This window comes from Sylvia atricapilla, chromosome 1 (genome assembly GCF_009819655.1).
Source record: "Sylvia atricapilla isolate bSylAtr1 chromosome 1, bSylAtr1.pri, whole genome shotgun sequence".
In the NCBI taxonomy this organism is placed as follows: Eukaryota; Metazoa; Chordata; class Aves; order Passeriformes; family Sylviidae; genus Sylvia; species Sylvia atricapilla.
The window spans coordinates 65,088,602-65,193,434 of record NC_089140.1 but is presented as its reverse complement, the minus strand read 5'-3'; the positions used below and the strand labels follow the sequence as shown (position 1 = coordinate 65,193,434).

General features: G+C 42.8%; 1 protein-coding gene across 2 annotated transcripts; it reads right to left on the bottom strand.

Annotated features, from left to right (window-relative positions):
- Nucleotides 1-5,313: 5,313 nt before the first annotated feature.
- On the bottom strand, nucleotides 5,314-79,512 carry NEDD9 (neural precursor cell expressed, developmentally down-regulated 9). 2 transcript variants are annotated; one of them, XM_066324757.1, is made up of 7 exons: nucleotides 79,312-79,512; nucleotides 27,024-27,464; nucleotides 11,843-11,944; nucleotides 10,886-10,987; nucleotides 9,231-10,454; nucleotides 8,819-8,908; nucleotides 5,314-7,938 (listed from the first exon to the last, which is right to left on the bottom strand). In XM_066324757.1, the coding sequence occupies exons 1-7, from the start codon at nucleotides 79,312-79,314 to the stop codon at nucleotides 7,447-7,449; spliced, it is 2,454 nt and encodes an 817-aa protein (XP_066180854.1). In that variant the 5' UTR covers nucleotides 79,315-79,512; the 3' UTR covers nucleotides 5,314-7,446. The 2 variants fall into 2 exon arrangements, with proteins under 2 accessions (XP_066180854.1, XP_066180845.1); XM_066324748.1 differs by lacking the exon at nucleotides 79,312-79,512 and adding an exon at nucleotides 43,730-43,764.
- Between the last annotated feature and the right edge of the window lie 25,321 nt (nucleotides 79,513-104,833).

Here is a 104,833-nt window from a genome sequence, read left to right as displayed (position 1 = left end):
CCTCTCTTGGTGATTCAGCCCTTCCTGTGCCAAAGGCCACTCAACCTGGCATCTGCTGCATGCTCTCCCTGGAAATGAGTATGAAACTGCACGTTGCACTTCTCAGCAAGGCAGAGATATATGCAGATTACTTATGGAGGGGAGCTAAACCACCCCTGTGACCTTAAGGAAATCTGCCTCATTTTACTCTTCTCCTGTTTCTCTGCTGTGGTACAAGGAAGAGCAGCCTAACCCAGAAATCCTTCATGCACGGAGCTCTGTAACCACTTGGACTTTGCACTGCTACAAGTGCAGAGCTGGCAAGAAATATGCTGGGAAAGTGGAGGCACGGAGGTGTGAGTTACCTGTGTGTCCAGCTTTCCCCCCATCTGGCACAGGTACAAAGAGATGGGACTTTAGAGCCAAGGCTGATTGCAAAACCTGGAGCCATCTGAGCAGGAGGTGGGGCTACTCAGCTTGGACGTGGGTTGTGACATTTGCTGGCTCAGGCTCCAGGAGTGCCCTGACTTGCTGAGCCCTTGGGACCAGTGCTGTGATGGTACCAATACCAGCTTCAGGCTTGGTGGGCTGTGGAGTCCATGAGTTTCTACAGTGTTTTAGAGCTCAGGTTGTGACTTGAGCTGTGTATGTGGCCCCACCAAGTTTCAGGAGGCAGGTCTCCGGGTAGTATTTATCATCCTCAAAATTTAGGAGTGTATGATGTGGTCATTTGCACCTGAGCTGCTTGTCTTGGCTGCCCTTGAAGACCTAAGAAGATGCAATCAATTATTGGAGCCCTGCGAGGATTTACCTCATCCTAAAGTAGATTTAATACTATAGATTGGATTCAAGTCAGTTTAAAGGGGGCTCTGATGATATTTCACAAGCAAATGTCTTTAGATAGTCAGGATGAATTGCATCTGAGGTGTCTCACACTGAGAGTAGATACAAGCTAATCCAAATTAAGGCATTTCTGAACTCACCACCCCCGTGGAGAGAAGTGGAGGGAGTGAGGAAGAAGCTTTCTTATTTGTGTATCTTGGTGTTTTCAGCAGCTCTGCTTCTTGGATGGAACCAGTGGTTCTGTGTAATGCCTGAATTTGAGGGGCCTGTGCGTTTCTGCCTTCCCAGGTGCAAAGGCAGCTCCAGCTGCTGCTGTTTCAGGGTAGAATGAGGTGTTCTGTGCAGCTCAGCCCTGCTGTGACAATGTTCATTTGGTCATTGTAGCAATTCACATGAAAGTGATACAAGTTCCCAGCAGGGCTGTTGTGTTTATTCCTTTAGAACATCTGCGAGTGGACAAGTGAAAGCTGTGTCTAGAGCAGCGAGGCCTGAAAACTATCTGCAGGTCAAGCACTGCAGAATGCACATGCTCATTCATCAAAAATTAATTTCTCTTTGAAATGCCTCATGAAGAAAAGCCAGGTAAGTTAACTTCTCCCCTTCCGGAAGGCAAGTTAATTACAGGTACCTGTTTCCAGCTCAAGTCACCTCCTGAGATAAAAGGCTTTTGAGTGGGCTGCTCCTAACATCCTTCATAAAAACAAAGCATAGGGTAAAAAAACCAGTAAACGTCTATTTTTTTTTTCTTTTTCATGTTCATGGCCACTCACCCTTGTGGCTTTTTCTCTTTGAGCTTGACTGGGAATAAAGGAGGACTTGAATCACTACACAGAAAAATGCCCTGAGGTCCTCTAACTGCACAAAAAGTTGCAAGATTTACTTTGTTTCCTTTCTCTAAGAAAATTTAAAGCCAGAGCAGGCTTTTATTCTTTTTATTTTCTTGTCCTCTGCTCTCCTCCAGACTTTTCTACTTGTCCTTCACTGTAACCTTAACTTAACCACGGTTAAGTCTGCCTTCATATAAATACCAGATGCTTCTGGGACATTGTTGTTGTGCTTTCCTGGCTGGCAATGGTTTGGGCATCCCTGGCTGTGGTGTTGAGCAAGATAAAGCCGGCTAAGTAGGAAGCTGTGAAGGGCCTCTTGAATTCTGTTTCCTGCAGCTTTACATCAAGGAAAGGGCCTTGATCACTCTTTCTGTAATTAAGGGAAATTACACGGAAGGAGGAGGAAAAAAAATCCTCCTGATCACGGAGGACAACCCAGCAGAAGGATTTTTACATCTTTTCCTTGGCTGACAGGAGCTGATATTCCGTGGGGGCGAGCCCTCATGGAACCAGGGAACTGTGATTTCTGCCCGGCCGTACGGAATGTGGAGCCGCTGGGAGCGCAGCGCAAACTGCTGCGAGGAGGTTAGTATTGCAAAATAAACCCCAGGAGAGATGGGAAAGTGATCTTCTGCTCAGGACTGCCTCTCCCTCTGAGTGTTTCAGCTTCTCCTGTCCAGCAGTCCACAACATCTGAGAGCCAAGACTGTTTCTGCAGAGACAGGAGTTTATCAGGTGCACAAAGAGCTTTCACGCATGGGATGGGCAACTACTGATTTTCTGCTGCTTTGAGAGCTGAAGAGGAGGCCTCTACAGCAGCTGGCAGTGTGCATACCCAGACTGTGCCCTGAAATTTTGACCTGAAACTATCCTTTTTGGTCCTTTGCTCTTGGAAGCCACCCCTAAGTGGTCCTAGCCACTGACCTGGAAGGTGTGGGGGGGTGAAGAGCACCCTGATCTGAGCCCAGCAGCTTCCCAGGAGCGCAAATCAATGCCCTGGGGAGGTGTTTCTTCCAAGGTCAGGCAGCTGACTGGCTACTTCATACCCTGCATAACTCACTGGCACTGAAGGCTAAATATTTGGGTTTTGAATAGAGAATTATGTACTTGGGTTTCCTAAATGAATCCAACAGCTGGCAATATGTCCAGCATAATCAGGCCTTGCTCATGATGTGAACTCCCCTCCAAATTTAGCTCTAATTTAATCAAAGTAAAATTGTCTCTGGGCAGTACATCAGAGGGAAAATGAAGTAGTACAAGTTACCGAGAGTCTGTGCTACCCCTCATGCAACCTCCCTGGAACTCAAACATCATTCCTGCTCTCTGTGAAGTTAACAAATTTATAAGAGGGCTGGATTAGATATTTTTCCTGCTGCTGTTCACTTAATGCAGGTACTCGCAAGCCTGGGCTTCAATGCCCTCTTCAAGACAGAAGAATTTCTGGGAAGGACTTTGCAGCACTAGATACAGCTGTAGCCTTGCTGTGATGTTGAAAAGCCACACAGCTATACCCAGGCTCTTAGAGAAACCTGCTGTTGTAGGTTTTTTTGGGTGCAAGTAACAAAAATAAATTATTTTTAAAAAAGACACCAATTTTACATTATCTAGACAGTCCATCTCTGAGGTGAGAAAACCTTCTAGCAGAAAAATGGCTCTATTGAATTAAGAAAGATATGCACAGGCAGCTTTTGAAACTGCCAGTGGAACAGGCTAAGATGAAATGAACAGGAATATTTTGGAGCAGGGAGGACTGCTTTGTGTTGTCTTCTGGGACTGGCATGACCCTGGCTTTGCCCTGGAAATCTTTCTGTCTAAATGTTGACTAAAGCTGTGGACATCATGAGAGGAGAAATGGCAAGGGAAGGTTAAGATCTACCTTTGGAGAAAATCCCATGAGCTTGTAAAGCCTTTGGGTTGAGGTTGAGGTATGTTAAGGTAGAGCAGGCAGCCTGGAAGTGGAGGTTCAATAAAGAAAAGCTGAATTTGAATCTGCAAAGCTACAGATGCTTGGCTTGTAGGCAGAGGGAAGGTGTGACTAGTGTGACAAAACTCTGAAGAGCTGGTGACAGGTGTGGGAGGGACACTTCTGAAATGCAGCCCAGATGTTCGTGTCAGAGACTGCCAAAAGTTCCAGGGCCAATAAGTTATGGGAGATGTGAAGATGCTGGGGTGTACTCCGGCATCAGGTGATGGTGTGGGAAGTGGGTGTCCTTCACCCATGTTGCCTGTGCTGGAACAGCAGGCAGTGGCTCTGCCGAGGCTGCAGCAGTGCACTGCTGTGGAAAAGGCAGGAGCTGCACAAACCTGGCTAGCAAGAAATGGCAGAGGTAGCAGCAGGGGGTTGTGCAGTATGAATTTTGGCCTGTGTATTATTACTATGTATTTTTAACTTTAAAACCTGCCCATTTAAATTAAAGGATGGCTTTTGCCTGGTTTTCTTCTCCTTTGCTCATCATCCTGGAAGAGGAAGGAAGTGCTTTTCTAATAAACATGAAATAGTAATTACTTAATGTATGGAGTAAAGAGCCATGTGTGTTCTGCATTTGCCACTAGCATGAGGAGGACTTTTTTTCCATACTGGCCATCAACTTGGTTGCCAAACAACAGCAGTATCTTGACAACTGCATGGGGGCATCATGGCTCGAGGGGTGGGAGCAAGGAGGCTCAGGTTTCTATTCTGAACTATTTTGTTTGTTCAGTTCCTTCTTTGTTGTTAGTTGACCTTTCTAAATTTAGCAGGGGAACAAAATGGAGCACTCTGTGGAAGCAACTCTGCGTCCCCAGCTGTCCCCTTGCAAGGACGTGGTGAGCCAAACGAAGCACTTTGCTCTCAAGGTTTTCATTGCTCTCATGCTTCCTGGCAGAGACGTCTTTCATTAACAGACAAAAACTGGTGCAAGGACAATGCCAGCCCTGGGCTTTCTCTTTCCTCCTTACACCCCTGGGTGTCTGACAGGAGGTTGGGCAGTGGGTGCCTTGGCAGCTGTGAAATGTGCAAGTAACTTTTGGGAAAACTTTGTGATCCTTAAAGCCATGGGATTGTTTCAGACGGAACTCACACCCACATAATGCTCAACCTGGCTTGTAGTAGGAGACGGGTGCTCTTATCACTGGGTGTGAGGGGAAAGGTGTCTGTACTGAGCAAAGTTGCTTTTCCAGTTCCTGCGTGGATAATGCTTCACCAGTAAGTGCTGGAGATGGGGAGCAGGCCAGAATGGGTGGAAGGCACGGCCGTGTCCTGTGACCCCACCTAACTGTGGGATCATGTTGAGAGGAACTGCCCCACTCACATGAAGGACACTGCCAGTGCTGGGATGAGGTGGTTCAGGACGCAGCTTATGCAGCAGGAATACACACAAGGAATGGGGAAGGATTGTGGCTCTGTGTCCTGCAGGCCCTGATAGTCGTATTTTGGACTTGACAGCTTGTGTAGTTAGCTGTATAAATGCTTCACCTGCTGCTTCTGGACAGGGAGAGAAACTCTGTCCCTTCCTCTTAAGTTCTCATTTCACACTATAAGCACTGACCAGTGAAAAGACAGGAAATGAGGTGCTCATTTTAGAATGGCCTTGATATTATTAGCAAGCAGCAATATTTCCTTTGAATATGCTTAGAAGACTCTGAAAGCAAGACAAAATAAGACCAAGCTGCCTTTTTTATATAAAAAAAAAGCTTTTAATTTTAATCATTTCAAAATGACTCTCTACAAGATAACAAACTGTAATACAGGGTTTCAATGATGGTTCTCCTTTGGAAAGCACAAACTATCAACATAACCACTACACTTAGAAACACATTTTCACTTTTTAAGAATATACAGTGAAAACAATGGACAAGGAAATCCAAAAGAATCCCAAATAACAATAATACAAACCAGGTTCACACAGATTGCTTTCTGGCAACCGGTTACAGGTTACAAAATCCCAACTACCCTTTCAGGATGTTACCCCAGGCCAAGCCTTGGAGCCCATCCTGAGCCAGCTGGGCTTGTGCTGGCTTCCACTGAGCTTCCAGGAATGTTCTGCACTCTGGAACATTATGGTAGTGAAGAGCAGTCTTCGCTCTATAACAATACATTAAGGCTGCAGGGTTTCATACACTGCTGAAATGGTTCTGTTACCTAACAGAACCATTAGACAACAAGACAACAAATCCCATTTCAGTAAGGCACGTGTTTGGCTATGAAACGGGAAAGTCAGGAGTCAGAGGTGAGAAGTACCTGTTTTCCAGGTGCTACTGATCTCATGACCATGTAGTTACCAGAGATCAGGCGAACACTGAACACATTAATGTGGGACTGCCTTGAATTAGTAAGGATAGTAGTGTTTCTGCTTTAAAAATGCCAGAATCACCTGGAATTTTCCTGAGCTACTGCTCACTTTGAAGCACAGCTTTTAGGCTGGGAACTGCAGGCAAATGGTGTTCTGTGACTTATTTTTAGGGGGTTCACAGAAGGCAATGATGACAAGCTGATATGGGTTTTGGAGCGACCAGCATACATTAAATTTTTGGAGGAGCCTAACACTCTGCTGACAGTTTTTAAGGGTCTACATTGAAGATTACTAGGTGGGATTGTGCATACTTATTGATGGAATGGTCCCATTAAAACAGAACATCATTTTTGGCAACAGTGTAGTGCAGAAAAGACCAGCACCTATGCAACAGAATTACACAAAAAAAGCCCAGTAGTTGAATGGAAGTCAGAATTGCAACAGAAACAATTAATTCCCAGTAATACCTCTTAGAAAATTAAGTGCTATTTCTTCATTAAATTGTGTATATGCTATAGAGATGTTTAAATATTTGTTATTTCAAATTAAGCTCTTTTCTTTCCATACGAAATACAATTTGTATGTTAATCCTTCTGAAAGGGATTGGTATTTTTAAACACTGCTCATCCACAGCCTCAAAGATAAGCCAGATGGATCCTGGGATACCCTCAGGATAACTCTGAGTCCATAAACAACAAGCCTTTCAAGCCTGACTGTTAAATTAAATTGCCAATGCAAGGACATACAAAGTAAACATGTATGAAATTACATCGCTGGGAATTCATCCACTGTTTTGAAATCCCATGTTGCACAGTTATTAGAAACAGTGAAATCTGAATGCCAAAAGATATTAAATATATACAATTCTGCCTTCCTCCTTTGAACGTCCTGTTTCTTACATGGCCTAAAAATGCTTTTCTTCCAAATGCTGTACGCCTTGCTTGATATGTTGCTCATTGCAGCTGTGCATCTATGTTGGTCAGAATGACCAAATGTTTTATGCAACAAAATAATATCAAGAGGAGTTAAACTTCACAGAATTAACCTATAGAAAGTAATTTCTAAGAAGGGAATGGAGTTCTATGAGAACCATTACACTTGCTTCATGGATTGCTACAAATAGGTTTCACAACCAAGTCCATGCACCAGCATCAAGATCGAATGAAACAAGAAAGAGTGCAGCATCCAGTTAACAAATATGCTGAGGAAACAGGCTGTATATACAAAAGATATGCGCCGTTTACCTGACATGTAATTTTTAAGGTGCTTAATTGATGTTTTAGGGAAGGTAGCAACATATACATATACGCCGTGTATACAAATCTAAATGTGTATAAGAAACATAATACAGAACCAAACAAGATTCCCAGATCCCTGATTTAATTAGACTCTCTAATGCATAAGAATGTTTTTAAAATACTTAATAAAAAATATCTAAAAAAAGATAACATTTACATAAAAATAGCTCCAGTTTGTCTGCTCAGAAGAGCAGCCTTGCTGCCCATGGATTGGATTCTGCTGGGTTTTCACAAGGACGCCATTTGGGCCAGTGAGAGTTTGAACAACTGTGCGTGATGAGAGAGCTCTGTTACTCTGTCCACCATCTTCTGCAGGAATGCTGTGTTGGGGTAACTCAAGGCGGCCGCCTTGGTGGCCAGAACAACGCTCTTGAGCAGTTCACACAGCTGGTTGCTGGAGTTCATCACTCTGTTGCACATGTCCTGAGTCGTCATTTGCCTGGCGAGCGTGTCCCCAATGAACACAAGTTTGTGAGCGCTCAGAATGATGAACTTGCTGTGCGCCACGAAGATCCTGGGGGGCTGAGAAGAGTTGACACAACTGAAGAAGGCGTCGATGGCGTTCAGGAGGGAGTTGAAGTGAGTCTCGCACTGGTCGGAGTAGAACAAGAGCAGGCGGCTGTCATGGGAGGTCTGCAGGGCCTGCGGGGGCTTCCACTTGGAGATGTCGTTCTCCACTGGCTTGGTGATCTCTTGCTCCAGACGTTTAAACTGATTGATCTGAAAGGAAAAACCAAAGCCTCCATCAGCAAGTACTCTAGTAAGACGCTGTTATGTGTTACGATTTCAGTTTGTGCCTCAGGACGCCCCTGGGTATCCTACATTTGACCTTATGCTAAGTAAAAAGTTACAGTACGTTTTCTCGGATCGAGTGCTTTGATTACTTTAAAACCAAACGTGCAGAGTTCAGAAGGGAAAAACATCCAAAACACCTCATCTGCATTAAAAAACCCAACAACCCAAACTTCTGAATTTACAGGCGGTTGCTCATTTGGAGTATTCTGAAATCACAAGTGAGAGAGATGGATCCAAGTGGCAATGACTCCTACACAATCTTTAAAAAGTTGTCATCTCTGTGGGATTTTGAGATGAAAACCCTTTAAATCTCACCTCCTCATTGCTTGTACAATTTTATGCCATACGATATGGCAACAACATATTGAAAAATGAAATCATATTGAAATCACATTTAGTATGAGGGAAAAGTGACAGCCCTCGATCTTGTGAATCTACTTTTTTAGAACTAAAAGTGATGCTTAGCACAATATTTAAACTGCGATGTTGATGTTCCCTGATCAGACATGAAAGTGGCACATGTATTCAGTATGGTCCAGTAATTAAGGCCCTGGATGGTGGGTCAGAAAAGCCAAGTTCTCAAGCTGGCGCTGTGATTGACCACAGAAGCTTGTTCCTCTTCCATGGTGAACTTTTAGAGTTTTTAAACTCTTTGCTTTTTAAATTATCTGTATCCTTTGCACACTGCTAAGGGAAGGGCCCCTCCTGCTCTATTTGACCAGTGATGTCCGTGATGTCATGTTTACGTGTGAGGAATGCTGCATTTCAGGGCAACTATGGCAATTATACACCCGGGAGAACATACCTGATGGTGTTCTAGCTCCATTTTGCTCTGCTTGATTATATTTTCTTTCTCTAGAAGCTCCTTCTGTTGCCTTTCAAACTCTTCTTTCCCCTGTTTGGCACAACACAAGAGACTGTTAAATCAAAACTGCTCCTGAGCTAAATGGCAGCTCACAGCTCAAAGAAAGAGGCTGCTTTGTATTGGCTTTTCCCCTGGTACCAAGAGTACAGAAGATGAAAGGATAGTGTGGCACAGCAAAAGGCTATAACTATTAGAAACCCAACAGTCCTATTTGACAGGAAGTAATCATATCATAACCTCAAACATGCATTAGCGTGGCGACTGATTGCTGCTTTCCCACAAGAAGCTTCTACAAGGACCACAGACAATTCCTACACGGCCTCATGCAGAACAAGGTGCTGGGTTTACCTACCTGCAGGTGAACATAATCGTAGTCATCCATCCAGCTCTTTTCCGAGCCTTCACTGGTGGCATTGTAAGGGTGCTGGCCTTTGCTCAGGAGCGGGGCAAGGGAGCCACCGTGGTTCTGTGCTTTCTCTCCATGACGCTGCATCTGAGGGCTGTCATACACACAGTCAGGAGTGTTCATTATATTCTCTGGTATGTTTTTGAAATGGGAGCTGCCCAGTGCCTGTTTGAAGAGCAGCTCTGCGTTGACACTGATAGTGGTGGTCAGCTGCTTGGCATCGTCCGGGACTGTCCTGGCCACCATAACGAACCGATCCAGGTCATCGCACTTGTTCTGCACTCTGTTGACAGCTAGGACATTCAAAGACCAGTTGCAGCTATTCAAGTCATGACTGGTTTGGGTAAGGATCTGGTAAGAGTCCTCCAACCTTTGCACCTCCCTCCTCATTTTGTTGAGGAGGCTGAACTCAGACAGGCAGGAAGCATTGGCTGCTGATCCTTTGGCAAACTGGAGGTATTCCAACAGCGACTGCTCTACTTTATCCACAGCAGCGTGAATTTCATTGATATGTTTCTCCATGTATCCATAGGACCGCCAGTCTGGTGTAATGAAGGCTGTGAGGTGACTGACAGCTGCCTCCACCATCTGCTGGAGGCGATAAAGCCTCTCTATAGCAGTGTCTGGATCGAGGATTAGTCTTTTGTCCTGCGCGGTTGATGCTGAATGAGAAGAATCTTTTGATGTTGTTGACGAGGTGGACATGTTACTCCTTGTGCTTCCTGTGCTGGAGAAAGACAACCTATTCATCCCATCAGTCACATCCTGTAAGCCTTTATTGTCTTGGAGGACTGGCGGTGGCACATCATAGACACCTTCTCTTCCTTCTGCAATGGAACTTTCGTTGAGCCCTGCCTGTTGTCCTGGGAATGCCATTCCCCTCGGGGTATCATAAACATCTTTTTCAGGTGCAATTTGCTGTCCAAGAAAATGGTTTTGATGGTTCGTAGGGATGTCATAAACACTCTGTGTCTGTGGCATTCCACCTGGCAATAACAGGCTCTCAGGAGAAAATCTATTAAGTTCTTTTCCAGTTGCTTTGGTGATGGGAGGAGGAATATCATATACTCCTTCTGGTCTTACACTGTGGCCCACTGCAGATGAAAAATCCTGAAAGTTTTCCCTCAGGGCTGTATCATCTTGGCATGCAGATGGAGGTGCAGCATAGACCTGAATCACAGAAAAAAACCACATGAAACCTTTGACTAGAATAGCAAAAATATTTACCATCTTCCATTTGGGATGGAAGATCTGCTATTGACTTTCAAAGAGTCAGCTACTTATCTTAAGTTTGACTGAGAGTCAGTTTTAATATCTCACTTTTTATCACTCATCTCGATGCAAATTCCCATAAGCAGCAAAATCCAAAGAGGCGGCATGCTGCCACAAAGATAATGTAGGTCTAATTATCAATTTATAGTTTATAACCTTAATTTTGATGCAGTGCTTCACTTCACCAATTTCAACAGCTTAAAAACCTGCGGAAGTTTTTGAAGCACTGAATCTCCTTTTCCTTCAGGATCATACATGAACCCTTGTTAGAACATGTCTTTGGCCAGACACAAAAATACAGGATCTTGTGGAAACAGAGTAATGCTTACCCCTTTGGCAGGTGGTATGTCATACACTCCTAAAGCTTTTGCTTCTCCCATGGGAACTGGAAGTGTAGGCCCCTTAACCGCTGTGGGGGGAATGTCATATATCTGCAGAAAGAAGAAATTGATTACAGAAACAAGTCACCTCAGGGAAAGCTCTGCTATTAGATGAATTTTCATACTTTCTGTGTTTCCTCTCAGAAAGTTTGAACGTGACCAGAGCTCTTCAGTTTTTTTTCATACGGGAGAACATCTTGGATTTGCCTAGAATTTTGGACAGGATGAAATGCACTTTGCTAGGTCTCCTCTGGTCAGTGTTGTGGACAACAGGATGGCGAGATGTAGCCACGGCTGACTTCCCTCCTGAGAAGTAAATCAGGGTCAGTCTATTACAGATACCTCTTGGGGTGAACAGGAGAGCACATGTGACCAGAACTGATCACACTCTTACATCCAGAGTGGTTGAATTCCAGGCCCTGCCAGCATCCCCTCTGCAAATCTGTGGTCCTGGGGACTGACTGCTAAGGGTACTCCCCAGAACAATGATATATTTCAAGCTCAGTGACGTGGTACAGTCAATAGGTGGTGAAAACAACTCCCTGCATAGCAGCTGTTCATCTAGGCGATAATTTTACCCTTACTGAGTGAATTACTGTCAACTATGCAACAACAAAGTACAGGGAAAAAAATGTTCCCAGGCAGCAAGTTTATTCTGTTTAGATATACTCTTTGATCAAAACAGAGAGAACAAATGGGACTTTCGCGTTTGGTGTGCTGCCAAATCTTAGTCAACATCAAATAAAACTTTGAAATACGTCTGTGATCTGTGAATAAGCCACAGCATCTAATTAAAACATATTTTCTCTCTGAAATGAGAGAACTTGCCTTGCTCATAAAAGTCTGGTAGAAATTCATCACCTTTTGTGCTCTGTCAGCCCTGTTGGCACTTTTATTGGTACCTACCCCTTGGAGAGGGCGAATGGGAGGGATATCGTAGGCATCCTTCTGGTGTTTGGAAGAGAATTCATAAACATAACCTTGTCCTGACCTGACTGGTATTATTACCTGTGGGTAAAGGAAAAAGAGGAAATGTTAAGTCTCTGAGGATCTTGGCATGTTCTCTCTGTAACTACACAAGGTATAACATCCAGCACTGTTAACATTCATGCTTCATTGGCAATGTTAGTAACACCAGTCTGCACACCCTTTTGAGAGCTGAACACCCTAAAATCAGTGCTAGCAGCTACAAATGCACCGATTTTTTTCTTACCAGACCAGCCCTGACATGAGTGTTTGCTAGTGCTCTACTCTGTCTTCTATTTGTCAAGTACAGAATCTGTGCAGGTCTGAGAGCCCGGTCCTTTCTTCTCATTGACCTCTTCCCATAACAGGAGGTGATGGCTGCACCAGCCACTCACTGAAATCAGGGCTGTGTACACTGATCCTACTGGGTGTCAGTGTCCTCACTCACTGTCAGAGGCCTAAAATACTATGTTTAGGCTCTGGGAGCCTATGGCCTTTGCTTGTAGAGATATTTCCCACCTACTCCAGCAAGATTTTGTGTGTTATTGTGCTCCACAGCATATCATCCTGGAGAACTGAGTGTGAGTTGTGGCTTTGGAAATTCTTTACATAGAAATGCCATGCTTAAACCTTCCAAAGCAGGACATTCCATTTTGCTGTCTCTGCTTGGTTTTTCTATGTTAGTGGTTAAGACATGGGAAATGTCAAACCATTCTTGAAGCATATAATGCAATAACAGCCTCTGAAAAACAAGAAAGCTTAGAGTTCACATTTTTTGATATTTTGTATACCATTAACTACCATAATGACTACAAATAAAATCTGGTGAAAAAATAAATGCCCTAAGTCTTGGACAGCATCTGCACAGCAGAATTTCAGTAGCGTGTGGTATAAAAGAAATGTTACCTAACCCCAAAAGAGAACTGGGTTTGTAGTGGAAATACTGACATCTTAACGTCTGCTGGTGCTATTTAGCTCTAAGAAAAAAGATAAGGATACTGTAACCCAAAAGCACAAAATGGCAAATTACATAGGCTCATATAAATGTGGCTGGGGAAAATTTTATACCAGAGCTTCCAAACTCTCCTTAGAAATCTATGTGAGACATACCAACAACATTCCTACCCAAACACTCAGTAAGGATCCCATGGCAATTGTTGTTGATAGTAATCCTTGGACCCTGGCTGGATTTCATAGCGAGTTTTTCTTGACTGAGGTCTTCAGGGAAAGTCCTTCATGCCAACCCCTTACCTCTACTATGTTAACACAGGCTTTCCTTCTTTTCACCTGCCTCCCAGATTTGGCTGTGTAGTCTCTGTCCCTGTACCATGGACATGGAAATAACCACTGGATTCCCCCCCAAGGTGGGTGTACTTGTACTTGCCAGCACGAGTACAGCCCTGACTCAGTGAGCAGCCCAAGGCAGCACCAGCCCCTGCCCTGACTGTGTGGGCCTTGGGGAAAGCAGGAACAGTCACGCCGGGCAGGTGGGGCAAGACCATGGCTTTTCCAAGTGCTTTTCCTTGATTTAGCATCAGAGGACAGGAACTGGAAGTGATAGTCTCCAGGCTGCTGTGTATGAGAGAACGCCTGCTTAATTGGGTGTGTGGCTAACAGGGCTTACATATACAGGAAGGTTATTTTTTTAAGAATCTAAAAATATTACATTTATGGCAGGCCATTCCTGTCCCACAGACTCACCTACTGCATTGTAAAAGGTATCTATGGGCAAAACTTTTAAGGAAGTTCTTTCTGAAGTTACTAGAAGCTTCTCATAATGGCTCACTCCAGACAGTATTCCTCCCAGGCCATTCTCCAGTTATTCTGGAATTATTCCATCTGCCAGAGAAAATTCTAACTTGTATCAGCATCACTGCTTCATGTTTTTTCTCCCAGTGAGGGCTAGTGACCAGACTACAACAGTTTGCCATGTATTTTTTGCATCACTTTTTTCCTCCCAGCTGTGTACTGCCAGTCAAATGCTTTCTACTCAAGTCAAGAACAGAAGGATTTGGTTTTAAGCCATGTTTACTCAGAGGTTCCTTCCAAGGGCTCCAAAATTACAACCATGGAATTGCTTCAATGAGTCATTTGGTGTGGTAAAGTGATCCTCTGGGAGAAGAGTAAAACAAAGGACTGTTTCCTGGGTAGCCCATCTCCACCAGCCCTTCTGCTGCCGTGAACACTGTGCCATTAGGCTGCTTGGTGATATGCTGGGAAACTACTTGATCATCCCAGAGAAAAGAAACAACAGGGTGTTCATGGCGGGCAGCCAGAGGCCCCACGCAGTGCTGGAAGCAGGAGGAATGGTGCACTGCTGCAGTTTTGCTCTGCTTCACCTGCTCCTTGTTGCCTAGATGGACAATGCAGGATGCAGTGTCAGGCTCCAAAAAGACAGATATTGGTTGCTCAGTGTGAAATTTTTATACCCACTTGCTCAGTTTTGTTCTACACCAGGAACTGAATGACTGAACTCCTTCAGGATAAAAGGAGGCTCAGGGAAGACCTTATCACTCTCTACAGCTCCCTGAAAGGTGGTTGTAGCCACATAGGGGTCGGTCTCTTCTGTAGGTAACGACTGACAGAATAAGACAGTCTTAACCTGTGTGAGGGGAAGTTTAGGTTAGACTGTAGAAAAAAATTCTTCACTGAAAGAGTGATCGGGCACTGGAATCGTCTGCCCAGGGAGGTGGTGGAGTCACCATCTCTGGATATTTTTAAAAAAAAGACTGGACATGACACTCAGTACCATGGTCTAACTGATGAGGAGGTGTTAGGTCACAGGTTCCACTTAATGATCTCAAAGGTCTTTTCCAGCCTAGTTCATTCTGTGATTCTGTGATAAAAGATACCACCACTCTTTTCTTGCTCAGAGAATTGATCTCCATGAACAAAATCACAGGCCTTTAATATAAAAAAGGGAGTTGATCCAAGCAGCACATGTAACAAGGCATGGAATCACAAAAGGTTGGGAAAGACCTTTAGGATCACTGGGTCCAACCATGAACCCAGCACTGCCAAGTCCACCACTAAGCCATGTCTCTAAGCACACAAAAGTTAAAACCAATCGTTCTTCTTACAGGTAAACATGGTATTTTGCTTTTGTAACAAAAAGTCCTGGTCACAAAGCAAGTGATATCCTTGCACCATGGAGCCTGGAACATGCATGGAAGAGAAGCTTGCTCACGGCCAGTACTTGCAGAGAAATTCTCCCTCACTTTGCATACAGGAGTTTCATGCAGCTGCAGTTACTCCTGTACTTCATCTGTAGAGGTATTTCTCACTCTTCAAAAAATCCTGACATTTCGGATGCCATATGAAAGATTCGCAACACAACAAGGCTGCTGGTTTTATTTACTGTGCTGTGACACAGTCCTAAAAAGCTACACCAAAGCCAAATGGACCACATGAAGGAAGCCAGTTTCACTCAACACTGCAAGACTTTTTATATCATCTAGATACTTTTGCTCTTTCCTAGGCCTGAAGCAGTGGTCAAGCAGTGTCACTCTTTCATTTGCTTGAAACAAAACCCTGCTCTGGGTGTGTCTAGCTATTGTCAAAGAAAGTGAGAGGTTAAAGCACAAAATGCTTGATTCTGAGTATTCATGAGTGAAGTCCGCCTGCAAGTGCAACTGTGAACAGAAGACCTGGGCTGTCTGCAGGACTGGGTTTAGCACCTCTACTTGCGGCAGCATTTATTTTCTAAATAAAAACGCATCGGATGTTTTTATGTCTGCTTCTCTTTAAGCTTTCCAAAAAGATATATGAAAGGCTGAAAATATGACTTCAAAAAAACCCAGCAATAGCCAGGGTTTGCTGATAACATGAAGGACAGCTTTTTTCTCCCTGTGACTTGGGTATATTTTCCTGCATGGAGGCTTATTATCCAGTAACAACATGTCATGAGCAATTTCACAACAAAATCCCCTGCAGATGATAATCTGATCTGCACTGAGTACAAGAATGTTTCCTGTTGTACCTCCACTCCTCTTTCCTTCCAATGCTTTTCATCAAGCTAAAAATGCTCTAGACTGCTTCTTCCTAGTCTATTCAGAACAGAAGCAGCTCATCACCAAAGCTTATCTTGAGTAAACATTTTGTAATAATAATTAAAAGAACGTCACACTAGTTGACAAAGGGAAAATGTAGGGCATTTGTCCTTACACCCATGCCTTCACATGGGACATCAGGACATGGGGTTGCACTGCTTCTTCTGTCTGAGGAAAGCATGGGTAGCTGGGCAGATGAAGTATGAAAGATACCAAACCCAGTCAGAAGTAACTTTCGATTTTGGATATTTACCCATAAATATATTAAATTAACTTGCTGTTTCTGAATGGGATGCTCAGCCCACCCAATGCATTGTTGAAAAATTTTTTATGGTTTTATTTTTGATGGTAGTGTACTTTTGAAGATAAATTCAGAAGGAAGGAGGTGAGTGCAAAGGAAATGTTCCACATTACCCACTTCTAGAAAGGGATAGCAGCCCTGTCTGGCACTCACAAATTTATTTTCTAACAAATGTCATTGCACTTCATACCTCACAAGGATTATTCTTCCTTTTACCTCTTCTTTTTTAAGAATGCCTGTGGTCATCCAAGTATAAAAAAATAATCCTGCATTTCAAACCAGCAATTTTCCTTGTTTACGTGTTGAAGGAAACAGATGGTGTTCCCACAAACTATCTAGCCCAACATTCTCAAAACATTGTTAACCACTTAATCCGTGCAGAGCAACTAACAGCTTTGGCTCTGGTGAAACATGTAATGAGCCTTCAAACTTTCAGGACTGCAAAACAAAGACAACTGAGCAGAAAGTTTGTTCTATTCTTGCTGAAGACCATGCTCTTCCAAAAGCAATTACTTGGGTCTTTTCCATGCCAATGGCATGTCCCTAACCAAGAAAAAAGAGCTGAATGTGCATGTACTTAACAAAATATCCAGTCCTGTGGTTCATTAAATCCCGCTTTCCTAAATATAGGGGGGGTAAAACCAACATTCTATTTCTTCCAGGACTAAAATGCATGTTAGGCTGCAACAGAGAACATTCCTAACTACGGCAACAAGAAGACCATTCTCATGCTTACAGCAGATACACAACACTATACTTTACATTGTTTCACAAGGACAAAGAGCAAATAAAACTACTGAAGCAAACAAAATTACTCTGAATTTATAGTGGTACAGTGGAGGGTGGAATTTGGCCTGTTCTCATGAACTGCAATTCCTGATATGCAAAATGATGGAAACAAGTGAGTTTTACAGATGACAGAACTGCCTGTCTGTAACACCTTGCCCCACCCAAACCACAGAGGGGAGCTAAAAAGGGCAGCTTGGTATTTCCTAGTATGGCCTCTCAGTCCCAAGAGCCCACTGATGCCTACTGACTGCTTTTTAAATAGATTTAAAATAGCGGTTTTTGAAGGCAGTAAAGAAGGGGCACATATTTTAAATTGGGACAAAGAACTGTATTAAAACATATTTCACCCCACGATGCTCTCCACCCCACAGGTGAAGGGCAGGGCTCAGCAGCTGAAGAGCTACTGCCATCCACTGCTTACCCTGGGAAGAGTTCTGCCCTGGAAGAGGAGGCCAAGTGGTGGTGCATGAAAGGGGGCTGGCATAAAGCCTGCATGTGGGAAAAAATGAATCAAAGCATAAGGAGAAAAAAAAAAAAAAAAAGTCGCATCTGTTTACTGTTGTAAATTATTTCTTTAAATTTACTATGAAGCTCTAACTGTTGAAATTCTGTTGCTGAGCCCCTTAAGTGGATATATAACAGCCACCTGGGCTCTCTTCGGCTTGTAACAAGTATAAAATAGACAAGAGAGAACATAGGGAAATATCAGAGAGAAAAGGGGAAAAGAGTCCCTATTCTCTTGCACTCCTGGACTTTTGCAAGGCTGTGGCAGCAGCCATTGAATGATGTCAGATCAGACCTCTTGGCTCTTCTTTCTGTTCTGCTGCATGTATCTAGTAAGCCATGTGTGTCTCTTTAAATGTTTTGAGGGTTTTTTTTTTCTTCCCCTTGGGAAAGGTTCAGAGGCTAAGTTGAACTGCAGGAAGGTTAGGCTGAAAAACAGAGTCGCTAAGGTAATTTGGGTATTTGAAAGAACCTGGCCAGCTGGCTAAAACTCTTGTCATTTTTACAAAAAGCACATAGCGTTTCCACTCATGTCTTCTGCAAACTGCATCAGGATTTCCATTGACTGATAATAAATTTCCTGACAGTAATACCTACTGTATCACTTTCTGCTGCCTGCTCTGAAAAAAACCAAGCAATCATGTTTTTATGTATCTATTTGCCGTATACAATAACACACAGGGTATTTCCCTGCTGCCAAGGAGTATAGGTTGGAGTTTTACATGTGTTAAGGATATTCTTACCTATGTTTGGGTTTGTAATTTGCTATAGGTCTTAGATTATGAACTCATAACACTTTATTTTAATCCAAGTAATGTATGACTATTGGGCCACTATAAAATGTTCTGGTAGTATTTTGAGCCAAGGCTGAGCTGTTGGAGAGCTTTGATCAAGTGTCACAAGCTGGAAAAGAACGGAGGAAGTCTGTAGAGGCATTTCTTCTGATGCACATAGTAGCTCAGCTATGAGTTGTGTCTCGTGCAAAGGCCCAAATGCCTCTGCCAGGCAAGAGGAAACTGTACTGATTTTTCTGGGCTGAGTGAGTTATCAGCTGTAGCACAGGGCAAAAAGAAATGCGGCACCAAGGCGTGTTGTGACACCTCTGCTTGTCCTTGTGGGGGTGTTCACCACTCAGATTTCTTAGAATATTCACATGTGTGAAGATAAGAACACAAGACAAATACTACCCTGATACAGAACTGACTTTTTTTTTTTCTTTTTTTTTTTTTTTTTTAAATGCTGCTTTCATCTTCAAAAAGCCTGCTTATTTTCTCCTACTCTTTTTCTCCATTTGCTGTCCAAGACCTACACCTATGAAGATTCTGCTGGTAATGCTCTCAAAAGCTAAAACAGGTCCAGATGTCACTTATTCATGGTGTGTTAAATTAAAAATGCTTAACTCTGCAGGCTCGGGCATTTAAACAGAAACTTTTAAATGTGCCTATGGAGTGTCTCACCAGTAGATGCCCAGTCTTGTGGAATTATCATGTAAACAACAGTATGTAATGAAAATGTGTGTTATAATACTGAGGTGGTATTACTTCAACAAGACTTATAGTAGTTTTGGGTTGTGAGTCTTGAAGATATAGAGCAGAAGTTGTGAAACAAATTTAAGATAAAATATGTGACATCACAACTCTTTTGCAACCAACTGCTAGCCTAATCCTGACTATTTAACTTCTGGTGTGACCTATTCCATTAATCACTACACAAAAGCAGGGTCATTACACTGTTTTTTCAGTTTTGTATTTTTCCTAAATCTGAAGTGCAGGTTTATTGTCTTTACAAACAATTAAAAAAAATAAACCTGTGAAGTTACATAAATGTCCTAGGTTTTTATTTGTATAAAACAACAGGGCTGTATAAAGTGTATAGTTGCATTAGCTGTAGCTTTACATGATACCATTGAATTTTTTCTCACTGATGTTCATGCTTGCAAACTAAATGCAGATGAAAAGGTCTGCATCTCCAGATCTTACCTAATGAGCTGTACAAAGCACACAAAAAAAGTTCAACAGCTTTGTCACGGGTGAGATTTGACTGGGTATTTTTTTTTCTTTATTTTATGATGTTTTCGTGACATGATCCTGCCCCCTCTCACATCAGCTCTAGGGCTTGCTGCCAGCTGTGTAATGAGCAAGATTTCTGCTTGCTTCAGTGGAACAGGCTGGGTGCTGGCTGGCCTTGAAGTGCAAGGCTGACTGGGAAGGGGTATTTCCAAGATTCTGGTAAGAGTCATTCTTGCTTGCAAAATGTAATTAAAGACAGTCAAACCAACACTTCTGAGAATGTCCCATTTTTGAGAGGAAAGGAAGAGAACAAGAGAGATGAGCAAATCATACCATTACAATTAAATGATCAGCATTTTTAAGAGGAGTGTGAAGAGGATAGTTGTCCAACATTCTTGATAGGAGTTTAATCAGTGTCATGTCATCTCCATGACAATCACTCATATTTAGGCAGACAGAAACATCATCATTTTTGCATGCATTGGCCAACAAAGCTAAAGAGCTGATGTGTTACAGGACTGGTGATAGAATAGACATGAACTCTGAAATAATGTCTATGGATGGGTCTTACAGAGAAAGAATCCCCCCAATTATTGTGTGATAAATTTATTGGAGAAATATTCGTGTCTGCTAAAGCATTCTCTGGAAAACTGCGATTAGATCTGAGCTGCAGTTTTGATAAATGAAAAGTATGTGGCAAAAGTCAGCACCTCAGCATTTGGGTCTCTTGTCCACGATAAAAGAGAGTATCTTGCTTTGGCCATCCCTGTCTGTCTACTCTCCCCACTTTAAAAAAGTTGTTACATGAAGGACCAATTGCAAACAGGTGCTTGTTTTCTGTGCTGGTAATACTTTGAGTGTCTCCTTTCAAAGACAGAAGCCCAAATTTAGGGCAACTTTGACAGAGGAGAGTAAATAAAGAAAAAGGATGAGGTGTTAAGTCAGGTAGGACAGAGAGCATAGTCTTGTAAATGACATGAAATCCTAAAGGCTCACAAACAGACACCAGTTCTGTTCAGTTCATACAAATAATTTTAATTCTTTTGAGGTGCTTCATCTTTTTTTCTGCTATTTCTTTCCTCCTATATTGAATTTCTAGACTGGGGGGGAGGTGAGGAAGCTTCATTTGGGAATGGTTGTAACAGGGTATTTCCATGACTTCTTGTTTCCCTTCCTTTAAGACATTTCTCAGAACAGATCCTTCCCTGTCAACATTTTCAGTTTTTGTGAATCGGCATTTCCCAGTGGGCAAAGAAAATGGTTGAGAAGAAGCATTGCCAGAGAGTTTCAATTCCACAAGAGTGTTCTCAGAGGTACACTTGGGCAGAAACAATAGAAGTGTCCCTAAATCATTTAAATTGGGAGTTACGCTGCTCTGAGACAGAGAGGCAAATACAACCTTCCATGAGGAAGAGGCTTGATTTGATTTGACTTGATTTGATTTGTGGAGGTTCTCTGGCTCACAAGCTGTATTGGCTCCATTTCTGTATGGGTGTCTCAGGGCAGCTGTACACACAAGTGCTTCCAGTAAGTGGTGTTTAGATAAGCACAGCTTGCTTTGGCAAGTTTATGGAAGGCATAGACACCTTTGAAACAGATATAAACTCCATCCTGAATTGTTTCTTGCATCTGTATAATAATTATACCAGACCTCAGCCATGACTGATTGTGCATATGTAAAAGTTGTAATGATAAGACCCAATGGGAATATATTACTGTCTTTTAAGGATTAGGGATGGACTGGCTTATGGAAGGTTTCTGTCTCCTAGGAACTTAACTACCTTAATTTCACTTTGCTCCCATTTTAACAGTCTGTTTGGGGAGAAAGATTAATTTAGATTCATGTTAAAAAAAAAAATGCTATACTACCCCGGTATATAAAAAAAAGAAAAATTGAAATGTTTCATGCAAACATATGGAATGATGATATTCTGATGCTAATTAGTCATCCTCCAAATCAAAACATCCAAGAAAATCATAGAACGCCTGCCAAGACTTTAGATTTTACTGGAACTCTATTTTCTGATGGCCAGTAACCTGTCTTCATCTACCCATTTCCTATCTCCAGAAACCACACTTCCTCCTTATGATGAGATTCACTTTCAGAACAATCAGTTTTCCACTCATGAGTATTTTTTTCCTAAAATGCTCTGCTGCTGTGCTTAGTTTTTAGTACTTACAGGACAATTTAGATTACCTGAATCTGGTGTTTTGTTTCAGACATAACCAAAGGTTCAGCTAGGTTTCTAACCACCAAGAAAGAGCCCATAAGCTTGCATTTTTATTCTATTATTACAGTTACTATTGTTTTACTATTTTTAGCAAATAGTCTGCTCTTGTGCAGACAGCTTTGTGTCCCTGGAGACCTTGGTTATTGGATGAGATTGCAGGACTGGCCTTTTATTCTGATACTCCAGGGGGAAAAATGCAGGCCCCTGGTCTACAAACAGAACTGATGAAAAAGAGCCCTGTGCTCAGGGAGGAACAGGGAGTAATGCTGAGCTCATATATTTGCTCAGCCTAATAAAATGCAGTCTTTTTCTCGAAATACTTCTTTACAAATGGCATCAGTGACTTAACTACTGCTTACTCTGCCTTGTGGATGAGGGATTAACTGCACGGACTTTTTATCAGTAAAATGGTTGTTCTCCTATTAATGTCACATGGAAAGTTACAAGGGAAACTCCTGAGCCTAAGAAAACGGCTGTGTGCTGTCTTAAGCACTGAGCTTGCATTTAATTTGAGGTATTTTCATCCTTTAGAGCACACTTTGTGAAAGCGAGCTCTGAGTGTTGAGGTATGTGTTGCCATTCCTGCTGCACTCAGCAAACTTCCTGTGTGTTCAGCACTTTTAACACTGCAGCAATATTTTGTTACGAGGGATACAAACCCCCGAAAGTAGAGTTCATAATGTGAAAGCAGAAGAAAAGAGGGACTATATGATCCCTGTTTGAGCCATTTATGGGAACCCCATCACAGGAAACTGTGGTATTACAGGCCTGAGGGTAAATGGGGACATTATCTTGGAATGTAAATACATTTTACCAACAAACTGCAAAACATTAGATATGATCCCATTCTTTCTGATAACAAAATGATCTGCCACCCAACTCTTTACTGTGCTTAATGTCTTTCTCTTCTTACTTCATAAATACGAAAATGAGCAAGGAGAATAAGACAATAATGTAAAGGTAGGCTTATTTCTGGAACAAACATTATAAGGAGGCATTTGTTTGCTTCCAGCTAGGACAGTACTTGTGTAATTGGAAGGAAAAATGTCATAATGTGGCTAACTGGTTCCTGCTACTGAAGTCTGTGCCAGAATTGTCAGGGTGGTGCTGCTTGTAGGGGGGTGTTTCTACTTTCTCGTGCATTGAACCAGCATGACTCTTAACATAAATAAAAACCAGGGAAAAAGGTCCGTTCCCATAGCCATGGTTTAGCCAAACCTCCTGCTGAAGGCAGTGACCTCTTGATAAAGGCAGAGATAGTAGGACGGCAGGGTGTGAAACCCTTGATTTGTCAAGGACATGTTTATACCTGGAAATAGGCCAGGGATGAAGATGAGTTCCTTCCCTATTCCGCTCCATCCACTTTTAAAAGGTGAATAAATCTGAGTGTTTCCTGTACTGCAGCAATCCAGTTCAAACAGACCAACAAACAAAAAAGGTGATTTGTTCCAAGATGGCATTAATCTCTATTTGCTTGAATTGCTCCCTGTGGGAGCTGTAATTCAGGGCTGGTAACTCCCACAGTGCAGCCTCTTCCCTGGTCAAACATCAGTCTCATTCTGTTTTGTGCAGAGTTTCCTTGACCAACAGTTCTCCTGAGAGCTACAGAAAGCTGTTCCTACAGAAAGCTGTTTTCCAGCAAGGAAATAATTCCTTTAATTTTTTTGGCCAATGCTATTTTCAGGATGGCAGGGACAACACAACAGATCAGCTAGGGGAAACACTGAAGCAGAAAATGAGTGTTTAAATTATGGCAGGGACTTTTTTTTTTTCATGTGTAGCTTTCCCTACTTCAAAGCTTAGGTGTGAACCAATAATTATTCACAGAAGCAAAACAATCTTTGCATTGACAGCCAAAGGATGTTCTTAAAGCAATCTGAACAAAATGAGTTCACTCATAATTATCCCTCATAGTTTGCAGATGAGATGGAGAAGCACCACTCAAGACCATGCAGAATTCTGTGATAAGGATAAAATCCAGGTTTCCTGAATGTCAGATTTGTCTGAAGGTTCTTTTTCTTTGCTGGCTGCAGCAAAAGAGAGTAAGTTCCAAGGAAGAGCACAGAAAGAGGGAATAAATTCTAAGATACAGCTTTAACCCCTTTACGCTCCTCAGACGCTCTTCACACTTATGGATGGAACTGTTTTGTGACTGAACTTGCAGCAGAGCTACAAAAGCCTGGGGCTACCCAAGGCTAATTTCAAACCACCTCTCCTTATCTCTGCCATTGGTAGAGTGAGTTCTAGAAGGTGCTATTTTCATTTGATAGAGGGAGCCAATACAGCTCTGTTGTCAGCAACCAGTTTGGCCAGAATCAATTAATCACTGTAATTACCTGCCTCAGGCCTCCTTTTTGACTCACTTTGCCTAGCTGGCTAAGGAGATGCCTTACCTCAGCACAGCTTAATAACATGCCTGCTGTTGGTTTACTGCTGCTCGAGGCTAGACAATTCCTGCCTGACAGCAGCTCCTAAGCCCTGCCTGCGAGACCTGTATGGCAGCCAAGCCACACGTTTGCACAAGGGGAGCAAGCAGACACGTGCAGAAAGGGATAACACAGAAACTGCTGCTGGTCCTGCTTAGAGTGGAGTCCAGAGGACAGTTTTCTCTACTTCCTGCTGTGGGAAGGGAGAACACTTGCATACAGCAAGAACTTGCAGCAAAACTCTTCAACATCCTTAAGACTACCAAAATACACATCTAGCTGACCACCTGATTCTGCTGATGGAAGGAGGCAGAGAGGCTTGTTTAAGCCTCTGAAGCAGGTGTCACAAGTCTGAGAAAAGATATTATTCCTTTTGGAAGACAAAGCAAAGAGACCTGAAATCAAATCTTCAAGATGCCCAGCTTTTCTTTATATTAAGGGTTGTTTTTACTAATCCCTAGAGGAGGGGGATTCGGAGGGCAGACTGTTTCCTCATACAAAGGAGACAAGTGCTAAAGTGCTTCCCTTTAATTAGGCTTTTCTTTCACAAAGGCATTAGCAGAGTTGCAGCTGTAGCTGTAAAAAAGCAGCTTAGCAAGAGCGGGATGATAAAGAATGGAGCAGTTTTACCTCAGACACCTCCTTCACTCCTAGTAAGTTGTCTCTTGCCTGCCACGGTTTCAATCCCAATGGGCTCCTTTCAGTGTAGAACTGAGCAGGTCCGAGGAAGAAGAGATATACATCTACCTCTGATCAGAGTAGGATGCTGCCATGAGGTTTACCAGCCACGAATACAACACAGTGAACACTGAGACTACGGACTCTTAGGCTAAATAAATTTAAGTCGGGACTAAAGCAAGCAGGAAATATTGCCTAGGGCTAAGTATTGGTATTTACTTTGATTGAGGATGAAATGCTTTATAAACGTGCATGTTTAGTTATTTTACAGTGAGCGGCACAGCTGGCCTTTCATGGGTTGCAATGAATTAAATGAAAACAAGTCGCAACTCCAACAAATAGATAATTTTCTAAAGGTGACTTGAATTCAGAAAAATTCATAATCAAGGTTGCTGAAAAAATATCTAGGCAGAAACTTGGAGAAAACAGGCGTTTTATAGCTTCCGATTTTTCTATCTCAACAAGAACTTTGCACTTAGACTAAAACAAAGATTTCAGTCTCTTAGTGTTTCAAGGGTTTTAACACAGTCCTAGCGGCCAACAGCTTTATGCAGAATGTCCTGTTATTTTCACTGGAGCTGGAGAGAGTGGGAGGAGGGAGAAGAAACCTCTAATCAGTTGGAAAATTCTTTCCGTGTGGAGTAGAAACACGCATTCATCATGTTAAGCAAACGATCCTAATAGTATTTAGGCAAGGCAGGTACTAAAATGAAGGTACACAGTGTTCATTCCAGACTAACACCTTGGGCTTTCCTACAGACCTCAGTGTAGATCGGCTCTCTACATCTCCTGTACCCAAGCTGGATAGCTGAGACACCTCTGAACACTGCTGTAAAATGTTTCCTACAGCCATACCCTAAAATGGGATCTCTTTTGGGCTGCCCTATCAACAGGCTATTTACCAGGAGCTCACTATACCTTGGAGAGTATCCACTGTGGACAGGTAAACAATACTGTCCCTGCAAAAGATTTCAATGTATGTAGTCTATACGGAAAGAAGAAAATGAGAGAAAATACACAGGACTTATCAAGAAAACCCACGTAATTGCTCCAACAAAGCTCCTATCTCTGCCTGTGCAGCAAGTGCAATTTTCTCCTATTATCTCCCTGCACAGTCTATAAAGCATAACTATGGAAAAGCTGAGCAAGCAAACCTCTTTATAAACTGACTTGGAATGGTTTCACAGATCTTTCTCTCTTGCTCAGAAGGCAAAAAATCCATTTATTCTTATCAAGGAAAATGAAATTATAACAAGGAAATAAAAGCACCAGAAGATGTCTTCCAAAGGCCTGATATGAAAAAGGCTGACTTGTGGGTGATGGGGGGGAAACCACAAAACAGATGGTCTTGCCAGTCTAAATTAGATGAAAGTTTAAAACAGTAAAGAACTTCCTGAGAGAGCCATCATCCACTCACATAAATTGGATATTAATGCTGTGCTTTAAGCTCTAAAGGTAGGGAGGATGCTGATATGTGGAGCTGCTGAACTGGGAATGGAGGGACTGAAAGAATTTCTTTTCAGCTTTGTAATACTTCCTTCCTTGGATATCTTCCTTAATCCTTTTCAGTCACCAGGGTACCTGGCAGGTACCCTGTAAATGTAAAATGAGGGAGTGGCAGAAGATGTGGAGAACTTAAGAAGAACAGCAGGAATAAGGGGGGACCCACAAGATGGAATAATGCAGTAATGGCTGCATCACGGAGCTGCTGCAGCTCTCACTTTCAACCAAGAAATTTAACTGTAGATAAACATCAAGTGCACTCTTAAAAGCTTTAGGTTTAGCATTAAAACATCCCTCATTATCATCATCATCCTCTTGTTTCCTCACTCTTTCAAGTATGGCCCTTGTCATATCAATCATCGATTCCTCTTTGTAGTTTAGACCCATTGGGACTGTTCCAGCAAGACAGTATATAATTTTTAATTAAACAAAAATTACTTGGGCAGATGATGTAACTGTTCATTAATAAGTAGGAGAGTTCATCTTGATGAAGCAGCTCTTTCGAACACACAGTGTGAGTGAGAGTGCCATAGGCCAAATGTGCTTCAGCCTGGGAGGAACCTGAATCACACACTTCTCTCAGCCCAAGTGAGCTGCTTTGGAGTTAAGAAGTAAAAGCAAATGCACACACCTTGTTAGTCACAGCCGGACCATCAATGCACCTCTGCATGGAGGGTGGCACCTGGTAAACATCTTGTCCCACCAGACCATGTCCAGTGGGTATCTGGTAAATTCCCTGGTTCTGGTGGGAAGGCGGCACTTGGTAGACAGGGTCCCGTGCTGAGGCGTGCGAGCTCGGCACCTGGTAGATCTTTTGGTGGTTGAGGGGCTGATTCATCAGTCCAGAGCTGGGCACATCCTGGCCAGAAGGACTGTCCTGTACCACGGGACCTATCAGGAGCTTCACACGGTTGCCTGGGACGATGCCTTGCCGGCCGTGCAAGGAGCAGAGCCACCATCCCTCCAGCCCCTCGGTGTTCTGCTCTATCACCGTCAGGATGTCTCCCTTGCGGAAGGCCAACTCCTCTGCACACTCGGGAACATTGTCGTACAGGGCTCTTGCCATAAGGTTCTGGGGAGAAACAAAGGCGAGAAGAGCAAATCAACAAACAAGCCAGTGTTTTTCTGTATCTTCAAGCACATTCTAAGTGATAAGAAATAAGAACTGAACTTGAAAAAGAAGTGTGCGGGAAATCAAAACAACATGGAAAAACCATACGGCAGAGGATTCCTCTGTCCCAAGCTGGAAAAATGAGAGGTTTATGCATTAGCAACACTGCTAGTGAGAAGTTTTCCAGCAACAGTGAATCAGATAGAAGCTCTTTATATGGCCTAGTCACCTGAACAGGCAGAAAGTCAGGAGAGTTCTGCTCCTGGCACTGAGGTGCTCTTCCTGTGAATGAGGGGCTTGTACCTTCATCTCTTGACACTGATTTCCCTATAAACATGCTCTGTGTACTGCTACAGCCAGCTAGCAGCCATTAAAAATAAACCTGAACAAGACTCACAAGGAGTGAGTAATCCAGAGTAGTTTTTCCCAAATATTTTTATATTTGTGGGGTCCCAAAAAAAACTTTCCATGGAGGTGCAGATCCCATTAGCGTAAAGACAGTGGCCTGGCTTTTTTAGCTGACATCTGCAGGTACCTTAAAGTTATGGATCTGTAGACCACCTGGTAAGAAAAACTATCTAAAATACAAGGTGACAAAATGTCACAGGTTTTGAGATGCTTGTCTCTGCATGTAGCTTTGCACCTTCTCACTCTCTGCAAACTTCTCCAGGGGCACAGCACAGCGTAGCTGTAGCTTAATAGGTAAAATACATCCTCCCCTCAAAACCACCACCACACAAAAAAAAAAAAAAAAAAAAAAAAAAAAAAAAAAAAAAATCCTCCAAAACAACTTCAAAGAACATAGTTCCTCTGACTTCCACCTTCTGTATAAATATCTTAAAGAGAAAAATATAATTTTAAAAAACATAGTGTGCCAAATTGACCCCAAGTAGGGTCGTGCCTGTGCCATGAGGAAAGCGGTACCCATCTCTGTGGGCCAATGAATGTAAGAATGTAGCTATCAACCAGCACCACAAAGAGACTCTGTGTGGAACTTAAGGGGAGCCTTAGGACAGCCAAGGAGCGTCTTTGACTCGTGTCAACATAGTTTAAGCACTCTTAGATGCATTTTGCTTGACTATGTCAAGTGGAGCAGTACCATTAACACAATGAACTTCATGCAGCCCCACGCATTTTCCCAATGTTTCAAGCAGGCTTTGCAGCTTGCCCTGACTTCTGTCCTCTTGGGGTTCTACCCCCAGCAGTACCTCTGCTCTGAAGTTTTAAGCCAGCTCTGAGCTGATGTAAGATTGTTGGCTGTGATGTGCTACTAATAAGCACCTCCTCCTCTCACAGATGGAACTACCTCCCTTTCCTCTTTTTTTGCAGGCCTTTATGGCACATCCACAGTTCTGAGTAACTGGCCAAGGTATTCAATGGAAAGTAGGCAGGCTGTCTGCACTAACATTCTTGGACCCCTCGAAAAGGCCACAAAGATTTAATTTCTTGGCTCCAGTGATATTTCCAGACGTGTTGGAAACAACTGCTCCATGACTGCCTGATTTCAGTGAAGGCGGTCAGCAGAGATAGTTATAATCTAATTGTAAGCACTTGAAAAAATACACAGAGCCCTGGATCTGGAGTGTGCAAGCTGAAATTTTTGGATGCAGCACACAAACTGAAATGGTGCTAATCCACCAAAAAGGATATGCAGCTGTCTTAATGATTTATCTTTCCTATGTCAAATGAATAGCGTCGAGTACAGTTTAGTGTTTTTATCTGTTGTATTTATCCTCCTCTTTGGACATATCTGAACTTTTTTTCTTATCATCTCTCACTTGTTATATCTTTCCCTGTTGGCACAGTGATGTTTCCTCATCATTCCTGTGCTTCCTCGAGACAGAGACTTTCATTTGACCTTGCTCAGTGCAGCAGGTTGTGCGCAGGGCTGACTGGTGGTGGAAGGGAATAAGCTCAGATATCACATAAAAGGTAGGTGAACTTGCGTTTCCCAAGACACACAGTGTTGAAATAGGTTGCACGAGATCAGTTTCCTCTTCTCTGAATGGAAGATCAGCTTTCAGATGTATGAGAAACACTGGCTTTGCCTTTCATCAGCATCATTAGTGAGGTTGGTATAAATTAAGCTTTGGCTTGGAAAAGCAGGATTGCCATTTTGAACTCCCATGTAAACAGCAGCACTGGGGCCCACCATTCCCTCGGATGTGCGACTACTCAGCTCATCAGTCAGTAACACTAAGATAACAGAATATAGATAAAGCAAGGAGCAATTTTTGTCCATGCTTGGCAGGATTGTAAAACTATTACTTAAGCATGATCAAAACCAGTGATCTCTTCTTGAGCACTACCTTTATGCTCTTGCTGTGCCAACGCTGCTTAGCAGAGTCCATGACACTCAGAAAACAAAAGCCCCTGCTTAATCTCAATATTCAAGTTCATCTCTTATCCTTCCACATTTCTTTCTAGCATGTCTTTCACTGGGGAAATCTACTAATGGGACTAGAGCCTGTGCAACTTAAAGAAGACTTTCACAGAGGAGCTATTTAAAGGAGATACTACAGCTGGGTGAGGGAGGCACAAACCAAGCAGGCTAAATCAATGATAAATGCATATTCTGCTATACTTTGGTGTTTAAAGGTACTTGAAAAGCTTGATTAGCTTCTACAGCAAAGCAATTCTCAGGAAAAAGCTGAAATGGTGGTAGAATTAGAGCAGATGTAAGTTCCCATGTGAATTTTTTTTCCAGTTGCTCATTATCTCTGTCCCAGTGACCTTCTCACCACCTGGCATGCAGCATGTTAACACTGTCTGGATGTGCTTCAAAAACTTCTTTGCTGCAAACAGCTTCAGATCCTCATTGTTGGTGTTAACTCAGGCACCAGTATGTGAATTACACTAATTGGTTGCCACTTGTTTCACAGGCATTTCCCCAAGGCCTTTTAAATAGCCCAGAGCCATGCCACCAGCACCAGTCACTGATGGAGCCGTGAGGCAGGCAAAATATTCCTCCAAATAAGCACTGGGACCAGAAACACTAAACCTGTTGCTTGGTGCCAGCAGCAAAGGCACAGCTCCTGCTAAGCAAACCTTCGGTGTTTTCCCTGACTTACTCTTCCTACACAGGATTGCTTAGTATGAGCTTCAGAAACAGTGTCACAGTCATTTTCACGAGTCAGCAGAATCAGCCTTGAGAAAAATGAAATTGTGACCACAGAAGTAAAGCTTTTGGAAACCACAAAGGTATCTCTACCCTGATATGGTGATCAAGATGATATTCTCTACTCTTCCACACACAGAAAGAAGTTCTGATCAAAGACACCCTTCAACACTTGTGGGCCTTATCTCCATAGATTTGACAAATCTGAATAATTTTTTGATCCTGTAGGCATTGCAGCCCGTCTATCAATACGCCTTCTCATTGGTCTCATCAGCTCAGAGAGTGGGGAAAGTTACATGAAATTAATTGGACTTGCTCTGATGAGGCATGGATCCGTCCACTCAACAGAGAGCTGGCACCAAGTAAGCACTAAGACCTGATACGAGAAGACAAAAGCACAGCAGTGACCTTTTTGTATAACTACATTTTAAAAAAACCAGGACCATCTCCTAGACAAATCAGCAATGGAGAAAGGGCAATGAGAAAATTGTCTTGGAGCTTGTTCTCACAACTGGTAAGTTGCACAGAAATTTCTCTATATTCCAAATAAAATGAAGGAAAAAAAAAAAAAAAAAAAAAAAAAAAAAGGGAGGGCAACAGACGCAGAACTACAAATTCAAGTTCTGCAAAGGCAGGGGAAAGACTACCTGATGTTAAATAGGGAAAAAAAAATTGTTTTGTTATAGAAATCAGCTGCACTTCATAAAATTAAGATACTTGCAGCTACCAGCTTCTTTTAATAAGACCAAGATTGGAAGTGTCTTCTGGAAGTGTCTTCTCCTCTGTTAAATGAACTACATTATAGGTGTAGTGGTGCCCTCCTCAAAATCCAAAACACCTGTGGTGTCTGTGAGCAGCTCCATTCTCCTGAGCTCCCTGTGCTGTGACAGCCCCACTTCAAGTAAAAAGTGCTTCTCTACAAGTAATTGTTGATTGGAAAGACTCAGTTCAGCCTTTGTGTCAAGCCTCGTTAGCAATACTGGGATGTCTGGAAGTTGAAGCCAGGGTCAGGCCCCCACTGTGTTAATGCTCTGTACAAGCAAATTTAAAAAAACCCACATTTGTTGTCAAGAAGCTTAAATTCCTTTTAACCCTGGGCTCATGAGAGCAGTAGAAAGCATCTCATGTAAAATCACTGAAAACCGGAAGTTTTAGCATCCTCTGTTAAACAAAGTGCTATCTCAGTTGTCAGCAGGTCAGAGCAAAAAGGAGCCTGACCCAAATGATTGCTGCCTGGGGATTTTAGCTGGAACATACCGCAGGAAAAGGCTCAGCAGCCTCTGCTGATGCCATGTGTCAGAAACTGTCTGAAAGAAATGGAACTGAAATGGATACTCTCTAGATCAAATGCAGATTACAGTGCCCATGGTCCCAACTTTCCACACTGGTTGAGACAAAAGTAAAGCTGTCAAGCTCTCTCTAGGTAAAGTCAACAGGGATTTGAAACTTCTGTCTGAGGTTTCCTTTAATGCCATTTAAAGTCTATTAGATAAAAGCTGGAAAAGTGCAATTTGCAGTCTCTGCATGCCTTAGATTTCCTAGGATGCATGACCCAGTAAGCAAAAGATGCTGCTTTGGAAACTGTCAGCTGTTCTACTTGTAGAACCCAAACTAAAAAAAAAAAAAAAAAAAATAAGACTCTGTAAACAATTTTTCTTCTCAGATATTGAATGAACTACAGGCCAAATTCAGCTGCACAAATGAGGTCTATTACAGAACTGTCAAAGGTGTCTACTCTCTCCTTAGCCTATTGCAATTGATGGCTAATACGTCTGCAGCTGGATGAAGACGCATGAAAACACTTTGAAGATCATGATCTGTTTTGGCTGCCCTTCTTTGCAGTGAAGGCAACTGACAGAATTCTGTAATTCATGGTCTGGAGGATGAAGAGGGTGTTTGTTGATGAGGCTAAGTGGCAGAAGAGGGAAAAGGCAAGAGTTAAAGAGAGCAGTGGAAACATCTACTACTTCTGTTAGAGTAAACACATCCAGTGACGTGGGTAATGGGAGTGTGTGAGGTGCCCACAGCCGTGGAAGCAAACGCAGGAATAATAAATTACATGCTACGAGATTATACACAATGGCCTCTTTAAGGGCTGAGTGTGGTGGTGCCAAGCTCCCAGCACAGGGCTGCCGACTTGACTCCTCTGAGGCACCTCCACGATGAATGAACGCTCAAGGAAAAGGTTCAACCAACCATAAGCTCAAAGAATTTCTGCTGCATCCCCCAGAGGTGCAATATGAGGATACTGATCCCCGCTCTGCGCTTGGCTGCTGAGGCATATTGTTTTGTTCAGCTTTGTCTTGTTTTGTGATATTGCTTCCTGTGTGTAAAGTTCATGTGCAAACAGGACTGGGAAAATTGCCTCTGCTCTTCATTGAAAGAGGGTGGGACCCCTTTTTTCTATTATTGGACAAACTGTTTCTTAAAATGAGAAACAGCTTCTCTCCTATGTTTAGCTAGCTTGGGAGTAGGAAGGGAGGAACAAAGGAAGGAAAGGTGGGGACAATGTCTGTGAACAAACCAGTAGGTTAATTTTGGTTGGATCACTTTTAGTTATCCATCTCATAATATTTTATATACAGATTCCCATCTTTTAGATTTCTTAAAAATGAATGACTGCTATTCCAAAGTAAGCTTAAGCATTTACATACCCTTGTAGGGCTGCATTAGGCCCAACAGTAAGGATCTGCCTGTGAGATAAAAGGATCATTCTAAAAACCCTGTAAAAAGTGAGTTTTAGTCTGAGACACACGGTTTGCCTACAAGCAGGACTGGTACAAGAGAGGAAAGTTTTAGCTCTATTGTGCCTTCTGACAGAAAGGTTTCGGTGCAAGAGTCATTGGACAGTGGAACTTCGGTTCTTTTCAGCTCCCATCTCCTTTTCTATTTCTCACTGTCACTGCCCCTGAAATAAAGCATTCATTGTGCTGTGTTGGCAAGGAAAGCAACTTGAGGCACAGTAGGTAACAGGTCTAATTATAACAAGCAACTTATCACAAAGGCTACTTAATAGAAGTTGACAGAGGTCACTGAGTAAGACACTAGGCTTTGAAAAATGTCTTTTGCTGGTCTGCTCAAACCTGGAGGAAGGTAGTGTGAACAGCAAATGCAGTACGTCATACACACGAAGAAGCTGTACTGGCATGTTCTTAGACAGGTCCCTGTGGGCAGAGACATGGGAAGTGGACTATGAAATGGCACTGCTTGGCCATAACAGCTCCCATCCATGTGCACACCTGAAACAACTCATTGCCAGCAACAAGCTGAGGGCAGATTTTTGCTCTTTATCTCAAGATGATGTCGACAGCTACGCAGAGGAGGCAGGAAGTGCTACCACAGCACGTATCAAAGAGCCTCTGCACTAGCAGGTTGTCACCAGCCACCGCAGCTTCAGCAGGGGAAAGACCCTGAGCATTCAAGTCAGCCTGTGCTGGCACTGGGAACTCTAAGCTCCCTTGGCTCAGCTGATGATAATACAAGGAGCCCAGTTGCAAATGCTCACCATGGAAATGCTTCAGTTCACTCCTCAGGCAAAGCCTGTAGTTCTACTTTCCAGGCACTCTCTTGCTTTCTAACACCAAAACCCACAAGTTTTTTGGTTTAGAGAAGATACTTTTCAAGCATTGCTCACCCAAACAATTACAAGTCCTTCTGGATGGAACTTAAGGCAGTTTTCCACATACGGATTTGGAAGACTGGCTTCACAGCTAATGAGAGAGCTATGAGCCAACAGCCTCAGCAGAGCCCTAAGGAGGAAAGGTCTTCATCCACCCTAAGTATCCTTACTCTATGGTCTTGTGCATCTCTGGAACAGAGGCTGTCAGTGTTGCTAAAGCAGACCGAGCTGCCTGGAGGTTGAGATGTAGAGAACCTTCTTCCCGCAGGGCAGAGAGGCAAGTGCCTTATTTCAGTGTTCCACCAAGTTGCCACAGCCCCTCTGTCTGCCTGAGAGGCCTGGTTTGCCCTGGCTGGGACATTTTTTTTTTTTTTTTTTTTTTTTTGGTAGTAAGAGAAGTTACACAGAAGGTAAGGAGGAAAAATGGGAATGTTCCCTTTCTTATAGAACCACACTTGGGTAAGCCAAAGTAGGCACTATGGCTGTCATGCTCTGGAATATTCACTGTCAGTTTTTGCAGACCCAATAGTCCACCAAGCAGGGTGGGCAAGCAGCGAGCAGACCAGCTGGGGAGCAGGCACTTCACGCTCCTGCCCAAGACACTGATGTGGTCCATTGTCTCCCCCAAGACGGGGATTCAAAAGTGACAAACAGATGAGAGACTGAAAGTGCTCTGGTCCAAGAACCCTTTTTGTTGCACCACAGCCACTCCATTTTAAGAAAATAGGAGATATTTGTGTACCCTTCTATCCATTTTTTTTTATTATTTTTTTTTTTATGGTAGTTGGCAAAGTAGTTTGCAAAACTGAGGCACAGCAGTGAACCTGCACCTTGGGAGGGAATCCAAATGCATGTCTATGAAAGAAGGAATTAGGAGGCTAGAAAATGAAAAATGTGAAAATGAGGGTTAGAACAAAGATCCTAACTGGTGCTCTGGCCTGTGTGAATAAAATGCTTCACTATTCTGCACTGAGTGCATCAGCCTATTGCCATGCCTGATGTTTCACAATGGAAAAGTAGGTTGAAAAGAAAGATTTCTGACTCCGTATCTGTTGAGAGCAACAAAATGACAATTCCATACTGGCAAGAAGGAAAAAACCAAACTCAGGCTATCTTTGCTCAGACAATATTCTTTTGTCCGTTGACCAAATATTAATTTATTGGCTTGCCCAGTTTCATTTCAGTCAGAGAGGGTGAGAGGCATTACAAAGGCAATCACAGAACCATAATAACCTAGATGTTAAATCAGCTGTTTCTGATGCCGCGAGGGCTGTACCGTATCCCAAACACCACATGAATGGCACGGAGCAGGGGGAGTTCAGCAGGAGTGGGGCCGCTCCCTTTCCCTACACAGCAGCGCCTTGTCCCGCGTGGCAGGATGCGGTGGTCACCGCTCCTTGGGAAGGGACAAGGCTGGGGCAATATTCCTTGGGAAGGGACTCCTTGGGAAGGGGCATGGCTGAGGCAATAGTCTTTGGGAAGGAGCATGGCTGAAGCAATATTCTTCGGGAAGGGGCACGGCTGGGGCGATGCTCCTTGGGAAGGGGCACGGCTGGGGCGATGCTCCTTGGGAAGGGGCACGGCTGGGGCGATGCTCCTTGCCCAGCCCAGGGCAGCACCCGGCACTGCTGCGCTGTCAGACCACCCACCCTGCGCTGCTGCCATCGCAGGCGTCACGCACGGTTGGCGACAGAAACATCCCCAGTGAGGCAGAGCACGGATCCACTGATCACATATTGCTCCTGTTCCTCTGCCCCCTGAGCTCCTGGGCTTTTACAGGAGTGCCGAAATACCATTCTCTTTGCTCTTTCTGGGAATACAAACCACATCCCCCGTCTTACCTTCAAGATCTATTAATATTTTGGGAAATTCCACCACACCTAACTCACTAAGCCTTCTGTATATGTTTCACCCTCGTAACCGGTTTCCTTTCCCCCCACCCAAGGAAGGGTGTGATCTCTCTCGTTCCATGACTTTAAAAGGCCTTTTCAAATCTGCCTGAGGGCTGTGTGCCTTTTGTGACATCAACAGGGAGAGAGAAGGAAAAAAAAAAAAATTCAAGCATGCAAACAATACCCTTAGAGTAAATATGATCTCACTGTGATTAAACCACAGTACATCAGAATCAAAAAGCAGATGTAAAACTTAACCTCTTTCCCTCAGGCAAGCAATTAAAAACTTAATGAAAGGAGATCGGATGTTAAATGCTAAAAGAATTGAAGAAGCAGAGGAGAAGGAGAAAAAAAATACGGAAAGAAAGAATCCCAAAACGTGTGTTTTGAGTTCTCAGTTTTCATTTTCTGGCATTTGTGAGCAGTCTTCTCCCAGACAAAGTTTCCTTTAAAAAAACCCCAAAAAAACAACAAAAAACCCAAACCCTCCTTCCAAAATTAACCCTTCCTTCTGAGGCTCTGGGGAAACAATTACAGCTTGATTGTCAAGAAACCACAGCTATGTAGACACAGGACCTCAGTATTGCCACCAACTTACTACTTCGATGCCTTCAGCTTTGGAAAGTATGTTGTTTTGTGGGTTTTTTTTTAAGCTAGAACTTAGACGAACTAGGACATGCTTTTCTTCCCCCAAATGTCTCAAAAAAAATTTCACTGTAAGGGAAAGCCATCCTACTCTGACAATTTAGTGTCACCAACTGGGGTACTACAGAGCAGCTACAACTTGGGCTGCCCTGAGAGTCCAGCTAACTAAAGAAAGACAAGCTCAGGAACTCCTCTTTCCAGGCTCCTTCCAGCCCTCAGCAGGCTGGTGGGACAGGTAGCACACTGCCTGTGAATCAGAATTCCAGGGGAGCCAAGCCTGGCTGGCAGCTGATGCTTGCCAGGTCCAGTCAGAGACATCTCCATTCTACAGGGCAGTGGCCAAAAGTCAACAGGCCTCCCAGAACAGCTCAGTTTTGGCAAGCTGACATTTTCTGGGTAAGTGCACCCCTGGAGAAGGGGGATGGTGAAGGTGTGAGAGAGTTTTAAGTACCTCTGGTTACTGTGCTTAGTCTCAGGCTGAAACACAATTTCAGCTGTATTCCTGATCATGTGAGAGATTGGTTTGGGCAGCTCCTGGGCTGCAAACAAAATAAAGCAGTATAAAAAGAGAGACAGAAAACAACAACAAAAAAAAGACATCTGCTTGTAAATACACCCTTCTATAGCAGTAAAAATTGGTTTATTACCCTAAGCATTTTAACTGGATGTAAAGTCCACAGGACAAGGGTATTCATGACCCCACTTACTGCTAGCTGCATGTTAAACAGAGTGCACACCTCTAGTTGTCTTGCATTTAACCCTCTGGACCAGAAACTTCTTCAGAAAGAAAATTACTGATTTTTTAATGGTCTCTGTCTTCCTTTCTCTGTCTGCAGCTAAGCAGATCATTCACTGGAAGAACTGAGATTTACTCCTAGGCTCCTTCAGCATTTTCTGAGATTTTTTTTCTCACCAAGTGATTCATGGTATTGCTATGGCTAAAATTTTCAACCTTGATGTTGATGAGGCCTGCTTAATAAAGGGTTTCTGTTATGCTGACTGCATTCCTTTAGAGTAAACCCATTCTTATTACTCTTCCTTTTCTGGTCAGGTTGATCCACTCTGACTGTGAAGAAAGTGTTTTCAAAACCAACATAAAAATGGAAAGGTGAGAATTGGTCTCATCTCTATAGAGAAAAAAAATTGCAATTTTTGTCATGCTTGTGTTTCTAGGAGTGTGAACTACAGCTTTAGCAGCCCTGTTTCACGTCAAACACAAGCTACGTCCAAATCTGCTGTGGAAAAATGAGCTCCTTAAAATTAAGACAGTTTCCACTACTGTAATGTCTAGACCAAAAGGCAAAGGAAAACGGGCACTTGCCAAGAGCAGGCTGTGATAATCAGGCAATAATATGCAGAGGCTGCACTCTGAGCTGCTATAAAGTGACCCAGCTTCACTGATGCTGAGAGCTACAGCCATCTACAGACAGAAGGACCTCTACATGCAGCTTTACTTAGCAGCAGCCTGACCTAATAAACATTGCTCAATACCTGCCATAAATACTATTTTTTTACTATTTTCATAGTACAGTCCCAGATGAGTGTCTGGTCAAGCCTACTGAAGGCTTGGCATAAAGCACCTTTCAGAGCCCAGAGTACTGAGATGTCCACTGCTTTCATGGATGCTCAAAGAGTATCTCTTATGTAAAGAAGCCTCTTGAAAAGTGACTTACGCATTTGTGATTCCAGATGTCACTGAAAGTGGGTTCCTACAGAGGTGTGTGGACTTTAACATCCTTAGAAGTTCAGCTACTTGTCTCCATCAAGTGCAGCCAGAAATGGGAACAGTACAAGATAAGGGTCCTCCACAAGTGTTGCTGTCTAGGCAGAGACTGTGCATACTCTTCTTAAGCACTCATTTTGCTTTAAAAATGGAATTAAACACTGGACCTTGGGAGACAGGTGGGTTCCTAATTGCTGTTGGTATGAACGGGATCTAAGCACTTAAATGCTGTGATAAGTCAGTTCAAATAAAATAAGCAAGGCAAAAGTGACCTCACATTGGTCCTTAAGTGACCTAAGCGCATCTATTGCATGCAGAAGGCAATCCCATGCCCCTAATATCTCTGATAACAGCAATATGGCAAGTAGGAAGCTCTATGCTCCTGGTTTTTTACTTTTTTTGTATGCACTAGATGCACCTGGCCCCGCTGCAGTTACTCTGTTACTTATAATGGAGCACAGGCAATGCACTAACACAAATTTCTCCTCAGACACTAAACATAGGAGTCCAGTGTTCAGTGATCAGGTATCAGTGCAAGTATAGTCTTCTAACCACACCTGTTGCTGGGCTTGAGATGGTAAGATTCCAAAAGTGAGTTTGTCTTTAGTCTTAAAAACTGTGCTCCAACACTTTAAGAAGTTCACAATAACACTTTGTGAGACTTCTCTGACATCTAGCCTATATTCTGCAGAAAAGCAGAGTTCTGCAGCCTAAGACAATAACCGCTGAAAGGTGCTTTCATTTTTCCTTTGCAGAAGATGTTTCTATAAAGTCTTACCATTGGACAGCTTTCCTGCTCCCTGATCTGATAGATCCCCCTCGATGAGGCATTTTGATAGTACAGCACTGTTTGGAATCAGTAGAGTTGAGTCAAGGTACCTCAAGGCCAAGTAATAGTCTAATGTGCAACCTGTAACCTCTAGCAGGACCTTAAAAGCAGCAGTAAAACTCCCCAGACAAGTATCTAATGCCTCTTGTACTATCTAGAATCGAATTGAACTATCAAAAAAACCAAAAAAGGAAGGCTGTTCATTTGATAGTTCTGCTTCCCCATCAAATACTAGGAACTACTGCGCAGAGACAGATTAGGCTACCAGTTTCTGATCAAATAGATTTACAGCTACATTACTCATGAGCAGATGCTAGCATGAAAAGACAGAAATTTAGAAATCAGGCAAAAAAACTGCATGCTGTTGGCTGTAATGCTTTGTGATGGCTCTTCTTCTTCTTCCTCTGAAATAAGCCCTGTAACATCCCTAAGCCCCAGCAGCTCCACCTGTAAAACAGAATCAAAAGCACTCTGATATCCTACCAAGACTTTGGTAGGGCAGGTGGACACAATTGTGGGAGTTTCTGGAGTACTGGGGCACTCACCTCTATTAAATATACAAACAAAAACCTATAGGGGGTGGGGCTAGGAGGGGAAGGAGGCCACACAGAGGCTACAGCCAGAATCTGAAAATTGCAGTGGCCCTCCAAGCTTTATGAAGGGGACAGTCCTTCAGGCTACATCTCACTAGAGCTGCTGCTGACTTAGGCCTGACCCTGCTAGACCTCAGCCACCTCACCCCATACATGCACAGGTGACAGAAAAATCATGAAACTTCCATTCTAAACTCATGACAGTAAGAGAGGCGGCACAAACTTGGACAAGGTTTTCCCCTTGTCAGTTTGTTCCTCTCCCTACTACATTTTACAAGGCTTTATAGTTCCTTTTTACTTCTGAGTTTGATTGCCACCCTGTGATTGCTGAGATACTCAAAAGAAAAAGTGAAACGAAGAGGAGTGAGGAATAAATGAAACAGGACTTGGTTAATAAAGTACAGACAGTTCTTTTCCTTTTACATGGTCCAACACTCAAAGTCTTTCATTGCCAGGGTTACAAGCAGCTTTTCACAAGCACTTCTGGTTGGGAATATTGTATTTCTTCCCAGGGACACTATTTTGTTTGTCTTGGCGTGCAGACATTGTAATCAAGTCTATATATTACAGGACTGTGCCTTAGCACAAATGGCAGGCATTTCGAACCCTATTTAGGTTTCTTCCTTGCCCAACAAATTATCTAAAAATAGATAATCAAGACCTCATACTTTACATCTACGTCATTCCTTTTGGCTTAAATGAGGTAAGGAATGCAGGGTTTTTTTCCCTCTCCTCTTTCACTAACTGTTTGGAAGTTTTAGTAAACAGATAAGTCCCCTTTTCTTCCTTCCTTCCCCCTCTTATTTTGTCTTGCATGGGAACAGCCACCAAGCTACAAAAGCCTTGTTATGATAATGTCTTCTGCCTTTTACTTCTGTTGCACTTTTATTGCCTGAGATAAGAGTGTTGGAATTGGTGGCTGGATATACCCTCTCCCATCCATGTCTTTCCCTCATCATGGTAACCCACTGGTATTTCTGTTGCTACAGAGTATACTAGAGCTGGAACTGCTCCATCCTTGGAGTCACAGCCTGGGTTTGATTTTAGAAAAGGCTGACCCTACCGCCTGGATTACAGAGTCCTGTGAGAACTTGATGGGATGCAGTTCTGTTTACATGAGGATTTAGCACAAAAGCAAGCTGTGGTCATCAAAGAACTGAGGAGTTGCCCTCATACAACTGTACCCCTACAGGAATCAGTTTCTGAAAGTTAGACAAGTAAGACTAAGAAATGCTCCAAACCAGTGCAAGTATACTTCTTATGCTTAACCTTTCCCATCTTTTCATAGCTCAGTTAAAATAACCTCTGTGCTCTCAGGCACTTAAGTAGTACACGGAGAACAGGACCTGACTGGGAGTTAAATATCTCTTCGCTTTAAACAGTCATATAATCACTGAATTTCACACAGTGTGTGAAAGATAGATGGTGGTATAGAAACATATGTAAGGTAAAATTCTGAACTTGCCTAAATCCACAGGGATTTTCCCTTTCAGAGGATTCAGACTCGAGCATTAAGATGGAAGAATGCAATGGACAATAAAAGAGAGGGAGGGAACAAGTTTTGAAGATGTCTGAATCAATAATGTGTAGATTGCATAGCAGAAAGGATTTCTAGACCAAAAATGACCTTGGGTTTAGTCACACTGAAAGCAAAGTCATGAGTGATGGAGAGACATATTCAGGGTCTCACTCATGAATCAGTTCCTGTTCGGTCCTACTGCTAAAACTCTGAATTAAACTATAATAAGTATTTCCATTATTTCTTTAAATAAGGCCTTATGGACTATCATAATGAAAGTAAGCAATGACTAACCCAAACAACACCAGGAACAGGTAAACAGTGGCAAATCCACACCTGGATGCTAAGCCTTCTCTCAAATGATGGTATGTCCCCAGGCACGCCATGAGCATTCTCTGTTCCTTTATTTCATGTATACAATTTTTAAAAAACAAATTGTTTTCCTATAGGAAGATAAAAGAAGAGAGAAAATACAGAAAGAACAAAGACTGAATGTGCAGGTATTTTCCTTGTGTATTACTCTAGGGATAAGATATAGATCTAAGAATGTTTGTCCTAGTTAAACAGTGTAACTACTTCACATTTCCCAGAGAAAGTAAACACCGTAATACAGCAAGAAGGTTTACCAGGCCAAACCCCTCAAACTTCTCTTTTAAATTATTTATTGATTTTTAATGGCTTGTTCTTTCTCTGTCCAGCCTTTTCTGTCTAGAATTACGTAATCACAAACCAAACCCAAAATGCTCATTCCCACAAGACAGGGCAAAGGAGACAGAGCAGAGAATACCCCCCCACTTTGCGCCACCTTACCTGTCCCTATTTTTGCAATGCCATTGGGCTACATACGAGAAATCAAGAAGCTGAATAACTATGCAAGGCCATTATTTTGCTACTGGGATACAAGTATTGCTTGGCCCTGGGCAGCCTGAAAGCAGTTTGTGAGCTTTGGACTAACAGTGACACTGCTCTTCTACCCTCGAGTGCCTGATGTTTTCTGCTCAGAGTAACAGCTTCTCTAGGCAGGTATAAAGTCTACCTGTACTCATCAGAGGTGGAATAGATAGAAGAGAGGAATTTTATCTCAGACTTCAGATTAGTGAGTTGTCTGAGATGTGATTAAAAAAAAAAAAATAAAGCCAGGAGATCCACATCAAAATTGTCAAAGCCATGGATTACCTTTATCAACCCACATCTAACACAATTTCTTTTTCCCTTGTCTTTCCATGAGATGGAGAAACTGGCAGTTGCTTTGGAAACTTAACTGACCTTCCCCAAATTTTGGCTTGAGGGACCTTGAAATCTTGGTCAGAGCTCACAGATGTACAGAAGAGCATAAAAATTTGTGCACATTTACCTGGGTATCACTCATACTTCTCTCACATACTGCCACAGCATCACACCATATTGCCTAAGTTTAGTACGGAGATGGACTGCACTTCCAAAGCAACTTAGTCTCCAAGTATATAGTGTGTGACATTTCCAAAATCACCTTTTTATTGATGCCTAAGTTATTTTTGGCAGAGGAAGGAAAGTTTTTCCTTCTCTCCCCCCTTTTTTTCCAATCGCACAAGATTACGGTATGTCTGTACAGTAATCTAATGCCCCGTGGGCAATTCTGTACCTTGCCCAGACGTTTTTGAGTAATACTAGGATTAAAGGCTCCATATTTCTGCCTTTTGAGATAAAAAAAACCCCAAAACAACCAACCACCAACCCCTTTGGTAAAAGCTCGCTAAAAGTGATTATTTAATAAGAGGGAATGATAAGAATTAATACAGGGAATAGGCTACCCATTTATAAAAAATGTAAGGGTTTTTTGCCTCTCGCTTGTGATCCACCAAACAGACGGCACCGTGAGAAGGAGACCTGCACAAGCGGCTGGAAAAGGGGTGAATGCGCTCCCGGGGAGGATGGGGGGTACCTGTCCCAAACGCGCCTGGCCATCACGCACCGCCCCGCCAGCTTTCCCGCGATCCCGGGCTCACCCCGTTATCCAGGGCCGGCACCAGCGGGAAAAGCGAGGGGAGCTCCTTCTCCCCCCACCGCCAGCATCGACAGGGCACCCGGGGGTTCCCCGCAGCCCGTCCCCTCCGCTGCCCCCTCGTTCCCCACTCCCCGCGGACGCCTTCCCTGGGGCTCTGCGCCTGCACACAGCGCAGGGGATGGCAGAAGGGAGACCTGGCCGCCCGGCGGGCACACGGCTCGCAGGGGAGGTGCGGGGGGGAGCCCGGATCAGCCCGACGGCCGCCCGCAGCCCGGGCTGCGCTCCGGCCGAGCCCCGCGCTCACCTTGTACTTCATGGCTGCGCCTCCGCGCCCCGCCGCATCCCGCGCGCTCTGCGCGCCCCGCCGCGCGCCGCCCGCCGACCTTTACGCGCTCATTTGCATAGCACCGCCCATTTCTGCATACGGAGAGCCTTATTTGCATGGCCCCGCCCTCATTTGCATAGTGCTCGGGCACGAGCTGGCCCCGCCCCCGCGCGCGGCCGGCGGTGGCGCCGCCGGGAGTGGAGCGGGGTGGAGAGCGGGGGTACGCGGGTTCGGGACCGGGCGGCGCCTTCGGCCGCTTCCCTCCGCCCGTGGCCCGGGACAGAGGGGCCCGCACAGAGAGAGGGCTGGCGGCCCTGCTCCCCGCGACCCCGCCCGTGCCTTTTCAAAGCTGCTCTCCTCGACCTTTCCCCGGCGGAAAAGGACCTGGGGGCACAGAACGACAGAGGCTGAAGAGGAGCCGGCGTGTGCCCAGTGGCCGGGAAGGCCAATGGCATCCTGGCCTGGATCAGCACTAGTGTGACCAGCAGGACCGGGGCATTATTTATCCCTTGTGTGGGGCACTGGTGAGGTCACACCTCAAGTCCTGTGTCTGTTTCTGGGCCTCTCAGTGACTGACCTTGAGGTGCTGGAGCAGGTCCAGAGAAGGGCAGCGCAGCCGGTGATGGCTCTGGAGTCCTGTGAAGGGAGACTGAGGGAACTTGCGGGTGTTAGCCTGGAGGGCCTTATTGCTCTCTGCAACCACCTGAAATGAGCTTGTACCGAAGTGGAGGTTGGTCTCCTCTCTCAGGCAGCCAGCAACAGGACAAGAGGACCACAAGGTATCCAGGGGATGTTCAGGTTGGACATCAGGAAGAATTTCTTCATGCAAAGAGTGGGTAACCCGTTGGAATCAGCTGCCCAGGGAGGTGGTGGAGTCACCAACCTTCCTGCAAGTGTCCAGGAAGCAGCTGGACACGGCACTTAGTGCCATGGTCTTGTTGAAATGGTGGTGTTTGGTCAAGGGTTGAACTCAATGATCTCAGAGACCTTTTCCAACCTAATTGATTCTGTGATGCTGTAAGCTTTTTCCATCCATCGCTCCCATAGGCATTTTTCTCATATGCAGCGCTTGGAGGGACTGAACACTGCTTTGTTCCTGCCTTTGCAATTATTTTTGTTCTCATTTGTCCTCAGAAGATGATCTTTTTTTAACTACTACTGCTCAAATCAATCTGCCAAGAATTCACTTTGCCTGGCTGCTATTTTAACACTGATTAGACACCAGGGGCCAAGAATGTTTTAATGGCCTGGAGATGTTCATTATGAAGAGTGACCATGGTAAATAAGGATTATTTGGAAGAGAGTAATAATTAACTCTGGTATCTTGGGAGCAAGAAGAGCGGGGAAAATAGATATATGGTGATCCTCCATGCTTTTCAAGTTAGATCTCTTAATCAGGCATGATTAATATGGTGCACATAATAGGAATCTTTGTGTATGGGACATACTCCAGCTTGTTGAGAGGAACAGGAAATAAATTCTCTCCTTTTTGTCCGAGCTGGATCTTATCCAACATTTTTAGGTCACAGATGGACTCAAGGCCATTTCTAGTGGCCTAAGGAAAAATAGCAAAGAATAATCTTGTACTACCAGATTACAAACATAACTACATTCCATAGTACAATGTTATCCTTAAATTCTCGTGTGACTAATCCCCTAGAGAGGGATACTATTGCTAAAATGGCTTCTTGACTGATAAAGAATGTCATACTTTTCCCTGCAATCTCCTCTGTTCTCCAATTCCAGCATAAAATATGTGGCTGTACTGTACAAATTTACTAAATGAACACAAAAAAGCTTTTTTTTTTTTTTTTTTTTTTTTTTTTTTTTTTTTTTTTTTTTTTTTTTTTTCCATATGCTGTCTTCCTTGCTGCATATGCCCTAATAACTCATGGGTAGGTGTCCCTGTAAGTACAAACTAAGTCTCAGAAATGAGTGAGGAGAACGAGCTCCTGCTTTCTGCAGTGCAGAAGAGCCACTGTTCCTGCACTGTAGCTTTGCTGCTCCTACCCCTTGCAGGGGGTTTTCTCTGGGCCTTTCTTTCCATTTGTTGTTGCTGTTGATTTTTCTGATTTCCCAAGAAGAAACGCAAAACAGATGATATTTTACATGCACTGGTTTTAGGGCAGTGTTGTTTCAAGTGCAGCATCAAAATAAATCTGACTAGTTTCAAGAGAATAAAACTCACTTGTATGCTGTGTCCTTAGACACTTTAATTAAGAAAGGAATTCTTCCAGTGATTGTATATAACCAGCTTACTATTAGGAGCGTGCAAATCTCTTTGGAGCATTTCTTCATTGAAGAGTTAAGAATCAAAGAAATACTGGTTTTCTTTTTACTTGTTTTTGCTCTTCATACTCCAAGTAGAAAATTACTTTTAAGTACAGAGGCTGCAATGGCTAAGGTGTTAGCATGGTATTGGACTAGCATCCAGATCCCCTTCCTTGAATAAGCTCTCTATAATCTCTTCCCATAGCACCATTGCCGTGAAGATAAATGCATTAAGGATTGTAAAACCACATCAGCTAGAACCAAATAAGTATTGGAGACAAAGATAAGGAAAGTAACATCATATTTCTGACTTCACCTATATTTAAACTCGGAGTGCATTTGGTTTCCAGTCATCCTACCAATAGTGGTACTTTTCTTGTAACTGGTGTTTTTTCAGAATGCTTTACAATCACATTATGAAACCTAACCACATCTGAGAAGCTGTGCCTTCTGCTATTATTTTAGCTTGCATTGCTTTTAATGCATGTAAAAAGTCCCTGACTGATTTTAATATGAGGTAACAGATGTGTTAATATGAAATTCTAGTTGGAGGGTTCCTGTGTGTGTACTGTTTTGCCTTCGTCGCTCTCCATAACTCTTATAAAATACTTCTAGTTAGATGCCACTGGAGTGACACTTTGAGCACAAACCCACAAATTCTGTTGGTATTGGTAGCTGTACTTTACAACTCTGAAGGAGCAGACACAAGAGCTGGTATTTTACAGGGAGAAAAGAGATTGCCATCGCACTCCACTGTGCAGTGAAGACCCACTGCTCATTTTATTCATGCACCCTCCCCCCTGTCTCACCCACTCCATTTACCCTGAGGGGGTTTTTAATTTCCCCCAGGGTGAATCACTCCCACTCAGATGGAGGCTTGTAGCAGAGCAGGCAGCATGGAGGAGCTCCATGCTCTATCACAGATATCAGGAATTAGATATACCTTGAAAGAGAGATTTGTAAACGTGATCCGCTAAGCTCCTCGTGTTGCTGTAAGAAGTCGGGATTGCAGCAGGCGTGTTTGTGGTTAGTGCAAGCACTCTGCTGCTCTTGGTGACCTTGGCGGCAGCCGTGCCTTTGCTGCGTAATATTGTATTTCAGGCACAGCCTAGGGAAGTTTTGAGTCGGTTGCCTTGGATAATCAGCTCAATTATACAATGAAACTTGCTGATGAGGAAGCCAGCATCAGGCATTACTGATGTCTGTGTTTCAGAGGCAACTTGAGCTATATTGCCAGGATTTATAACTACAAGGTCCTATTGAAATCCTCAGGAGGGTAATTAATGTAATGTGCCTTTTTTGCTTCGCAGCGCAGCAATGGCTTGATTCACTGCCTCATATTTATTCCACTGCAATTCTAGCAGAGGAGCAAATGAGTACTGTGACTTCGTCTTGTGCTTCTGTCAATGGCTTTTGTTTGTTTCTTTGCTTTTGCTGAGGGCAATTAATATTACTCTCCGCTCATTTGGGCAACCTACTGCTTGTGTCCTGCTCTCATACCTCATCCTGCTGGGCTTATGGCTTGCTTTATTTCGAATCATGTCTCTGCTCTGTGTCTTCCCATTGCCCTCCTGGTTGCCAGCTGGGGTGCTGAGGTGTTTGGGAGGTGGCAGCAAGTGAAGTGATAGGGCAGCCACAGGGACTGCTTGTCAGCTGGACCCTGTGGCTGGCCCTCCACAATCCTCAGCATACAACATAACATGGAACAGAGGTGCCAGCGGGCCAGGACGGGAATACCGGCTGAAACACATCAGCCAGCTATCACCTTGTGACAACTGATAGGGGAACATGAGACACATATCCTTCTCTGAAAGGTTACTCAAACAAAATTCCCCTTGTTCCCGTTTCCCCATTGACAAAATCTGAGAAAAGAGAGACACAGCAGAGTGTCTCCCTCACAGTTGAGAGAGTCTTTTCAGGAAAGGTCTGTAAGCTCTGTGTTTGGGAAACATTGAGCTGTCTTTTTTTTTCCCCCACTTCACAAAGGCCTAACTATCTCTTGGATAATGTTGTGCGGCATCTGCATTTCTTCTTGCTGTGATACTTGGCCAGGGGATTTGGATTAAAATTAATTTAGTTATAGTGCCACTGCATTTTCTGAGCATAGGAGTCATAATTAGCTTCATGTCCTGTCACCTGTATAATGTTACCTAGGCTGCTTCAGCGGATATGCAGTGGATGGAATTTCTTCAGTGTGGAATGGTTTTGTACACACACTCAGAGTGGTGGAATTTGCTTGCTTGGACAAATCTGTTAAAAAGGATGAAACGCTGCTGTTTCCTGAGAAGAACGTTAACAAAAGTTCACCACTGACATGCGCAGGATTCTGTGTCTGTCTGCATAGAAAAGCTCCCTCTCCCACCTCACAAGGAGATAATAAGAAAAAGATTTCATTCTCACCCAAAGAAGGGAATATTTTGCATTTCAGCAAACCAAAACAAAGTCTGCTCTGTTTTTCTTTGACCAGTGATGGAAATCTTTTTAAGCAAGTGTTCTATTCCATTTACCAGTATGAGAAATCTGTCCTGGCAGACAGAGGAATTGGTAGCAGTCACTGTAGTGGTAAGATTTAAATGCAAGGGTCAGATCGTGAGAATTAAAATTATTACATAGAATTATCTTCTTAAATTTGTCTGTCCTTTGCCATGTTACCCTAAGATGCCTTTTAACCACAGGGTTACTTCACTTGCCCTGCTTTAGAATTCTACATTTACTTTAATAGATACTAACTAATCTTACAGGCATCCCACCTCCTTTCACAATAAGGCACAAAAGCTGTTCACATTCTTGAGAAGGGTGTTTTATGCAGTGTTTCGTCAGGAATTGCCCATTTAACTTTGTAAGTCAACCATCAAGGCCCTGTTTAGTGACCCTCCTTCAGATAAGGGGAATAAATGCAGCTCCTTCTGTCCTCTCTGTTTTGCTTCAAATGCCAGCCAGAAAGAAACATACTGGTGTCCTCCCACCCAAAAGGTTTTGAAAGTGAATCCAGCCATTGTTTGCTTGAGAAATCATGGAAGGCAGTTGGAATTTAGATATTCTGGCACTAGCTGTCACTAAGCCACCAGCCTGACCCAGTGAATAAAACCTGAAAAGTTTGTTCAGTTAAAACAAAAAAAGAAAAAAAAAGGGGGGGGGGTGATATAAATACCACTACAATTTTCATTTGTTATGAGAAGCAAGCAGTCACCTTCTCAGGGGAGAATGGACATGGGAAAGGGGAACTGTGGAATGACTATTAAAACAACATGAGGGATGCATCTTACTCTGGAGAAAATTAAAAGAATGTGAAATTGAAAAGAAGTAGATTTATCTCTGTTCCAGCACTGGAAATCAGTGCGACAGAAATGACTCTCATCAATGGCAGGTTGAACAGAGTCAGCAGTGCCCTGGCAGCCAGGAGGGACAACCCTGTCCTGGGGACATCAGGCACAGCGTGGCCAGGTGGGTGAGGGAAGGGATTGCCCTGCTCTGCCCTGCACTGGGGCAGCCTCTCCTCCAGTGCTAGGGGCAGGTTTGGGTGCCACAGTATAAAAAAGACATACAGCTCTTAGAGGGCGTCCAAAGGAGGGCTGTGAGGATGGTGAAGAGCCTTGAGGGGAAGCCTTACAATGAGAGACTGAGGTCACTTGTTCTGTTCAGCCCAGAGGAGACTGAAGAGAGACCTCATTGCAGTTACAACTTCCTCATGAGGGGAAGAGGAGGGGCAGACATTGATCTCTTCCCTGTGATGACCAGTGACAGGACACAAGGGAATGGTGTAAAACTGTATCAGAGAAAGTTTAGGTTGGGTATTACAAAAAGGTTCTTCACCCAGAGGGTGTTTGAACACGGGAACAGGCTGCCCAGGGAAGTGGTCACAAGCACCAAGCCTGATAGATTTCAAGAAGCATTTGGGCACTGCTCTTGGGCACATGGTGTGACTCTTGGGGTATGGTATGCAGGGCCAGGAGTTGGACTCAATGATCCAAATCAGCATATTCTCTGATTCTGTGAAAAGCATTTCCAGAGAAAAGGTCCATGCAGCAGCTCCCCATGGTGTAGAACACTTGAGCCAGGGGGTCTTCATGTTCTCAGAGGTGTTGGGAGGAATTTGTAAAGGACAGCACAAACTGTAGCTGAGCTGTCACTCACCCTTTGCACAGATGAGGCAAAGTAAGAGCTCTGGGAGCCTTGGTACATGCACTGGTGCAGATTCAGTGCACCACTGAGGAGAGATGGCAGAAGCCTATGGCTTCAAGGTGGGTGCAGAGCGGTGGCAGGTTGGGTCTGCAGTGCCTGTTTGCCTAGGAACTAATGTTATTTGGAGGGGAAGAAGAATGTGAGGTATGCAGGGAATACTGGAGAGGGAAAAGAATGTCAGCATGGAGCACACACTAGCCTATTCCTTCCAGAGATACTGTCAAAGGGTTATTCATTTCCCAAACAAACAAACCAGTCTAACAGTCGTGCTTGCAGACTACACTCCCTTATTTTCCCCTCTAGCACAGAACATTTTTAATACATGGGTTAAAAAATACCGACTTGCTTCCAGACATGTGGTGTGCATGCCATTCAACCTACTGATGCCAAAAGAGCTTTTCTTCTTTTTCCTAAGAAATAGCACAACTATGGAGACTGCAAAGAACTTCTGTTCTCTCTGGCTCACGTTTGTGTGGGTGAAATATGATAAATGTAATATAGGGAGGTTGCTCAAGAGGAAATGCATGTTTAGATATCACAGCTTGTTTAAGATGAAAGGAATCCAGAATTGGGACCGGAATTGCCTCAGACAAGAAACTTGGGCACAAAGATTAGGCACGTTAACCTTTTGATGCAGTTTTATGAAGTCGTAGTGCTGGCATCCAAAAACTCAGATCTTTACCTGAACTTTCTACTTGAATTTCCCCACTTCGGGTAAAACTCCAGAGCTGGGATTTTATTCACATGGAACATGTTACATTATTCCACTAGATACTAAAACTGTTAAAATGGGAATTAATTGAGTAAAGGTGGTTTTTTGTTTTGTTTTGGGGGGGAGGGGTTGGGTTTTTGTTTGTTTGTTTGTTTGTTTGTTTTTGTTTTGGTTTGGTTTTTGAGGGTTTTTTGTTTGTTTTGTTTGGGGTTTTTTGGTGGGTTTTTTGTTTGTTTGTTTGTTTGTTTGTTTTGTTTTGTTTTGTTTTTAATACATGCATCCAGAATTCTAGGTTTGTGGGAACAAAGTCCTGACTCAAATAGCACGTAACCCACCTGAAAAGGAGTTTCTAAATGGAAGCAGGAGTGTGAGTGTGGACAATTAAGTAGGAAACAGTGGTCAGGAATAAAAAGGTTCACTTTCCTGTGACACATTGGAAAAGTAAGGTTTTGTAGACTAGGATCAGTAAGTTCTTTTTCAAACAACCTCTCTCACCTCTTCACATACACAGAGAGTAATATGCAGCAACTCTCCTCCCCAGAAGCTTTCTCTTGAGTACGGTAGCACACAGCTCTGCTCTTTCCAGCCTGTGGTGTCCTGCTCCTGTCTACTTTTCCTGCCTACCTCTCTGTCCCCTCCTCCTGCCTTCCCAGTCCTGCAGTTGGCAGGGTGGAAAGGCCCAATTCCAGGCACATGTGCTAGCACTTTGCTCTGAACTTGTGTGGAAGGAGTTTATACAGACACAAGAAGGTACAAAAATGGTGTATAAAGAGCGACGTGTGTTGAACTCCTCACAAATATATTAGATAGATTTAAAATACTGCATAAAACCCCTTGAAATCCCATGAATCCTCTATAAAGAGCATTTATGTGTCTTAACAAAACATTTGTGTGTTTTGGGAGTCAGGACCAAAGCCAACCTTGTCAAAAATACTCTCCTTCCTCCCGTTTGCAAAATGCACACTACTTTAACTTGGCAAAACATCAAAAAATGACCCAAAAATACAATCTCCTCTGACCATAACTTGTCCATCAGTTTTACACATCATTCAAGGAATTGTCCTGTGACTGGGCTAGCCAGCTGTGTCCATTTTGCTTGCAAAGCTTGTTATATTTGTTCTCTCTGTTTTTAAGAACCTTTTATTGCAAATCTCCCACACTTAGCAAAAAATATTTGCTGTTGCTGTATTTTACATATTCATGTTTTGTCTCTCCCCATCTCTCATCAGCAGCTCTCTCAAACCAAAAGCATTTCTTTCTGGTAAGGCCATCAGCTCAGTGGTTGTTCACTAGCCAGGAGACAGTTTTTTTCCAGTAGGAGAAGCAAAAATAAAACTTTAATAAAATGCAGGTTTGAGATTTTAAAAAAAGATACGAAGGAGAAAGTTCTGTTTTGCCTTTACTGCCAAGCTTTGCATGAAGTCTCAGCCTAGATGTGTTTTGAGGCTTGAGGAATTTCAAGGAAATTTCCTTCATTTGGAGGTGTTTGGAGGGAGGATATAAGATAGGAAATCAATCATCTTTTCTTTTTTTTTTTTTTCTTGAAACAGATCTGTGGAGATCAGTTGATATCCATAACAACAGAGAACAGCATATGAAATGTCTCACGCTGACTTATTTTTCTCTTCTTTGGGTGTTGGTGTTTAAGTTCTCATCTCATACTCAGTGTAAATTTGCATCTCGACAAAACTGCCAAAAATGGTTTTCTTTGCTGCCATCTAAATCTGTTTATGGTCTACTCTCCCAAAATCATTCTTTAAAGGAAAATGACTGACTTTTGAACCCCTCCTCCTTTTCTGTTATTTTTAACAAGCTTTTCAGTGTGGTGTCGTTTAGAGAAAAGATCATTGCATTGCTGTGTGTTGCAGGACTCTCAGGAAACAATGCTAGAAGAGAAGGAATGTGGGAACTCTGTTCCCTCTCTTTTCCATTTGCAAACTCTGAATGCTTCCAGCAACAGGGTATCTAGCCAAAGATGGGGTGAAAAGGACAGAGCACGCTCCTCTTGGCAAAGCTTCTCTCATCTTCACTGGGACAAGGATTTGGCCATGCTGTGCAGCATCCCAAGCCTCGGACTGAGGACTTCACTGGCTTTCACAGCAGGCTGGCTCTGCTGAGGGAGGCAGCACTTGCAGATAACTCAGCCCTCACAAATATCCACCACATTCTGCTTCCTCCAGCCTGGATACTTGCACAGGTGATGGAAGCACCGGTCTTGGGATCATATGAAAGGAAGATTCTGCACAACTCTTGCTGGCCTCATCTTCAGCATCTCTGTTCTTGTCTTTGTCTGCCCTTTTCCTTACATCCCAGCTGACTCATGGTGTCTGCTTCTGAAGTCTGATGAAGGCTTGAGTCATAACTTGACACTTCACATCCTCAGAGTTCAGCCCTGTCTGGGAGCTGTAAAGATCTGTCTCCACGTGTCCTTACAGCTTTTGAGGAGGGGCTTAGCTCTTTTGTTGTGTCATAATGTTGTGGAGTACATTTGTCTGTAAGGCATGAGTCGGTACTGGAGAGACTCTCCTTTATCTGCAAATTCTGAGACAGAGGGTGTTGGCTCTGGCTCTCTAGACAGTAAGGGATGCTCTGTAGAAGGATCCTGGTCGTGCTTTCCCAGTCACTGTAGCACTGTAGTGAACACAGCTGCTGTGGGATGGCTTCACAGTAGCTATTCCACAAGTCGTTGCCTCCAGTGAAAGACCATGGTATGGCTGAATGTTTGCCCAAAAAGAAGACCACGGAGGACATGTGTATGCAATCCCCTCTCCTCAGAACATAAGCAGTGGTCTGACATAACTGCCTGGTGGTGTATACATTAGTGCAGAAATGAAAGTCAAAGGTGTGCTGGGGGAGCAGGTTTCAGGGATGTATATGTGGATAGGGCCAAAGGGGCTAGACTGAAGCTGGTGGCATAGGTTACTTAGACTCTTCTTATAACTTCATTTCCTTATTTGTCAGAGATGGATATTCTGGTGCAGAGATCAAACGTGGGATAGCATAAGAAATGCAAGGTCCCAAATGCTGAATCCTGGCCTAAGCACATGGGTGAGGGAGAAGTCTGTTGGACCAAGCCTATTTTATAGGAGCTGTAACCACTCTAGAGAGTAATGGAGGGAGACATTTCCTTGAATTTGTGGAAAAAGGGAAAGAGCGCAAAAAAAGGAAGATGAATAGAGATGCAGACTATTATTAATCAAAATAATAGGAGTGAAATAATCGGGGATCAAGGATACAAAGTACTCCACACCTTATGTGGATCGGTACATATTATGGCCTTTTTTGTCTCTGAGAAATCTGTTCCATTTCTTACTTTGATATTTAAAATATTCTACACTTGATAAATAACAAAAAATATGGTCCTTAAAGACCAAACCATATTCTGGTAGCAGACAAGATAACTTTATGAACATAGACAAACTTGTGTTAAATAATAAAAAAAAAAAATATATATATCATGCTAAAAAGTTATGTAAGATTCTATTTTAAAATCATCTGGTCCTAATTTACTAAATTTACTGCCTCAAAGCTAATGCCAAACTGCTACATTTGATTTATAGAAATACTTTAGCACATTTTTCCATCAGGCTATTGTAGAATATATTTACTGCCTCTTTATTATAGTTAAAAATGCAGACTTTTTAAAGGAAAGGAACATTTTTGAAGAGCCTATTGATAGTTTCTCACAGGATGCCAGGAGACATGCAGATAGTAAACAATGCTGTGTGCTTAGGAACATTCCACTCGATTTTCAACTCCTTCACCATCTTTTTTTTCTTTGTAATTGAACAGAGTGATCCATCTGGTAAATGGATGTTTGAAAATGTCCAGTTTGTGCCAAACCACTTTTCTTAAGCACAGACTACATTTTTTTCAGGCAAATATTTAAACAGCAGCCGCACTGTGATGCATTTCTGGCCATTAAAAAAACACACACAAAACCCAGACAGCAGGCAGGGGGGAGTTAGGGTGGAAGAAAGCTTAACAAATATTCCATTAAAGATCTATCTAAAAATATCGTGCTAAACAATCCTCCTTCCTTGACAAGGGTTTCCAAATGGGAAATGACTGCTAGGGAATAGAACTACAGTCTCTGATCAGCAGAACAACTGAGCACATGCTTAATTTTACATACATGCTTAAGTCCTTCTTCATTAATTTATGTGTCTGTGCTTCACAGAACTGTGGTTTTGGTAACAAAATTCTGTTCCTGAAGAGCTAGTTTTTCAAAGATTTTGAGAAATCGCTGTGCTTTTTTTCTCTCCTGCACCCATCTCCTATTGAACTTATCCACAAAGTTTGATCCATGTGCAATGAGTTCTCAAATACGTGGATATTAGATAGAGTTCTGGTTCAAGTCCTTCCCTGATTTTTATTCATCTCTGTGTACTGATCATCTGAACTCAGAAGTGCCAAAATGCCAGAAGCAGAGGGAATTTTTCTAGTATTTCCAGCCTGAGCAGAAGCAGTTGGTACAAGATATGTCCTATTTTTCTGTGGTAAACTCAGACTTATTCATATCTAATCTAGCAGTCATACCGATAGCTCTTTGCAAAAATCCCCATGCAGTTACCCAGAATTGGCACTGCCTACTTTCATTCTGATATCTCTGTTTCCTCATCCACCTCTAAAGGTGCGCTCTGTTCAGTCTGAGATTCAAATTCAGGGTCTCCTGAAGTCACACAATCAACTAAACATCTTCAAGGACTTATAATTTCAGCCGTTTTGAGTCCATAAACTCCCTCCCATTTTAAAGCTCAAATCTCTGAGTACTTTTGTAACTGAAGGATTGATGTTTTTTGCCTTGATGCAGCAAGACACTGGACTGCTAATGCCTGCTCCAAAAACAGGATCAAGGCTTTAAAAGTGTCTGGTTTCAGTAGCAGTACTTCCAGATGGGCTGGGTTTACACAGTAGAAGAGGCTGTTACTCCAGTAAAAGAATGAGGGGATGAAATCCTGGTCCTACCAAAGCTGACCCAAGTGTGGCTGTGAGGCCACTGTATCATCAATTTAGTCTCAAGGCAGAGAAGACTTAATCAATTATCTCATTTTTACGGTGCCAAGACAAAATTGGTGTGTGTTTTGTATCCAGTCAATGCTTTGCCGCGCTGTAACAAGCCCAAGTTTTTGGGGCGTTGCACTTTTGTGAAATAGGCTACAAAGCTGTCCTGGGGTTTGTGGTTGTTTCTGTGGTGGTTGCCATGGTTGTTGTTGATGCACTGTCAGAAAAGGGGCACGGAATTTGCTGCCCAACAATGAAAGGCTCCAGGTTGAGAAAATGTCCCTGCAGCTACTCAGTGCAAACCCACCAATTTTTCCCAAATGCTTCTGTGATACAGAGACAGGAGAGCCTCTCATGAAGAAATGGTCTGACATGAAAGGGAAGGGGGGTAAAAAGGTCGCAGCTAGGAAAAGAAATGATTCAACACTAGTTTTTTTGCGGGCTGGCATTTGTGTCTACAGGTCAAAGTCAGTGTAAATTTGTAAATGTTCTTCTATGTTCTGCTCTGGAAAGGAGGTAACAGCACAAGTGAAGCAAAGCATTAATGTCCAAATTTAATTTGACACACCATGAAAATGAGACAATTGTGTGCTGGCTGGTTGAGGTCCAGAGATGTCACCTCACATTACTATCATTTGTTGAGTGGTTGCCAACATTTGTCCATTTTCACAGCCCTGTTCAATATAGAAGATTTCTGGGGCTCCTCAGCAGTCTGAGGAAGAGTGGAGCTTTGTTTTTTTGGGAGCTAATCCCCTTAAACCACTTCCTCTTCCCACTGGAGTAAGGTTTTCTTAATGCCTTTTTGTGTGTTTTGTTTTGTTTTAATGACCAGTGCTCTTGAGGCTGTTTCCAGGTCTCCGTGAAAGGTCAGGTCTGCTTTTTTCTTTGCTTGCCATTCATATGGTGAGTAGCAAGTGCACCTCCTGCCCCTTTCCTGCAGGCTTTGAGGCTGCTCTGTTTGCTGACTTCAGTTCTCCTCTTCGAGTATGACAGTAGATGTTTCATTATTTTACTCTCTAGAAAAATTAGAGCTCCGTAAAAACTTGGGATTTTTTTGTCACTTTTTGCTATTTATCTCCACACAAAAATCTGGGCGAGTAAAAAGCGTGTCTGGATCTTTCAGCCTTTTCTTTGCATGCTGATACAATGAAAGACACCTGATGCAGACAGGCATTTTTCCACCTGCAGCTCTGGACAGCTTTCAGCTCAGCTCTAGCGTCTGTTGTTTTCTCTCGCAAGGTTTATTCTGCATTTCAGAACATTAAAACAAACACACGTGTGGCATGTTTATATAGTTGTGGTTCTAGATTTCAGATGTATTCTCTGTAAGCAGGTGCCCCAGATAATCTAAACTATATCAAGCATGCCAGTTTTAAAGACATGTCTGATATAACTGCTTGATTAAACTAGCCATGCATCCTAAAGATGGTCTCTGTGTTTGATTGCTTCAAGATCTTGGTGGTGTTGAGAACCCACAAGCTACACTGAAGCTGCTCAATTTTATGAGTCATTGCTGTTTCTTGACACCAGTCCAGTTGATAAAGCTTGTGTTGAAGTAGCTGAGAGTTGCATTCGTATTGGGTAGGGTAATAATTCTGATTTATTACATATAGATGGGGCTTCTGTATTTTCACTGAATCTCACCCACTATATCATTGCCTGTGTTGTAGTGCTACAAATAGCACCAGGCTGGATTTCACTTGCTCTAGGGCCTGTGTTGTCCTTGTCCTCAAAAATCAAAGTGGTTTGGATGTTTGATTCATTTAGGCATGTGAATATTGAGGGCTAGACTTTCAGGAGTAAATGTGGGCCCCCAAGGAATGGGACTGGGTTACCTGGGCATGGAGTCTGTGAACACATCTGTCTTGGGGTACCCTAGCTGACATCCAGCTGCATCTCCAGGAAGACAGCAATAGCCAGTATGTCCAATTGCACTATACCCACCCTTGCATGGATAGTTGACAATGGGGGGTCTGGGCCTTTTGAATCCAACCCCTGAATGTTTATCGGGATCATGGCCAAGATACCTAAACGTCCTGGCTTAGCAAAGCTGAGCTGGAGTTTGAGACCTGCTTCTCCCTCTCTTTAAATCATTTCTTCTGGCAGGAGCTGGACATGCAGAGGAGAAAACACATAAAATAATAATCATCACATCTTCAAAACATGTTTGAGTTGTTTCCAGGTAAAATTTTGGTCCAGGAATTCTGGAAGCAAGAAGGATTTGGTAGTTAGAGTAGCAGTGGTAGAAAAATCGGAGCCAGTTTCCGGTTCCTAAGGTTCAGCCAAGTGAAAATTCATCCATTGTGAAGTTGTCACAGCCTGCTTGCTTAGGCGACCACGACCTCTGCCTCTTTGATCCTTTAAATACAAAGTGGCCTCTCCCCTGGTTCAGCAAGGAACAGAAAATGATTCATTGCAGTCAAGCATCTCAGTGCTCAAAGTAGCCCGTAAGTTTTTCCCAGGACTTTTGAAAAGCCCGTTCATTTGATGGAACTAACACAGAAGGCAAAGACAAAAGGAAAGGTAAAGGGAAATTACTCTCTCTGGGTTTCTGTTTCTAGTAATTTGTGCAATATGTAAAAGACCCTTAAATCCATCACCGATTAACTAACTCATGCATCAATATCCTGTTCTGTGCATCAGTCGTCTGCCTTGCTAGCTGCCATGACAAAATTTAGATTGAAATCACACCTCACACCAGGGTCTTTGAGGTTCTACACATATATTCAGGATGTGGTTTTTCAGCTTGCAATACAGAGCAGCAAGAGCAAAATGGACTCAAAGCTTGCTGTATAGTGCCAGCTGTGATCCATGATTTGCCATTATTCCTCACAAAGAGATGAAACCCACTGTTTTAGTCCTCTGAACTGCAACTGGCATGCTGGGAAGGCTACACTCAGTTTAGCTTGCTCACTGGGTACATAACTAGGACAGGAGAACAAATGTAAAATATGCAGCACAATGATTCTTGCCCAAATACTCAATACAACTGGCCCTTACTTTTTGCTTTGACTTCTGCTTAAATTGAAGGTATCACCACAATAAATCTCAACTTTTTCATCCTCCTAGGTGGGTACCTAACTAGAATTTGCATCCTGCCTTGACTTCATACCTAAATCTACCCTATACAAGGAATCCTTATATGCCACCTTTTTGGTTGCCAAGCATCTGCTAACTCCTTGCCAGTGTTTAAGACTCAGCCCTTTGGGTTTGGAGTCTGCAAAGGGCCTCGCTGTGAAGAGCTTTTGGGAGCTACTTTCTGCAACTAGCTCTTATTTAGTTATGAGAGGCTTAGCATGGATGAAATGCAGGTGGGGACATCCACTCCTTGAACCAAATGATTGGGAAAAGCAAATGCAGTGGCTGTCCTGAAGCTTCTTCTAAAAGGGCTGGTTTCTAGGAACACAGGGCTAGTTCAGCAGAGACTAGCTGTGCTGCTGAAGAAGCTTTATCAATTTGCTCAGTCCAATCCTGCTGAATGTCATAACACAGGAAAAAAGGCTCTCATTTCTTTTTGCTGGCAGGCAGTCATTGTTCACCATCAGCGAAGTTATGTCTTCAGGGGGAGATACAGTCTTTGCTGGGAGCTCAGCAGTCCGTGGGTCTTTATACAGGAAGACCAAAGGTTTTCTGTCCTCCTGTGTGACAGATTTGCTATTAAATTGAGAAGAAAGAGGGTTTGCCACACTAATGACATTCCTCCACTCGTTGGCAAACAGCAGAGGACAGTCCTGGAGTGACTAGGAGATGTGCACAGCTGTGCAAATTCCACCCTCATCCCGCAGGCTTTTGCCACACTTGCCTCTGGCCAGAGGGCCTACTAATTCTCCCTGATAAATCTATATCAGCATCACATTTAACAGATCTGGAGCTGCAGAAACATAACATGGAGTTATTTACTGCTGGTATTGGGACTAAAGTCTCCATCTTTCTTCTTCTTTAGAGGACACAGAAAAAAAAAAAAAGCTTTATAATCTGAAATACCTCAGAATCATGGTTTGAAACTGCTACCCAAGGAAAGTTTGAAGGAAATATTTGTCCACCGGTTAGTAAACTGATCTTTAAGGACAAGCTTTTGAGATTATTGCATAATTTGTGGTCTCTGACCTCATAATGAAAAGAAAGCAACCGATCTCTAAACCACCAGCTAACTACAAATTGTGACTTCATTTCAAAGAAGAGCTATTAAAAGAACAAGACCAATTCTATGTATTACATTCTAATAATCTTCCAGACTATTTAATTTTTGCTGAGTAGCTTCTCTTTTTTTCCAAAAGAAAATATGTACAGCATAATCATCATACACAGAGTGGGTTCCTTTTCCCATAAATATGTTTTGAGTGTGAAACAAGCATTTTGAGGCTTCACAACCATTTACTTTTGGTCTTGATTTCATCTGGGATTTTAATGAGTTGCACAATGATGTCAAAATGCCTCTGGCCTAAGCAGCTGATCCTTCCACTGGTGTGGCAAGAGACCATGCAGGGTAACTTAAGAGATGATAGTTGCTGATGGATCTCATACAGAAGATGTTACTGCAAAATTTCAGCCCACACTAAAAACCCCCATGTTGAGTTATGTTGTAGTGTGGGGATGCAAAAGTAAAGGGCCAGCTCAGGGCATATTTTCATTAACCTAGATAAACTCTCCTGCTCTTGTTTGTTTGTTTATTTGTTTTGTTTAACATAGCCTCAGGTCTACTGAATCATTCATAACATTCAAAGTTTCTAAAATCTTGCATTAGTTGGATTTTCACAGTGCATATTCCAAATCTAGCCATGCCAACATGCAATATTTATGTCTAATTTAATATTACAGCCCTGTTCTGCAACTGTGAAGCTTCTTCATGGAAAGAGCTTCAAGGGGGCTCACACTCATGGGTGGATCTTGTGGTTATTGAACCTGGCCCTCAGTTTAACAGTAAAGCTTTTGATGTGCTAACGTGCAAGCATGTCTCTTCTGCTCAATATAATTTTCTAACCTCAAAGAATATCAAACACAGGTGAAAATGGCCCTGACCTTTCTACCAAACAGCAGAGTTGTTCTATATTTGCACTCCAGTATGTGGTTCCAATAATCTGAAGCCTGTCTGATTCTACATACATTTAGCTATATTTTGTTCTGCTAACAGTGTAACTTATTTCACGTGGAACAAAGTTTGCCAGGGGAACTGGATGCTCTTCCCTTTAAATAGCACTCTCAGGATCTGCTCCCAGGCCATTCTTTTCTCTGAATATTTCCTCAACACTTACATGTTCAAATCATTGCTACCAGCCTGGCATGCAAATATCACAATGGTGAGGACTGCAGCAGCTCTTATAGAAGTTATACAGAAGTCCCTAGGCCAGATTATTAAAACTGTCTCTAGGGGAGGATTTTTCTTCATTTGTGAAGCATTATGACTGATTTTAATCTGCTACCCATTGACCAAGTTGTTTTCAGCCAGGATAACCAAATACTGGATTCTGTATTTTCTGGAAAGAATAACTGTTTTCAGTAATTTACTTCCCAATTGGTAACGGATATTAAAATATCCATTTTAATGTGTGAAAATTATATCCACATGCAAAGATAGTCACTTTATAGTTTAACCAGTTTACAACTAATGTGGTAAAATTTCTCTGTTTTTTAAGTACCATAAGTGTACCTTAACACAGTCAGTAAGTACTGAATGCATGCTTCATTCAAAGCACTAGTATTGGGTAATATAATTCATTTTAAGTTGTCTGTCTTCTTTCATAAGAGCAAGTGAAAAGTAAATATTCTGCCTGAGAAAGCATAACCAGCTCTGACCCAAGCACCTCTGCTGATTAATGTAGTATGGAATTTTGCAACAAGCACCTCAAAGTGAAAAGAATGTGAAATCACTTTGACACATTTTTTTCCTATTTTACGCCATATTACATCTATTATTTAAAGGTTCAATTGGAGAGCTGGAAATTCCAACTTAAAAGGTATCTTCCTGAGTAAGGAAAAGGAATGGCTAAATTTTTTTTTTTTTTTACATTTTATACAGCAGCCCCTGGAACCCAGTTTATCTGAAACATAAAGAAATCCCCACTTGTTGTCAAGTGCAGACAGAAGAAGGAGTGTAAAAATTTCAGGCTTGCCCCTTGGCTTAGCATAAGTCATCCCAGATGCACTGATTTGAATGAGTCAACATCTTCCCTATCAGGGACCTGGCCTTTCAAAATGGCTGTGTGAAATGACCTCTACTCCCTCATTTTTTGTGACTGACCATCCATTCATTGGCACTGGATCAGTACCTTTCTACTAGATTGCAGAGGTACCAGACCTCCAGTGCATGCTGCTTCTCACCATTCAATTGTCTCTTCTTAGAGAATCAAGAGAAAGCTGCCCTTCTACCGTTATGTAGATCTTTGTCTAGTTGTTGCTAGTCCTCTGCAAAAGGACAAAAATCAGATCAATAAGAAATACAGATGGTTTTGGTTGGAAGCTCTCTGTATTTCTTGAGAGGATGAGCTTCTGGGTGGCTACTGAGAAAAAAATTGTCCCCCTTGCCCCCTTACTCCCTTCCTGAAAGCTGCATCTAAAAATCTTTCCATCATTCTTGTTCAGCTTAAAAAACACCAACAACAGTAAATGGATGTGGAGTAATTAAACCTGGTCTTCTTCTGGATGACAGATCAAGAAAGATCTAGAATTGTCAATATCATCACTGTTTTCTCTCTGTGGCTTTTCTTTAAAACTGAGGATGTGTTTGCTGAAAGTCGTGGTTCCCTACCTTCCTGGACTTCTTTAAAACAGGATTTAGAATTGCAGTTCTCCTGGCAGAAGATTAGTATTAGGGAGCTTGGGAATTTCCTCTTGCCTCTGCAGGTGTTTTCAGAATGGGAAGCCTTCATGTATCCTGGAATTCCAACCACTCACATCCAACTCCTACATAGTTTTGGGACTATAAATGTATGTGTAGTTCTTCTGTACAGATTTATAAATGGCTGCTAGTTTATGACTGTTCATTCTTCTTTATCTTAAAATATTTTTTCTATGAACTAAATTAACTTTATAGAAATTATTTTCTAGTTTAGTGTTGAAGGAAACCTTTAAGACAATGAAGAAAAATGTCCTTTTTTTCCTTCTATTCCATGCTGTACCTGTGAATATTGTATCTCCCACTACTGTTGCCCTCTTATACTGAAAATGCAGGTGGATGAGAGCATAGCTAGGGACTCTAGTGTATGAGATTTTTGGTATATGAAATCAAATGAACATTGTATCCTGAGAATAGTGACATGATGGCAAATAAATGCTGTGTATTCAAAATAATCTGTTTACTGCAGGTAATGATACTGAGGTGGATTGAAAAAACCACATGCCTTTCTACATGGAATTGTTAAAGTTTTGGTTGCAGAGATTTTAGAACAAAGCCAAATTACCTTCATTTCAAGGTAATTATTTAGTTTCTGGTAAGAGATACAATGTGCCTGTATTTTGGGGGTATTTCTGACTGGTTTATCTCCTTTTTCTCTCATGTACAAAAGGAGGGTGAAACTTCTAGTCTGAGGAAGTACTGTGTTTCCAGTTGTGAATAGAGTACAGATGTTATCTGATAGTGTTTTATTCCCTTTGCCTTCTAAGATTATAAAAATATTTTCCCGCATTTTTAAATTACGGCGAATAAAATCTCTGTATTAACTGGGGAGGTTCATTTTTATTTTGTTTAACATGTAAAGAAATTTAAGCTCTTGATCTACTTCTCCTTTCTCCAAGGAGCACTTGGACTGATAGCACCTCTCATTCCCTTAGGCCAATATTTTTATGAGTGTCCATTACTGTAAACACCTTCTACTAGAAGCCTAAAAACTTCATTTTTATTGCTCATCATAGTTTTGCTTAGAGCTGAAGTAGCTTATTTATTCATATAAACAAAGGAAGAACTAAGGCTCTGCCTTACTACCCAGCAAAACAGTTCTTGCTCTCTCAGGTAGTGCTGTAAAGGACTTATTATGCTTGTTGTGAATAAAACCTTCTGTAAAATCCAGGCTGCCATAAAGGAGGTAGCTAGAAGCTTTTGCAGGACACCATAGTATCTGGAACTCAACCACAAAAATGCAGTAAAGTATTTTTAAGTACATATGAATCTTCCAAATCTTTAGAAATCTGAGCAGCTTGCTTTGAGCATGTGCATAAATTAAATGTCTCCCAGACCTGAAAACCACATCTGTTGCCAAGTTTAATCCAAATACCAAAAATGCAGAAAGAAGCTGTCTCATAAAGTATGCAGAGACATAGGTGCAGGTAGATCATCTCCTTTTGCGAAATCCCTGACAAATCCCCAGAATGTTCAATATGCAAAATCTACTTGCAGCTGCCTATCTGCCACAAAGGGGATTTCTGCTCTGCAAAGAGTTAGTTTTCTTGGTGGTGGTACTATATCTACATAAAGGGCTTCACAGGCAATTTGGAATTGCATCTCACTGGGATAGGCTATGGGTGAGCTACGGGCCTTGGCTCCCTGGAAGTCAAGAGTTGGGAGTTTCTCATGTTTAGATAAATGGTCATCTGCACACACAGTGAAGTTTCTAATAAATATGTACATGTGCATCCCTTAAGCTTTCATTTCCTTAGGAAACCAGGCACACACGCACTTCACCCAGGTGCACACAAATGAGCGTGTGTGACTTTTGTAAGTCAATTTAAGGATCGGTTTGACAAGTTTAACAAACTGCACTGGTCCCTGGAGTGCTGTTTTGTCCTGTGACACATTTACACGGACTGCTCTGCTAAGTGGCTTTCAGAAATGAGCACGAGGCAACATGTGGTTGCTGTAATGCTTTCAACATACACATCTCGACCTCTCTACATGTTAACCAGGCATGTGGGTTTGGGAGTGCTTTTGCATAACTTCTATTCATGCAGCTGACAATCTCTCCTCTTTTTGCATAAGCGAGTCCTGACCATTAATATCAGATCCCAAAGAAAAAGGTCAGCATTTAACAATCATCCATTGTATAAATGTACCCTTGATTTCTCCTACTCCCACCCTAGATAACCACAATGATTCTTTAGGTACTTTTTGCCCATCAGTTGACAGATAGTTTGTGTCTGCATTTGAGTATTTTGAAAGTTGACTTATTGATTGCTTTTCTGTAATTTATTCGATGTAAAGAAACAAAAGTCAGACTTTTCCACCAGTTTCTCAAGAACAAGCTTATTCTTCTGTTGCTGCTTATCCTGCACTGTACATGGCTGTTTATCCTGCACTGAGGTAAGACCAAGTTAGACTCTTCAGAGTTAGAACTGTTCAACTAGTGTTTAATTCCTCAGATCCATCCAGCTAGTGAGATGTGCAATTCCTCAAGCATTTAGTAGGATAACATTATGAAATCATATATTATTTTTTTACCAGCCAGCAGATGAAATGACAGCTCTCCCTGTGCTCTGGAATGTCATTGTGGTGGCCTCTTTTACAAGTTTTGTCAGCTTAAGAAAAACAAATACCCTACTCATTTGCCTGAGGTCACAAAATAACAACTAAGCATTTAGTGTTGTTAAAGGGAACCATAATTATTATCAATTACCAAGTATGCAAACATATCTTGTTTACTCAACGGATTTAGACCTATTTTCATTCCAGTCTAATTAGAAAGCTGCATCGTAATCTCCAGCCTCAGGCTTTTCCTACCCATCCTTGAGTGACTGCTTAACTTATCCTTTCAAAATAAACAAAGAGCTGCCACATCCACAGCCAAGCTCCAAAAGGAGGTTCCATATACAGTGACACAGCATTAAGATATGACTTATTTTAGCAATTCCCTTTATTTTGCTTAGAAATATTGCCTACTAATTACTAGCTTCATTGGAGGAAATTTAATTTTGAAATTTAGTTTTAGTATTTTTACATCAAGTAATGTTCTCTTTCAGACATGTCAGAAGAGGATGAAAATAAATTTGAAGCAAAGATTTTTTGACTATAGAACAAAAAAGATAAATTCTGTGAGTATAAAGGAGTGAAGTAGGAATCTGAATAAGTTTATAGGTTCTCCTTTCTCATATGCCTTCCCAGAGCATGTTAAATAAACATGTGTTGGGGTTAGCCCATAGATGTGGGCAGAAAATGATATTAGATGATCTCAGCAGGTCTTTCCGCCCTAGTTTCTAAGATAAAATTCGAATTAGACAGGAAGCTGAGCTGTTTGAGTCACTGAACTTAATCCACGGCTGCTAGAAACCAGAGTGCCCACCATGCTCCCTGAAAGGGAGGAGCTGACAGCTGTGCTGCTGTAGGAAGAGGGGGACAAGGAGGCAGGAGGTCACTGCAGCCCCTCCCCAGGGTGGAGGCTGTGAGCAGCACCATTCAGAGTGGGTCACTCCACTGGCCTCTCAGACTGGCAGGGTGTTAGGGGAAAGGTTCAAAGGGAGTCTGCTCACTTTTCTCCAGGGAAAATAAAGAACTGAAAGAAGAGGGGTCCTTCAGTTTAGGTCTCCTTCTCCCTGTTGGGACGTTGTGAGTGTCTCTGTTATAGCTGGATGTTGAAAGAGAGATTGATGCCCAGCTTCTAGGCGAGCATCCAGCTTGCTGGAATACTGAGGTACCATCTTACTTCCTGTGTCATCTCTGTCCCAGTTTAGGTGAGCGAGCAGACTGGAGTGAGTCCCTCTTGTGAGACAGGGGGAGGATCACTCCCAGGTAACTTGTAACACAGCTGCCAAATCAGCCTCCTGAGAGTTTGAGAAACCACTGTCCAGCACCATTTTGTTTCATATCAGGCAAAATAAAAGATTTGAGCTCTTGCTTCTGCTGTCCCAGAAATCGAATTTAGCCATAGGCTCACTTTATAAAGGAATGGTGTAGTTCTTGTAGCCTCCACTTGGGCACGTGTTTTGGGGATGTGTAATTAACAAGTCTGCTGTAGGACCAGTATTTAACATTTATTAGGCACAAAGCAGTTTGGAGCTAATGGAAGAGAAAACAAGATTCAGTGTCTGTAGGCAGAGGTTCTCAGGGTTGGAACCACAGGCTTTGTGCAGAACATGGCAATTAGGCACCCAAACCACCCACACAAATCTCGTGCCATAAAACTGTGGTTTATGTTTATAATTATGGTTGTATTTATGTTTTAGACGAAACACAAACAAACCTCTTTAACGAAAGAAAAGATCTCACTGCACAAACAACATTTCTGTCAGGAATAAGGGGCCCCATACCGTAGAGGTGGTGACACCACCAGATATGCAGCCAGGAGGTGTTCAATACCACAGCAATGATGCTTCCATGAGATTTTGGGCAGTTTAAAACAGAAGGTTCAAAATTTGAAGCAAAAGGCAAGTTGGGTGTGTGTATCCCCATGTTCACTGTTGTGGGTGTGCCAGCACGTATTCAGTTGCTCCCATGTTTCCTGGGAGAAGCTGTCTCTTGTGTTTTACAAGGTTAAGTAGCCAGACTCTGGCAAACAGTCGGACTCTGTCCCTCTCTATCTTGTTAATATTTCCACTCAGGGATATACAGTGGCTTTAGGACCTCAGGAACAGATGTTTGTGCAAATTACCAAGGAATTCAATGGTATGTGCATTCCAAGGGCGCATAACTCAAGCAGAAAGAAAAAAATATGAACAAATTCCTCAAAGGATCTTGTTTAGGATAGCAATTTCCTTGCCATATTTTAGCTCTCTGTCTCCAGCTATTCAGGCTGTCTAAAATAAATCACTGGGTTCTTTTCTTCTTCTTTTTTTCCTGGACAATGGGGTAAGTGTGATCGTTTTGTTTGTGCTAACTCTTCTCATTAATGCTCCTTTTCCCTAAATCCAAACAAAACCTGTGACTGTTTCTGTTGACAGCTCTGCTCTAAGACCAAAACATGTGAGAACTTTCAACTGGCTTAAAGTAGTATTTTAACCAGGAGAAGTCAAAATAGCTCAGCTGGTTTACCCACCATTGGAATGTGGTGCAAGCTACGTAGACAAACCAGGCCTCGCATGTTAAAAAACATCAATAATGAGTTAGATCCATTCCCTCTTTAGAGAAGGATGTTAAGTCCAGACTCCTATTATTAGGTGGCCTCATCCCAGACATTGGTGAGTCCACAGAAAATCATAACCAGTTGTGGGTTAGGTTATGATTTTTTTTTTTTTTGCAAAGCTGTGTATATTTCTCTTTGAAGTACTATTGGTGAGGAGCATGTTTTATAATGCTTGGTGTTAACAGCAGTTCAAAATTTTAACTCATTTTTTCATATTAACGATAAAATAAGAAATTGTGTCCATGACAGCTTCAGAACAGCTTTTTAGCTACAAGCTGCATTTTTTTTAATCTCAAACGATTTAAAGGCACTGCAAGAGACCAAAGGGATGTTTCTAAGCTAAAAGGCAGAGAGAATAAGCTTGGCCTGTCACCAAGTTGCACTGAATTTGACAAATGAAATTTCATTAGAAGTGCAGGGACGGTTGTGAAAGTGCCAGTAAATAACTGTCTCCCCAGAGTCTCACACTTTTTCCAGAGTCTATTTTCTCCTTGGACTCCATTCTGCCAGGGACAGTATTTTAAAAGGAAAAACCAGAGTCAAGCATCAGAGTTAAAAGTTAGTAGATAATAAAGGTCAAACGTATTTCTTCCAGGAGCTACTGGAATTTATGCCATTGTGTTATCTTTTCTTCCTCCCTTGTGCTTTCACTCACAATTGTTACCATTAATGGGTCCAAGCCAAAACCATGAATCTAGACAAATTTGGGAATGATTCCAGAGCTAAATTGTGTAGCTGACCCTTTTCTCTCCAGTGATCTGGAGCAAAACCCAAGCCCCAGGCCTGTCACCCCATGCTTTGCGATGCTTAAATCTGTTTCAGACCTGGATCTGAACTTCATGGCTTATGACCCTCTCTGGTCATCATTCTCCAGTAATCCAAAATATGAATTAAATGCACATCATCATTCATCCCACCAAACCACATCTGTGCACAAAGCTACTTTTGCCCTCTCAGGGCATTACAAAACCATGAAGTATCTCTCTTGCCTGTTACCAAGCAAAGAAAAAAGGGTTCTTTGTCTTGTTTCTTGCTGCTTCTGTAAGAAAGGTTTTCTACTCTTTCTGGCTCAGGGATTTAAGACACTTCAATTTCCAGACAGGAGGCCTTATCATGACATGAGGTTGTGTTTTCTGTAAGGATTAGCTCTTGAATTTACTCTTCTGTACCACCCCTCACTGCTTCTCAGCCAGAACCTTGGCTGGGGTGGCCTTGACAATGCAGCTTCTTTAGCTCTGAGGCCAGGACAAGATTCAAGGCCCAGTGATGGACAAAGAGCAGAAATGCAACTTTCCTGCTTGTAGGAGAAGGGATTACAGGCAACCTTGTCCCTGAGGAGTCACAGCTGTGTTCATTACCAAAACCAGCCCTACCTTTAACAGGTCACAGCTATATTCAATGAAGATGAGTGTGATAAAAGGGTGGGTTGGCTGGTGTGGGGGGGATCCTGGGGAAGGAGAAGAAAGGAAAGATGGTCCAGATGGACACTGACCAAATGGGCGGGAGACTTACTCTTGTGAGGTGTGTGCTGTTAGAACCTGCAGTCAGAATCTAGCTATGTAAGAGCCTACATTGCGAGTCTGCAAGGGAAGCCTGGAGTGGGAGCTTGCTGTAGTCAGAGGCAGTGAGGAGTTGGAGTCTGTAAGCTGAGTTGTGAGGAAGAATAAAGTGGGACTCTTTTCATGCTGGTGAACAAGAGTGTGGGGCTCATCTCGTTTATATTGCTAACATGAGTCTTACTGTGACACCTGCACATGTGCTGTAGCTTTTGATTTAATGAATTTGGCTTGAGCAGCTGAGCTGTTTCCACAGGAGGCTCTGTGCTCAGTGACACAATCTGTATATCTTCTTACAAATGTCACTCCAAAGGATGCCTGTTTCTGAAAATGTGTCTGGCTATGTCTGTCTCTCTGTTGTTAGATGCAGTTTTGATCATGCTACTGATGGTCTGGAAGTGAACTTTTTCCTTCCCTGAATGCAAGGAAAGACCTAGCTTATCCTGGTAGCAGGTGAAAACCAGTTATGTGAACATCTGTTCCTGAAGTGCACAGCAGTGTCCTCAATGAACAAAAGGTAGAAAAGGAGGTGCCCTTTGACTCATTTTCTAGTTTTCTTTTTAAAAAGTCAGTACTGTGTGTTTTGGGCATAATTAATACCTTTCAGAAGAGCAGAGCTGCCATTTCACCTCCTTAATTTGGTCGCTAGTTTAATTTGTGGGGAGCCGAGACCTGTGCATCACATACTTCAGCTGATAAAATCACCAGAACTTTACTGTCTTCCTTCTTCTGACCATGTCACTGATGTAGAGTCATTACCCTGGCAGTTTATGGGAAGAGGATTTAGAGCATTGAGATAATAGGATGCTAGTCCTTACTTTTCTAAGCTTCCTAAAGCTGTAAGTGCTTGCAGAGCTAATATGAAAAGTATTTCTAGTGTAGATGAACTTGGAGGCCCTAATTTCTTGGTAAAGCTGTTTTCTAGAACCTTAATTAGTACTTTAAAAAAATAACTGATAACCTGGATATCTTGCCACTGCTTTTAGTAAAGTAATCGTATGTGACATTCCACAAATCCTTTTTAATTAGCTTCTTTCCCAGGGTGTGCCATGCCAGCAGATGATTACTGCATTAATCTTACTGTATTTGCCAGCAGATTCTTTATTCTTTCTCTACAGATGGAGTATTATCTTGAGGCCTCATAATGTTTTAGCTCTCAATCATCCTCTGTAAAATCTATTCTCACTCTTAAAGAGTCTAGTCCTGTTTTGGGGAGGAAGGTTGGGGGGAGAGGGAACGATCTAAAATAAAATGTTGCAGATGATGTTGCACAAAACACCACATGCAATTGCACACAAAATACATAGTGCTGCCAGCAGTCCTGCTGCTTGAGAACAAAAGCTCTCTCATGAAATCTGAATTTGCAAGTTGATGGTAGTGCCATTGAACGTGCTAACAAATGCCATACCACTGTACAGGGTTGCACAGGAGGCAGTGCTAGCACACTCATTAGTGATACCAAATGGTGTAGATTTTGACATCAGATGGACTTTGAAGTCTTGAGAAATAAGAATTTATTTGTGGTGCTTATTATTGTGAAATAATACAGGATTTGCCATATGAGGAAAAAAATCTCATTGTTGTGCTTGATGTTCACCACTGTACTGAACAGGAGATAGTCATGTGAAAGAAAACTCTGGGGTACTTAGCCAACTAGATTTGCTAGAAATCATGCCCTGCATAATTTGTACCTGCTGCAAATTTGATCCAAGTTTGGATCATCAGTCAGATGTTAGTCTGAAATGTAACATAACCTTTGGGAGGGTCAGCAGAATGTTGAGCTTTGTATTTAAAATATTGCAGCTTATACCGTGCGTTTTCTATGTCAGCTGCTGTGGCACTGTGGAAAGCATTTTGTCCCAGTAACTCCCTGAAACTTCCTGTTTGGAGGTGGGAAGGTTACATTTTTTTTTTTTAAGTATAGTTTTTCTATCTCTTACATGGGCTTCGTGAAAGTGTGGTTTTATGGGTGGTCACCTGAAGTGAGGAAGACAAGGTTTAGGGTGGACCATTTCTGTTTTGTGGTCATGGGGAGTCTGGAAGGACAATCTATCAATCTCTTTGTTTGAGTTTATCCATCCCAGTGATAACCTGAGTGCCAGCAGGTCTTTAATGGATTTATGGTAGGTAAGGGTTAGAAGCCAGTGGAAGGGCTATAAATCTTCCCAAGACCCAGTGCATGAACTGACATGTAGCCAATGGAGGCTGGGGACAAGCATCTCTTTTGGGGACACTGCTAGTTTGTCTGTGTTTCAGCAAGACATCTGGTTTTACACCAAAACCAGCACATGGATTAGAAGGACAGTTAGTAGTTTCAAATAAGGTGGTTCCTATGTACTCCAGGTGTCAGGGTTAGTAGGGAATGTCCATCAGATGGTGAGGGCACACAGTGAAAGGGGTCTGCCAGTAACATCTTACAATTGCTCAATGGATACTGCATAGCTAAATGCTGAGAATCCAGTCCTACAAGACCCTACCAGTGCTGTCATTTGCTGATGTCCTGTAAAGGTACCTGGAGGGTACCTTGCCGAATGGGAACCTGGGGCACCTGTCCTTTGAGTATCAAAGGGGAGATCTGAGGCAAAAAAATCTGAGACAGGCTCCAGAGAAGATTTTCAACAGTGGTATTATGCACTGTTTCCCACTGTGTCCTGGGAGCCAGTAAAGATTTCTGAAGCTGTTTGTTTGATAGAACACTTAGTGCTTGTTTTAATTAGCTTGGTCTCGTTTTTAATAGGCACCAGCTGAAAATTGAGTGGGATCTGGTATGCATTCAGTGTTAATGAGAAAAGAGGGCCCTGACACTTCAAGCTTGCATCCTGGTTATTGCAGGTGTAGTTCCACAAATCTGATCTGCTGCAGTATAGGGGGAGTGGCAAGGCCCAGCCAAACTGAACTGGGTAGGTTGGAGACATCTTTTGTGTTTCACTTGAGTGACTTAAGATATATAAAAGCCTTTTTTTTCCCATTTCTGTTCCAGGCTGCTAAGGTGTTCTGTTGAAAGCCAGTAATGATTGCCTCTAGTGGGTAGCTTTTCTATGATGAGAGAGTTTTAAGCATGTCAGCAATCTTTGACTGATAACAAACAAACTAAGCTCTACTCATGTTCTCTCACACAGAGCCTTTAAGGCTTATTGACATGTCTGGAGCTGAAAAAAGCCAAAAGTGAGCCCTGTTAATGGCTTGTAAACACTGAGTGTGGCCACACCTTGTAGCGTCGGCAGCCTAAGGGAACAGATCTGCCAAACTAGATCTGCTCTTAAATCCCAGGAAACAAATCATTGGTAATAAAACACAATGGCTGTTCTGCATCTGCAATCAATTTCTGTTTAACTAATGATGTTAAGTGGAAAATAGCCACAGTCATCTCTTATTAGGTTGTTGAATAAACAATGGCTGTAGCTCAAATGCTTCATTAACAGGGAGGGAAGCAGCCAGCAGTTCCTTTTCCAGGTGTCTGTAGCTGTTAGGGTTTGCATAGCTGTGGGAAGGCAGGCATGGCCCGGTCTGCTGCTGTCATCCTTTGTGTGATGGAGGGAAGTGTCTCTGTTTGCTGCTTGGCCTGGGGAAGCGCGATTTTAACAGCAAGGTGAGCTCTGCAATCCAGGGAAGTGACTAACTCCTTCTTCTACTTGCGAATGGCTTCGGGCTCAGCTGTGGAAGGGTCTTGGAGAAGCTCCATGTCACTGGAGGAAATTACAGAGCTGTGTCTATCTCTAAGCTCGCATGTGAGAGCCTGAGACAAGCCACGTTTTTGTTTCCCCTGTCCACTTGAGCAGGCTTGGGGCACCACTGCTAGTGGTATTGCAGTCCTCTAGAGCTGGCCAGCTGCAGAGTCGAGATGTTTTTTCTGGTTCAATGGCAGAGAAAGGTTCAAGGTGTAATATTGGGTTCAGGGCCAAAGGCAAGAATTGTCTGAAGCTGAAGTTGATGATATTACTTCAGTTTTTCTTGCCAAAAGCTATGCACAGATAACCTCTCAACTTTCACTCCTTAAGTTAGTTTTCTGTGCCATCTATAAATTACAGAATCCAAGTCTCTTAAAGTGGAAATTCTGTGCTGTGTATGCACACAAGGCTTGGCTGTTCTCTTACATCAAAATGTCATGCCAAATAAATAATCATAAGCATACAGAAATGCCATGAATGAGAGAAGGGAGAAAAAGACTCGAGTTAAATAAGACTTCTTGAAAATATTCTGGGAAATGAACAGGCATTGTGAGCAAAGGCAGAATAATTTGTAGGCAGATGAGTGAATCTGTTCTTTAATGGCATTATAATGCTGCTAATAAGAAATGTATGTATTCACGGACCTTAAGTGGATGGTAGATCCACTTGCTTATATATTAAAGTAAATAAATCTTTAAAGAGTTTTCAGAGAGCCCCTTCACTTCTACCCTGCTCTTTGTTAGTTTAAAGAAAAAAAAAAAAAAAAGGCACACAGAAAACAAAACAGAAGAGAAAAAAATTTATGTTCATTTGCAGCAACCCAAAGCCTTTTGATTTATTTTTGTTGTGAAAGGCAAATGTTTGCCCTGGGTCTGAGCCCAGCCTGCAGGTGTGGTGGTTGGTCCGGTGTCCCTGCATGTGCCAGCTCATATGTGGGTGGCCATCGGGGTGTCCTGCCTTGCCACACTCCACTGAGCTGTTTGCATTGCTGGGTGTGTTGTAGATCTGTCTTTCTTGTAAAAAAAATTTCTGGCTGAGGTGACATTAGAGGAACTGTGAAAGGTAGGGGCTTTGCTTTGTTTTGGTTTTCTCTTTGTCCTCTTCAGACCTAATGGTTTCAGCCATATCAAAAGGGAGTTCTCTCTGACTGCTTCTGACCAACAAAGCATAGGTTCCAAGCATTTAATGTTTGCACTGACCTATTCCAGCCCTTTTATATGTATCTGTAATTACTGGATATCCTTCTCCAGTGTAATGTCAATGGTGTCCATGCAATAGGGGTTTATATAAAATGACCATTCAAAAAAAGGCTTTATATTGGTACAAAGAGTGTTTTCTTTGGCTGTATTTTAGATGAATCCTGGTGATCCAGATACACAATGTGGTAGCCCCACACAGCAGTGAAACATAACAAGTAGAGGCTGTTTTTAACTGGCCAAGGTAATATTAAAAGATTGTACACTGGAAGAGCCCAGCCCTTAAGTACCAGGTTGCCCAACAGCTGATGAAGTTGTCATCTAAGACCCCTGTGCTGTCCCTCCTGCACTCATCCTTGTTAACTCAGGGATACTTTCTCCAGTTGGTCCAGGATGCATTAACCCATAATCTAAATTTCAGCCAAGTCTCTATCTCTGTTTCTCGTTACTCTCCATTTGGCTGTAGCCTGAGATATGCCTCGCTTGCACTTTGGCACACTTGGAAAGGAAGGAGGACTAAGCTGGTTTTAAACTTGTACCTGGCTGCAGTCTAGGACTTACTGGGTTGGACACAGGCACAAACACAGAGCAGGCTTAGGATTTTTCCACACTTTGCTTTGTCTGCCAGCACATCCTGAGGACTGCTCTGTTTTGTATGAGGATTATCAGGAGATGGACTTTCTGCTTATGAGTTGTCCTTGAAGCATTACTGCTGCATTAAAGAACAGTAAATGGAGGAGGAGCTGCTCCCCAGGCCAGGCTTCCTTTAGATAAACTGTGGCCAATGTATGTTGAATTAACTACTTGCATAGCAGATGGGAAACAAAAGGAAAGCATACAAAACTCTGTCTACATTGCATGCTTGTGTATTTTCTGCCTCCACTGCTAATTTAGTCTGAAGCTCATTTTTTTTCCATATGTATAATCAAAGCAATTGATACTTTTCTTCAAAATCCATTCTAAAATACTCCGTTTTTCTTGTGGCCTCGCTCAACACTATACCCAAATTTCTCCATGGTGATTTTTGATGATCTAAAGCTCTATGCACAATCTCTCTGTAATTGCATATGGTTTGGTAGTTGCTATTTCAGGCCTTTATCTTTCTGTGTTTCAATGGAGATGAAAATAAACCTCTTTGTCAACTAGAGGTAGATGGAAAAAATGAATGAAAGTATTATTCATGGACTGAAATATAATCCCCAGAATTCAGTCTGAGAGAACTGCTGCTCAGCTGAGGCCAGATTTAAAACCTTTAAGACAACCTGCTTTGCTTGTAAACTGAGGAATTTGGTATAAATACATTTTACTGCACCTTAAAGTACAAAACAAAACAGAGGGTTGAAAGGTACTCTGCTGTCTTATTAACCTTCATCCTCTTTACAAGGAGTTCTTCTAGTCCTCCCACTCTTTTTCTGTGGGTCTTAGTGCAAGTATTAATCCCAGTTTCCCTTCCCTGTTGGCAGGAGGCCTCTCCCCTTCCTAGCTTCTGGTCGGACAATACTACTGAAGCCTGATTCAGAGCTTGCTGCTGATGCCAAACCTGTGTTTAGCTCTTGTTTGGAAACTCTAACAATTAGCCAGGATGTATGTATTCAGCTGGAAGCCAAGGATGAAGTGCAGAAGGTCAGGAGCTGGGATGAGCTGCTGAACAAGTGTCACAGAGTGGCTCAGTTTACTGTGGGGTAAGGCACCAGGGAATGTGCAGGCAAAATCTACCATGGCATGTTGGGAGAGGACATCCTCAGGAAGGGCATGTTGTGGCTGCCTGAACAAACCAGATGGATCAATTTTGTGGTCTGAACTGCAGAAGCAGATAAAGCATTGAAGGTTGAGTAAAAAAATACATATTTTTGCTGAAAAATTAATTGACTGTTGGGATTCTTGCAAAATCTGGGACCTGGTGGGGCACATAGTCTTGTTCTCTGGAGAATGTGAGCTGGCAGTGCTGGACAGTGGAAGGCTCATAAAGATAAAAAATGAATGCTGTGTGCTTTCAGGTGCTGCATGCCAAGAGGGAAATACAGGATTCAAATATAACTTGCCGGGGGGGGGGGGTGTCATCTAAGCCTGTGCACTTGTTTCAGCATTTAACTCACTGTTGAGTCTGTTTCTGCCATTTGCTTCCAAATAAGCAGCTGAGAGGACAATTTAATTTACTCATACAGCTACCCTGAATCCAGGTTTGGGTTGGGTTGTGCACAGAGAGGAAAATGTTGCCCTTGCCTATTATTTTGCAGGCATTAAGACATGGGCAGAGCTAGAGCTTAGTTGGCTGGTTTTTGGAAGGTCCTATTGTTAGGTACAAATGATATTTCTCTGGGCAGGAAGGCTGAAATGTATCCTGCCTAGCTGAGATGCTGAGAGTGAGGTGTCTCCAGGGCCTAACACAGGTTTTATTGACTGTGGAGAGAAAAACCAAGGCATGTTGACTTTGTTAGGTGAGGTGGATGCGAATGCCCCAGATCCTTGGGTGCAGTCCTGGCTGGAGAAATAAAACACTGTAGTGCTTCCTTCTGTAAATCCTGGGGTATGGACTTGGGGGACATGGTGGGAGGGGATGTCTGAATGGGTGGCCACCAAGACAAATGTGACTGTACACATCTCATAGCCCAGCTAAGAGAGGAGCAGGATCCCTCCATCAATGTCAAAGGGGCAATCACCTCTCCTGGGCAGTAGTGCAAGGCAGAGACTTCCCTTCTGTCATGGGGACTTTGCACTCTGGCCAAACTACAGGAAGGTGCTTCTGCCCAATTTCTGAGAGTAAGAAAAAGGCTGTATCTGAATCCTGCTGCCTGTTTCCACGTATGTTCCAAGTGCAAGCAAGCCAAAGTTCTTTATTTGACCTCAATTTACACCTTCCTAGAGGGAAATAAGGAGGCTCTGCAACTGAGACAACTGAATGTAAGAAAGCAAAATGTGCCACAAGCATTTCTCTACCAGGAGAGAGGGGAAAGTTTCTGCTTAGTTGAAGAAAGTGAGTGCAGCTAAAGCCTTGTTGAACACCGGGAGACACTTGCTACCTTTCAGCCCCTGCTTTCTCCCTGTGATTTGGCACCAATTCATTCTGCCCACACAATTTCTTCAGTGTGACTTGGCTTTCCAAAAAGCTCCTTAATCCACCACAGAAAGTTTTAATGCAATTGCATCCAGCACAGTCCTTTTTTCACTTGATTTAAATGAGAGAGTTAAATCTCAGTCTAGACAGAATGCTCTCTAGCTCCTGTGGATCTTGTACCCAGCAAGCTGTATCATCTATGAGTGTGTTTCTCATTTTCCAGATGAGCCCAGGGGATCTACACACCCCCTCCATAAAATTCCTGTCTGTGCTAAATTGCCCCATAGTCCTGATTTATACCTCAATAAAACATATCACGAGAAGGAGAAAATATTTAATTGTATACTTGACATACTTATGCAGGACACGTTTTTGGTGGTTGTTTATACACTTATCTTCTTTAAAAGGGTTATAAAGGACCATGACTTTTATTCACAGTGGGAACAGCAAAAGGTGAGGAGAATAAATGTAAGGGGCAAGGAATAAACCCTAAACAAGTGTGGCTTCTGGAAAAGGACCTCTGTTAAAAGATTTACTGAAAACTATAGAGATGCATTTGGGGTCTTAAGGGATTTCAAGAAGAACTTGTTGATTCTTTCTGTCCTATATCATACCCAACCATTTGGGCTACTTGATGTTGAAAGTTGGAAAGAGTTTCATTTTTAAAACAGTAACAAGTGGAAAAAAAGTCCTTTATGTTGCTTATGAAATCATCAATTCCAAGTTCTTATTTGATTTCTTTCACCCAGACCCCTTTCAAAATTGAACTATGGTTTTCTTTTAGAAGTTTTCTCAAGAATGAATACAGTGCTAGAGACTGGGACAGGTATGCAAGCCTGGCTTCAAAGGCCTGGCTTTGGACTGTGAAGTTTCTATTGGCAACCTTGTCCTACTGACAAGGCAGTCTGGCAGCACCTTAATGAGTGTTCAAGCAGCACATGCAAGAGAGGATGACTCCAGGATAATTAGAAATGGGTTTATTACTGGGAGAGCAGCATGATTTATTTAATTACATCATAAATGTAAAATCCTTATCTTTTCTATCACCCATGCAAGGATGTAGCTTCTATGACTGTTCTTTGGGTGTGAAAGCTAAGGAGCAAAGTTAAGACTGTAGTTCAGCTCCAATTTGGTCTCATCACTGATGAAATGTTTATTATGGCATGGAGTTTGTCCTTTGTTCTGTGTGATGTGATTCTTGCCTCAAGGGTCATGTAGACTTCAAATGCTGAAGAGTAGGTGAGTGGTAATGCATAGACATGCCTATATGTTTGTGTGTTAGGCTGATAGAAAGAAGAAATACTTCATTAAATGTGTAGGTCAGCAGCATTCCTAATCTCCTTTTCTTTCACTGTTTGTGCCCTGTGGTGTTGCCCTCTGCAGGGAAATTTGGCTGCTGTGGACCAGCAAATGGGGAACATGAATTTGGGAACTTGTGAAGATTTTGAAGTGGTGGGGTACAAGGTCTCCTGAAGTGTCTTGGACTGTCTGTAGGAAATACTCAATTTTTCCTGTTGACATCTAGAACTTTCCCTTAAATATGAGAAATGACCAGTATGATCTTCAAAAGTTCACCTCTAATGGGAAGATGGACGAAGTTGCTCATGTCTTTGCTTATGTGCCCCAACAGCCTTTACCAATCCCCTGAGGCATCATTACAAGCTATCCCCTTCTTTGCCAAAGAAAATCTTCTTGGCAATATGTTCAGTGAAAATGCATTTATTTCCAAGACTTGCAGCATTATCCCTACCCAGCACACCAGCTCCAGCACAAGTAATTTCAAGTAAGCTTAACAGGGAGTGCTCTGCCTGGCTTCTGAACAACGTGGGTGTTCAGTCAACCTCTGAGAAAATACTCTCTTTCTTGCTGAACAGAAAAGAAAGGCACTTAAGCTTCTATTAAAACAGCTTTTGACTTTGTAGAAAGTGAAACTTACCATTATCCAGTGTTTTTGGCTTCCACCTACAGTATGTTAATTGAAGCAACACAGGAGCTTTGTGCATCGATGATGGTTATCTCCATAGGAAATCCAGTATTGTGGTTACACTGGCTGGTTCTTTGCCTTTCCCAGTTGTAGGACTTCTTTTCACTTGCAGGATTTCCTTGTTCCAAACATTTCTTCACAGACTCAAGTGCTTTTTTTTTCCACCCTCTGAAAGAAAAGGTCAATGAAACAGAGATGAGCAAAGGAGGAAAATGTCTTTCCATTTACTCACCGTCCTGCCAATTCAAACACTTTTGTTCCGCACAGGGTTTCCCTGCATGCCTCTCCTGATAGTGCACAAGGCTTTTTCAGGAAAAAGCTCTGATTCTCTCCAAAATGTCATTAAATAACTTTGCCACTGTCAGCAATTTTTTTTATCCCTGTTAAGGTCTGAGGAATTTTGGCAGGTATCAAACTGATGCATGCTGCATGGCCTTACTTTACTGCTCCCTATACATTTATGAGGGAGGCTGATACCCAGAGCTTTTCAGTAGCTCTGGAATACTTATTTCAGCAGTTCCTTCATCTGCATACCTGCAGCCTATGTTGCAGCTTTGTGCTGAGGAACCAAAAGGAGAAACAGGCCTCATCCAGGGTAAAATCAGCTACCTTGTGGGCTTCACTAATAAGCTTTGAGAGAAATGCAGCTGGTAAACCAAAGTGCAACTGAATAATTTGGTTTGAAATTATAATGTTTTATGAGTTTGATTAACTCAGACTTAAAAAATATTTTTCTTGCTCTACTTGTTGGGACAGTGTCTAGAGCCAGGCCCACCATATGACTTATGCAGACATAAAGTAAAGGGTCAATCTCTCCACTGAAGATCATTAATCTAGCTTTAAAATGACCAGTTGTGCTGTCATGACTTTCAAAGGTCATTTTGGTTTGTTTTTAAACCTGCTTGTTGTCTTGGGTAACATAAACATAACAGTGCTTTGGCCCCACCCTTATTCTGATAAGGAGCACTGAAACTGTGATCCTGCATGGAATTTGCCTCCTGAGCATTAAGTGGTGACTGTCCACCGATGACCAATTACTTACTCAGTGTGAATTTTCTGAGGCACTTCAGGTTTCAAAGATTAACTACGTGGAAAAAACCACCAAATAACCCGTGAGAGGAAATAGCTGAGCAAGCTTGTGAGAAAATTGTGAGTTAAAGGAATATGCAAATGGTTTATGCTACCCATGGAGGGTGTGAAGTTTAAGGCGAACTCTGGGTACTCCTGCAGTAAACCATAACTTAATCCTTTGAGCATGCGATGTGCAGGATGAGGCTGAGTAGAGTTACTTGGCTTGGGGATCCTTTCTGTTTGCCAGGAGAATCAGTCTGGAGGAAACCTTGGAAACAGAGCACGCTTTTTTTTTTTTTTTTTTTTTTTTTTTATAAGTGCTTGGTAAATTTCACTATTTGTACTTCCAAATCCAGGAAAGTGGTTCTAAGAAATGCCTCTGTTTCTTTTGGCTTGCTGGGGCCAGGGGAGTCTCTGAGTTGTGACAGTGGCTCCTGCACTTCAGATGCTTTCACTATCCTCTTGGTAGCATGTAGAGAATTCAGGAGGCATGACTTCCTTCCTGCCCCAAGGTCTTCTGGACAACATTAATGCTTTGTCCAAAGTTCCAGAAGACATGACTGCACAGAATGACTGCTGCCCTAAAATATGCTTCCATCATGGCATAAACAGCTGCCAGTACTCCCAACCAAAATAGATTTATAACAAAGGCCCTGAGTAAGCTGTAGGGTCCTTCAACTGACAGCAAGACTGCAGGTAAAGGTTGCACAGCAGTCTCCTTTCTCTGTTCCCACAAATGAGGAAAACTGATGTCCTGGCAAGGGCTTTTCCTGTCTGTCTGGGTCTTAAGCACAGAAGCAGAACTTCCCAGGAAAGAAAAAGGAATTACATTTCTGTGTGCAAGTAGCTGCTGGCTGCTGGTTGTACTTTTTCTTGTTTACTCCCTCTGTCCTCCAACTTTCAACATGTTGGACCCAGCTGCTCACCCCTCATCCAGTCTGCAGAAGATTTAAAGAACAGGATCAAAGACTTCCCTGTACATCAAATTTATCAAGTCTGGAGGAGTGAAGGGACCAGAGGTGATTTGTTGCCCTAAACCCGGTGTATTTAGTTCAATATATATTCACAATTGTGATCAGACATTGGCTAAAGAGTTTGGCCAGATAGGAGATGGCTTTGGGAGGTGGTCCTCATGAAAGCATCAAAAACATCATATTCTGCTTTGCTTCAGGACTGCTGCTTTTGGCCTTACTTAATTCATCTCTCTCTGGACTCTGTTTTGAAGAAGCTCTAGTGATCACTTTTGCTCTCTTCTTCCTCCTCTCTAGCTCTTGTCATATGTGACCCATAGGCTGCTTTTGGCCCCTCCTCTTGAGGCAGAGGGCAGGAGCCTCGTTTCCCTCTCTTGCATTCCCTCCAGGCCACCTTTTTTCCTGCCAGATGTGACCTTGAGGAAGGGCAGTCTGTGCTTGCCCTATGTCCCTTCAGGGGGGTGATGGCCAACCAGCTTGTGCAGGATTTTTTGTTTCTGCTGAATATATCACTCTCCTGTGACCTGGGAAGTGTGCTGGCACTGCTGGAGTTTGTCTAGGTGGTGGGGATCTTGCAGGCATAGCTATAGGGTGAGGTTATGTCATTGCAGTAATGCCAGTGTCAGGTTCTTTGCTTGTGGATCAAGAGTATGGCTCAGTCTCCTTGAGATATTTATGAAGTGATAACTCTCAGCTATGGCAGGACAGGCAATATATTTGATCCTAGCAGTCCCTTGCTTTCCTGAGATGTGATACTCATCTGCTGATGCTTGCTGAGCCTGGGGAGGAGCCCAGACCTGGAGGGAGCCATTGGCTGAGGGATCCATATAACAGAGTAAAGCAGAATGGCCTTTTGTTTAGGGCATCAAGTCTGAAGTCTGTTGACAATTTATTTCATCTGCTGGTGGGGGACTTTGCCACTGCCCAAAAGTGAGGCATGAAAACAGTTTATGAAGTGCCTTGGACATTCATTTCTGTTGCTTACTTCAGAGACACTTGAAGGCAATTGCCACATTACTTGCCACTGTGTTAGGCAGCATTGGCCTCATGCTAAATCTCATGAACCAAAGGCTGCAGGATACTTGAGGTTGACTTTATAGCTTAGGTGACCAAATAGCACTCCAGAGGTAAAAAAGGGGTTTCTCAAATGAGTGCTTTTGGATCATTACCCTTACATTTCAAATAATACCTTCAGTTCTGTAGTGCAGTCTGAGGTACACAAAAAACTTTCTTTTTCCCAAATGGTACCAAAAGCAAAACACCCTTCTATGATCCATGTGTTTTATGAGGGTAAACCATAGTACTAATGATGATGGAAAGACAGATTAGTTAGAATACTTTTAAAAATAAAAGCACTAAAGAAATCTTTGTGAAATGTCAACATAAAATCTTAAGCCCACCCTCTGTCAAAGAAGGATAACACTGTACTGAGAGGACTAACTGCTGCTCTGTGTACTCCATGATTTTATTTTGTACCCTTTCATACAAAGGGAAAGACAATAAGGCATGACCCACCTGCCTTTCAGACTTGCCATAAGGCACTTCATACCCTCCTCTTGCTCCACAATGAACAAATTCTCTGTTCCTTTGCTTCACAGACAGGTTATTTATTCCGTGACACTAAATTCTCCTTTATTGGGTATATTATTTTCACTAGTGTATTTCAAATTGTTGCCCTTTCAGGTATGAATGAAGTACTGTAGGAAGTTAGTGGATTCTAATTTGAAGAGTCTGAGGAACAGGCTGCAGAGGCAGTCCTTGTGAGCTGAGCTGGTAACAGTGAGGGAGTGAGCCCTGGTGTGAGGACTTGACATGACGTGTAATGGTGGCTTGGGCAACAGGAGTCCACAGTTTAGGCATCACAGGAGAGTCTCATCTTTGACAATTCTCTACAGCAGGGTTCCAGCTATAGTCACTTGCAGCTGAAAACAGTTATCTAACATACTCTGTTTTCAGGGGAACCAGTCAGAAGATTTCTAGGTGCAGAAAGGCAGATGAAAGTGTTGGTAGGTAGATGTGGAGAGAACCAGAAGAAGTTGGCTAAATAAAGGGGTAGATCATAGAATCAAAAAATGTTTGGGGTTTGAAGTGACCGTAAAGCTCATCTAGTTCTAACCTCCAGGGGCCAAGGGCAGGGACACTTCCTGCTAGATGGCTGAGACATAAGTCTTGATTGATTAGTGTTTGATTTTGCTGTTCAGAACATGCATGGAGAACATACCCTACATACAGAGAGTGTATTCTAATTCCCAGATAACCTGCGGTGAGAATTGCCAGATGCTTCTGGCTTGGAGGATCCTGCCTGGAGGTGTTTACAGGTCTGCCAGGCTTAGACCAGGTATGCAGATGGCTTTGGGGTCAAACCACAGGCACAGATCCTGTAGCCAGTCCCAGTTCCTGAAATGAGCCCCTCCTGATGTGGCTGCATGGACAGGTCTGGTGGCTGTACTGAACTGCAGCTTTAAACCTCCACACTTAGACCATAAATACATCTCAGCCTGTTAAGAAATCTGGAGAGTAACTGGTTGAAGAGCATTACCCCAGAGGTCACTCTCCTTCAGGGCTGTGTTTCCTTTCTCAGCAATAGGGTGCAAACCTGCTGGAAGCTGCCTGTCTCAGCTTTTGGGAGGAGGACTATAAAGGGACTAAAATGGGCTATTTCACTAGCTCTAGCAGAGAGGTGTAAATGTTGCTCAAAGAGCCCTTTTCACAAGCAAAAATCTGTTGTATCACTATATTTATCATAAAACATTAAGAAAGTGATACTTGAAGCATCCTGTTAATGTGAGTTTGTGCTTTTAAGTAATCTAATGGTACTTTTGAAGGTGGCTGTGTCCGAAGTCCAGGTCATCTATGTGACCTTTAGTTTAAGTTCATAGAATCATAAAACCTTTCTCCTCATCACGCAGTGTAGTCAGTCTGTTTCCTTTTCACACTGTGTGGCTCCATGAATGATCTAGTATATGTTGTATGTCCGCCTCAGCCCTGACCAAAGTAGTTATTTTTATGTTTGGCTCTCAGGTGGTGTTGCTGTTGTAGATGTCCATACAGGGTTTTCCTGCCTAGTGGTGGGAGGAGATGTTTTGAGAGAAGCAGAGGCCAGAAGAAAGTTAATTCATCATCATCCAGGGCAGGATGTGCTGCACCTGCTATCAGGCATCTCATCTGAGCCATTTCTCAATGGAGGAGGAAAGGCATGTCTAAAACCTCTCTTCAGCTGAAGCATGTTACTCCAAACTTTGTTTTTTGGGGGGCGGGGGGAGTGGTGTAAAAATATGCAATCTAAATTTTTTTTCAGTTCCATTTAAAAGATGCTTTTAATATCAAAATTTAAATACTTACATTCTTAAACAGTTTTGTTTTGGGAACGAGTAAACCCAAATGTTTGAATTTTTATAATACTTGCTGACAACTGTGTTCTGATTTTTGACCCACCTTTGTTCAGAGGCTGGCTTAAATAAAAAACAGATTTGTTTAAAGTCAAAATGAACTGTGAGATTAAGAGGAAAAAATACTAAACCCTACTTACTCCTACATAACGTTTTTCTTAGGCTACTTGATTAAGTTATAGCCCTCTGCTCCTGGTTGTTGTTGCATGTACCCACCATCCTAGCACAGCAGGCCAAAAATGCTTCAGTGTAATTAATTGGAAGTAGATGTATATGAATTAACTATTTTTAATGCCTGGGGTTATATAAGGTAATAGGCATTTTGCAGGAACTGTGCAAATGTCAAGGATGCAATCTGAAACTGAAATCCGAAACTATGGAAACTTTTTGATAGAAGAGACCATGATTTTTCTTTCAATACAATGTTCACTACTTCAGCAGCATATTACGACTTTTTACAGAAACTAAAGCAAGGTTCTTCTAGGATACTAGAGCACAGCCCTTGACTAGCACTTGAAGTACTGGCACCGAAGGAGGTAGGGGATTTATGGGCAAATAGCATGTGATAAAGGGTCTATGCATGAGGACTAAAGCTGAGAAATTCAGATACAGAGGCTGTTTGTACAGTCTGGGTTCAGAGTACTCAACTTTGTAGCTATAGTTTTCTTCTAATTTGTGAACATTTTTGATGCTAGTAGTGCTGGACTGAGATTGGCAGGGAGGACTGATGTGTGTGCATATATGGATATACATATTTATAGCATGTGCACTGATGTGAAACCCAAGCTTGGTTTTATTCATCCAATCTTTATTCTGTCTGTGAGAGGACAGTTGAGGCAGTGGGGACCTGAGAAGGCTTCTCAGTCTTCCTGAGAGGTATAAGCAAGCAGGGCGATGCAGGACCCTGCAATGGCAGCTAAATGTGGCATGCACAATGCTTCTTGGATCAGTAGGGAAGCTTCACTTGGACAAGGGAGAAGTGCCTCTGTTGTTTTGCCACATTAATTAACAAAAAACCAGTGGGCTGCAGCACATATCCTGCTGACATAAGGTGTTGGTTTTGGCGTGATAGGTTGCAGCAGGATGGTAACTGCCTTGCCTGAGGTTAGCAAGAAGAAGAAAACAAAACCAAAGATTAGTTTTTTCCAGCCTTTTGCTCCTGGAGGTGGATGAAATTTGTTTGTGTTTCCAGAGGAGTGTGGACGTTGCAGCTTTTCTCTGTGGGGCACAGCAAACGCTGCTGACACTCTGTTGACAGCATGCTCTGTAGCTGCTGGGTTGGGCTCTGTCAGCTCCCTGAGCAAACTCTGCCAGGCCTGTTTTTCAGTAGTGCTAATTCAGTGCTCAGGAAAAAAAACAAGCTGGGCTAAGTCTTGGAAGTGTCTGGCAGCTTTTGTCCCATCTGTTGCAGAGTAGTAGGAAAATGTTGGGAAATTCCGCGTGGGCAATTTCAACAGATGGATGCAAGATCTGTAATACACTTCTGTACTTTCATGTTTTGAGAACTTTTATGTATAAGCTGTTGTTTTGGGCCTCTCTCAACATGTTTGCAAGTAGGGAGCAATGATATAGAGATTGATATGTGTCCTGATTTGGGTTGGGATAAAGTCAGTTTTCTTCCTTGTAGCTGGTACAGTGCTGTATTTTTGGATTTAGTGTAAGAATAATGTTGATAACACACTGATGTTTTAGTTGTCATTCTGTAGTGCTTACCCTAAGTCAAGGATTTTCTAGGTTCCCATGCTCTGCCAGCAAGGAAGTGCACAAGAAGGCAGGAAGGAGCATGACCAGGACAGCTGGCCTGAACTGGCCAAAGGGATATTCCATACAATAGAGCATCCTGCTCAATCTGTCAGCTGGGGGAGTTGTGCAGGAGGGGCTGATGGCTGCTAGGGGACAGGCTGGGTATCAGTCAGTGGGTGGTGAGCAACTGCATTGTGTGTCATGTGTCTTCTTCATGTTTTTATTTCTCTTTCTCTTCTGGTTGCCTCTTTTTCCATAACAATTATTATTTTATAATTATAATCTTATTTCAATTATTAAACTTCTTATCTCAACCCTGTGGGCTTTACATTTTTTTCCAGTTCTCCTCCCCATCCCACTGCAGGGGTGGCAGGGTTGTGTGAGTGGGTGGCTGCATGGTCCTTAGTTGCTGGTTGGGATTAAAGCACCAAGCAGCAGGGATCAAGTCCTGTGCCAGTGAGCACTCAGTGTGCACCAGGCCCTGCCACTTTCCATCACACTTTGGGAGGTACAGCCTGGCAGTGGAAAAGCCAGAGGCCTGCCTCACTGCTAGGGCTCAAACCTACAGCCTTTCTATATGGTTTGCCTGGGCAAGGTGATGGCACATATTTGCTCCTGGGCAAATCTAGACTCACCTAATCCCATTCACAGAGTTGTGAGTGTGGTGGTTGCCACCCACTGAGCCCTGAGGTGTTTAAGGGGGTAGGAGGAGGCAATTCTCATTAGACAAGGGGTACTGAAGAGCCTAATGGAACAGCATGCAGAGCAGGCATGAGTTAATGTAAAAGTGAAGTACTGTAGTTGAAAGCTAGCGAAAAATAAAGCTTGGCTGTCCTGTTGGAAGTGCATGTATCAGCAGGAGTCCTCGTGTTCTAATTTAGGTGAAGAATTAGTCACAGGCAGCAGAGCAGAGCCTTGGGGGGTGCAAAAATCTGCCTCCCACTCTTCCCATCAGCATTCCAGGAGCCCCCCTGGTGCCTGATGGGATGCAGATAGTCATCAACCATATCAGTCTCTGGTGAACAAGCTCAGTCTATCAGGGACCAGCATGGTCCCAGGGAATAAACATGCAATAAGGTTGATGTGCCAGTGGAGAGAAGCTGTAGGCACTTTTCAGGTTCTGCCTAGGCAACTGTCAGGAGGGTGGTGTTCCACCCAGTTCAAGCCCATGTGTTTCCAAGGGGGATGGGACCCCTCTGAGTGGCATGCATGGCATGCAGCCAGGATCCTTGAGGAAGTCAACGTCATGGACTGCTCTTGCCAGTGTGAACATAACCCAAAACAGCAGCTCTGACCGTACATGAGCTTACACTTGCTGTATGCTGTGCCAGAGGCAGGGGAAAAAAGAATAAATAAATCCCCAAGCATACCTTTTCATTGAAACCAAATGTGTTTATGTGAAAGGCAGGAGTTACCTAAGAAAGATATGTATTTAAATGTGCATAGTAAAGTATCAGTTGTCAGCTACTCATTTGAGGCCCTATAAATAGTACCTCATTCATTTTTATGTTATGACATGCATATGACATTTGGAGGTGAAGTTGGGTGTGCTTTCCTCTAAGCACCCATCCAGTTCTGCATCAGGAATATCAGTTTGTTCCCTTTCATGCTTATTTTCCCCGGCTTACGTGCAAATTTATTTATTTTTTATTTCTGTTTATTCTGTCAAACGAACAGAATTTGAAAATTTGCCAAAAGGTAATTGTTTTCAGCATTGGAATAAATACAAAAACACCACTGGTGACATTTTTGTAATTCATTTTTGCTCTGTGTTTTGTGGACTTTTTTTCTTCCTCCAGTCACAGCAAGTTACATCCCTAGATAAACATCTTCTTAGCATCCCAGTCAGGCGACGATCCAAATGTATATGTTGGTTTTGCTGACAGAAAAGAGGGCATGCCACTTGGCAGTAAATGCTTCTCTAAGTTCAGCAATCCTCTGACATAAATGTGTATGTATATATACATATGCAAGGGGGTTTTGGTTTTTTTTTTTTTTTTTTTTTTTTTTTTTTTTTTTTTTTTTTTTTTTTTTTCCCAAAGTTCTGTAAGCTATTTTCCTTAACCTCCAGCAATAATGAAAAACACTTGTTTGTGGCAAGGTCTGAATTGTTGCACTGGATGCTTGCCTGGAACTCACTGTCTTGGGGGTCAGATGAGCTCAGGGCACAGATGGGGAGGTGGGTGCAGGGTGGCACCCCCTGGGAGGCAAACAGGGCTGTAATGAAGTGTGCCGTGTGAGGTGGCTCAGCCACCCATGCAAATAACCCCAGCATTCTGTTTTCTCATGTATAAAAGCAACCCTTGAGACTTTCATGCTCCAGCAGCTCTGCCACAGGGGTTACCACCTCCAGGAGATGGTATGAGGAACTATAGCCTGACCTTGACTTGGGCCTGCTCCAGGGGAATTCAGCTCATGAGAGCCCAAGCCATGGTGCAATGTGGGGCTGGGACGGTTTTGCCCACGGTGCTGCAAATCTATCATCATTCAGAAAGTTAGATAATCAAACCAGAGTGTTTCCCTTGTCAGGGCAATAACTCTAGAATGTAATCTTAATGGCTCAATCCAGTGGTGTGTGGTGTAGTTCTGACCATGGTTTAGATGTCCTCTGCTCCTCCTGTGGGAAAGACCATCCCTTTTCCCTGGGGTGTTCAGGACCACACCCACATTATTTTGTGTGAGAATATGAGCTGTTGTACTTGTTGCTCTCATCTCTGGGCTGTTTGGATGGCAAGATGCCTGTGGAACAGTTATTCCATGCTTTGTGGATACAGATCTGATAATTGATCACTTTGGCTCGCTGCAGCGTAGTTGTGCAGAACTAACCTGGGCAGAACCTCGAGCACAGTGTCATGTCTTCACTGCAGAGAGCTCAGTGGAGGAAAAGTCACCTACTGCAGCACCAGGGAGAGTTGTAGTTTCCTGAGGCAGGTCTCTGAAGGGAAATCACTGAACAATTTGCAGTGAAGACCCGACAGTTTGAAGTTCCGCCCAGGTTAGTTCTTCACAACAGCAATGAATTCATGTTCAGTTGCAGCTGAGACTGATTTCAAAGGTAAAAGTAGTAAATGAAAATGAAAGGGGTCATTCTGTTTGCTTAGCTTAGAAGACCTGGCTGTATCCATAAAAACATGTGGATGCCCTTACAATGTAACAAATGAGAAGCGGGTATAGATTGCCACTCTTCAATTTTTTTAATGACTCCATCTCCTGACTCTGTGGGAACCATCTGCCTTGAGAGGAGTGAATCCCACTGCAGTGTCAAATCTGACAGCAGATTCAAATGCTGAGAAAGAGGACGTGGGTTTGCCCTTCAACAGGTGACACATTTTTTAAATGTGCTAAGTGATTAACACCAGACAAGACTGGGATTTGTAACTTTCTGGTGGCCCTAGTACTCAGTGCTCAGATGCACACAGGGGCAATCAGAAAGCAGCTTCAATCTATTTGCTTTGGTCTGCCAGCTGCCACAAACTCCTAGTTGCATATAAACCTTTTTGTGGTGTTGTTAAATGAATGACAGAGGAGATTGTATTCAGAGGAGTATTATGATAGGTCAGCTTTTTCTGGTGGCACTGGAACGTGCTTTTCTAAGCGTGGAAGCTGTGGAGGTCAGAGTAGTCTCTTCCTGCTTTTGCAATAGCAATAAGTTTCAGTTTACAAAACAGTTTCCCTGGGACAAGAACACAAGGCATTTGACAGCCTGGTTAGAGATAAGCTGTTTGGGAATATTTTTTTTTCTACATTATTTTTGTATCGAAACAAGACCCTACTTTGTCTAAAACGAATCCTTTCTATGATAGTTAATTGTTCTGGGAGACTGAGCTGTAAAAATTTCAGATTTTTTTTTATTTGAATGTGTTGGGAAAGATGGGACAGGAAGGGCTTATAGATATGATTGTCTGGTAAGAAATACTGGAGATATAAAATTTCTGAGGCCTGTTTAGGTATCTTTGCATAGTAAATTCTAGCTCAAAACTAAAGATCTACCTTGAAATTACCTGAACTTTAACACTTAGTCAAAAGGATCCCAAAACAAGAAAAAAAAAAAAAAACCAATGTATTTTGAAGTATACTCAAAGCTGGGGAAAAAAATCCAACAAAAACAATGAGAGAAAGAAGGGTAGGTGTATTTTAGTTTTTTGGGTTTGGTATAGTTAGGTTTTTCTCTAGAATAATTCTATCAAATCCTCAAATGTTTTCTCCCACACAGGAGATTTATTTCTAGTCCAGTTTATTATGGATTCAGTAGTAAAGCAGTATCCTCCACAATAGACAGTTTTGCAAAAACTGAGAAGGAAAGGAAATCTGGCCCAGTCAGTCTCTTAGTGGAACTACTCAAACCAGAGGCCTTTCCCACGTGATATTAGGGGTACTCTACTTTCCCTCTGATGCTTTCCAAGCAGTACTCATAAAGTAAAAGGGTTGGTGTCTCTGAAATGAGGAGTGTGGGGAGGTTTGGGCTGTGCAGTGAAGTGCCATTGAAAGTGTGAGCATGTACCCAGAGGCTGGACAACATGGAAACTGAGTTTTGTTCAGCTCCATCCTGACCCTACCTCCACTGCTTTCCTCGGGTGACTCCAGCTTTTTTTGACATCCTGCAGGAAGGGAGGAGCCACCCCTGTGGAGGGGGTGGGGGCCGAGCCATGATAGCTGTGCCCAGACCCTCTTCTGCCATGCTGAGGAACAGGAGATGTTTCCCCCACAGACCACTAAAGACATTTATTGATATGTTGGAGCACCTTTGACATCTCTTGTGCTGAACATGAGGCTTTTCAAGAAGGCTGCAGTGCCTACAGGGTTTTCCAGCAACACAAGGTCACCAACTAGGACTGAAATCATTCACCCTCCTTGCCCACGGCTGTCCCACAGCCACTAGCAATGCCGTGTGGTGTGCAGGGCTGCTGACACTGCCAGTTAAGGGGCTTGTAAATCTGGACAAGATCCTGAGAGCAATAATTCGTTTGCTGATGGGGTAGGAAATGTTAGAGGTTGGTCTACTCTTCTGTTCTTCCACCTCCTGTAGGACTTAATTTCAAGAACTCTCTTCTTTGTCTCTTTGCTTTGGTGCTTTATTGCACTGTGTTTCCCTCCTTCAGCGTTTTATTGTTACCTTTTTTTATCTTGCTTGCTCTTTGCTGTTTTGAGAGCCTATGAGGAGAAGGGTCACAGCCTAGGACTTGCCATAAATGGAGTCTGAGCAAATCCATCCACTGCTGCCATCAAGGGCAGCCTTAATACTCATTTGTTTCTCTACTGAAATTTTAAAATTTCCGATGTGAAACTGGAGAGAATTATCTCAAAGGCACAAGCACGGCAGTAGAGCTGCTGGGGAAGTCCTAGAGGACTTGCCCTGAGAAAACAGCATGGGCTGGGTTGAGAGAGGCCTTATGTAATAATTCTTGCTCCACCTTCCACTGACACCTCAGATGAATGATCCTTGCCCTTTCCTGAATTAAAAAAGGCTGACCAAAGAGGTCCCTTACAGCAGGTCAGCTGCCTGCTGCTTCTTGATAAACATGCTGTATGTCAAATAACTTAGGTGAGTGCAAGCTTTCTCTGCCCTTGAGCCACTCTGCTGTTGTGATAGCTGCTGCTGCCCTTCCTGCTGGGTGTCAGTGTGCTTGGCAAAGGGAGAACACCACGGCAGGTTGTGGGAGAGGAAGCATATTGCTGGTGAAAAGGGAGAGAAAGGTGGAGTCCAAGACTTTGTGAAAGGCCCCCTCCCAAAATCCTCTTAATCTTGTGTCACACCGCTATTTAATTCCAGGAAGTCCTTAACTCTTACCTAGTTTTCCAAGTATTGGCATCAGCAAGAAAATGGTACTTGAATGAAGTGCTGATGAGGCCTCTGGGAATCTCAAATGGTCTTTGGCTCGACTCCAGATCCAACCAAGGCACGGTGGATCACCTCTTCAAGGTTGGCCATCCCCTGAGTAGCCCTGTAAGCCAAACCCAGTGAGCAAACCAGTGTGGAATGGCTCCATGCTGCAAAGGCTGCTTCATGTTGTTCTGAACTCAAAAGCTGGAAAATTCAGAGCCAGCACTGAATATTTGTTCCACTTTCAAAGCTGAGCATCAGGGAACCATTCCTGAAATAGTGAATGCCTGTTCTCTGAGCCCAGATGTGCTTATAGCGTGGGTCTTGCCATTGTTTTCCTTTCCTCCTGCTTACCACATGAATGCCTGTGCAGATTCTAGCCATCCATCTTTGCCCTTTAAAGTAGGTGTGAGGGCTAGCAGCTGTTTTTTCTTGAAAGGAGGTGGCAATAATATTGGACAAATTGTTTTCAACCTTAATCAGTAAAGCTTGCCATGCAAGTGATCCTATTTCTTGCCAGAAGTGATAAACAGGACTCAATTTTGGAGCACATGAAATGTTAGACAAAATACATTAGTCAAAGACACTTCAGAGTATCAGTTACTTTGCTGTGGTATGCAAGTAATAGTTCAGTTCTTAAAACCTTCCACCTGGATTTGGAAGGTCACCTTAGCTCCTGTTGCAGGCATTTAGCAACAAGTTAGAGTGTGAGGAGCAGTGAATTGATAGATTGCCCTGTGTTTCCATGTATGTAACTAGAAACAGCAGTGGACTCCAGCCTGAAATTTGAGATACTGATCTTTGCTAATCCATTTTACCAGGTCCAGGCTGGGATATTTCTGTTCTGTTTCTCACTATCATTTTACACAAACAGCTAATTTCAAATTGTCACCGCTTTTTATCCCTTCCTTAAAGAGCACAGGTTGTGCAGACCTAAAGCAATGACAATACACAGAGATGCACCAAGCAGAAATGGTCATCTCCTGAAGGTCAGTTCTCCCTTCCTTCCTCCTCTGGCCTCTGCCTTTTCTTTTTGTGTATACATTGGAGAGAAGTTTATCCTGAGTGAATCAGAGGAATCAAGAACCAATATGCTTAGTGAGGGGAGCTTTTTCTTTCCATATTGTATTTACTGTTTCCTTGCCCTGGGTTAGACCTGTTGCTCCTTTCAGGGAAAGAAGGTGCTGAGGGAAGGCAGGAGGGTTATATCCTCATTACTGGTCATGTGCACTGTAGTGCTGGTGAAGGGGGTCTGTCAGATTTGCCTGTGTTTGACTTAAATACTGCACAAAGCCGAGCAAGTGATGTGGCTTGGAGTGATGGAGTTGTGTCACTTCAGAAAGAGGTTGGTGAGAGAAGGTTTTTCCAGGAGGTTTCTTCTCCTGACCTAAAGAAGAGCAATGGTGAAAGTTTTGAGGGTTTTAAGAAGGTTTTCTGCTTGTTTTTTTTCCTCCCTAACCAATCGTGTTTGTGCTTATATGCAGAAATTTTCTTTCTAATGCAGCAGAGGAGACATGATGTAGAAGAAGTCAGAATGACCAAAAAAAAAATCACAATTTTCTCTGCTGCAGCCTGAGAAAAAATATGTTCTTGTTTACTGCATTTGTATGTATACATCATATATATGTATATATCATATTTCAGAACTGGAAAATAATAAAGTCAGCTGTCAGGACATTGAAGCCAAAAACAAGGAAAAAAATGGGAGTTTTGACTCAAATAGTGAAAAACTGGGTAGCAATCTGATAAATTCTGGGTCAGATCACAGGAAAGCCAATACAGAGCTGAAGTTAGGAAGGGATTAGGAAAAGGTGATAAAATACATGGCAATCAATGTAAAACTGTCTTGTGAATTAATTGTAATGTAATTTTGATAAGATTGTGTTTGATTGGTAAAGTATAACCAACTTAAACATACACTTATTGAAATTTCTGTAAGACATGATGCTGTTCCACATGGATGCTCTGAGGAAAAAAACCCACATAATATAAGACAATGACAATAAATAAAGGCATCAAATAAATTGCAATCTAGCTAATAGTCATACTTTCTAAAGCAATTGTAAATGAGTAGGCATTCAAAATTGAAGTTCCTGAGGATTATACCACAGGGCTCATTCGTTGAGGCTCAGAGTAGTCAGTTGCTTGGGTTTTTACCTAGGAACACATGACTCATTTCATTAACCAAAGGCAGTGATGATGATGTAACCAGCGATAAAGTAATAAATGACAATGTCAAGGACTGGCCTATTCTTTAGCATCTTCTGTGCTGTCTGTGTAAACTGATCTCATCCCCAAAATGTGTATTTGAATCCTCAGCCAAATTCAAGGTGCTAACAGTCCAAAGATGTGCTTTTATAGCTGTGCTGCTTGTCTGGGAGATTGTTTTGGAAACCAGTGACTCATACTTGTTTATAATGGATAGTCAGCTAAACACGCACTCCCTGTGTGATACGGTGTACCCCAAAGCAAATGTTACTGTCTCTGATCAGAGCAGATTGCTGAGTAAAGGTCAAGGAGGTGATATTTCCATGTGTACAGCATTAATGAGACCATTTCTGAAATGTTTACAGTTTTAAAAGGATTTTGACAGATGGGCAGAGAACAGAGGCTGTCTGAGCTGCATGAGCATAGGCTGAACTGTACTGTCTAAAGAGAGGCAAGAGAATCTAAATCAATTTGTTTTGTCAAAGTTGATATTTTATATTCATCCACTAACAACTGAAAGCAGGGAGAGAATTAATATGGCAGATTATCTCTGGACATAACAGGGTGGTTAGGTCCTGGAGGTGGACAAATACAGGTTAGAAAATGTGAAACTAAAAATGCCTTTTGCTTTCAGTGTCAGCAACCGACCACTTAACTGAGGATACAGGGTTTGCTTGTTACAAGAAATAAGCACTGAATCCTTCTAAAAGAAATACAGTTCTGGTAAACAAGAGCTTGTGGTAAAGGCACAGGTAAGAACACAGTGGGCATTACAGTTCAAGCAGGCCAGGTTAAGTGAATTCACAAGTTTCTGAGGCTCTAGGCAGGGTTGCTTTCTCCCCTATCCAGTACTTTGGGTATAGATCAGTTTGCCATTCCTGGTGCATGGTAAAGCAGGCAGGATTACCCCCCTGTCCCCATAGCTTAGGGCTTTCCCTTGGCCCCTCAGGAAAGTGTGTCTTGGGCTCAGGAGCTGTAACGTGTGAGAAGACCCAGCAAAGGGTCACTGGGGTGGTTCTGTGGTAGCAGTGTGGGGACCTTAAAGGAGGAAGGTCTGGCCCTCTAGCTGCTTTAAACTATTCTAGCGATTAAATTCCCTGGAGAGGAAAGCCAGACTTTGGCTCAATATCACATTAAAAGCTGAGCAGGAACAGATGTACTGCACATTTGTATGTAGGAAAGTCTATAATCAGGATGAGTTTCTCGGTCAACTGTGGGATCTGGATCTTAGTTTTGCGATGGCAGGAACCTACCTGTCAGTGGCTAAAAGTCCTGGCTTGTACACATGTGAATCAAGATTGAGCATTTCCAGCTTTCCTCCATAGGGACAATAGGGATGGAAATGTTAGACATTTGGCAGTACTCAGATGTAAGAGGAGGCATTTTTTGCTAAATAGCAGGCACACTGCAAAACCATGCCCTGCTAACTTAAGAGACTGAAAGGAGTAGGGCAGCAGGCACACCTATGGTTTACAGGAAGTGACTGCACTCTGGAGAGTGTGAGGTGTGGTGTGAGTTAAGTATAGGAGTGAGAGGCAGGGGTTCTCTAACCCCTCTGAGAGGGAGACAGGAGTTGAAAGAGAGGCACAGGGAGTCATTACTCAGTGTAGGGATAACAGTCTCACTCTTGAACAATCTGCCTCCACCACCCCAGAGGTCAGCATGGGCAATTTATGATGCTTGTCTGGCATGTGTTATGATGTAAAATGTGTGTGTATGAGTATCTATCCTCTGTGTGAGTTTGATACCTGAACAATCCTGCTTAACATGCCACAGGCCAGGAATAAGTGCCTGCAGAACAAATACACTGAAAAAGCCTCTTGATTCTGTCTGTAAGGCCTTCCTCTTCCTTTCAGTACAAACAGTGCAGACCAAGGCTTTTTGCACAGGCAGCGAGTAACACATCTCATGTTTTTTGATGTACTTCAACTTCTTGGAAGGCTGAACGAACCTTGACTTTACACCCATTTGTAGCCCAGATTAATTTCCCGGCTGGAGTTAGCACTGATAGAGGGACCTGTGACATTAATGTGATTGTGTCTGTACTGGGACCTTCCCTTTGACCATGTTTTAGATGGGGTGATTTTTAACACATATTTATTTTCACTATTTATGCTAGAGCCAAAGTAGAGAGTAGGTTTAAGGATTGGGGTCCTACTTTTCATAGAGATGGCATTGCCCATGTGCTTGTTCAGCTTCACGGGACAGATTTAGAAAAGCCTGTTTTGATCAACTGCTTGCTTGCTTGGCTTGGCATTCCCAAACACTGTGTCAACTTTCCACAGAACTGTCTCAGTTAGGTCAGCTGGGGAATTCAACTCTCAGCACTAAGCCTGCAAGTGGCATGACTCAAGGACAAGAAAATTGACTTTATTGCCTTTTTTTTTTTTTTTCCCTGAATAATTACACAAGAATTGCAAAGCTACTTTCCAAAAGTGGGAGGAGAGGGTCTGAAATGGATCTGAATTTTCTTTTATGTGTTTGGGAGTTGAGATGAGATGTTAATTGTGACAATTGTGATAGTGATGGTAATTGTAACACTTTCTTTCGGGTGGGAGCTGTTTCTAGATAGTCAGCGTGGGTTTTTCTGTGGCAGCTCATGCAGCAAAAGCTACAGTTTCTTGTGTGCCTGATGCCACCTACTTAGAGGGCAAGTTTCAGGGGTCTGCAGAAGGAGAGGGGTAAAACATGCAGGGAGAGAGCTAGAGATGAGGCCTGAATGCTCAGGGACTGATCTGTATCGAAGGGTTTCCAAAGTACATACACAAGTGTGTTGGCTGCCTGGAAGATTTCGGGACTCATGATCATCTCTGTCCCATTGTAACACTTTGTGTCCTGAGCTCCACTGTGTAGATACACAGGTGGTGGGTACCTGGAGGCGCCTTAGTAAACACAGGAAGAATGCAAAATAAATGGAAATAAAATAACATGGAAACATGGACAGTGTGGGCTGAAAACTAAACACAGAAAATGTGGGGAAGGCTGATGGGGGAAGTTCACACTTTCTTGTAGGCTGGCATATTTGCTAAGAGGAAACAAATAAGGTTTGGGCACATGGCATTTCTTCAGACCTCTGTACTTGGAAGCTGTTCTGTTGTTTTCTTAATTTCATTCTGCCAAGTGCAAGCTATTGCTTCTCTGAGACCTGATTGTCATTTATGTCCTTGTAGCACTGTAGCTCTGCCCATCATCAGGGTGCAGACAGGCAAATCATTTTGCAGGCATTTATTAATGGAGGGTGGATGCCGGAGGGATTCTGGTTTGGACATTGTTTTATTTGTGGAGGCGAAAATGCTGAAGGCTGAAGAAAATAAGTGAAATGAAGAGGAAATGAAATCTTATTACAATTTCCAATCTAAACATATTACTGACCAGGATAAACATATTTTCAGAGTGTGGGAATGACACTGTCTTTCAGCTGTTGTCACTCACTCTTTTCTGCTCTATTTCCCCACTGGGAGTGCTTTGGGGCAGCAGTCAGACCCTCCTTCACCTTCCCTCACCCAGCCTCAGGTCTCAGCTGGCTGTGCTTCCACTAGAGGAGGTCCCAGCCAGCATGAGCTGGTGGTTGCCAGGAGCAGTAGTCCCACCCTTCATCCTGTGCCACCTTCCAGGCATATGCCTGTCTGGAAGCTGAGCTGGCCACTGCCCTTCTCTCCTCACCCTCCAACAGCCCTCTCCTCCCACGCTGCTATTTTTAACCCGGACTAGAGTCTTGCTTTGCTTCACCCCGTGGCCTCCTGCTTCTGCCAACAGAAACAGACTCTGAAACTAGAGTTAACCCCAGCTTTTTCAGGCTTCCCGAAGCCCTTCTCAGCCTGGGCAGCTCAACTCCATCTGCTGGAAGCATTCCTGCTGATAACATGGAAGGTGGCACCAGCCTTTTCCTCTGTTAGGGTTATGAGAACAGGCTCCTATTGCCTCTGTTGTGGACTTGGGAGGAAGCTTGGCACAGTGTATCTATGCTTCAGTTATCAGATCCCACAGCACATTCATAACTTGTAAGGTATGCTAGTGGTCAGGTATTTTTCTCCTCATCTTTCCTCATGTTTTCTGCTGTAAAATTTCACCCAGTCTGCTATCATCCTCAAGACTGAACCACTCGTGGCAGTGAAGAAGGAAAATACATTCTCAATAAATAACTATTGAAGTTATAAAGCTGTGGGACTAGAACTCTAAGCTGGAAGATGCATCAGAAATACATATTTGCATGGATTTTCTATATTTTATTTCAGAGTCTGACTGTGCTGACCTCAATAAACTTCAAGCATAATCCATCACCTTACCCCCCTACTGAAGTCAATAGGGGCAGGAACCACCTGATCTAACTGCACAGGTGTGCGCTATACATAGCTGTAGCTGGAGTAGTCAGACTCCCTTTGTAGTCAGGGCAGAGCAAATGTGTTTTGGCATTAATCAGTCTGACCTATTTTAGCTTTCTGCCTAAGTACATCTTTTCACGGAGCGTAATTGAGTTGCCAATAATGAGTTCAAATTTGGATATCAACATCAGCTGATGTGTACCCTCAAACTTTCCAGTTACCTCACCTGGCTCCAGACCAGGTCTTGGCAGATCAGCCTTTAGTCATGACCACTCACATAGTTATAATGAAAATCATTTTGGAATTCTTGCATCAAAAGATCCTTAACTAAGTGCATACAGTGCTTTTGGAGAGAAGGCCCACAGGTCATTGCAGCTTAACTTCACTATGTGTCAAGAGATATTCAATGATGATTGATATTGTTTCTTTCATGACAAATAACAGTTTACAATACAAGAATGTCAGAATATTTCAGGTTGGAAAAAGACCTTTTGAGCTCATCTAGCCCAACCTCTTGCTGAAGGTAGGCCCCAGATCACTCAGGGTTTTATCCAGCTGATCTTAAAAACCTTCAAGGATGGAGATGTTGTGATATCTCTGGGCAACCTGCTGATGCTTTGGCTTGGGGAAAATTACTTTTCTCACATCAAGTCACAAATTCCCCTGTTCTGATATACAATTTTGTCTCTCATTCTTCCACCATGCACCTCTGAAGAGCCTGTCTTGGTCTTCATGGTAACCTTCTCGTAGGTACTGTGGGGCCACTGATAGATCACCCCCAAGGCCATTGTTTCTTCAGGCAGAATGTTTCCTGGTCCCTCAGCCTCTGTTCAAGGGCTAGGTGCTCCAGCCATGGCTGTTGTGGTGGGCCTACACCAAATTCACCCAAGGCTATCAAAGCCTTTCCTGTATTCCACAGGGGGATGAGATGGGTGAAACTGGACACTGTGTCTAGATATGCTCCAGTGAGCACAGAGCAAAGGGGAAAAAATCATTTCATCACATCTGCTGGCCGTGCTCCTGCCGGTGCAGCCCAGGGCTCTGCCAGCTGTCCCTGCTGCTAGCACACGTGTGACTTACTCCCTGCCAGCACTCCCACATCCCTTCCAGCAGCCAGTTGGTCCCCCATCTGTACTCTTCAATTTAGGAGGGTTTTGGCAAAGGTTTTCTGTGACTGAGCTGTGATAAGAAGCAGCAGTCACTCATTCGTTATCATTAAGCTATGCATTCAGTATAGCTTCAAAAAAATCAAGAGTCTGTTGGTATTTATTGGGAATACTTTTCTAAAACAAAATGCTCACTGGGATTCATTATTTAGCTGAATCCTGACATGAAATAGAAGTATGAAACTGATGTGTGAACTTCCAACAGCTCACATAAAATGAACATTTAATTTTGTTTCTTGGAGATGCTGGTGCTCTTTGGAATGAAAGCCATGAAGTGCTGAGGTGCTCAGCACAGTGTTGGTGTGCACAATGTTGAATTCACCCTTGTGACTCCCTTGTGAAGGAGGAGTGAGTTTCACTCACTGTTTAAAAGGGAGAGGGCCATGGTACAGAAACCCAGACACTTCTGACCTAATTTTAATTGCCAGAAAGTTAGATATGCAGTCCCAGGCTAGGAATCCACAGCCCTTCAAGAAGGGGAGAAATGGGTCCCTCTAGAGTTTCCTGTATTTCATCTCTTTCCTACTTGTTTTCAGGGTGAGAAATAGCCTGTCTGTTTTCACTGGCTCTGACACAATTTGAAACAGCCCATCCAAATTATTAATCTTTAAGTAAGGCTTGGGGCTAAAATCCTAGTTAAAGCTAAGCCTTGGCATTACAATTTAAATGGTTCTTCCCCAGACAAGTCACAGAGAACTGAGAGTACTTCTAGGTTTTCCTCCAAGTTAAACAAAGCTTCCAGACCAATCCTTGTGTTGCCTGAGGGGTGCCATGGAGATTGGCAGGAGGGTGGGAGGGAAAACTTTGGGACATGGCAAACACACTATTCTCCTCCTCCTCTCTCACTCCCACCTTTGGCAGGACTTTCCCCTGCACTTGTGTTGGTGTAGGTTTGTTGCTGCTGAGGAGATGAACAGAGGGGTGTACTTGGTGTTTCCATTCCCATCTCCTTTCATCTGTGGATGATCTTGGCAAAAGGGACAGAAACTTCCCTCTGCTCCTGATGAAAAGGGGCCTAAATCACTTTGTGGAAAAATGTTGCCTTTTGGCTGCCAGAGTCATTGGAGATATTCCAAGTTATTGCAGTAAGAAATGGCACTGAAGTATCTCTAATTTTCCCCTCTGTGTGAGGATCTTTGATTTCTTCTGATTTCAGTGTCACAGCTGAACCACTTGTTTTCTTCAACACCTCTGAAGAGGCCTAGCTAGAACCCTACCACCAGTGACTTTTCTTGAGAGATGGAAGGTGTTGGCTTGGTACAGTTTGAGAGAGAAGCTGAACTCTCGTGTTGGAGGGAAAATAAATCACTCATGTATATGCAGCACAAAGCAAAATGGAATCCCCCTGGGACACAAACCACCAGCTATGTTTCTGGTCTGTGGGAATTCTGGGTGCCTTGCACTGCTCACAGTGCAATGAAGGAACTTTACTACTGACAAGGAAGTTTGATTTTTTTTTTTCCCTACATATTAGAGAGCTCTCTTGCACAACAAACTCACACTAATGAGACGTGCTGAGGGACCCTCCCAGTCTTTCTTCAAATGTACCCTGGTGCTTTTGTCATAAGAGTCTTGCACTTACCTAAATGACAGCTAGTCTCAATTAAGATTTAGTTTGGAGGCTGAAAACTATCCAATGATTTAGTCTCAGGGATTAAGGAAAACAAAACCTTAGCGACGGCTGGATAAAATTCACATTCCTTTCAATTGTGATCATCCTACATCAAGGAAATGTTTGAAATGTTGGCAGTCTCCTATGATATGCCTGTGAAAGTTATTATATCGCTTTAAGTAATTTAAGAAAAAAGAACCAAGGGCTATAGCACAAATGTGTTATATAAATCTTCATTTTTACAAAAATAGTTTGATTGATGTCAGGTCCCAGTGGGTGACCTTTAAAAGAGACCACATCAAATGGAGGGGCAGAGCTGCAGCTCTCCACCCCCACGTTGGCTCTTCTCCTCACCAGAGTGCCTCTAGACAGCTATGTCATCTGTAGCCATAAAAGAAATTGAAGAATATCTGTCTCACGAAAGGCAAAAAAGGAGCTCTTTTCTCATCTCTGTTGAAGTGGGCCAGGTCCTTATCTGGGTTGAAAAGTGAGCTGTTTACTTGCATGGGGGCTTAAATGATTGTATAAACCTCCTCCTCTTCCCTCACCTCAGATCAAGACATTCTGTGTTAAGAAGGATGTTTTTTGTGGGGCCTAGGCAGAGCATGACAGGAATTCTGGCTCTGTACCACTTTAAATTTCCTGTTTAATTAATGCAGAAATGGCAGACTTCGCTTTTCTTGTCTGTCAGTGTTCTGCTGTTAATTCTAGAGGAAGGAGAAAACCCCTCTGAAATTCAAAATTCCTGAAGCACTTTGGTTACATTTTTAGAAAAATAACATTTTCTGTACTACTTTGATTCAGGAAGTGGAGTAGAAACAATCAGTGCTATCGTCATACGAGGGTGTCTTATTTTTAGAAAGCCATACAAGAGTAATGTAAGGCAAAATCCTACTGAGGTGTCCTGCCTGAGACATTTAGGCATGCTGCATTGGCAGGCAGGAGTTCTTCCATTCAGAGAGAAATAAGCTCTTATTGGAAGGGAGGTGAAGTTAAGTTAAAGCAGATTTGTTTCCTTGTGGCCTGGGGCAAAGAGGGGGGATGGGGATGTGGGGGATTCAGAGTTGTCTCCCCCCTCTAACCAAGTCCCTGCAGCAGGACATGACAGGGTTGCCTGTCTCAGCCTGTCGTGTGAAGCTTGCAAAGAAAGGACACGCTGGTGCCCAGTGAGCCAAGGCAGCATCCCTCAGCCTTTGGACCTCAGTGACAAGAGGTCATTTCTTGCACTTGAGATGATGGGTAAAGTACGATCCATTTTCCTTTCTTTAATGCTTTCCATGAACACATAAACAACCTCTTCTCAGGTGTTTCAGTCCCTGATTGGTCTCTAGCAGAGCCTTTTGGGCCCTCTCTAGGATAAGACAGCTAGTGGGAGGAAGCCAACAGATTGACAAGCTACCTTAGAGAAAAAATGTCACAGAGCTTAGACTGGCTCTGGTCTAAGCATCCCTAAAAACTGCAGAATCCTTTAGAACTTTTCCTGTTCATGCTGAATGCATGGCTATTTCAGTCATTTTCACAACAAGAAGTAAGGTCCAGAAGCAAAGATTACACTTTCCCTGAAAGATAAGTAGAAGATCACAGAAACATAGAATGGTTTGGGTTGGAAGGAACCTTAAACACCACCTAGTTCCAGCTCCTTCACCTGGGCAGGGAGCCCAAGATGCAGCAACTGGCATGTGGGTTCCCTGCCCAGGTGAAGGAGCTGGAACTAGGTGGTGTTTAAGGTTCACAACAGTTTGAATACCCTTTTTGGGCAGGGAGCCAAATGCTGTTCAGCCACAGGAACAGGAGGAGCTTGATCAGTAATTAGGCAGAGGGAAGAGCACAAATACATCTATATATATATGGGTTTGATCCCTGCTTGTTCCTTACTTGAGGGAAGATGTCTGGGCAATGTGTTGAGGGTCTCTCCAAAAAGAATACAGGGTGAATCAATTATGGGGCACATTGCCCTTCCAACTTTTTTGTCGTGCCATGTAAACACAACCACTGAGTTTTAAATCAGAGGGCTTGTGAAGATTAATTGAGGACCATTATCTGTTGTTCTGAAATATGCTGATCTGCCTGAAACTTCTGTGAATCTGTTTAGATCTCTTTTTTACTGCTGCCTGAGAAGAACTGTTGATATTATCTTGGACAGAATGCCTGAGGGTCTGAGCACAGCCCCCTACATGCTCCAAACCAGGTAATGGCATATATTTCACTAGCTGTTGTATCACAGGCAGAAATGAGTCTCTGCTTTTCAGGCTGTTTCCCAGACAGAGCTAGAATGTTTGAAGCAATGATATTCATGTCATAATCTTTGGTTAGTATGTGATTAATTCAAAATATTTTCCCACTGAGTGGCAAGAAAAATAGTTTCCCGTTCCAATTCTTAAAGCACAACTTACGGATTTCTTTAAAATGCCAATATTTCCTTAAAATATGCTATTTCTAAGAAAATGCCTCCCACCACGCTTGTATGGTCAGGCACTTAGAGAATGCTTTGCTTTGAAAGAGTGAGAGTAAGCTAATGAAAATAATTTCATTTGCAAAAAACCAAGCCATAACCTACAACTGAAATTATTCAGAGTAACTATAAAATCTAACTATAAAATCATCCTAACTGTCATTATCAATTAGACCACTTTAATTACTGAGAGCAAACTCCAGGAGCAGATAAGAGTCCCAAGTTTGGATGTTGGAGGACAGGCTAGATACATAGTCGGGGATTGCTAACAGGAATCTACATTTCTGTGTAACAGCTCCATCAAGTTTGTGCTCTCTGTGGCAAACCATGCAGATTAAAAGGCATGGTGTAGTGGTAAGGAGAAAAATTCACTTTTGGGAAAAGCATAGGTGGGATGACTGGCAGAAGGAATTCATGGGGACTGTTCAGAGGATGATGGAGAATGCCATACCTTCCCCAAACTACTTCTCCCTTCCTCATTCCCCTTCCCACTTGAAAAAACAGATTCCTCCTTCCCTGTTTCCACTTCTCTCACATCCTCTGTCACAGACCTGAATTGTGAATGCTCCTACTCTGAGGTGATTTGACCCACCCATCTTCAAAACTTGGCCCCCACAGGTTCATTTATTTCTGTTATTTATTTATTTGCAGGTTATATCTCTCAGCAACAGTGGGTCCCCTGGCTCTTCCAGTGGGAGAGTCACAGCTCATCCCAAGAG

Excerpts from the sequence above, each read along its gene's own strand:
- NEDD9 (XM_066324748.1), bottom strand. Across the intron at positions 10,988-11,842 it reads CCATTCGCCCTCTCCAAGGG|ATATATGACATTCCCCCCAC; the intron begins GTAGGTACCAAT and ends TTCTTTCTGCAG. Across the intron at positions 10,455-10,885 it reads ACATACCACCTGCCAAAGGG|GTCTATGCTGCACCTCCATC; the intron begins GTAAGCATTACT and ends TCTGTGATTCAG.